The 143,095-nt window shown below is 44.4% G+C and overlaps 12 protein-coding genes and 1 long non-coding RNA gene across 15 annotated transcripts; 8 read left to right on the forward strand and 5 right to left on the reverse strand.

Moving 5' to 3' along the window:
• Window positions 1–2,013: 2,013 nt before the first annotated feature.
• KLHL9 (kelch like family member 9) lies at window positions 2,014–7,707 on the reverse strand. 2 transcript variants are annotated; one of them, XM_042912930.1, is made up of 2 exons: window positions 7,628–7,707; window positions 2,014–6,580 (listed from the first exon to the last, which is right to left on the reverse strand). In XM_042912930.1, the coding sequence occupies exon 2, from the start codon at window positions 5,729–5,731 to the stop codon at window positions 3,878–3,880; it is 1,854 nt and encodes a 617-aa protein (XP_042768864.1). In that variant the 5' UTR covers window positions 5,732–6,580; window positions 7,628–7,707; the 3' UTR covers window positions 2,014–3,877. The 2 variants fall into 2 exon arrangements, with proteins under 2 accessions (XP_042768864.1, XP_042768865.1); XM_042912931.1 differs by having other exon boundaries at window positions 2,014–6,576; window positions 7,628–7,690.
• Window positions 7,708–16,500: 8,793 nt separating this feature from the next.
• On the reverse strand, window positions 16,501–22,342 carry LOC122204999. 2 transcript variants are annotated; one of them, XR_006195865.1, is made up of 3 exons: window positions 22,051–22,342; window positions 21,429–21,508; window positions 16,501–18,708 (listed from the first exon to the last, which is right to left on the reverse strand). It is a non-coding gene; the product is annotated as an uncharacterized LOC122204999 (long non-coding RNA). The 2 variants fall into 2 exon arrangements; XR_006195866.1 differs by lacking the exon at window positions 16,501–18,708 and adding an exon at window positions 20,993–21,115.
• Window positions 22,343–26,877: 4,535 nt separating this feature from the next.
• Window positions 26,878–27,284, forward strand: LOC122204554 (interferon omega-1-like). The gene has a single exon (XM_042912085.1). It carries the CDS (start codon window positions 26,880–26,882, stop codon window positions 27,282–27,284), a length of 405 nt encoding a protein of 134 aa, XP_042768019.1. The 5' UTR covers window positions 26,878–26,879.
• A 1,110-nt stretch (window positions 27,285–28,394) lies between these two features.
• LOC122204555 (interferon omega-1-like) lies at window positions 28,395–29,106 on the reverse strand. The gene has a single exon (XM_042912086.1). The coding sequence runs from the start codon at window positions 28,983–28,985 to the stop codon at window positions 28,395–28,397; it is 591 nt and encodes a 196-aa protein (XP_042768020.1). The 5' UTR covers window positions 28,986–29,106.
• An 18,530-nt stretch (window positions 29,107–47,636) lies between these two features.
• LOC122205287 (interferon omega-1-like) lies at window positions 47,637–48,231 on the forward strand. The gene has a single exon (XM_042913552.1). It carries the CDS (start codon window positions 47,637–47,639, stop codon window positions 48,225–48,227), a length of 591 nt encoding a protein of 196 aa, XP_042769486.1. The 3' UTR covers window positions 48,228–48,231.
• Window positions 48,232–59,242: 11,011 nt separating this feature from the next.
• On the forward strand, window positions 59,243–59,812 carry LOC122205001 (interferon alpha-like). The gene has a single exon (XM_042912933.1). The coding sequence runs from the start codon at window positions 59,243–59,245 to the stop codon at window positions 59,810–59,812; it is 570 nt and encodes a 189-aa protein (XP_042768867.1).
• Window positions 59,813–68,105: 8,293 nt separating this feature from the next.
• On the forward strand, window positions 68,106–68,672 carry LOC122205004 (interferon alpha-like). Its single transcript, XM_042912937.1, has one exon. It carries the CDS (start codon window positions 68,106–68,108, stop codon window positions 68,670–68,672), a length of 567 nt encoding a protein of 188 aa, XP_042768871.1.
• Window positions 68,673–74,265: 5,593 nt separating this feature from the next.
• LOC122204556 (interferon omega-1-like) lies at window positions 74,266–74,945 on the forward strand. Its single transcript, XM_042912087.1, has one exon. The coding sequence runs from the start codon at window positions 74,355–74,357 to the stop codon at window positions 74,943–74,945; it is 591 nt and encodes a 196-aa protein (XP_042768021.1). The 5' UTR covers window positions 74,266–74,354.
• Window positions 74,946–84,516: 9,571 nt separating this feature from the next.
• LOC122205000 (interferon alpha) lies at window positions 84,517–85,086 on the forward strand. The gene has a single exon (XM_042912932.1). The coding sequence runs from the start codon at window positions 84,517–84,519 to the stop codon at window positions 85,084–85,086; it is 570 nt and encodes a 189-aa protein (XP_042768866.1).
• An 8,247-nt stretch (window positions 85,087–93,333) lies between these two features.
• Window positions 93,334–93,900, forward strand: LOC122205003 (interferon alpha-like). The gene has a single exon (XM_042912936.1). The coding sequence runs from the start codon at window positions 93,334–93,336 to the stop codon at window positions 93,898–93,900; it is 567 nt and encodes a 188-aa protein (XP_042768870.1).
• A 7,113-nt stretch (window positions 93,901–101,013) lies between these two features.
• Window positions 101,014–101,642, forward strand: LOC122205264 (interferon omega-1-like). Its single transcript, XM_042913490.1, has one exon. The coding sequence runs from the start codon at window positions 101,014–101,016 to the stop codon at window positions 101,602–101,604; it is 591 nt and encodes a 196-aa protein (XP_042769424.1). The 3' UTR covers window positions 101,605–101,642.
• A 5,025-nt stretch (window positions 101,643–106,667) lies between these two features.
• Window positions 106,668–107,190, reverse strand: LOC122205239 (ubiquitin-conjugating enzyme E2 variant 1-like). Its single transcript, XM_042913441.1, has one exon. The coding sequence runs from the start codon at window positions 107,176–107,178 to the stop codon at window positions 106,753–106,755; it is 426 nt and encodes a 141-aa protein (XP_042769375.1). The 5' UTR covers window positions 107,179–107,190; the 3' UTR covers window positions 106,668–106,752.
• Window positions 107,191–122,822: 15,632 nt separating this feature from the next.
• On the reverse strand, window positions 122,823–123,473 carry IFNE (interferon epsilon). The gene has a single exon (XM_042913746.1). It carries the CDS (start codon window positions 123,471–123,473, stop codon window positions 122,847–122,849), a length of 627 nt encoding a protein of 208 aa, XP_042769680.1. The 3' UTR covers window positions 122,823–122,846.
• Between the last annotated feature and the right edge of the window lie 19,622 nt (window positions 123,474–143,095).

The following is a 143,095-nucleotide window of genomic DNA, read 5'->3' on the forward strand; positions in this document are numbered from 1 at the left end:
ACAAAATTTTATGTAGGAATATAAAATCTTGCTCAATTTATAATGGTGAAAACATAAGGTAGATATTTAAATATACACTTATTGGGAAATGGAAAATATATGAAGGTACATTCGTGAGTGGAAAATTGTACAGGCATTTAATACTTTCTAAGAAAATAACCTATAAAAATCAGTAAGATAAGGGGCACCTGGGTGGCTCAGTCGGTTAAGCAGCTGACTTTGGCTCAGGTCATGGTCTCATGGTCTGTGAGTCCGAGCCCCACGTCGGGCCCTGTGCTGACAGCTCAGAGCCTGGAGCCTGTTTCAGATTCTGTGTCTCCCTCTCTCTCTGCCCCGCCCCCATTCATGCCCTGTCTCTCTCTGTCTCAAAAATAAATAAACATTAAAAAAAATTTTTTTTAATCATTAAGATAAAACTGAAGTAAAAAATTGTGATGCAAAATGATGCCAATTTTATTATACCCACTATCGTTTACTAAATGCTTCTCTGTGCACATCTTATGCTAATCACTTTGTAACATTTTCTACTTATAATTCTGATAGAGATACAATTATTAACACCCACCCTAATTTCACATACTAAAGGGGAAACTCAAGCTTTGAGAGCTTACTTATCCCAGGGTCTTTCAGTTCCTTAAACGGGTGAGCTGGGGATAGGACATTGGTTTCACTGCTTTTGACAGATTTCTGTAGTTTTGAATGAAATGTTCTGCAGGAGCATAGTTGGGTCTTTATAATCAAAACCAGGTAATTTTAATTACAAACCAGAAAAATTTGAACATGATTGAATGTGTTTGGTTTGCAGGTAAACTACAGGAATTCTGTTGACAAGAAGGGAAAAATAGAAGTATGGATTTGCCTGAGTAAAAATAGAATGTTTTTCTTAATGCACATGTATTTGATAATTAGGAAAAAAGCACATTATTTACTATTTTATACATTTTGTAAAACCTAGAGAAAAAGTCATGATAGCAGCGTGTCTTTGAAAGTTGAATTTATTTCCTCTTACCATCCAGATTTTAGGTTAGGGTCTGGCAGATTTGAAAAATATTTGATGTCTGTACATGTGTATATGCACAATATACCCAATATTAACAGAAATTACCATTGACATATGGAATCATTGATAATTTATACTTTTCACTTTTATTTTCCTATACTTTCTATAATGCTTCTATAATACTTCTATAATCATAAAAATATAATTTTTAAACTTAGAAAAATGAAAATAAGAAATGTGAAGAAATGTTTAATGTACTTGGAGTTTATCCTTTTTTCATCTTTTCTGTAAAAAAAAAAAATCAGCTCCAATCATTTCAAAGCTACTGAAGTTTTCTTTATAAGCAAGGAATTCCGGATGTAATTAGTAGTATTTGAATAGCATCAGTCAGCTATTTTATGATTGCCAAGAGAGAGATCAACTGCAGAAAATTATAAAGTGAAAGGATGAGAGGTGGAGTGTGTGAGGCTGCAGGCAGGGGAAATAGGGGGAGCAGTTAGGCAACATTTAGCTAATTACAAAGCAACAGAGTCAAAGGTAACAGAAGGCAGAAACCTTTTTTCAACAAGGCAAAGAGAAAAGCTTGTGCTTCTAGAAGGCAATCAGGGCAATACCATCTCAGCCTGTCAGAATTAGCGCCAAAAGACTCATACATCAATACTAGGTAAAAAATAAAGGAGGGATGCCTGGCTGGCTCAGTTGGTAAGAGTACGCAACTCTTAATCTCTGGGTTGTGAGTTCAAGCCCCAGGCTGGGTGTGAAGCCTACTTAAAAAATAAACATAAATTAAAAAAAAAAATAATAAAGGAACTATAGCAGAATTATCCCTAAAAGGTCAAAATGCAAAAGGATGGACAAATTTTACCTCAAAAATTAACTAAATGGCCCTGCCTTTGTAAAACTGTAATAGATTGAGAAAATGAAATCGATGCAAGCAAATGCCAGTTAAATTACATTTATTATATAGAGAGCCTATAACTTGGTATGAAAAAACAAAGCAACTCCAATAGGTATCATCACAAGGGTAAAAGACATGAACATTCAAACACAGGAAACACAGCTACTCAAAAGAAACCGCACAAATATTTAACCTTATTAATAAAGAAATGATTGGGATGCCATTTCTTGCTTATTCAATGCACAAAGTTTACATCAATTTCTACTTTTTCTATTTTCTAAATGTACTCAATGTGCTACTTTTAGTAATAAAAAATTAGTCATTTAAAAAAACATAGAAAGTATGAAATTTTCTGCCAATGCAGAAATCATAAAAAGCATTAAAATGAATCAACACTTGTATGGGCAGTAAGGTTCAGATCCCTGGAAGCCAATTCCTCTTGTCTTGGTTCCTGAGTTTTATTATGGGATTGTCAATAAAAAGATTGTTCCTGGTTTATACTATGACAACTTCCCAAGTGTAGGGATATACATATTCATATGTATGTCAAAGTACATATGTAAATTTTTTCTTCAGGTAGGCAATTATTCTAGGAAAGTACCTCTCCAGAATCACTCACTACATAAAGAGGACTCCTTTTGCTGAAAAAGTCTCACTAGGATCTCCCCATGTGATTCGCAACCCGGTGGGATGCCCTTGGTATTTTAAAGGCTGAACATGGACTTTAGTACTGCCTGAAAGACAGCAGAGTCCTAAGCTTTCTGTAGCTGGCTTCTTAGGGAATCTGAAGTTGGTCCTGTTCTTTAGACATAGCCAAAAGGACATTATTCTGATTCGACGCAGAACTGACTGTATCTCTCCTGCTCAAATCACAGCCTTGAGGCAGATCACACAAAGCTGGAGCAACCACCCCAAATCAAATGATCATGTTAGAATGACTGAGTTGGGAAACCGAACTTAAAATCCTATAGTTTTGTTCAGCATATTCCTTTCTCAGCTGTCTTCATGTAAGTTTTACCGAATAAAAAGGTAGAAAATAGCACAGCTTACATTTACTCAGCTAAACCAATTCTCAGAAACCTGAACTTTGCTAAATAACCTGTATAAAAGCAACTCCACAGAATTCACAAGCAGAAGAAGTAAAAGAAGTTTCATCTGAAGTGACAATTTAGTCAAATGACAAATTTGGTGGTCAATTTAATATGTTGTAGCCCTTATCTGTCTCAATTTAGTATGACTCTACAGACACTTATTCTCTGGTACTGAATTCCCATTTGAATATAAATAGCTGCTAGGTAGAACAAAAAATTAATTTAAAAACAATTTCCCTACAGATGAAGTATCAACTTAAAAATCAGATGTGCCTATGTGTGGACATACGAATGTATATACACATGTATGTATGCGTGTGTGTGCGCACACGACCTTATATTTTCTCTCTCCCTTTCCCTCTCCAGAGAGAAATACAAAACCCTGGCTTAGGGCTTTACTGTTTATTTCTAAGAAACTTCACGTATTCTGAATGCACTCACACGATCTGGTGAATTGGCAACGATGTCAAAAACTATATGAAAAAAGGGACGTAGGTAATAATATTTGGCGACCTTTTATTTTAGGTTAGAGCAGGCAGCCTCCCTTTGATGTTTTGAAGTCAAAGATGAAAACTCTCCACTTTGAAGCATAATGAACACAGTTACACATTTACTACGATCACCTACAATTTAACTTACACAACACCACAAAGACATCTAAAACAGTTCGTTACCTATCTTCTTACATCTGTTAAAACAGCTGGCTATGTTGAATACATTTTCACAATACATTTGTTAACCATATGATAAACACACTAAGCCAAACAATACAAATAACATCAGTTACCACTTATCTAATTAACTGTACCAATCGCTGTAAGAAGATAACAACTGAAGGGGAAGTGTGAGATCATCCATGATGCGCTGTAAAGGTATTACATTTTAGTCCTAAGAATGATCTGAAGGTGCTGAAAGAGGTGATTCTCTAGAAGGTGACCCAGGGTTTTCCTCAGGTGGAAAAACTGTGAGAGTACAAGCTCGAATGCCACCAAGAGACTCTGGAAGGTCAAAAACTTTATGCCACTCATCCTTCTCTGGGTCGTATTTCTGGACAATTTCTACCATACAACGATTATTCCAAGAATATCCACCTACAACATAGATTTTATTTTCAAAGACGGCAACTCCAACATCACTTTGACCTCTTAACATAGCAGCAATTGGAGTCCACTGGTCCAGGGTTGGTGAATAGTATTCACAGCTTAGAACATCATCATAATCGCTTGTTCCTCTGAAGTGATTGCCACCAATGACATAGAGCTTGTCTCCAACTGTACACATGCAGTGCAGACCTCTGACTGTAGTCATTGGAGCCTTCTGTGCCCATTTGTCTGTATCTGGGTCAAAACACATAAGCTCATTTTGGAAAGTGTCATGAGTAATTCCTCCTGAAATATACATTAAGCCTCCATACACTGTTCCGGCATGGCCATAGTGCGGTTCACTCATCTTTGCAACATAGCTCCACTCATTCATCCTTGGGTTGTAACATTCTACTGTGGCCAGCTCACCAGCTGCACTGCGCCCACCAACAGCATATAAATGTCCCTTGAGAGCACTCAAGTGGAAGAATGTGCGCTTTTCGTTTAAAGATGCAACCTGCATCCATTTGTTATACCGAGGATCAAATCTGAAAACTGTATCGACAGCAGTCTTTCCTTTCGTGTCATAATTACTTTGACCACCAACTACATAAAGAAAGTTTCCAATGACAGCAATACCATGCTGGTAACGAGGAGCATCCATGGGGGCTAAAGATCTCCATTCTTGTGCCCTTTCGTCATACATCCGCAGTTCTTTACTGACAACCAGCTGCTGCCTCAAAACTCCTCCTAATGTGACCAAGTGCGTCGAGTCAGATCGAATGGCAGTTCTATCTGACTGCATCACTGGCTGCATGTATGGCATCATTTGGTAATTGCTAGCTTCTAAAAGCAAATTCACACAGGTATTGTCTGTTCTCATGAAATCTACTGTCTGCACGTAATTGATGAGATCCTGTGGTGTCATCAACGGAAATCGAATATTCTTCATTAATTTTGCAGCATAATCCATCCGAGGATCTTCCAACCTTAGCCAGCGACAGGCAGCCTTGAAGAGCTCAAGTTCAGTACAGTGCTTAAGACTATTACTGGAAAGCACAAAGGCAAGCCGTTCAAAAGGGAGTTTTAGAAACTCTCCAGTACTCAATAATGCAGGAAAATTCTTCAGGATGAAATTATTGACATACTTATCCACTTCTATGAGATTGTAGGTGTTAGCAATTCGTCCAACTTCAACGCAGTTATCTAAAGAGACTCCCGAAATAAGAAATACTTTACAGAAGTCCAAAACAGGTAAGATTTGTAAAAAGCTGGCAGCTTCAAGAGTGTCCTGAAGGTTGTCCATATTAAGAGAAAGTTTTGCAGTATAAATAAAATCAATTATTTTCTTCAGACCAACCTTGTTCACCCCATGAAGCTTAATGCACATTAGATCTTGTTCTTTCATTCCACCCGTGAACATAGCTTTGAAATAATCGCTAGCAGACGCCATCATAGCTCTGTGAACGGGGAAGATTTCATCTCCATCACCCGGTACCAGTGTCACATCGCAAAGCAATCCTTCTATTCTAAGCTGATCAAAGCCTTGCAATACCACCGAACTGTGAGTATTGCTGGTAAAAAAACGTGTGGTTCCTGCCTTGCAAGGCTGCAAATGGGCGGAGACGCCCATTTCGCCGTTACCAAGAGACACTTTCATGTGTGAAAGCCTTCCTTTTGCACAGATCTGTGCCGGAGAAAGAAGTTATAATCTGAAAGCTTTCAAGGAAACGAGGCTGTCCAAAGAGCCGGGGAGCTCGCTTTCCTTATCAAGGGCAAGCAGTCCCTGCGGCACCCCTCAGATCACACCAGTCAGTCATCCACTGAAAACTGTCCGATAGCAGGACCACAAAGGGCTGTGGACCTCAAATCTGACTATCATGCAGATGATTCATCACCAGAAAGCTGTTAAGTGACCCGGTTCACCTGGTCCGTCCGGCCTGCGCTGCCGCTCCTCCAGCAGTTCCGCTCCGGGCCAAGGGGGAGGCGCCGCCACGTACTGCGGCTCGCTTGGCGGCGAGGCCGGCCACCTCAGCGAGCGGCCCGCGGCGCCCTCCGCTGTCACCAGAGCGTCGCGGCGGCTACGGAGAGCGGTGTTAGGACGAGGGCCTGGAACGAGGGCCTGGCTTGAGCCCGGGCCTGGAACAAGGGCCTAGCCCCGGACGCCGAGCCGCTCCTTCCGGAAAGGCCTCGTCCCAGGATCCCCAGGGCTAGGAGCGGCCGCGGCAGCTACTGCGGCTGCGCAGCCGTCCGACCTCGTCAGTGGGCGGACGTATGGGGGATGGGGAGGAAGGACGGGGGAGACGCAAAGGGCGGGGGTTGGGGAGGAGGAGGGGTGTGGTGTGGGCGCGAGCAGGGCCTCTCGGGGTCGCTGCGGGGGTGGGATTCAATGGGCCGGAACGGGTGCAGGTATGTTACGCTGCGCGTGTGGTATAAACGTGTCGCGGCCTCCGAGCTCTCCTCCTCAATTCGTACTTTTTCTTTAAGATTTGTACTTCCTGGCTTCTGCCTTTGGAATAACAATGAAATGCGGCTTTTGTATGAATTGAAAAGAAATGGGGCAGTAGAGAGGGCGGAGGAGGAAGATGCTTAACACTGTGCCCCAATAAAGCACGTTAGCTGTGATTTCTATCCGGCACAACATAATAACACCTCAATTATAACTTGGGTTCATATTTTCAAATTACTAATGACTTGAAACATACATCGTGTGTCTCTCAGTAACCAAACTGTGACCCCGCTATGTGAATAACGTAGCCTAAATTTTGTCCTCAAAATGCAATTCCATCATCAGTAATTGTTTCCCGCTCACACATCTTTACGTGGCTATACAACTTTCCAATGAATATACATACTATAGTTTCCTTTGCCCATTATTTGCTCCTGAATATATATAACTTCTTGTACTTCATTCTTTTATAGTCTCTAATAAACTTATAAAATCTAGGCACAAAACTTTCCCCCGTTTTTGGATAAATCCTAAGGATGGGACTCAAGACATGTAAAAATGTTCCCAAAATGTGGTCACCAGCAATGTTTGTGCATTTCCCCTCTATTTATTTTTCCCTTTATGAATATTTTTATTAACTTGAATTTCTTTCGTAGTAAACTTAAATTTTGGCATATGAATAAATGTACATTGTGACACAATTTCTTCCAACACTTTCCACAGTCTGAAGGGATTCATGTCTTTTAAATCTGTCTAGTTTCTTTATGCATATGCGAACTAGTAAGAATATAACATTTTATTATACTCTATTTTCATGTAAAAGATAGCAACCTATAGTCACTGTTCTGCACCTACTTTTTTTTTCACTTGGAGATCTTCCCATATTTGTAAATAGAGAACTTTATATTGTTTCCCTATAAATGGTTGTATCATAAATTATTTAACCAATCCCCTACTGATGGACAGTTAGCTGGTTCCAATCGTTTTCTTTTGTTTCAGTAGATGGCAGCAAGTTCCAGAGGGTTCAGACTGCCAGTGGCCTCCACCAGATGCTCCAGCATATCTTAAACATGTTCAGCATAAGAGGTTGGTTGGATTGAGACTGACCTGAAAATATTCTTTACTGGACTTCATCAGCATTGGGAAGTCTTGGAAACCTGCTTGGTGCAGGAGTTGGTGATAGAAAGACTCCCCTGAGCAATGAAGACTCCATACTGGCTGTGAAGAAGGACTTCTAAGGAATCAGTCTCTATCTGAAAAAGGAAGAATAGAGCTACTATTTTGACAGCTGTCAGAGCAAGAAATGATGAGATCTCTTTATTATCAAGTTTGCAAGAATGATTAAGAGCTAAGGAAACAGACCTATGCTCTTTTATTTGTTTGTTTATTTATTTAGAGAAAGAGGAGAGAGCTAGTAGGGTAGAGGGGCAGAGGGAGAGAGAAAGAATCTTTAAGCAGGCTCCACACACAGCGCAGAACCCAATGTGGGGCTCGATTCCATGACCCTGGGATCATGACCTGAGCTGAAATCAAGAGTGGGTCTCTTAACCAACTGTGCCACCCAGGTGCCCCAGACCTGTGCTCTTAATAAAACAATTAGTATGGAGGTGCTTGGGTGGCTCAATTGGATAAGCGTCAGGACTCTTGATTTCAGCTTAGGTCATGATCTCAAGGTTCATGAGATCAATCCCTGTGTCCGGTTGTCTGCTGACAGCACAGAGCCTGCTTGGGATTCTCTCTTTCTCTCTGCCCCTCCCCAGATCTCACATGCACTCCCCCCGCCTCAAAATACATAAATGAACATTTAGTAAAAACAATTACTATGGACAGATACACTTCATCATACTCCCACATGTTTAGTCATTTTGAAAGATTTCATCATGAAATAAATCAAATGTGTCACATTTATTGATAGTATTAAGCAACTATAAAGTCAAAACACCCAGTTCATAGGAGGCACCAGCCCATCATAAATGACTTTATTCATGTACTTACCTTTTTTATTATATTTATTGTTTTCAATATTTTTGCTTGTATGCTGTTATGCTCACCTGTACATTATATTAGTTATACAGTGGTCACCTTTATATTTTTAAATTATTCTCTTTGTTCTGTTTAAAGTTTTACTTTCAAATCTTTTTGTATTGGTTTATTTTTAGTAAATAAATACCAAGACTGTTTTTGTAGCTTAATTAAAGGTACAGTTCATCCATTCATTTCATCCAAACTACATGTAATACTTAAGTCTCTAAATCATAGGCGCTATGCCTGCCTTCAAGATAAAAAGCTGAATAAAGAAAACCAAGTGCCATCCCTCTTGGAACTTTTCCTTTTTGTTGGAAGGAAACATGAAAGTCTTAAGCAATCAGTTAATTAATTTCAACTACATTATAGACTAACACAGAAAGCAAAAGAAAAGTAGCATCTATCACCAGAAACTGGAGGATGCAAAAATACTAAGCCCTGATATCTGTTGCACAGTTCTAGAATTTGCAGAGTGCTATGGCTAGAAATGTTAACTTGGGAGCTGAAGTATACCTGGTCCCTAAATGCTAAGGAATGAATGAGGTCTTTTAGACATAGAAAATAGAAAGCCTACCACAAATTGAACCGTAGGGACCTTCACAATTTCATGGGGGAAGAGAATAAGGAGCCTGAGAACGACACTGGAATGGAGGCAGCACAATAGGAGGACAAGCAGGAGACAAGGGTGATGAGAGGTGTTTAAGGCAAGAGATATGTCAAAAGGTGATGTCTTGTCTTCAGGGAAAGTGAGGTTTGGCAGAATTCGTGCCCCAGAATCCAGATCAGAGTGTATTGACTGAGGGTAAATAAGATAAGAGGTATTGGAGACAGAGTGGATAGAAACTATTGACTGAGGGTAAATAAGATAAGAGGTATTGGAGACAGAGTGGATAGAAACTTTTCTTGAGAAGGTTTATCTGTGAAGGAAAGAAGAGAAATAGGGAAGGACCTGAAAGGAAAAAAATTGGGATAATAAAAAGATAAATTAAAAATTTTTCAAAATCAGGTGCAACCTTTTTACAAACATTTTGGGGGATAGAGTTTCAGGAATGGGTGTAGTGGCACCAAGCGTATAAAATCAATATTTTATTTCTTTTAAATAATTGCTTATTTAATAGGCTAAAATGTCAGGCATCACTGTTCAATCATGTTTACGTACTCGTGGGCTAGAATGTTCTTTCATTTGCTTTGTTTGCTAGTTTTAGTTCTCTTTATTTGGGTTTCATTTTACGACATTAACTAGTTTTGTACTGTCCTGATGAATTTTGTTTTTATATATCCTTACTTCTGAAAAGTGGGTATAAACCTCATGAAGATTGTGGCTACAGTCCTATAATGTACCTCTTTGTCAGTTTCATATTTACAAATAACAGCCCATTTTCTTTATATTTTCTCTGAGTGCCGGTGTGTTGAATGTGTAGAACACCAGTACTCTCCGTCCTCATTCCTCCATAGATCTTATGAATTATCAGTTCCCATTTATGTTTTAAATACTTCACATTTCTTTCTTCTTCTTTTTTTTTTTTTTTTTTTGAAGTCTATTTATTTTGGGAGAGACCACACGTGTGCACAAGTGGGGGAGGGTCAGAGAAGAGAGAGAGGCAGAGAGAGAGGGAAGAGAGAGAATCCCAAGCAGGCTCTGCACCATCCTTGTGGAGCCCGATGCGAGGCGAACTCAGGAACCTCGAGATCATGACCTGAGCTGAAATCAAGGGTCAGATGCTCAACCAACTGAGCCACCCAGGTGCCCCCCTTCACATTTTTTTCTATATTCCATTAGAATTTTGTTTATTTTTATCTATGATTTGAGAGGAGCATCTAAATCAATGTGTCTAGATTGCCAGGCATTTATCCCATTACCATTTACTGGAAAGCTCTTTTCTTCTGTATTAACATCTAATTCTAAACTTAATTACTACTGATAATATGACCATATCTGGGATTGTTTTCTTCATTGTTCTGGCCACCTGAGTTCCCTTACTGTCACCATGTTTACATGTGTTGTAACTGTATTATAATCCAATTCCTTGTCTGGTAAAGCTAGATATGTAAAAATGTTTCCTGTTCTATTCTTCGATATTTTTGCTTGGTTATCTTTCCTGATTAACTTCTGAATTGTTCTACAGAGGTCAGCATGGGTCTTATAAAAATCATGAAATTTTAGGGGCGCCTGGGTGGCTCAGTCAGTTGAGCGTCCGACTTCAGCTCAGGTCACGATCTCGCGGTCCGTGAGTTCGAGCCCCGCGTCGGGCTCTGGGCTGATGGCTCAGAGCCTGGAGCCTGCTTCCATTCTGTGTCTCCCCCTCTCTCTGCCCCTCCCCTGTTCATGCTCTGTCTCTCTCTGTCTCAAAAATAAATAAAACGTTAAAAAAATTTAAAAAAAAATCATGAAATTTTATAATGTTACCATAACCATCCTGCAGTGAATATAAAATTCTGAGAAACTTCCTTCACCAGATGGGCAAATGAAGCTTCATTAGCGAATTTCCCTTTCACAAAAATCTAAGGTAGGGAACAAAGAATAGATTAAAGCATCAGAAAGTACAAATGTAACCACTAAAAAGAGAAGCCCAAGGAAAAAGAGAAAGAGTAATTTTTCAAGTAAAAAAAAAATCGATTAAAAAACCAGAAATCCAACGTAAAGAATCACCCATAACTCACTAGGGGAGATTCAACTTGCAGATTCTATGCAGGGTTCTGCATGGAACACCCCTTCTGCTCAGAAACTACTCAGCTTCCCAAGTTGTGGTTTTCTCAAATGGAAAATGGAGTAAAAAATATTTGTAGAGCTGACATAAGTACATTTAAAGGCTCTTAGCCACCCCTTCCTTGGGGTTAGCACTTAATAAGTGGTAGCTATTTTCTTCATTTTCTCCATTACATGTCTTTTCCTATAAACTGGTTTGAAACTATGCCATCTCTCTCTTGATAGCTGACAAGTCAGCTGAGTTCTAGCAATAAACCTGAAGAAAATAAGCGGGCATCGCATCAAAGACGTGTTTGATTTCTGTGCAGTCAGCACAGTCAGCGTCTTACATCAGTATCTGAAATTGGGAGGAGGCTCCTAGCCCAGGATGGGGAAGATGTACCTGATTCTTTTGCTGATTCCAGCACCTGATACCTCTCCCTCCTTTCCTGGATCTATTATTCCCTTACCTCCATTTTCACACAAGTTTCCTTCTTCATTCAGCTCGTCAATTACCGGGGAGCCCTCCTCCCGTGCTCCCCTTCCTCACACTGCCCTTTCAGTACAGCAGCTCCCTGTTCTGTTGTGGTTTCTGGCTGAAAGGTTTCCCAGATGAACACAAAGAAATAGTTGAATGATATTTCCAGATTTTGTAAAAAAACATATGTAAGAGAAGTCTTCCTTTTTTACGTCGAATACGTTTGAAGAATGAGGGCAGCCAGCCCATGTAGTTCAAAGGAAACAGAAAGCAGGATGCAGTCACTGTGTGGGCTAATAAAGCTCTGGCAGGAAGAGCCCGCGATGGCCAAGTACGACAGGGCCAGACACCAAGTCTGTGGAGGGCAGGCTTTTCTGGTCTGTGTAGATGTGCCTCTTTGGGGGGAATTTTCCTCTGGAACTGATAAGAGGCTCTTTCCTAGCAGAAATTGATCCTCATATTAGGAATAAGCCTCATGCCATAGCTTTCATTACAGAAGATGAGTCTTCACCTTTAAGCAGGGCCTGGCACTTTTGGGCCTGAGGCAGCTATAGTGAGAGCAAGAGGGTGCAAAATGTTTCCTTTCTCCAACCTGGTGTGCAAACTCAGGGCCCCTGATTAATGACCCGCTCCTCGTACTGTCTGACGCTAGGAGGTGGGTACGGCCTGAAAATCTGAGGGTAAAAACTGCAAAGGTATTTTGAGGACAATCTCATATTTGATGGTGCATTAAATTTCTCAGTTAATAGTAAATTTCCAGTTTCACAAATTCATTTTTTATACCCGATCTCTTGACTTTATAATTAGGAAAATCTATTCATCAAAACTTTGCATCAGGATTGCAACATCCCTTTCTAACTCTGACACAGTAGTAAAAGAGAGCAGTCCTGCTCCAGGTTTGTCTGGAAACTTCCTAGTCACCCCTGGTGAAAAGCCCAGCTAATTATCACATCTTCACTGAACCCTGAAGACTAATCCCTTGGCAGAGTTCTTAACTCACAACGCTGAATGCCTACGGTTGCTGCATGGCTGTTTTTACGGCACTAATTACCCTATATTCCTCTTTTGTTGTGTCCTGTTCCTGGAAGATGAGAGCCCCTTGAAGGAGAGGACTTTACTTGATTCATCTCAGAGTGGGTATTGACGAATGACTCTCATGACTGTTACCTGCTGTTCACTATGACAGCACCTAATTAAAATGCACTGAAACCTTCTATTTGTCCTTGCATTAAATGTTTCTTGGTAGATTCCCCAAGCGAAAAGTATGTTGCTATGAGTGAAACACAGAACCTTGTGATTAAGATAAAACACCTAGTATGGTGCCTGGGTGGCTCAGTTGGTTGAGTGTCCAACTCTTGGTTTTGGCTCATGCTTCATGAGTTCAAGCCCCGCCTCAGGCTCTGGGCTGGCAGCGCAGAGCCTGCTTGGGATTCTTTCTCTCCCTCTCTCTGCCCCTCCTCTGCTCACACTCTCCCTCTCAAAAAACAAAAAACAAAGATAAAACACCTAGAATGCATGCATTCAGTGACTGAAAAATATACCAAGACCAAATAACAGTTAAGGAAAATAGGTTTCAAATCACACTGGCTGCATCAGATGACTGGGTTATCTTTGCTGATGTGAATAAATAATATCTAAACACTCCCTGGAGGGAGTATGGATGACTGGTCAGAGAGCTCATTTATCACACTATTCTCACATTGAACATGTTAATCTGCGAAAGTAGAGAAACCAAGGAGAGTCTAGACAAGGATGGCCTTCTCAGTAAAGGGCTGTGTAGCACCTTGACCTGTCCCCATTCTGCTCCCAGATGTACTCTGAACCTCCCATCTCCTGCAGGGACCTGTACAAGTTCCTTTTTGAGGCTACTTTTCTGGAGCAGTTACAGCCACCAAAGAAGCAGGCATTCTTTCCCATGTGGGACCTGGGGAAGACTGTTCTCTTTGGGATCCACTGGGGCGTTAACTCTGATCTCTTTATCTCTGACCCCTCCCTGCCCACTGGACCATTTTACCTCTCACTTTCCATTTTATCACCACCACCAAGGGGTGCCTTTCTTCCTCCAAATCCATTTATCACCGGATCCCATAATATTCAAGGATCATTCTGACCCCACCACTTGCCTTTTACTTTTGACACAGAGCATGCAAAGCTACCAGAACCTACTCCCCACCATGTCTTTCAACACTACCCCCTCACTTGACCTACACTTCCCACGTCCATTTTCCCCTCTTCAGTTACCTGTGTTTCAAGGACAGACTCCACGCCAAGGTTGCAGAGTCCCTGGGAAGAACCCCCCAAGCAGGTCAGAGAGAAGAGGTTATCACAAGAAATTCAGTCCCTAAACTGGATAGCTCTTTCCTTACACCTTCACCTATGGCAAAGGAAGGCCAGATGGCCATGTGAGGGGGCCCCTCTAAGACTTCTCATAGGTTTGTAGAATCAGGCCCCCAGCCTCCATCAGCCTTACCGGGACCTATGGAAAACATGGTATACAGTATTCAGAAATGGTTGTCTGCATAGACCAGAACAGTCCACAAGAAGAGAAACTCCACATAGTCTTCTGCCCTATATATTACGTTACTGTACACACACACACACACACACACACACACACACACACATATATGAAATCTCGCCATTTGCAACAACATAGACGGAACGAGAGTATATTATGCTAAGAAAAATAAGTCAGTCGGGGCGCCTGGGTGGCTCAGTCGGTTAAGCGGCCGACTTCGGCCCAGGTCATGATCTCGCGGTCTGTGAGTTCGAGCCCTGCGTCGGGCTCTCTGCTGACAGCTCAGAGCCTGGAGCCTGTTTCAGATTCTGTGTCTCCCTCTCTCTGACCCTCCCCCGTTCATGCTTTGTCTCTCTCTGTCTCAAAAATAAATAAATGCTAAAAAAAAAAATTAAAAAAAAAATAAGTCAGAGAAAGACAAGTATATGATTTCACTCATATGTGGAATTTAAAAAACTTAACAGATGATCATAGGGGAAAAGAAGGAAAAATAAGATAAAAACAGAGAGGGAGGCAAACCGTAAGAGACTCTTAAATACAGGGAACAAACAGAATTGATGCGGGTGGGGTAAATGGGTGATGGGCATTAAGGAGGGCACTTGTTGGGATGCGCACAAGGGGGGAGCCTCCTGGGTTCTCTTCCTGAGGCCAAGACTACACCGCATGTTAACTGGAGGGGAAAAAAAGCTGAATCTTGACATGTATGTATATGTATAGAATATGGATCTACAAAGATATATGTAAAATTATTTATAGTGTTTTATACAGGGAGTTTGGTGGCAGTCTTCCACTATTTACATACTGTTAAACATTTTTTATAATGAAAACATGTTTCATAATTAGAGAAAAGCTGAGCTGTTTAAATGCACCGGATGTGAGAGTGGGTCACCTAACACCATTAAAAGGAATCTTGTGATGAAAAAATATATATATACGACCACACAAACAAGGCCAACCGAGGAGCTGAATAAGTAAAAAGAATGTGACGGGAAGAAAAGAATATTCTACCATCCAATCACTGCCTCCTCACCACCTGCAGCAATTAGCTCTTCGGTCTCTAGAAGATATTTGTTCTTCTTGATTGTACAAAAATGGAAAAACTACCCTTTTACTTTATTATTCCTTCTTATAAAAGTTTTTTTTCTCTTCCTTTTGCTTCTTTTGGATGGTCGTACTCAAAGTTTCATCCTGGTCCACAAGTTGCAAAAAGGCACAACAGGACTGTGCTGGGCAAAGTACACTTGGGGAACAGTGGCCCTATGATGTTTATTAGAAGCAATTTATGGATGTGATAGTTGTCTCTGATTGAGGGCATTACAGTTACAGAGGGGATCGCTGAATGGGGCATCGTTGAAATAGAGGGAATGGGAAAGATGTGGATATTGGGAAGCCAAGGGTGGGATGGAGTAACCACATTATCTGTTTTCACAGCTCTTCTAGAACTGCCCTTCAGCTATGACGTCAGGATCTAGAAGCTGTATTGCTGTTGCCAATTAGATAGCTATTCTTAAAAAATTTGACTCAATGGGTGTCTGGGTGGCTCATTTGGTTGAGTGTCCAACTCTTGATTTTGGCTTAGGTCATGATCCCAGCATCATGGGATTTGGCTCCACGCTGAGTGTGGGCCCTACTTAAGATTCTCACAATCTCTCTCTCTCTCTCTCTCTCCCCCCCCACCTCTCTCCCCTGCTCACCTAATTAAAAAAAAAAAAAAAGCACTCTCTAATTAAAAAAAAATTGACTCAAGAAAGCCACAACCTTAAACTTAGGAGCTAAGTCACATTAACGACAATGTTCTGAGGTTGTTAGAGTTTATGTCGTTCTTACCTCTTCTCAAGTTTTACTGTTTAACCTTTACTTGGATTCTATGAAATATCATTATATTCCTGTAATTACCCTGCATATTGATGCAGATTGTCACATTGTCCTAGGGGCATATTATGTGTATTTTTTGAGGACAAATCATGATGTCCCTTTAATAATAAAAATATAATTTAAAAATGTTTTATCATAGGGACTCCTCAGTGGCTAAGTTGTTTAAGTACCCGACTTTGACTCAGGTCATGATCTCACAGTTTATGGGTTCAAGTCCTGCATTGGGCTCTGTGTGGACGATTCAGAGCCTGGAGACTGCTTCCGATTCTGTGTCTCCCTCTCTCTCTGCCCCTCCCCCGCTTGTGCTGTCAAAAATAAACATTAAAAAAATATTTTATCATAGATTCTTATCCATCTTAAAATCTCTATTACAAACATACACTTTATAATATGCACAGTATTTTATAACTATAATATATATATTATAAATAAAAATAAACATTGGAGGTGTGTGCTCAACATTTTTTCTGAGGGGTAGAATGTGAAACATCGAATACCTGTATCTCCATAACCCTGTGTACCCCACCTTGAAGTCATGGTGGACATTCTCTGGGATTCCACATATGTGTTCAAAGTTGACAGCTTTGTTTTGGTCACAGGAATCGCACAAGATTTTTATACACACTTTTCTGGACATGTTAAGCGTACCCAGAAGAGCTAGATTGTGTGAGATTGTACGCCCACAGCACCGAGTAAATGTCACAATCCCTTCTCCCAAGGTGGTTGTGGGCTCTCAGGACAGATCAAGGGCCTATAAGTCACCCCTTCTAGAGCCTGGGTTCATAGAAAGTCCCTGCCCTGCACCCCTGGGCCTTGCTCTCCACCATCCACCAATTCTCATCTTCCTACATTATCTGCCTGGGTACCTGGCAAATCTCCTATCACTAACTAGCACAAGGGCAGTCAAGATCTAGCGCTCCCTCCAGGAAGCTGGGGTCAAGTATCATCCAAATATTCAGGACAGAGATGAGGCCAGTTTAGGACTGCACACAAGTTTAGCACGAACCCCTTGCAAAGGTGTTGAGCTGGCCCCAGTGGAGAGCAGGGACTGTAACTCCTACACCCCACGTGTGGAACTCAAAGTTGCTGTAGTGAAGCCTTGAGTTCAGAGGGTGAGGGGGAAACATCTAGGACCATGAATCTATGGTGGGGCACAGTTTCCACCTGCGCCCAAGATCCCATTCCCTTCCGGATGACAGCTGCAGAAGTGGGCACTGCGACTCATTTCTCAGCCTCGGTGAAAGCATACCGCTGGCCCCCCACCCCCACGGGACGTGCCCTGGGGCCAGTAGGGGACGCAGAACTTGGGGCTCTGTTCTGGTAAAGTGCTGCTGGTGGTGGTGGTCTGTCGGGAAGCGTGGACCACGGGCGTGTTGGGGTTGCTAAAGCAGGACGTGTTCTCCACTTTTCCCTCCCGATGGGGAGGTAGCTGCAGGCAGGGCAGCTGATAAAATTGCCTCAGCAAAGCCGGGAGGGAAAGGAGAAAACACTGTTTACAGGTTCGGGAGAGAAACGGACACGTCTTCCAGTAACACGCATGTCACTCTCTAAGCCACTGGAAAGGAACTGGATGCAAAATTAGGGACATGAACAGTGAGCCATGATACAGGTCACCCCCTCTCCTGCCCACCAGGCAGCCCAGCAACGAAGGGGGTCAGTACTGCAAACTAGGTGCTGAGATGGATGTGCTCAGGCCTGAGACGACAACAGGTGTTACTCAGAGGTGGGCATTATCCGCAAGACCCATCTGTTTTGAAACAAACTTTGAACTCAAAAGTCAATTCTCCCTGCCATTTGGTCCCCCTGAGGCATTGCCCGGCTCAGCAACACCAAAGCAGGGCAAATGGGTCGCCCGGTCATCAGTGACAGGAACGTTCACACTGCAGACACACAGCACCTATAGCGAAGTGAGGAGAGCATGAGGAAGGGTCAAGGGTTGAGTGGGTGAAAAGGAGGGACACAGACGGGTGGGAAGGAAGGACAAGGTCTCTATCACCACGAATCAGGCCACTCCCATTCCTTGCTCTTCTCCCCCAGTTCCTGACTCAGGCTCCACCTGCTGGTGGCTGCCTAGAACACTGACGAGGTGGCCTGAACTTGGTGCCATCTCGGCAAGTGTGTGTACATGTTTTCTTGTGCGTGGAGCAGGTGGTGTAGAGGGGGAGGGTGTCTTTGAGCACAAAAGCAATGCCTGCCAGACCCCTTTATGGGTAAGTCCTTTTTTACAGCCATTCTTGATGACACTGTGCAGGATCGTGTGCTCAAAGCGAATAGTTGGTGATCGTTGCATGCTTGGTAGAGTCACGGGGTATCTTCTTCAGGACATACACCGCACCTGAACCACAGGCAGGTTCTGCAATTTGTGACAAGGATGCGGGTGTTCTGGGCTCACCCGGGACCACAGTTCAGCCCGCTGAAGCCAATGTGGCCAAACATTCCAAAGGTCTCTCCACAGCCATCCACATGGTCAGGGTCAATGCCGCTAAAGGCCGAGTGGAGTCACTGCTGAAAAAAGAAGAGCCACCAAAAAGTGGAGTCACCAAGGAGGAGGAGTCCCCATGAAATAATAGAAGAGCGACTGGAGCCACCCTTTGTGCCATTTCCACCTGGAGGAGAGAAGAGGGTGGGGTCAATGTAGCTCATCCCGGCTCTCCTCCAGTCTCTTCACCTGCCTTGGCTCCCTCATCCAGGCCTAGAGAAGCAGCCCTTATCTCCTCCAGGCAGGTGCACACTTACACAGCAACTGAAGCCTGGGAAGATTCACGTCTGCTTTTCGTTACATAATTAAAATGGTGAACATTAATTTTTAAAATTGCTTCTCCTAACGTGAATTTCAGACACGATGAGTAACCACATCGGTAGAAAACTCAGGGCTAGAGAACTCAGGGAGGGGGTGACCCTCAAGAGTGACCCTCCTTATGCTCCCAAGGGCAAACACTACTCCCCCAAGGAGAGGCAGTGGCTTCACGTGCTGAAGGACTGGCCGTGGGTTCCATAACAAGCCGCTTCTGACTCACAGTTCTTTGCTTTTCACTGGGGCTGCTCTACGTTGTGAAGTACTAGAATCATCCAGTCTAGAATCCCACTCTCTGACCTCTGCCTTCGCTTTTTCCAAATTGCCCTTCATAGGCCAATTAGTCAGGAAACAACAGTCTGCTGGCTCTTACAGGTGTCCATCAGCAACCTCTGGTCTTTGTTCTCTCTTCATCCATGGTAGATGTTATAGGCTGAGTTGTGTCCACCACCGGCCCCACAAAATTCACATATTTAGGTACCAACCCCCCAGTATCTCAGAATGGAACTGCGCTTGGAGAGAAGGTCTTTAAAGAGGTGATTAAGCTAAAATGAAGCCCTCAGGGTGGGCATTCATCCAATATGACTGGTGTCCTTATAAGAAGCTGTAGAGACACAGAAAAGGTCATGTGAGGACACGGCAAGAAGGGAGCTGTCTACAAGCCAAGGAGAGAGGCCTCAGAGGAAACCTAATCTGCCCACACCTTGATCTTGGACTTCTAGTCTCCAGAACCGCAAGATAACAAATTTCTGTTGTTTAAGTCCCCCAGTCCATGGTAGTACTTGCTATGGAGGCCCTGGCCAACGAATAGATTTCATGGACCATGACTGAAGCAACATTCTAAACACCCTCACCTCCTTCTTGATTCATCATTCCTATCGGGCAAAAGACCAAACCCTCTGCGTCTCCCCGCACCTGATCTGGCTGAGACTCGCTAGATAAGATCACCCAGGCAAGTATATTGTGCCACTACAGTCCTACAGTCTCCAGCTAAGGGACATCTCCACTACTACCTGGAGTTCGGACTTCCATTCATCCCACCTGTTTGGCTAAGTTCCTTCTCAGTGCATTTAAGAGACATGAGTGAACAAGACTGACATTGCTCCCTGCTCCTGGGACCTGGTATCACTGTTCCACGGTCAAGTCTCCCGTCCTTAATTATTTCCAACGTTCTCCACTTTGACAAACTTCTATTCCCCCAACCTCAACACATGCATCACACGCCACGTCACAGAGGAAGCAGAAGCCACCAGAAGAGAATTTCTCTTCGCCAAACTAAAAAAAAAAAAAAAAAAAAAATGTGTACCCCACCCCTCCTCTCCTCCTTTCCTGTTATAGTGAAAAAGGTTTCTCAAGGTGAATCCATTGAACTTTCCAGCTGGGAAAGTTGCCTTTCTTTCCCCAGGCATACTCCTTTAGTCTATGTTGTGACTTTTGGCTCAGTTGTTTATTATCGCCTTGCACAACAAGGACTCACTGCTCGATCACCAGCATTAAGTGCTTAGCATTTAGCTGGTACTCAAGAACCAATGTATTTTTTGGATCCGCTTGTATAAGAGTATACCAAAGGCATCACTGTATAGCTTCTATATAACATGGAATTCTGCAGAACAATCCCGGCAATCTTTCTATGGCAGTTCACACAGATGGACCTAATTTTGTATTTTGGGTGCGACATAGTTCGACGATTGGACAATTCCACGGTTGTTGTTAAGCTTAATGAACAGGGGAGTCCCACTTCCCAAATGGGAACCTCTCGTGCCCAGGGCTGCCTGCAGGAGCCCTGGGCATGAGAGGTTCCCTAGTGAAGCAGCAAAGCCCAGCCTACGTTGTTACAGCAGAGCACATTTGAAGCTCTTTCTGGAGAACCCGAACCTCAGCAAGATGTCTGGCAAATTACAGCTACTCTGTGAAATGCGTAAATAGCTGACATAAATAATCTCTTCCGGCATCTTCACTTAGTATCAGGCCACCTGTGATGATAATCTTTAAGGTACAGGTAAAACAATGGTATAAAGACAAAGACAACTTGTAAGAAAAAATAATATATATATATTATATTTATATGTAAATATAAAATGAGGGAGATGGGAAAGGGGATGTTCTCTGATTTTCAGACATAATTTTCAGCCAAGGAAACTCACAACGCTTCACATCAAAAACTCTTTCCAGTGTGGCCATTTGGTTTGGGTGAGTTAGGAACTTGCCTCACACACAACCTGAAAGGGGGTGTCAAATGACTTAGTAATGAAGAAATATTTCAAGGCAACATTCTTAAAAACAAAAGTTAATGATAAAAAATCCTTGATGAACAAAATATCAAAATTTTAGATAAAGACAAGATCTGGCCTTGAATTACAAAAGCCTGAGAGTTGTACAAGTAGGGTGAAGGGGCAGCAAAATTCGATTTTGACAAATTCCATTTGGTCTACCCATTTTTTTGTCAAAGAAACTGAAGTTCATTTACTTGCTAAATATCCCGAACACTATTCACACGACACTGCCAGAAAGGAGTATGATTTGCTTACTTACCTCTGATAGTGAAGTGTATGTCTCAATACAGAGAGAAGCACTTGATGAAAATTTTAATTTAGTCAAAATGGAGACCGAGCCTAAAAATGTGCCAACAAGATAGTTATCACTGTTTTCAGCCGAAGAAAAGATTATCAAAATAATGGCTTGCCATAAAATCATATTTTCAAACTGTGGGAAAAGAATATCATCTGGAATGTGGAAATGAATTAGGGAAAGATGGAGAAAAGAATTAATGTAAATTAAACAAGTGTATGCTATTTCTCCAATACCATTTCAGTACTAACGTTAAATTCTCTCAGACGGCAACTCTCTCAAATGAAGATAAATTGAGCAAAATAGTTAGTTCTGAAAATGATTCATGAGTTTGCTTTCATCGAAGCCCAGGAAATGATAAATTCTGGGTTTGGTATACATAAAATATTTAACGTTAAAATAATCCGAGTTTTAATACACCTACTTTTCAATATTTTTCCAACAGTTTAACGTTGCAGGAAAAAGTAACCTTTACATTTCAATAAAATCATACATATTGATTCGTGTCCAGACTGTAGATGCGTACCGCCTTTCCCTGACCTCGCGTCCTTCTCCCCCAGAAACAATCCTGGATCTGCAAACATACCCCACGAAGTGCACTTTCATCCCGCATCCCGAGGAAATGAACCCTTTGTAAACCGCTCTGGCTGAAACACTGCTCGACAAAGGAGAGGATCCACGCAGGGACCGACCATGAACATGAAAGGCTCGGTGCGAAGTGCGGCTCAGCTCCCCCTCGGCGGTCAGGCCCGACAAGGGAGGGGTCTGCTCGCTGTCCTCGAGGCCCCACCTTGTCCCGGATTCCGGCGGCGCCCCTCCCGGGAGGGGCTCCCGCTGCCTGCGAAGCTGCGGTTTCCGCGGGACCCGGCGTTAGACTGCCTGGCAGGTTCCGCTGGTGGGCGATGCCGGTTGCGTCGTTACGTTGAGTTCGAGCGCCGCCTTCTGGCCGTTGGGGCGTAGCGAGGGGCCTGGCGCGCGCTGTTTAAGAGCTGGCAACCTGCGGTTTCACTGTGGTCCAGGTGAAGCTGAGAAATTCTCCACTCCTGGTCTCTGCAGACGGCAATGGTGATGGTCAGCGGTAGCTGAGTCTGTTCCTTTGGTTCGCTATGATTTTGGAGCCAAAGCCTGGAAAATAAGGACACCTGAATTCTTTTCAGGCATCTGAAAAGCAATGCCTATAAATTAGGCTGGATTGCCAGAATCCAATGCAAGTTTCCTGAGGAAAGTAGACATATCATCAAAATCCAGAAGACATAAGATCTCTGTTTCTGCTATCAGATTCTCCAGCATATCTTCAGTCGGCTCAGTATGGAGACACAGCTAGTTTACAGGAAGATCCTCCTGGAAAAATTTACCCTTTAGCCTTAACCACCAAACCAGGAACTACTGGAGGAAAGGCTGAATATAGAAATTCTTCAGCCCTGTCCTATGGGGATATTGCTGCCCAGAGATTCTTCCAGGGCATCATTCCCCATATGAAGGACTAGGCAGTTGTCAGAAAGAAAACTGAAGTGCACTCTTCCCTTAGTTAATAATCCCTGTAGGAAACAATCAGGACATGATGTTATACTCAACTGATTTTAATCAATTATGTCACTGTTTGCCAGGCTGGAAAAAGCAGTTGACAGTTCTTTCCAGGTGCTTACTGAAAAGGCAAAGAGAAAAATGGAGACTGAGTATTCCAATAATAACCAGAAATTTGTTTCTCAATCTGATATTCTACATCTTACAGAGAAAATATTTTTGTAATCCATTAAATGGTGGTTGTTGTTCTTTTTTAAAAAATACTCTTCAAAAATCTTTTATAACTTCCCTTGAACCATAATTCACATTGTGTCTTTTGATCATTTTTATATTATTCTCTCAAATCAACGATATATATTATGTGTTGGTTTTATTCTTTCTGTTTCTAGGATCAGCACGATTATTCTCTTAATGTATATTGTTTTGAGATCCTCCAATGGTAGCCACTGGGCTAGATGCCAAGGACTCGTGACTTGATAAGGTATTTTCTTGCCCCACCGCTACCTTGCACACTCCTGAGGAGCTATTCTAGAGGAAAGGGATAGATCTTCAAAGGTGCTTCTATGAGCGGCGGCTAGGAGCCGGGATGTAGCCATGCTTACTTAGTCTGTGGACAGGGCACATTAGCAGACAAAAAAGAGTGGACCGGGTGCAATGCTGAAGTTATTAAACACCATAATTATGAAACACCATAATTTTGGAAGTCCATAATGGAATAGAGCTCACTATCCTGGGCTTGGAGGTGAATGAATGGAGATGAGAGTTACAAGGTCCATAGGCGAAAGTTACTTAATTACATGCGTCTCCCAGTGGTGCAGACTTTCCGTCCACAGGGGCTTCTGGCCAACCTGAGAGGGGACTGGGGATGGCAGGGCTCGGCGCCCAGGTGCTCACGAATGGGCTGTGAGAGATCACCATGCAGCAGCAGCTGGAAGTGGCCAAGGTTTTCCAGTGTCAGGAGCCAGAATGTGAACATGGCCACGCCTCCACCCTCCCTGCCAGCCGATTCCTACCCTGCATTGCTCAAGGCCCTCAGGCATCCGGACGCACAGAGCAACACACTAAATACAGGGAACCCTGCCCTCACATCTACACCCAAAGAATCCAAGAGTGGAGTTATCAACTAAGTAGAATGCTCAAGCAAGGCCAATAACCACTGTTCCTGCAGAGGGGGCTCCTTAGCACAACGCGGGTTCTGGATGCTAGTTTTCTTAGGAGCAGGTTGGCGACTCCTCCCTTCTCTCCTTAGAGCTCCTCACATGCCCATTAAGTGAAAGCAAAATCAGGCGGCTGGTCTTGCAAAGCTGAGTGCAGTCCTTTCACCCAGAAGAACAGCATACGAGTGGTTCTTGTTTGAGCCTTTGGCAGAAGCAGCCACCTTCAGGCCCTTGTATCCTTGAGTGCTGGTCTTCAGGCTTCCCTCTGCCATGGCCCCCAGCCCCCAGTTCTCTTGCATCGAATTTTGCCAACTTACACTTTGCTTTTCTGTCAGCGCAAAGGTCACTGCCCCTTTTCATTGACATTCAGACCTATGTTTGTTGTCTTTACGCCCGCACAACTGTCAAGTTTTGCTTTCTAGGAAGGTTGAAATGAGAAACAAAAACCTCTCGAGTCTTGAACATTAGAGAGAAAAACCGTGCAGCCCATTTCCTTGCTTTCACTTCCCTTTGTGTTAACCTCAGGATGACGTAGAACATACATACTGGAGAAGCAGGAAGACAAACCTCGCCCATAGGCCAATGCCTGAAAAGAAAGGTATAACATTTTTACGTGAAAAATCACAAATGGGTAAGGAGAAGAAGGCTATTTCTCCCTGACTTACTAGTCTACCCCTCACCCGCCCCCCTGCATTCTCAGCATGAGAGAGATGAACAAAAAGGAAACGCCATAGAATCCTGCAGACTGAATGAACAACGGAAGTTCACTATTTCCTGTAATATTAGCTTCTACCAGGAGATGTCACCATTGAGCGCAACACGTTTCTGGTGATTTCAGTAAGAGACTGAACCATAAAAGCTGCAGTGGCAACGTCCAAAGCATGTGCTTACTAAAAGGTGAAATTGTTGGCAGAAAGAGTAAGGGAGCCCCAGATAAAGAAAGACAAGATACAGCTTTCAGGACACAAGAGAAATCGTATCAGACCCCAGCGATTTTTCCGATTTTCCGTGAACTCGGCCCCACTGGTTCTACTTCCCCAAGCACCCTTCCAGGGAGGTGTCAGAATGGCAAAGGAATGGGAAAACCTCAGTAGTTAACGCACTTTAAGGGAACAAAGGGAGTGGGAAAATAGTCTCTACCCGGCGGCGTGGAAATAACCGTATCAGAAGACCTAAATCCGGGGTACAACTCCTAGCGCTGTCTCAAAAGTAAGCAAGACCCTGTTTTCCTCACCCGACATAAGGAGTCCAAGACCCCATCCAGTTTATACTGGTTCTCTGAGCTTGCCTGTAGTCCCTTCCCCTATCTGACCTTCACCCCTGCTTCATTATAATGTTAAAGTCCCCGTCCCAGGAGGATCACGAGCTTCATTAACGTAACACCCCGATGCCTGCATAGGTAGGTTTTCTAAGTCACCCTCCCCCCTTTACACGTGATGACAAAGCTCCCCTAAACATTCATCATAAACCTTAAATAAAAAGCACCCGCTCACCCCTGCTGGGGAGTCACGGCTTTGGAAGTGTTTCTCCTTACTTGATGCAAATATAGTTCCTGTGTGTGACATCCCCACCTGGTGTAGTCTAGCTGGAACTCACCAAGGAGCAGACTCACCTTAGTTGGGTTACAAAATGATTACAACTGGGTCACTCCCCTACTTACTTAGACAAAACAAACTTTTGCCTTCAGCCTCTGAGAGGGCTGTTGACCCTTTTGATACGTGGTCAGGAAAGGAAGGGGTCGCCCCTGAGAATTGGGTCCCTCACACAAACGCTCCAGGGGCAAGGGCAAGGATCTAGGGGCATTAACTGTTTTGCTAACAGAGAAACCAGCGCCCCCACAGCAGGGGAATTCTAATGTCCTCGGGACAAGGTGAGCCTGCCCTCAGGGAGTGAGTCCAGGACAGGTTGGGTTGACGTCACTCAGTCCCTCCAGAGGAAAACTGTTGCTAGAAGTGATAACTACCTTGTCCGTAAAGTGTTGCTGGGAAAATAAGATCATCTTGGAATTACAATATCATAGCACAAGCACCTTAAAACAACCAGGCTTCCTGCTGGGGGTACTGGGACAGCCTGAGGAGAACTATAGGCCCCTGGTAAAACAAACAAACAAACAAACAAACAAACTGTGGAGGAAAATATATATGTTAGTCCTGACTTTGTGGTCCCAGTGAAGCATAGCCTCAAACCTGACTGAGGTTCCAGAAGGAAGAGGAACATCAGAGAAGCTCATTCATTAATAACCATCAACCTCTGCTGTGATCCAAACGGGAAATAAAACGTAGTCCTTGGTTCTAAGGAGCTTAATTGCCAAGGATGGTCTGGTGATCCCTAAACAAATATGTAAACCCTAAGGACTGAAGTATCTAGCCTTCTTGTGTAGAGAGTAAGGAAGATATAAAGGAGCTAAAATTTTGTTCCTAGACAGTTATAACAATAAAAGTGAGTGATTCTCATTTGACTGATAAGTATCCATTGGGATGGACACATGGGAAGTCTCCTGGGAAAATAAACTTCCTTCCTACAAGTAATCACTTAGAATGATGACATATTCTTAGACAACATGGAGAATGCATAAATGAAAACAAAAAAAAGGAAGTAAAAGTGGAGGGAAATGTTCAGACAATGAAAATGTCTGCGTTCCCTATTTAAGAGCCATGCTTCGAGGCCGTCCTCAGAGAACCTCGGCCCCGAGGTCGCCCAGCTCAGCCCGGCCAGCAGCCCCCTCGGCTTCCCCATGGCTCTCCTGCGCCCTCTGCTGACCGCCCTGGCGCTGCTCACCTGCCGCCCTGGAGGCTCTCTGGGCTGTGCCCTGCCTGGGAGCCACGCGCAGGTTAGCAGGGACAACTTGGTGCTCCTGGGCCAGATGCGGAGACTGTCCCCTTTCTTGTGCCTGCGGGCCAGAAAAGACTTCCGCTTCCCCCGGGAGATGCTGGAGGGCGGCCAGCTCCGGGAGGCCCAGGCCGCCGCCGCCGTCCTGCGGGAGCTGCTCCAGCAGACGTTCAACCTGTTGCACACGGAGCGCTCCTCGGCGGCCTGGAGCCCCGCGCCGCTGCACGGACTCCGCTCTGGCCTCCACCGGCAGCTGGAAGCCCTGGACGCCTGCTTGGTGAATCCTCAGGAAAGGGTAGGAGTGGGGTAAGGAAGAAGAGCCACGTTCCCAAGTTTGATCTTCGCCCTGGATCATGGCCAGCAGGGGGCGAACTTCCCTGTGAGGGTTTTGTTCTCCCACTCAGTAAACTGGGTTCCCCTGTTTCCCTTCACGTTCAACACTTAGCTCATCATCGCCATGGGGGCATTCACTCAGGTCCCCCAGCTATTCATCACGACACAGAAACAAGCTAGCCTACATGGTTTTGAAAAACATAGAATTCCTGTTTAACTTTTGCTCTCTGCCCGTGGCTTTCTACTCTTAACAGAAATCTTGAAGCTAGAAACCACAACAGAACCAGAGCACCCTTGTGGATGGGCAGGAGGTGGAGGGAAAGAAAAATTGTGTAGGAGTGAATGGATTCAATAAAGTAGGGTGGGGGAAAGGGTGAGGGGTAGGGGGGAAGAGTGCCAGGTGTCAGGATCGGCCAATAAATTCCATGTTTTCCCCACTTCACTCTGGGAGATAATTCCCCTCAGACATTCCACCTGCCACTGTGTGCCGACTGGCTATAAATCGGTAACACCCCTGACGCAGGTACCAAAAATTTTGATATTTTCTAGGACACCTCTCAACTTCATGGAAATGCCAGCTTTTAACAGGCATTTTCTGGTAAGTTGTATGATTGTGACAAAACACTCAAGACGAGTATATTCTGATTAGATTTACGTTAAAGAGTAAGGATTACAAAGTTTTTCAGAATAAAAACCTCAAGGAGTTTCCTTTGATAAGAATTTAATATATCAAGCAATATTAATAAAATGGAAAGGAGAACATGTTTTCTAAATGCTAATACAATGTGAAGACAAATATTGGTTATATAAAAATATAAATAGAGATAGGACAAATGCAAGAATAAATAAATAAATAAATAAATAAATAAATAAACGAATAAATAAACAACAAATAAATAACACCTGTGCCGTCATTGCTTAGAGACTGAGGCCTTGGGAGATGAATATTTTTAACCTATTCTTGCTTAATACTACTGACAAAGTAGTCACTGGATTAAATATGCTCTACTAAAGCAGGAATTAGAGTCTCTTGAAGTGAGCAGACATAGTGCAGGGTGATGTGGCACGTGAGTCATTGAGAATCACTTCAAGGTGACCCCAGGTCTCCATCCTTGATGGCCAAGCTGTCTTGCAAGGTCGCCGAGGAGGACAAGGCTCTCATGATTTCCAGTCTGACAATTTCCCAGGCGCACTCACTGTATCCCTGGTCCTCCAGGTAGACGCGGATGTCCTGGAAGTACCTCTTGATGGCCAGGGCAGGGCCGTGCATCCCCGGGGCGCGCTCTCCCTCGCCCGTGGCCTGCACCAGGCAGGCGTCCAGGGCTTCCAGCTGCCGGTGGAGGCCAGAGCGGAGTCCGTGCAGCGGCGCGGGGCTCCAGGCCGCCGAGGAGCGCTCCGTGTGCAACAGGTTGAACGTCTGCTGGAGCAGCTCCCGCAGGACGGCGGCGGCGGCCTGGGCCTCCCGGAGCTGGCCGCCCTCCAGCATCTCCCGGGGGAAGCGGAAGTCTTTTCTGGCCCGCAGGCACAAGAAAGGGGACAGTCTCCGCATCTGGCCCAGGAGCACCAAGTTGTCCCTGCTAACCTGCGCGTGGCTCCCAGGCAGGGCACAGCCCAGAGAGCCTCCAGGGCGGCAGGTGAGCAGCGCCAGGGCGGTCAGCAGAGGGCGCAGGAGAGCCATGGGGAAGCCGAGGGGGCTGCTGGCCGGGCTGAGCTGGGCGGCTGGGGGACCTCGGGGCCGAGGTTCTCTGAGCACGGCCTCGAAGCATGGCTCTTAAATAGGGAACGCAGACAATTTCATTTTCTGAACATCCTCTCCACTTTTACTTCCTTTTTTTGTTTTCATTTATGCATTCGCCATGTTGTCTAAGAAGATGTCATCATTCTAAGTGAATAATTGTACGATGGAAGTTTATTTTCCCAGGAGACTTCCCATGTGTCCATCCCAATGGATTCTTATCAAATGAGAATCATCTTTGTCCTAAAGACTGAAGTGAGTAGGTATGTAAACACACAGAGACACACTCACTCACTTTTATTGTTTTAACTGTCTAGGAACAAAATTTTAGCTCCTTTATATCTTCCTTACTCTCTACACAAGAAGGCTAGATACTTCAGTCCTTAGGGCTTCTATATTTGTTTAGGGATTCACCAGACCATCTTTGGCAATTAAGCTCCTTAGAACCAAGGACTACGTTTTATTTCCCGTTTGGATCACAGCAGAGGTTGATGGTTATTAATGAATGAGCTTCTCTGATGTTCCTCTTCCTTCTGGAACCTCAGTCAGGTTTGAGGCTATGCTTCACTGGGACCACAAAGTCAGGACTAACATATATATTTTCCTCCACAGTTTGTTTGTTTGTTTGTTTGTTTGTTTGTTTGTTTGTTTTACCAGGGGCCTATAGTTCTCCTCAGGCTGTCCCAGTACCCCCAGCAGGAAGCCTGGTTGTTTTAAGGTGCTTGTGCTATGATGATTGTAATTCCAAGATGATCTTATTTTCCCAGCAACACTTTACGGACAAGGTAGTTATCACTTCTAGCAACAGTTTTCCTCTGGAGGGACTGAGTGACGTCAACCCAACCTGTCCTGGACTCACTCCCTGAGGGCAGGCTCACCTTGTCCCGAGGACATTAGAATTCCCCTGCTGTGGGGGCGCTGGTTTCTCTGTTAGCAAAACAGTTAATGCCCCTAGATCCTTGCCCTTGCCCCTGGAGCGTTTGTGTGAGGGACCCAATTCTCAGGGGCGACCCCTTCCTTTCCTGACCACGTATCAAAAGGGTCAACAGCCCTCTCAGAGGCTGAAGGCAAAAGTTTGTTTTGTCTAAGTAAGTAGGGGAGTGACCCAGTTGTAATCATTTTGTAACCCAACTAAGGTGAGTCTGCTCCTTGGTGAGTTCCAGCTAGACTACACCAGGTGGGGATGTCACACACAGGAACTATATTTGCATCAAGTAAGGAGAAACACTTCCAAAGCCGTGACTCCCCAGCAGGGGTGAGCGGGTGCTTTTTATTTAAGGTTTATGATGAATGTTTAGGGGAGCTTTGTCATCACGTGTAAAGGGGGGAGGGTGACTTAGAAAACCTACCTATGCAGGCATCGGGGTGTTACGTTAATGAAGCTCGTGATCCTCCTGGGACGGGGACTTTAACATTATAATGAAGCAGGGGTGAAGGTCAGATAGGGGAAGGGACTACAGGCAAGCTCAGAGAACCAGTATAAACTGGATGGGGTCTTGGACTCCTTATGTCGGGTGAGGAAAACAGGGTCTTGCTTACTTTTGAGACAGCGCTAGGAGTTGTACCCCGGATTTAGGTCTTCTGATACGGTTATTTCCACGCCGCCGGGTAGAGACTATTTTCCCACTCCCTTTGTTCCCTTAAAGTGCGTTAACTACTGAGGTTTTCCCATTCCTTTGCCATTCTGACACCTCCCTGGAAGGGTGCTTGGGGAAGTAGAACCAGTGGGGCCGAGTTCACGGAAAATCGGAAAAATCGCTGGGGTCTGATACGATTTCTCTTGTGTCCTGAAAGCTGTATCTTGTCTTTCTTTATCTGGGGCTCCCTTACTCTTTCTGCCAACAATTTCACCTTTTAGTAAGCACATGCTTTGGACGTTGCCACTGCAGCTTTTATGGTTCAGTCTCTTACTGAAATCACCAGAAACGTGTTGCGCTCAATGGTGACATCTCCTGGTAGAAGCTAATATTACAGGAAATAGTGAACTTCCGTTGTTCATTCAGTCTGCAGGATTCTATGGCGTTTCCTTTTTGTTCATCTCTCTCATGCTGAGAATGCAGGGGGGCGGGTGAGGGGTAGACTAGTAAGTCAGGGAGAAATAGCCTTCTTCTCCTTACCCATTTGTGATTTTTCACGTAAAAATGTTATACCTTTCTTTTCAGGCACTGGCCTATGGGCGAGGTTTGTCTTCCTGCTTCTCCAGTATGTATGTTCTACGTCATCCTGAGGTTAACACAAAGGGAAGTCTCTAATGTTCAAGACTCGAGAGGTTTTTGTTTCTCATTTCAACCTTCCTAGAAAGCAAAACTTGACAGTTGTGCGGGCATAAAGACAACAAACATAGGTCTGAATGTCATGAAAATGAAAAGGGGCAGTGACCTTTGCGCTGACAGAAAAGCAAAGTGTAAGTTGGCAAAATTCGATGCAAGAGAACTGGGGGCTGGGGGCCATGGCAGAGGGAAGCCTGAAGACCAGCACTCAAGGATACAAGGGCCTGAAGGTGGCTGCTTCTGCCAAAGGCTCAAACAAGAACCACTCGTATGCTGTTCTTCTGGGTGAAAGGACTGCACTCAGCTTTGCAAGACCAGCCGCCTGATTTTGCTTTCACTTAATGGGCATGTGAGGAGCTCTAAGGAGAGAAGGGAGGAGTCGCCAACCTGCTCCTAAGAAAACTAGCATCCAGAACCCGCGTTGTGCTAAGGAGCCCCCTCTGCAGGAACAGTGGTTATTGGCCTTGCTTGAGCATTCTACTTAGTTGATAACTCCACTCTTGGATTCTTTGGGTGTAGATGTGAGGGCAGGGTTCCCTGTATTTAGTGTGTTGCTCTGTGCGACCCGATGCCTGAGGGCCTTGAGCAATGCAGGGTAGGAATCGGCTGGCAGGGAGGGTGGAGGCGTGGCCATGTTCACATTCTGGCTCCTGACGCTGGAAAACCTTGGCCACTTCCAGCTGCTGCTACATGGTGATCTCTCACAGCCCATCCGTGAGCACCTGGGTGCCGAGCCCTGCCATCCCCAGTCCCCTCTCAGGTTGACCAGAAGCTCCTGTGGACGGAAAGTCTGCACCACTGGGAGACGCATGTAATTAACTAACTTTCGCCTATGGACCTTGTACCTCTCATCTCCATTCATTCACCTCCAAGCCCAGGATAGTGAGCTCTATTCCATTATGGACTTCCAAAATTATGGTGTTTCATGATTATGGCGTTTAATAACTTCAGCATTGCACCCGGTCCACTCTTTTTTGTCTGCTAATGTGCCCTGTCTACAGGCTAAGTAAGCATGGCTACATCCCGGCTCCTAGCCACCACTTATAGAAGCACCTTTGAAGATCTATCCCTTTCCTCTAGAATAGCTCCTCGAGAGTGTGCAAGGTAGCGGTGGGGCAAGAAAATACCTTATCAAGTCATCAGTCCTTGGCATCTAGCCCAGTGGCTACCATTGGAGGATCTCAAAACAATATACGTTAAGAGAATAATCGTGCTGATCGTAAAAACAGAAAGAATAATACCAACACATAATATATATCGTTGATTCGAGAGAATAATATAAAAACGACCAAAAGACACAATGTGAATTATGGTTCAAGGGAGGTTATAAAAGAGTTTTGAAGAGTGTTTTTTAAAAAAACAACAACAACCACCATTTGATTACAAAAATATTTTCTCTGTATTTGCAAGATGTAGAATATCAGATTGAGAAACAAACTCCTGGTTATTATTGGAATACTCACTCTCTTACAGTCTTCAACACATCTAATTTTATGAGTTGGCCTATGTTTTCAGCTTGCCTTGATTATTTTTCACAGCATTGTGAGAGTGAGCACTCTCGGAGCCAGGAGAGCTGGTAGTAACTGGAAGAAACTGGAAGGCAATACCAAGGAGGCGCTAGGTCCCGGGCCAAATCTTTTATAACCTTGGGTGCCAGTCTGAGAGTGTATTCAGCTAGGGAAATCCTTTGTGCTGAAGATGATTATAATTTCTGTGTATTATGCTAATAAAAGTGTTTCTGGGAATTCGTAAAAACTGTTGGGAGATTTCCAGACCTGCAAAAGTTAAGGATGTGGTGAGGTCCAAGCCTATCTCTCTAAAGAGGAAAAGGAAACTCATCTAAGATCTGGGGTAAAACCGGAGTAAAGAGAGACTGAACGAGGTGATATGTCCCTCCCACTTTGATGGTCTTTCCTACTTTCCACCTACAACCATTTGTGACCATTCCATAACTAAATATATGCCTGGAATTTGATGTTGGAGTATGCTTTCTCTGGCTCAGTTGCCTTGGGCAGCAGAGTGCTTTAGATGGATAACTTTTGCCTAGTTTACTCTGCATTTTATTAAATCCTGGGGCTTTGGTCCCACTTCCTCCCCTTTTTATTTGTATACAGTTGGGATCCTCTTTGTTGTGTTATTACATTCAGTGCTGTCCAGGTAGACTGATGTTTAAACACACACACACACACACACACACACACACACACACACACACAAATTATGTAAGGAAACCTGACATCCAGCCCACAAAAGAGATTGATTCTTGTTTTTCTGTATTCCCACCATTCTAAACCAATTATTAGAATGAAGAGACTTCAGGGGGCACCTGAGTGGCTTAGTTGGTTAAGCGTCCGACTTCGGCTCAGGTCATGATCTCTCGGTTCACGAGTTTGAGCTCCACATCGGGCCTGTGCTGAGAGCCTGGAGGCTGCTTCAGATTCTATGTTTCCCTCTCTCTCTCTCTCTGGCCCTGCTTGCATTCTGTCTCTCAAAAATAAATAAACGTTTTTAAAAAATTAGAATGGAGAGACATCAGGGACGGGAACTCTCAGGAAATATTAGCTCAACAATCTATGAGAACTGGCAGGTCAGAGAGTGAAGTAGAGTGGAGATTTGGGATTTTATCCAAAAGTCACAGACCATACACTTAGGTGTTGTAGAAGATCCAGGGTAAAATCCCAAAGACTTTGATTCAGGGCCATGGAAGAGCTCACTAAGAGAGTTCAGGCCACCCAAAGGGCATAGTCTCTCAACACTGTTCCTCAGCCACCTTCCCATCCCAAGGGTCTCTGGACAAGCTCTCCCTTGGGTTAGATGCATAGAGAATAATGCTGAGCCTCAGATACACTAATCAGATACTGGATTTGTCCTCAGGAAGTGACTCACTATAAGACAGAGCAGATGTATCTGAACATCTGAGAATCTGTGCCCCTTTTCAGGAGAGGTCACTGTCTGAAATATCAGTAAAGGACCACATGCACGAACACTTCTTTATTTGAAAATGACAAATATCAGTAGAAAGTATTTGTATCTACCTTAAAAATGAATAATATGGAAGCAGCAGAGATCTCAATCAAACCAATGTAGAAAGTCACACATTTCATTAATAATGTTTGTTGCCTCTTTAGAATGAAAAGGGCAATAGGGCGCCTGGGTGGCTCAGTTGGTTAAGCGTCGGACTCTTGATTTCGGCTCAAGTCATGATTTCATGGCTGTGAGACTGAGCCCTGCATCAGGCCCCACGTCAGCCCTGTGTGGAGCCTACTTGGGATTCTCTCTCTTTCCGTCTCTCTCTGCCCCTCCCCTGCTTGTGCTCTCTCTCTCTCTCTCTCTCTCCCTTAAAATAAAAACATTTAAAAAAACAAGAAGGGAAACCAATAGGTTCTGACCTCATGTTTTTTGGTCCTCTAGCAGCAAAGCAGAGGCAGGAAGCAAAGAGCAGAGGCTTTAAAGCACACAGCTCTGCCCCTGGAACCTAGGCTCTCCCCAGTTTAATCTTACTTCTCTTTTGCATAAAGTCCCTGGTCCATAAGTGCTAACAATGTCGCCACCCACAGCTGGTCCTTTTTGAAAAGCAGGAATGCTCAGAGGAGAGACTTACAGCAAGACATCAGAACTTGGGGCACTTGGAATCCAGAGGTGCCTCCGCGGGCAAGCTGGGCCCTGCGTCTTACCCACTGGTAGAGTGTGTGAGATGGAGAAGGAGAGCTATTGTTTTGACAGCAAAATTTTGGGGTGACAACTTTGGACAAATGAACTTCCCTAAGCTTCAGACTCCGTTATGTAAGAGAGTCCCCGGTCCATAAACCTCACAGGGGTTTTTATGACCTCCTGGGACAATGTGTGTGAAAGCACTTTAAAATGACAAAGCCCTATACGCGTGTGGACCTTGTTATTATTGTCATTGAATCTTTGACCCTGAATCCTCATTCCTGGGTATTAATCTCGAGTCTGTTCTCAATGGAACATCCTGCTTAGCCACCTACATACTCTTTGCTCCTACTTTCACTTGAGGCACCCAGGTTCCTACCTTCTCAGTTCAGAGAACTCACCCAAAAGGCACGAATGTGGCGCTAGACCTACTTTTTCTTCAGAAAAGATGATTCATCTCTTCCATGGTTATGCGCATCCCTCTTGCTAGCTTCTCTGTAGAATTCCAGAGTCCCAGGGCAGCATGGAGTTGGCATGAGATAGAACCATAGGGAACAGAATCTGAGAGGCAGCCTTGGGGTAAGGGATAAAAAGAGTATCATAAAGTCAGGGATGTGAAGGAATGTGACCTCCCAAGGCCTGCCTGGCAGGCTGTCCCCATTCTCCTCCCGGTGTACCTTTCTACCTCTTAGGTTTTATGACACCACCATAAGCTCCCTTACGAGGACTGCCTTCTATGCCATGGCTCTGAGAAACAGACAAAGTGCGACTTGGCGAATCACTCACAGAATGAAATATCAAGAGGCCCAGGGGAGAAGCTAGACTAGAAGGATCCCGGATGTCTTCCCAGGACACAATGTGGGCCAAAAGATGAGGCAAGTCAACAAGACTGTGAGGACCCACAGTATTGTGAGAGCCTCATCCTGGGAAGCCCCATATCCATACACAAGGAGACAAGTGGCTCCCTTACTGTCACTAGCATTACCAGAATGCCTCACGGAGGCTTTCTTTCCTTCATCCAGGCCATTGACAGAGCCAAGAAGCCCCTGTTGGGCAGTTATGTGGGCATCAGAGGTGGGGCCCACTCCTCAAAGTTCTTGAGTAAAAACCAACCACTTTAATGTGGCGAAGACCCAACCCTGACTTTTTCTTCCCCATCCACCCATGTTTCAAGAGCTTGCTCTACAGCCATGCCTGCAATGCCCTCTGGAGAACACCCTCAAGCAGGTCAGGGAGAAGAGGCAACCACAAAAGATTCAGCCCCTGGCCTGCAGAGCTCTGTTGCCCCTCCCTCACCTGTGGACAAGGGAAGGCCAGATGGCCATGAGGGGCCCCTTCTATTATGCTCACAGGCTTGCAGGGCTCCCTCAGACCAAGGAGCATAGCAAACAGGACAAAAACATCATTAACAGCCAAAGAGAGGACTCTAGGAGACCCTCACCGGGAGAAGATGAAACAGAGGATGCAGGAATGGAGACCACCCACCTCCAGAAGAGGAGACGGGAGATTAGTGGAGGCTCTTAGGCACAAGAAGCCCAAGTTCATGCACAGGCTCCACTAAAGAATAACAGCAAAAAGAGAAGGAGGGATTTCTTTGCACTTTCAGATACTTCCAAGAGGGAAGGAACAAAAACATCTCACTTTCATGCTCCCTAGGGAGCCTATGTCCCCATTCTGATGAGAGCAACAGCATTCTGGGCCAAGGATGGCAGGTCCACCCTGCAGGCGACCTTGACACCTGCCTTAGGCTCTATCTCCGTGTGGGCATGTGGGTGTGTGCAGGGGGTATTTCCTCTCATCAGCTAGGAAGTCCTCCCCCTTCTACTCCCAGGAAAATGTCTCTCAAAGAAATGTTTCCAGGGGCACCTGGGTGGCTCAGCTGGTTAAGCATCTGACTTCGGCTCAGGTCATGATCTCTCGATTTGGGAGTTCGAGCCCTGGGTTGGGCTCTGTGCGGACAGTTCAGAGCCTGGAGCCCGCTTTGGATTCTGTGTCTTCCCTCCCCCCACCCCCCTCTGCCCCTCCCGTGCTCATGCTCTGTCTCTCTCTGTCTCTCGATAATAAATAAAATTAACAAATTTTTAGAAAGGTTTCCATAAAATTAGAAAAATTTCATTGTTTCTCACACTACCCAGGTGCCTCTGAAACAAAATTTTAATTCAACAATGAGTTCTCCCCACTGAGTGGGGACCGTAAGAAGGAGAAGTCATCCCTGTGGAGAATCTACATGGTGCCTGGGTTGATGACATCGGCCTAGGGCCAAGGGATCATACAGCCTTCAATGATGAGATAGTTCATGGTGTAGTCACATAGCATCGGCAAAAACATGAGGCAGATGGTGAGGAAAAATTTGGAGGGTGAGTGTGTGTGAAAGATGACAAGTGAGTGAAGATGGGAAAAAATCTAGCTAGTGGGAAGGAATGAGAATATTTCCATCATTACTTCTTGAGACAACTCTCACTCCTCAGCCAAACGCACCCACACACAACTTGACCCAGGTTCCTCCCACGGACACTGCAGAACACATTAGGGCCCTCTCATCACTGGTTGACAGGCGGGGCATGTCTCTGAACACAAAGACCACATCTGACAAATCCCTTTTTGGGTAAGTGTCCTCCTTACCGTCATTGTGTATGACGTTGTGCGGGATCTTGTCCTTGGTGCAGAGTTGGCCTCTCAGTGTTGGGCCATCATCCTCTGTGATCTTTGTGTGCTTGGTGAAGTCATGGGATAGCTCCCTCGGGTATCTCTCGGGCAACATAAGTAAGTCCTGCGGTTCGTGGCAAGAGTAGTTTTTCTGGCCTCACCTTGGATCACTGCTCAGCCCATTGATGTCAACATGGTCAGGTGATCGAAATCATTCTCTGTATTCCTCTCCATCCATGTGGTTAGGGTCAACACCGTTAAAGGTCTGAGTGGAGTCACTGCTGAAAAAGAAGAACCGTAAAATAGTCACCAAGGAGGAGAGTCCTCATAAAATTAAGTAGAAAAAAGAGCCACTGGAGCCACCTGTTGTGCCGTTGCCACCTGGAGGAGACAAGAGGATGGGGTCAATGTAGCTCATCCTGACTCTACTCCAGTCTCTTGGCTCCCATATCCAGGCCTAGAGAAGCAGCCCTTATCTCCTCCAGGCAGGTGCGCACTTACACAGCAATGAAAGCCTGGGAAGATTAACGTCTGTTTTTTTGTTACATAATTCATAATACTGAATGTAATTTTAAAAATTTGATTCTCCTAACGTGGATTTCAGACAGGATGAGTAACCACATAGGTAGAAAACCCAGGGCTAGAGAACTCCGGGAGGAGGTGACCCTCAGGAATGACCCTTCTTATGCTCCCAAGGGCAAACACTAATCCAAGGAGAGGTAGTGGCTTCACGTGCTGAAGGACTGGCTGTGGGTCCCATAACAAGTCATATCTGGCTCCCAGATCTGTACTTTTCTCCAGAAACACACATGGGGTTGGGTAATCAGACAAGCTGTGCGCTCAAAAAGGGCTACTAATAGATCTTCCAAAATTGGGTGGGGGTGGAGTGGGGGAGGGGACGGATCCCTTGAACTAGCTCTGCTTCTGTGTTCCCCCTTCTCTTTCCCAAACTCTTGCCCACATTGTCTGTGTGGCAATTTCTCAGTTGCTTTTAAGTTTAAACAGTGTGTCGATGTAAGTGTCATGTAAATGTCTTATACCTGAGAGTCTTTCTCTAACAAAGAGGCCATGAAGTAAAACTTATTGGTTGCAATACATACACTTTGCAAATAAATACTGCTAACTGTCCACCAAAAAAGGACTACATTAGTTTATATTCAAGACCGCATCGGGCTGCCTAGGTGGCTCAGTCAGTTGAGTGTCTGACTCAGGTCACGGTCCCCGGGTTGTGGAATCAAGCCCCACTTCAGAGTCTGCTTCAGATTCTTTCTCTCTCTCCCTCTGCCCCTCTCCCTCACTTGTACTCTCTCTCACTCAAAAATAATAAATAAATAAGTAAATAAGTAAATAAATAAATAAAATAAGCAGTTTTTTTAAGAGTGTATAAATTATTAGGTTCCCACACGTTGACAAACACAGGATCTTATATTTTTCTTTCTTTTTTGTTTTTCAGTTTTTGCCAATCTGACAGGTGACAAATAGCGTCTGCTAGCAACCATGAGTTGTCCTTTTCCGCACGGTTAGTAGTTACTAGCAGTCACAGTGCAGTCAGGAAAACAAAGTTTACTCCAACTTTCCAGTCCATGTTCTGTGATTGGTATGGAGTAACTTCAAAAGAAAAATCTGCTGGCAAAGCAGAAATATAGCCGAAGGAACTGGAGCCCCAGCATCACAAAGCAGAGCTGAGAAGAACAGATTTGGAGCTGACTTCGGCTTTAAGAGCCCCGTATTTCCATATTCATTGGCAACCCAGGCAGGGTTTCCTACGCACAGACAATGCATCCATTGCTTTTGTGTTGTCTTTTTCTTCATTATTTAAAGAAATTCATTATTCATTTTTCATAAAAACTCTTTAGACACACACACTGTGTAGCAGACATATACACAGACACACACACACACACACACACACACACACACACACACACACAGTCTGTAAGATCTTCAGTTAGATGCCGGATGTGTGGCTCCACCTTTCTGGCTGCGCATTCCTAGGTTCATTGGTGACATCTAAAGGTGTGGTTTTCCTGTGTTCAGTACCTTGAATTCTTTTCAGTTTAAACTTATGAACTACAGGGGCGCCTGGGTGGCTCAGTCGGTTGAGCGTCCGACTTCAGCTCAGGTCACGATCTCGCGGTCCGTGAGTTCGAGCCCCGCGTCGGGCTCTGGGCTGACGGCTCGAAGCCTGGAGCCTGCTTCTGATTCTGTGCCTCCCTCTCTCTCTCTGCCCCTCCCCCGTTCATGCTCTGTCTCTCTCTCTGTCTCAAAAATAAATAAACGTTAAAAAAAAAATTAAAAAAAAAAAACAACTTATGAACTAGGTCCTGACCCAATCTAGCTTTCAGGACTTTACACCTTTTTGAGGATGTATTCTAAAGTTTCCAATCACATATCCAATAGACTATTTGATAGGTGGTATCTAATGAGAGCTTCAAATTTATGTTATTCCAAATTGAAATCTCCTTTTAAAAACCTGGAAAACAGGGCACCTGGGTGGCTCAGTCGGTTAAGCGTCAGACTTTGCTCAGGTCATGATCTCACAGTTTGTGAGTTTGAGCTCCGCATCGGGCTCTGTGATGACAGCTCAGAGCCTGGAGCCTGCTTGGGATTCTGTGTCCCCCTCTCTCTCTGCTCCCGCCCTGCTCATTCACTGTCTCTCTCTCTCTCTCTCTCCTTTATAATTAAATAAACAATAAAAAAAAACAATAGCTGGAAACCAAACGAAAGCAAACACATGTAACCTTTTCTTATTTCTTCCCCTTCAATTAATGGCAATTCCGTATTTCCAGGTCCTCAGGTTAAAATACAAGAAATCATTCTCAACTCCTCTTTCTTGCACATCATGTATTGAATTTGATTGTAATTGAGGTTTTATACAATTGAAGTTTTTCATCCACGAACTTGTTAAAGCTCTGCATTTTGAGCACAAGACTTCTAAAATCTACTGAAATAGCTATGGTGTGAACCTCCTTGAATTATTAGATAAACTCTACTGGATTATGATTTATTATTAACATGCCTTTTGATTTATTTTACTAATATTTTACTTGGTTTGCATCCATAGTTTTTATTTATTTATTTATTTTTTTATTATCAAGAGTTGGATGCTCAACTGACTGAGCCACCCAGGCACCCCTTAAATCTGAGTTTCTTATTTAATCCTTTAAAAAGTACTTGAATCACAGGGCATCTGGGTGACTCAGTTGGTTAAGCATCCAACTTCAGCTCAGATCATGGTCTCATGGTTTGTGGGTTCGAGCCCTGCATAGGGTTCTGTGCTGATAGCCCAGAGCCTGGACCCTGCTTCAGATTCTGTGTCTTCCTCTCTCTGCCCCTCCTCTGCTCCATGCTCTGTCTCTGTTCAAAAATAAATAAACATTTAAAAAAAAAAGTACTTGAATTAGGATTTTATTTTTCTCAAAAAAGAAAGTGGATGAGTCTTTGCTTTTTCCCATGATCTGTTAAAAATAATTTTAATATATTCACTGGAGTTTTCTGATAAATTTCCTACTTTACCACTTCTTTATGATAATTCTCTGAACACTTTGTTCATCCTGAGTTAGATGCTGAAAGTGACCATCCATAGGAAAGAGCAGGAAGGCCCAAAATTCTTGTGAAAAGTTTTCTCTAAACACGTTTTCAGGTTACTTATGTAAATTTTACCTTTAAATCCACCTATATTCCTCTGTCTCCCTCACTTATCAAGACACTTATAGGGATGCCACTCAATTACTTTGCAAATAAAACAGAATAAATGACATGTCAATACGTAATTCTAAGCCAAACCTTGATACTTGACTACTTGAAATATGTCAAAAGATCTCATCTATAGCAAGCACGTTTATTCACCACCATGGATTGAGGTTTGGTTGAGATTTGAGCATGTAGTTTCCAGTTAAACACACTGGAAATAAGGTGTGTTCCCTGTCCTAAAAAAGTATGATACTCTAAAAAAATTTTTTTTTAATCAGTATGTCGAAGCACTGTGCAAAAACTATTGTTATTGAGCTATATCCTGCAGTCATGAGCCAGGGTGTATTTATGAAAACTGACCCCCCAAATCCTACCAAGTGTTTATACATTTCATTTAATTTATTTCAACTTTTATCATTCTAATGATTTCCGGTGGTCGTGTACTTTTCAAGATCAAAGTCTTGCCTTTACTCTTATCTCCCCCTTAGCCCACACTGGTCGTTATAATTGAGGGTCACTGACATGCTTGTGGTTAATTGACGCCTTGGGGCAAAAGCGCTTCTACAGTTCCTACTCCCACCCAGTATTCTGCACAGTGTTAGAGATTTTGTAGGTCCTCAGGGTTGTTAGTAAAAGTGACAACTGTAAAAAACTTAAAATAGTTGTGCCAGTAAGAAAGTTCAAAAACTTCTGTCCTATTCCATTTTTTCCTCATGGGTTACTCTGGTCTTCTCAGGTGACTTATAAATTTGATAACAAGGCATTTTCTTAATCTTTCCCTCAATTTGCAGCATGATTGGGGCAATTATTTTCATTGTCCTGTTGTATAGTTTTTGCGGCTTCAAAACAGGAATAATGAGAATACCATATTCCATTCAAAGTACCATTCCGTGAAAAGACAACAACTCACAAAGTTACCAAAATTGAATAAATGGCAGAAAGCATCAGGGACGTGTTTCTGTTGTTGTTGTCATTTTAAATTTACATTCAAGTTAGTTAGCATATGGTGCAAGAATGATTTCAGGAGTAGACTCCAATGATTCATCTCCTATGTATAACACCCATTGCTCATCCCAAAAACTGTCCATCCCCCCACCAACACCACTCCAGCAGCCCTGTTTGTTCTCTGTATTTAAGAGTCTCTTATGTTTTGTCCCCCTCCCTGTTTTTATATCATTTTTGCTTCCCTTCCCTTATGTTCATCTGTTTTGTCCCTTAAAGTCCTCATATGAGTAAAGTCATGTGATATTTGTCTTTCGCTTAGCGTAATACCCTCCAGTTCCTCCACGAAGTTGCAAATGGCCAGATTTCATTCTTTTTGATTGCTGAGTAATATTGCATTGTATATATATATATATATATATATATATATATATATACACACACACACACACATATATACACATATATATATATATGTGTGTATATATATATATACCACATCTTCTTTATCCATTCATCAGTCAATAGACATTTGGGCTCTTTCCATACTTTGGCTACTGTCAATAGCACTGCTATAAACATTGGGGTGCATGTGCAACTTTGAAAAAGCACCCCTGCGGCACCTGGGTGGCTCAGTCGGTTAAGCGTCTGACTTCAGCTCAGGTCATGATCTCACGGTTCAGTTCGTGAGCTCGAGCCCTGCATCGGGCTCTGTACTGATAGCTCAGAGCCTGGTGCCTGCTTCCGATTCTGTGTCTCCCTCTCTCTCTGCCCCTCCCTGCTCATGCTCTGTCTCTCTCTCAAAAATAAACATTAACAAAAAATTTTATTAAAAAAATAAAAAAAAAAAGAAAAAAAAGAAAAACCACCCCTTTGGATAAATACCTAGTAGTGCAATTGCTGGGTTGTAAGGTAGTTCTATTTTCAATTTTTTGAGGAACCTCCATACTGTTTTCCAGAGTGACTGCACCAGCTTGCATTCCCACCAGCAGGGCAAAAGGGTTCCTCTTTCTTCGCATCTTTACCAATATCTGTTGTTGCCTGAGTTGTTAATGTTGGCCATTCTGACAGGTGTGAGGTGGTATCTCATTGTGGTTTTGACTTGTGTTTCCCTGATGATGAGTGATGTGGAGCAGTTTTTCATGTGTCTGTTGGCTCTCTTGATGTCTTCTTTGGAGAAGTGTCTATTCATGTCTTTTGCCCCTTTCTTCACCGGATTATTTCTGTTTGGGGTATTAAGTTTGATAAGTTCTTTATAGATTTTGGATACTAACCCTTTATCTGTCATTTGCAAATATCTTCTCCCATTCTGTTGCTTGCCTTTTAGTTTTACTGATTATTTCCTTCACTGTGCAAAAGCTTTTTATTTTGATGAGGTCCCAAGAGTTCATTTTTGCTTTTGTTTCCCTTGCCTCCAGAGACATGTCGAATAAGAAGTTGCTGCGGCCAAGGTGAAAGAGGTTTTTGGCTCCTTTCTCCGCTAGGATTTTGATGGCTTCCTGTCTTACATTTATGTCTTTCATTCATTTTGAGTTTATTCTTATGTAAGGTGTAAGAAAGTGGTCCAGGTTCATTCTTCTGCAAGTTGCTGTCCAATTCTCCCAACACCATTTGCTGAAAAGACTGTCTTTATGCCATTGGATATTCTTTCCTGCTTTGTCAAAAACTGTGCGGCCAACTATGGCCATACATTTGTGGGTCCATTTCTGGGTTCTCTACTCTGTTCCATTGATCTATGTGTCTGTTTTTGTGCCAGTACCATACTGTCTTGATGATTACAGCTTTGTAATACCTCTTGAAGTCCGGCATTGTGTTGCCTCCAGCTTTGGTTTTCTTTTTCAGGACAAACATCAGGAACATATTAAACATAGCTATGATAGTTGTTTCTGTCACAGGTATATAGGAAGGTATAAAAGCCATTATTTCATGTCCCCCCAAAGGTGATTATGTTACATTTGTCCCTCACTCAGATCATAAATTTATTATGCAATAACTCTTTTTCCTTCACATCTGAATGATAGTTTTGCTGGCTAGAGTTCTTCGTTGGAAGTTTTTGTCTTTCAACAGTTTGAATATACTGTGCGACCCCCTTCTAGCCTGGAAACTTTCTGCTGAAAAATACTTAAAATTTAACAATCTTTTTTTCACCACTATAACATGGTAGCAAAAATTAACCTTTCAAATGGAATGAAATCATCTGTACATAGGCACACATCTTCCCTTTCCCCGACCTCGCGTCCTTCTCCCCAGAAACAATCCTGGATCTGCACACATACTCCACGAAGCACGATCTCGGTTCTGCCCCGCATCACAACTGCTCGACAAAGGAGAGGATCCACGCGGGGGGCCGATCGGGAACATGAAAGGCTCTATGCGAAGTGCAGCACAGCTTCCCCTGGACGGTTAGGCCGGACAAGGGAGGGTCTGTTCACTGGACTGGAATCCCCACGTGTTCCCGAGCCTCCAGCCATCTCGGTGGGTGGGGGTGGGGGTGGGGGGCTGATACTGCTGACGGTGGGCGGTGCCAATTGGAAGGTTGTGGTGAGTTCACGCGCCCCCTTCTGGCCGTTGGGGCGCACCTAGGGGGCCTTGAGTGAGGGGTGTCTCCGTGGCCCAGGGGAAGCATGAATTTCTGACTCCCTGGTTTCTCTGCCGATGGCAGTCCTTTTGCTCTGCTCCATTTCTCACACTTTACCTGTTAGGATGTATCATCTTATATTTTTCCTAACATTTCCCCTATTCGCCTAAATTGGTAGCATATGTATTTGTTCTTTTGATCCGTAAGAGTCAGTAGTTCAGTCATTTCTACGCAGGAGTCACTGAAATGTTTGTAATCAGTCACTCTCTGGTGCAGGGGCTGTGACTCATATGGGCTTGTGTCTCACGCATCTACCAAATTTATGGTGAGAATTAACTAAGCATTCTCTATAAGCCACATCTGGGGTGCATTAAATATGGTCATTTTATAATTATTAATAGAATTATTACTTTTGTTGGGCGTATGTTAGGCTCTGAGAAATGATTGCCAATTTATCATTTAATTCTGATTATGCAAAACAAGACACCTTTTTATTTGGTCAGTGCATGAACGTATTTGCAGGCGGAAGACAATTTAAGGAACAGAGAGAACATGTGATCAGGGAGGTATGAGACAATAAAGGAACATCTATGTGTAGGCCTTCCAGAAAGTAAGTGATGGTTCAACGCATGCAGTTTGCACAGGTGTCTAATGTCGTGGATAAGGGGGTGGCGTTCAGAATGTCAGGTTTTTAAAACGGGATTTACCATTGACTTATTACATTGTTTTATTTATCTAACTCTTAGCAGGCACTTCTTGGAAATAATATCAACAACTATGTTGAAAGGATTAAATGAATCGCTTACAAGAGGTAACGTAATTTGCAGATTCGGTTGTCATCAGCAGCACCATCCTTCTGGATAAGACTGAAAGAAAGAAATCTGTGGAATTTGGCAGGTCCTTGGCGATCGTGATCAGAGAGCAGCACTGTAACATTTAATGAGTCAACAATTAGGATTAATGTGCCAAAAGAAAACGAAGTCAGCATCAAAGAATGTGTGCTTTGTTCCAAATAAATGTGGAAATTAAAAACTATTCTAGTAAAACTTTGCCATCACCACAATATTTGAGGATCTTGTTATGCCCTGAATGTTTGTACCCAAATTCATGTTGAAACCCTACCCCTCGGTGTAATGGTGTTAGGAAGTGGAGTCTTTGGAAGATGATTGGGACGGGATGAAGCTGCAGGGAGGAGCCCTCATGAAAGGGATTAATGCCTTTATAGAGTCACAAGAGAGATTGCTTCCCCTGACTGCTCTCCACCAGGTGAGGATACAAAGAGAAATGGCCGTCTACAGCCCAGAAAAGGGCTCCCACTGCAAGTCAACCACACTGGCCCCCTGACATTAGACTTCCAGCCTCCAGAATCATGTCAAACAAATTGCTGTTGTTTACAAGACGCAGTCCATGGTGCTTTCTTATTAGCACCAGAATGAAGGCACATGGCATCATTCATTTAGCCCTTCTGATACACTAGTTGAGATCGTGCCTAAATATTTCAAGTTCAAATCATATAGGACAGAGAGAAAATGTCATGTGTACTTATTTTCAACCTCTTTCTTTTTCTTTAATTTTTTAAAAAATGTTTATTTTTGAGAGAGAGAGAGAGATACAGAGAGCAAGCTGGGGAGTGCAGACAGAGAGGGAGACACAGCATCTGAAGCAGGTTCTAGGCTCTGAGCTGTCTGCACAGAGCCCGACGCAGGGCTCGACTCATGAACCACAAGTTCATGACCTGAGCTGAAGTTGGATGTTTAACTGACTGAGCCACCCAGGGCCCCTCAACCCCTGTTTCTTTCTTTCTTTCTTTCTTTCTTTCTTTCTTTCTTTCTTTCTTTTTCTTTCTTCTTCTTCTTCTTCTTTTTCTTCTTTTTTAAAGACCTGATATCTGTGCTCACAGGAAGAAAAACAGTGCTGAATCCGAGAAAGAAGAGAATGATGGCCCGTCTAAAAGGTGTGAGTAATAATGAGGAAGGAAACACCAAGGAGTAGGATGAGGCTACAAGAAAGAAGATGCTGGTGTTTGGTTTCTCCCAGGGAATCATCACAAATACATTTTAAAAATAATTTTCATTCTTCAGGTTTTGAAAAAAATGTTGGAGGCCATGCCAATTGTTCCCTAACCATGACCTGGAGTAAACATTTCCATCAACCATTCTTTTCATCACTATCCAGTAAGAAAGAGGGCGGTGAAATTAGCCACTTGCTTGATTTCATGTACCAGTGAATTTCAGTATCTCCAGTGTTGAAATATTTTCCTCAATTCCCGAGTTTTCCTGTCATTTTTTAAAATGAAGAATACTTACTTGATTCTAGGGACAAAATTATTTTTATTTATTTTCCTATTATCCTTGAATAGACCAGAAAGAGGATATTATTTATTTTAAATTTAGATTTTTAACATCCTCAGCACTGATGAACATGCTTGCCTGAAACTGATCTGCTTGAGAAATGGAAGTTTGGTCCATCTGCATTCGCATGTCCCTACTCACATTTCCAGCTTCCCTCACTTGATGAGAGAGCATCCCTCTCTCCATTGGGATCCATTGGGATGGACATATCAGAAGTTTATTGGGAAATAAAGCTTCCATTGCCAACGTAGTATTTTAGATTGATGACATCTTCTTAGACAATAAGGAGAATGCATAAATGAAAACAAAAAAAAGGAAGTAGAAGTGGAGAGGATGTTCAGAAAATGAAATTGTCGGCGTTCCCTATTTAAGAGCCATGCTTCGAGGCCGTCCTCAGAGAACCTCCGCCCGGGGTCCCCCAGCCGCCCAGCTCAGCCCGGCCAGCAGCCCCCTCGGCTTCCCCATGGCTCTCCTGCGCCCTCTGCTGACCGCCCTGGCGCTGCTCACCTGCCGCCCTGGAGGCTCTCTGGGCTGTGCCCTGCCTGGGAGCCACGCGCAGGTTAGCAGGGACAACTTGGTGCTCCTGGGCCAGATGCGGCGACTGTCCCCTTTCTTGTGCCTGCGGGCCAGAAAAGACTTCCGCTTCCCCCGGGAGATGCTGGAGGGCGGCCAGCTCCGGGAGGCCCAGGCCGCCGCCGCCGTCCTGCGGGAGCTGCTCCAGCAGACGTTCAACCTGTTGCACACGGAGCGCTCCTCGGCGGCCTGGAGCCCCGCGCCGCTGCACGGACTCCGCTCTGGCCTCCACCGGCAGCTGGAAGCCCTGGACGCCTGCCTGGTGCAGGCCACGGGCGAGGGAGAGCGCGCCCCGGGGATGCACGGCCCTGCCCTGGCCATCAAGAGGTACTTCCAGGACATCCGCGTCTACCTGGAGGACCAGGGATACAGTGAGTGCGCCTGGGAAATTGTCAGACTGGAAATCATGAGAGCCTTGTCCTCCTCGGCGACCTTGCAAGACAGCTTGGCCATCAAGGATGGAGACCTGGGGTCACCTTGAAGTGATTCTCAATGACTCACGTGCCACATCACCCTGCACTATGCCTGCTCACTTCAAGAGACTCTCACTGCAGCCTTCATTACAGAATTTATTGACTTTAATTCCACAAATATTTTGTGAGTAGTATTAAGCAAGAATATGTAAAAAAAAAAAAAAAAAATCCGGCTTCAGGATCATCAGTCCTTAAGAGATGATTGCCCTGATGTTATTTATTTATTGTTTATTATTTATTTATTTATTCATTCATTCATTCATTCTGTTGACTAATTTATATTTATATTTCCCTATAAAGGTTTTTGTCTTTACATTGTGTTAAAATGTATAAAACGTATTCACCTTTTCATTTTATTAAATATGCATTTTGTCTTAATAAATTCTTATCAAAGACAACTTGTTGAGTCTCTTTATTCTTAAAACCTAAGTCCAGGGTGCCCGGGTGATTCAGTCAGTTGGGTGCCCAACTTTCACTTGGGTGGTGATCTCACAGTTCATGAGTTTGAGCCCAGAGTCGGGTTACTGATAAAGGCCCTACTCACTTTTCCACCTTCCCCCGCTTGATGAGAGAGCATCGCTCTCCCTCATCCCAAGCCTCACCATGGTGCCCTTCCCCTGGGTGCAAAACCTCTGTGACCCCAAACAGAGGGACAGTTCCAGAAGGCTTAGCTTTGGACAGATTTCCTTGGCGCACAGCAGAGAAGGCTCTAGTAAGATGCTTATACTTTATCAGTGACCTCTCCTCTCTCCTGACAGTATTTTCCTTTCCACATAAAAAAAGTGAGCATCAGATGTGCCTCATTTTCATCTTCTTCATCCCAGCCCTACAACCACCTGTAGGTATTATCTTGCTTCTGTCATTCTGTTCATACCCAGACTATTTGAAGTTCTCTGCGGTGTCTGTTCCCAGTTCGCGGTCAGGTCGTCCTGCCCTCACTGTAACGTGGCTTCAGCCTCCCTGTTCTCCTGAAACTGCTCGGCCCAGGTTTACACTAAACCACATCTTACTGAGGTCAGAGATTGCTGTCAGCCAGCCCTGGCTGCCATTTCCAAACATCTGAGCCCTTTGGCCACGCCTCCACTTTCAAGTCTGACCTCCATGTGGCTTCTGTGTCTCTACTGTCTTCTGCTTTTCTGCTCCTGCCCCGCTCTTTCCTTTGTTGACTATTTTCTCTCATCTTGGGGGCAATCTGGGTGTTCCTCAAAATTCCATGCTGGGTGCCACACTCCTTCCTCTCTGCACATACAGACTCAACCTCCCAAATAATTCCGAGTGTCATCTCTAAGATATGACTTCCAGGTGTGTGTCTTTGCCCAGAATCGTATCACGAGCATTAGTCATCATCTCCAAACTCTTATTTCTGTCTGCGCTCCTACAATATCTCCACTGATCATGTTCAGAATCGACCATCATGCATTTATTTGGCGAACTCCTACAGATCCTTGGATGCCAGCTTGGCAGATGCTTCTTGTAGAGTTTGCGCCCCTTTCATGCTCCTTTGTGCTCCCAGCGTCCTGTCCTTTCCCTGTCCTGGCCACAGAATGACGTTACTTGAAAGCTCAATGACCCAGAACCACCAGACTGGAAGCTCTGTGACAGCAGGCGGTGTGTCCACTATTTCGTCGTATCGGGCACCCACCGCAGCGCCCACGGATAGAAGATGTATTCACTACTTTGTTGTTGAAAGTGAAATTCCAAGATTCTGTAATATCTTTCACTTTGGTGTCTAGTTCATGCAAACGCTGAAATGGAATCAACAATCATCAGACATGATTTCTCCAAGAAACTTTTAAGTCCAGTGGACCAGCTCCAGCTGCTATAATCTGTCAGAGTGTCCACTCCACCTCCTTCATCATTGTAGAAAGGATTCCTACGTAATTACTTACTCCTTATGGTTAGCCTTCTCTGCCACAGTGTTCCACTAAAGAAAATAATATTTTTGTTTTATTTCCCAACACACTCACCAACACAAGTGAATTACTGAGATACTTCAAAATATTTCTTTATGAGTCCTTGAAAGGAGTCAAACTGTTTATGTTCCCCTTGGATTTAAAGACACCTTAAGCATTTAAGCACACTTGGATCTCATTATGAGTAAGACATAACGTTGAAGCTAGATTTCATATCCCTGAAGCAAATGAACACAGACGACAAAACCGGTCATACAATAATATGACAAGTACATTTTGTAAATACAACACTTGCTGTGGATAAATGCATAAATTATAATTCTTATTGTGACGCTGCAGATCAAACACACTCATGGAAATAATAGAAGTCTCAGTCCAATAGGATACGTTCACCTAAATGACACCCCAGGTTGAGGTAAAAACCCGACTCTCCGTCCATGTCTCTTTTTCAATTCTAAAAAGAACGCTCAGTGGTTTGATCCAGGTACCATTCTTCCACTTCTTCCAATGCACTTGAAGACAACCTTCCCCAACCCTCTGCATTTCCCTCGTAAGGGGCTCTCCATTAAGTTTGAATTCTCCCCTATTTCTTTACAGGAGACATGGCTCATATATTCTGACACAGTCTGAAGATAGTAGAGGCATAAAGGTGAACTTCAAAGGTTAACTTACAGAGTTCTCTGCATCCTGTCCCCCAGAAGGTGCTGCCTGCACAACACGCGGAAGGCAGTGTGTGGCCATGTGGACTCACAGAAGGCAAGACAGGGATGGTGACTGCCCTCCAGGGAACAAGGAAGGCAGACATTAAAGACATGGTTCAGATTAATGAGGCAGCAGTACAGTCAGTGCAGCTAAGGGCACGTACTAAGAGCTGAGGAAGAGGAGGGACTGGAGAGCGGCAGAAAACCCCACTTTTGAAGACACCTGTGGCTGCGGAGGATAAATGACACCGGATTTTCATCTCCTCCTCCAAAAGAAGTGGAGACAACATTAGTAGTGGTCACCCAGGAAAGTGTAAAGATTAAATGAGATAAAGTTTGCAAACTTTAGGCTGATCATAGATGAGAGTCCACCTGACCGCAGTAAATGGTAGCTGCCTGCAGGGCTAGTAGGACGTCCAATGCTGGGTAGAGTCCACACTCAGCCAAACCAGCTCAAGCTTTCAGTGAAGCTCCCCTAACACCCTCAGGGGTGTGCATGGGGAGCCCCTCCCCCCACCCAGGACCCTCCTGGAGAGGGCAGTGTCTGCAGGACTGTGAAGGACCAGAGCCCAAGTTTCCCCTCTGGGGTCAGTACCTGGAGCATAAAGGAGAGAGATCTCACAGCGCAAAGAAGGTCTTTGGGGGGAACCAGCCTCTTGAAAGTTGTCTGACAGAAATGGCTGCTCTGTGAATCGTATAAAGCGGTCAGAGCTCCTTCCCTCAGGCTCACTCACCTTCAGACCACTTCCGGTGATAGTTCTGAAGGCACAGTGGAGAAGACACAATTTGTAGAAACGAGGACACCAGTTTTAAAAATTATGAAGGAGAGGGTGATGAGAAATGGGACATTCCTAGATGTTCAGCCATTGACTTTCACAGCCCTAATTCAAAAGCTATTTCCTGGGTTAGTATTTGGGTAAAGTAAGTGAGTACTTCCTTCAAGTACTAAATTTAAAGAGGCACCAAATCTAAGTAATCAAGATAAATACCTTAATGCAATACTTTAAAATGTAAGCTAACGCAAAACATCCATGAGGTACAAAATATCAACATGTTAAATACAGAGGAGAACTGACCTTGCACGTGCAACTTCCGGAGTCTTCAAAGGAGCCACGGTGCATATGAAATTCTGGCAAATTCCATTCAGTCTATGAATTTCTTGCCAAAGAAAATAAAAAGATCTCACCTGCCAAATGTGCTGAATGCTTGTGCACAACACCACCCTTCCTCTTTAACCGTAGAGTCAAGTTGGAATACTGGGAGAGAAGTTTCATTAACCAGGAGTTAAATAAAAATGACATGAAGTTTGTCAGGGAGACACAAGAAATGGTCAAACGTACAGTTCTACCAACTGTAAGAAGAAGTAATCTCCACTATATTATTGAGTTTGTTTCCATCAATGGTGGAGGAGTAAAGTTATATTCAATTGTGGTTTTGCGGTAAATATCCATTCAATCCCACTGCAAAAAGTTCACGAAAATAGCGGTTGAATATCTTAATATGAGAATGTTTAATATCTTAGGTCTGATATTTTAATGTAATATTCACTATCAAATACGTCATGGTGACCCAGTTGACGACAGTGCTGTGCGAGATTCTCAATTCCTCCTTTGCAAAGTGCCATCTGTTGACGCCTGCGCACCAGCTTCCCGCTGGCCAATGTTGCTAGTAGTCAGCAGAACGCTAGTGGGCGCCACACTTCCTCACAAAGAGCATCCAGATGGTGGGGGCGCGCGACTGGCTCCCACGACTGTATCAGCGCTTTGGTCCAGGAGCGTCCTATCGCCCCATCGCCCCATCGCCCGTCGCCCTATCGCCCCATCGTCGCATCGCCCCATCGTCCCATCGTCCCATCGCCCCATCGTCCCATCGTCCCACCGCCCCATCGCCCATTGTCCCATCGTCGCATCGCCCCATCGTCGCATAGCCCCATCGCCCATCGCCCCACCGTCCCATCGCCCCAAGTCCCAGCGCCCCATCGCCCAATGCCTCATCGTCCCATCGTCCCATCGCCCCATCGTCCCATCGTCCCACAGTCCGGTCGTCCCTTGATTCCGACGCTGGCCACTGTTGCTGGAAGTCAGCAGAACGCTATTGGGCGCCGGACTTCCTCACAGAGAGCATCCAGATACTGGCGGCGCGCGACTGGCTCCCACGACTGTATCCGTGTTTTGGTCCAGGCGCGTCCCATCTTCCCATCGCCCCATCGCCCCATCGCCCATTGTCCCATCGCCGCATAGCCCCATCGTCCCATCGCCTCACCGTCCCATCGCCGCATCGCGCATTGCCCATCGTTGCATCGCCCCATCGTCCCATCGTCCCATCGCCCCATCATCGCATCGCCCCATCGTCCCATCGCCCCATCGTCCCATCGCCTCACCGTCCCATCGCCCCATCGCCCATCGCCCCATCGTCCCATCGCCCCATCGTCCCATCGCCCCATCGTCGCATAGCCCCATCGTCCCACCGCCCCATCGCCCATTGTCCCATCGTCGCATCGCCCCATCGTCGCATAGCCCCATCGTCCCATCGCCCCATCGTCCCATCGCCTCACCGTCCCATCGCCCCATCGCGCATTGCCCCATCGTCGCATCGCCCCATCGTCGCATAGCCCCATCGTCCCATCGCCCCATCGTCCCATCGCCTCACCGTCCCACCGCCCCATCGCCCATTGTCCCATCGTCGCATCGCCCCATCGTCGCATAGCCCCATCGTCCCATCGCCCCATCGTCCCATCGCCTCACCGTCCCATCGCCCCATCGCGCATTGCCCCATCGTCGCATCGCCCCATCGTCGCATAGCCCCATCGTCCCATCGCCCCATCGTCCCGTCGCCTCACCGTCCCATCGCCCCATCGCGCATTGCCCCATCGTTGCATCGCCACATCGTCCCATCGTCCCAATGCCCGATCGCCCCATCGTCCCATCGCCCCATCGTCCCAATGCCCCATCGCCCCATCGCCCCATCGCCCCATCGTCGAATCGCCCCATCGTCCCATCGTCCCAACGTCCCATCGCCCCATCGTCCCATCGCCCCATCGCCCATTGTCCCATCGTCGCATAGCCCCATCGTCGAATAGCCCCATCGTCCCATCGCCCCACCGTCCTATCGCCCCATCGCCCATTGCTCCATCGTTGCATCGCCCCATCGTCCCATCGTCCCATCGCCCCATCGTCGCATAGCCCCATCGTCCCATCGCCCATTGTCCCATCGTCGCATCGCCCCATCGTCGAATAGCCCCATCGTCCCATCGCCCCATGGCGCATTGCCCCATCGTCGCATCGCCCCATCGTCCCATCGTCCCATCGCCCCATCGTCCCATCGCCCCATCGTCCCATCGCCCCATCGTCCCATCGCCCCATCGCCCATTGTCCCATCGTCGCATAGCCCCATCGTCCCATCGCCTCACCGTCCCATCGCCCCATCGCGCATTGCCCCATCGTCGCATCGACCCATCGTCCCATCTCCCCATCGCCCATTGTCCCATCGTCGCATTGCCCCATTGTCGCATAGCCCCATCGTCCCATCGCCCCATCGTCCCATCGCCCCATCGTCCCATCGCCTCACCGTCCCATCCCCCCATCGCGCATTGCCCCATCGTTGCATCTCCACATCGTCCCATCGTCCCATCGCCCCATCGCCCCATCGTCCCATGGTCCCAATGCCCCATCGCCCCATCGTCCCATCGCCCCATCGCCCCATCGTCGCATCGCCCCATCGTCCCATCGTCCCATCGCCCCATCGTCCCATCGTCCCACCGCCCCATCGCCCCATCGTCCCATCGTCGCATCACCCCATTGTCGCATTGCCCCATCATCCCATAGCCCCATCGTCCCATCGTCCCATCGTCCCATCGTCCCATCGCCTCACCGTCCCATCGCCCCATCGCGCATTGCCCCATGGTTGCATCGCCACATCGTCCCATCGTCCCATCGCCCCATCGCCCCATCGTCCCATCGTCCCATCGCCCCATCTTCCCACCGCCTCATCGCCCATTGTCCCATCCTCGCATCGCCCCATCGTCGAATAGCCCCATCGTCCCATCGCCCCACCGTCCCACCGTCCCATCGACCCATCGCGCATTGCTCCATCGTTGCATCGCCCCATCGTCGCATAGCCCCATCGTCCCATCGCCCCATCGTCCCATCGCCTCACCGTCCCATCGCCCCATCGCGCATTGCCCCATCGTTGCATGGCCACATGGTCCCATCGTCCCATCGCACCATCGCCCCATCGTCCCAATGCCCCATCGCCCCATCGCCCCATCGCCCCATCGTCCCATCATCCCATCGTCCCATCGTCCCATTCCCCCATCGTCCCATCGCCCATTGTCCCATCGTCGCATCGCCCCATCGTCGAATAGCACCATCGTCGAATAGCCCCATCGTCGAATAGCCCCATCGTCCCATCGCCCCACCGTCCCAATGCCCCATCGCCCCACCGTCCCATCGCCCCATCGCCCCATCGTCCCATTATCCCATCGTCCCATCGTCCCATTCCCCCATCGTCCCATCGCCCCATCGCCCATTGTCCCATCGTCGCATCGCCCCATCGTCGAATAGCCCCATGGTCGAATAGCCCCATCGTCCCATCGCCCCACCGTCCCAATGCCCCATCGCCCCATCGCCCCATCGCCCCATCGCCCCATCATCCCATCGTCCCATCGTCCCATTCCCCCATCGTCCCATCGCCCATTGTCCCATCGTCGCATCGCCCCATCGTCGAATACCCCATCGTCGAATAGCCCCATCGTCGCATCGCCCCATCGTCGAATAGCCCCATCGTCGCATCGCCCCATCGTCGAATAGCCCCATCGTCGAATAGCCCCATCGTCGAATAGCCCCATCGACCCATCGCCCCACCGTCCCAATGCCCCATCGCCCCATCGCCCCATCGCCCCATCGCCCCATCGTCCCATCATCCCATCGTCCCATCGTCCCATTCCCCCATCGTCCCATCGCCCCATCGCCCATTGTCCCATCGTCGCATCGCCCCATCGTCGAATAGCCCCATGGTCGAATAGCCCCATCGTCCCATCGCCCCACCGTCCCAATGCCCCATCGCCCCATCGCCCCATCGCCCCATCGCCCCATCATCCCATCGTCCCATCGTCCCATTCCCCCATCGTCCCATCGCCCATTGTCCCATCGTCGCATCGCCCCATCGTCGAATACCCCATCGTCGAATAGCCCCATCGTCGCATCGCCCCATCGTCGAATAGCCCCATCGTCGAATAGCCCCATCGTCGAATAGCCCCATCGACCCATCGCCCCACCGTCCCAATGCCCCATCGCCCCATCGCCCCATCGCCCCATCGCCCCATCGTCCCATCATCCCATCGTCCCATCGTCCCATTCCCCCATCGTCCCATTGCCCCATCGCCCATTGTCCCATCGTCGCATCGCCCCATCGTCGAATGGCCCCATCGTCGAATAGCCCCATCGTCGAATAGCCCCATCGTCCCATCGCCCCACCGTCCCATCGCCCCATCGCCCATTGCCCCATCCTTGCATCGCCCCATCGTCCCATCGTCCCATTCCCCCATCGTCCCATCGCCCCATCGCCCATTGTCCCATCGTCGCATCGCCCCATCGTCGAATAGCCCCATTGTCCCATCGCCCCATCGTCCCATCGCCCCACTGTCCCATCGCCCCATCGCCCATTGCCCCATCGTTGCATCGCCCCATCGTTGCATCGCCCCATCGTCCCATCGTCCCACCGCCCCATCGCCCATTGTCGCATCGTCGCATCGCCCCATCGTCGCATAGCCGCATCTTCCCATCGCCCCATCGTCCCATCGCCTCACCGTCCCATCGCCCCATCGCCCATTGCCCCATCGTTGCATCGCCCCATCGTCCCATCGTCTCATCGCCTCACCGTCCCATCGCCCCATCGCGCATTGCCCCATCGTCGCATCGCCCCATCGTCGAATAGCCCCATCGTCGAATAGCCCCATCGTCGAATAGCCCCATCGTCGAATAGCCCCATCGTCCCATCGCCCCACCGTCCCAATGCCCCATCGCCCCATCGCCCCATCGCCCCATCGCCCCATCGCCCCATCGTCCCATCATCCCATCGTCCCATCGTCCCATTCCCCCATCGTCCCATCGCCCCATCGCCCATTATCCCATCGTCGCATCGCCCCATCGTCGAATAGCCCCATCGTCGAATAGCCCCATCGTCGAATAGCCCCATCGTCCCATCGCCCCACCGTCCCAATGCCCCATCGCCCCATCGCCCCATCGCCCCATCGCCCCATCGTCCCATCGCCCCATCGTCCCATCGCCCCATCGTCGCATCGCCCCATCGTCGAATAGCCCCATCGTAGAATAGCCCCATCGTCGAATAGCCCCATCGTCCCATCGCCCCACCGTCCCAATGCCCCATCGCCCCATCGCCCCATCGTCCCATCGCCCCATCGTCCCATCATCCCATCGTCCCATCGTCCCATTCCCCCATCGTCCCATCGCCCCATCGCCCATTGTCCCATCGTCGCATCGCCCCATCGTCGAATAGCCCCATCGTCGAATAGCCCCATCGTCGAATAGCCCCATCGTCGAATAGCCCCATCGTCCCATCGCCCCACCGTTCCATCGCCCCATCGCCCATTGCCCCATCGTCCCATCGCCCCATCGCCCCATCGTCGCATCGCCCCATCGTCCCATCGTCCCATCGTCCCATCGCCCCATCGTCCCATCGCCCCATCGCCCATTGTCCCATCGCCCCATCGCCCCATCGCTCCATCGCCCCATCGTCCCATCGTCTCATCGTCCCACAGTCCCGTCGTCCCTTGATTCCGACGCCTGATCACCCCGTCGTCCCATCGCGCTAACGTCCCACTGTCCGCTCATCCCGTCGCTCCATCGCCCCCTCCTCCCACCCTCCCATCTTCCTGCCTTCGGGCCCTGTCCTCCGTACCCTCTTACCCCCCAATCCTGTCCGAGCCGGTCTCGGCCGCGGCCTCCGGCGCACAGGCTACCCTAGGCTGACAGCGCGATTCAACGCGCTCACGCGGGTTCGGAGCCTCCAGTTCGTTTAGGAAACGATTGTTGGAAAAAATGGCCCGGCTGCACTTTCGGCGCAAAAGGAGCGTTCTGGACACAGGGAGCCCAGAAAACTCAAGGTCCACGCCTCCCTCCCCGTGGAGGATGTTCCTGGAGGAGGAAGCACAGAGGAGGTGCCCGCCAGGCGTGAAGGGCGGGGAGAAGCAGGGCTCTGCGGGGATATAAAGGCAGCACACAGTTGGCGCCGAGAGCGCCTCAGCCCTCGCTTTGCCCTGGCGCTCTTGGAACGGCTCAGCCTGGAGTCCCCCGAAGCTGCCCAGAAGCTGCCCCGACGCTCCGCTTTCGGTTTCAAAGTCACAGCTTCTTTGCCCCAAAGCCACTTCCGAAAAGGACGGCCGCGGGCCACCTGCCGGCCGCCTGGAAAACCACCGAAATCGTCAATGGCCCAGTAGCTGGATCGCCAGAGGACTCTCCCTCCATCATTTGCTACATTTCAAAGCTGTGTTGTGAGAGGTGGGCTTCCCTTACCTAGAAGAGGCCACGGTGCTTACGTTGGAGCCTTAGCGTGAACTGGGCTCTAAAACTAAATGCGAGTAGTTTATATTTGATCATTTAGTTCTACTCAAGTTATTCAACTCATTTATAATTATGTCAATTGCTGAAAAGAAATCGATGTTGAGAATATCTTGATGAATATCTAGCTGCTAGTGAAATGAAAAATTGTTTTTTGATACGAAGCAAAATTAAAAGTTAAGACCTAAAAATACATGTTAAGACAATACTGTAATTTTTCATTTGTTTTTAGAAGTTCTTGAAAACGTTTTAAGTATATCATTACATGTATATTATTATTGTCTTTGTATAATTTTCAATTTGAATATGTAACTTAATACATTACTATTTATATACGTAAATATGTTAAAATTTGCTCTGCAAACTTAGCTATAGAGATACATAAAATGTTAATAACTTTAAATTTACTTTTAGCTTAAAATTTTTATCAATTTTAACCCTGCCTTGGATAAAAAAGGAAGTTTGGCACTCTCTTTTTCTATGTATAAAGGATAGATACAGAGAGAGTACATAAATAGATATAGAGTATAACTGTGTCATTAAAATTTCATTAGGGGTTCAATTAGCAAAAAAAATCTAAAAGGGCTCAGGGGTCAGGGGAAGGGGACAATAATTAAAAAAAATGGTTGAGAAGCACTGCTCTAAACCCATTTGGAGAATGCAAAATGAAAAACAGAAAACAAAAATAGGAAGTAAGAGGAGATTCGGAAAATGGAAACTCACGTGTTCCCATTTAGGAGGTGCGCACAAGGGAAGATGTTCAGAGAACCTAGAGCCACGGGTCACAGAGTCGCCCACCCCAGCCAGGCCGACAGCATCTGCAAGATCCCCGATGGCGCTGCCCTCTTCCTTCTTGGTGGCCCTGGTGGCGCTGGGCTGCAACTCCGTCTGCTCTCTGGGCTGTGACCTGCCTCACACCCACGGCCTGCTGAACAGGAGGGCCTTGACGCTCCTGGGACAAATGAGGAGACTCCCTGCCAGCTCCTGCCAGAAGGACAGAAATGACTTCGCCTTCCCCCAGGACGTGTTTGGTGGAGACCAGTCCCACAAGGCCCAAGCCCTCTCTGTGGTGCACGTGACGAACCAGAAGATCTTCCACTTCTTCTGCACAGAGGCGTCCTCGTCTGCTGCTTGGAACACCACCCTCCTGGAGGAATTCTGCATGGGACTTGATCGGCAGCTGACCCGCCTGGAAGCCTGTGTCATGCAGGAGGTGGGGGAGGGAGAGGCTCCCCTCACCAACCAGGACTCCATCCTGAGGAACTACTTCCAAAGACTCTCCCTCTACCTGCAAGAGAAGAAATACAGCCCTTGTGCCTGGGAGATCGTCAGAGCAGAAATCATGAGGTCCTTGTATTATTCATCAATAGCCTTGCAGAAAAGATTAAGGAGCGAGAAATGAGACCCGTTCAACATGGAAATGACTAAAGTGTGACGAATCATATCACACTTTCCACGTGTTCTGCCATGTCAAAGAGTCATTTCTGCTGTGATTGTGACATGAATGGCATCAATCTGTCAATATTTTCAGGAGTCTTAAGTACATCATGTCAACTCTACAAGCACTAGTCACTTTCCGATGACCTTGCTGATCTATTTAACAATTTATTTATTTACTTAACTATTTATAAGATTTAAATTATATTTGAATAATAATGATGTACTTTCACTTTGTGGTTAAGAGAAAAATATATTCTTTATATTTATTCAACTTATTATTTTCTTTATTAAATATTTTCTATAGAAAAATTCTTGTCTTTGTTTATCATTTAAAAAAGAAACAACTCTGATGAAAGAATGGATTGTGCAATTCACTTATTCATTACATTATTCACGTTATACATTAAAAATAGACTTTCTCTAAGCCAGTCTGTATGCGGCTGTCAGGATAGGGGTGGACATAACAAATCCAGTTCTGCTTTTGCACCAGTGGGTTTTGTGGAGAAAGCAACCTAAAGACAATAATCACACTGAATTTATATCTGTTATATTAAACGGTAGGATGAGGAGAAGGGGAAAAATGGAGTTCTCTCAGCAGAATCTGCAGGAAAGCATGCCAGGAAACAGAAACAAAAGCCGTAGATATCTCCTATAATTGACTGGTAGACTTCCAAGTGCGAATATTCTTTGGAAAATGGATATTTGAGTCTGCAATTTACAAGCAACGCCATTAACTGAAAGCCTTAAAACAGAAGCGGTCACACGGGAGGAGGAGAGCATGAGCAAAGAACTTCAGATTGATTCCTCGAAACTTCACATGGTAAAGGGAGAAAAGAGCCACAACAGAAACAGAGACGGAATGGCCATGAGGTAGTAGGGTAAGAGAGAATATCGGTAAAAGTCTATTTCAAGGACTGAAATGGCTTCAAAGAATTGCATCATTGTAAAATGTGGATGTCAAGTGCCCACCGCACTGGGATGAAGGGGGCATTGAAGCTTTGGTGAGAGCTGGTTTGGAAGAACTCACAGAAACCATATTGGAGGGTGGGAGGGAATGAGTGAATAAGAGAAGAGAAGTTCAGCTATAAGGAGCAAATAGTTGTGAGAGATGTGCCTGCTGCAATGCAAGAGGAGAATAGAATGGGAATTGGGAATTACGTGAATTTTTTTTTTTTTTTTTCCTGCAGAGTTCTCCGTTTTGCGCTATGTGTGTCTCTGGATAGATACATGGATTGGATGTATTGGCAAATCATGTTCATATGCTTAACGTTGTGTTTATTTTAAAGCATGGCACCTTTCATTCCTTACCATGATAATCTATTATCATTTTGATGCGTACTATGCGGAAGGTCAGGAAGCTGTTCTGTGGACGGAAACCTTCCAGTATGTGGGGAAGCAGATGGAACTGACCTTAGCGAGGGCTGGGTGGAATTCACAAGCAGGCACCACAGTGAGCAGGTGGAAGGTGGTAGCAGAAGCCAAGGGCTCCTGCTGGCTTCCTCTCACCTGGGAGCCACCCTAGCGTTTCCACGGCCATCACCACGGTCAGATTTGCCTTTGATTTCCTGGTGCCTCGGTGCATCCCAATGCCGTGACAGCTTTCTAGGAAAGCTGAGTGGAGAAAGAAAAAGATGCTGTATCAAAACTGATGGGAAATAATGGTATAGGCCCTTCCCGTTTTCACTCTTGCTTCCCTCTTTTGGTACTGACCTCAAGATGAAGGAGAAAGGAATTCAGAAGAGAAGTCCACCCGTGCCTATAAAATTACTAAATTAAAAAGAACATATACAATGTAGAAAACTCCAAGCTAGTAAAGAAAGGGGTTAGTTTTCTCAGGTATGTGGCCTCCCTGCCCCACATCTTCGCTGTGAGATGGATCACGATGAACCAAATAGCCCAGGAGAAAAGAACTGACTCACTAACCCCGGAACCCTTATTAGTTACTTCAGTGCAAGCCTCCAGCAGCAGGAAAATCAACACTGAGTCCCCTGCGGCCTCAGAAACTGAGAGCATGAGAAGGACTCCACAGGTTAATAAACTGAACTCCACATAGAAATCAACATTTAGCAAAATAAATTTCCTATTTTAGGTTACAATAGGTAAATTGTAAATAGGTAAATTCCTATTTAAGGTTACAAAAAAAAAAAAAAAGGATAGTTTACCCACACCAGTGCCCCCTACACACATGAAGTGCATAACGTTTGTGTCCTCTGGAAGCTATGGAAAAATCTGACTCTTGAGCACCTGACAGAAAGAGAAGGAATTGGTCACAGAAACAAGCTTGGGTCGCAGACAGTTGATTATTTGGGGGACAAAAGCAGTCACCCTCCAATAAAATTTTGCTCAAAGCTGGAAGTATGATGAGCTGACTCCTGGCGGCCAGTTACAGAGAAAGAGAGAGTGAGCGAGGGGAGCCAGGTGTCACACACAGGGCTATGGGCACGCTGACCCAAAGGGACCAGGCATCTTGACTGATGCGCAAAAAATAAAAATCACAACAACAGAGCTCAGGATCGGAGGTAAAACTATGTCCTGAGCAAGGAGAACAACACCTACCTACTTTTGATCGTAACACAAAAGATTTCCGTCATTTGAAAGCTTTGGATCCCTTTACGCTGAAACATTTGAAGTACTGGGGCAAATTAAACTTCAATGAAATAGTGAAATGAGTAATTCATAGGGTTAATGTTTTCTAATCTAATCTACTCTAATCTAAGGCTTACATAAAGAAAGGAAAAAAACTTGAGAAGAATAAAACGTATACAGGAACATTCAGAAAATGAAAACGTTTTGTATTTAAAAGACACAGGAAAAAGAACTTGAGATGAACTAGGGCCCAAGATGCCCCCTCGCTCGTCACCCAGGCCACCAGACCCCTCAGGTGCCCAGCACGCACCCCCTCTGCGGGACTCCTGCTGGATCCCTGTGGCCGCATCTCCTTTCTGGGCTCTGACCTGCCTCCCGGCCACGGGCGGCTTCACAGGAAGACCTACTGCTTCTGACACAGATCAGGAGGATGTCCCCGTTCTCCTGACTGAGGGGCATCCCCCCCGGGGAGAGGGTGGGTGGCTGCCGGTTGCAGGAGGCCCAGGCCACCTCTGTCCTCAGGAGCTGCTCCGGCAGACCTTCTAAGTTCCTCACAAAGTGCCATCCGCTGCCTGGAACCCGATTCTGCTGGACAAACTGCCCGGGGCTCCAGGGACAGCCGGAACCTGGGACACCTGCCTCAAATGCACACACCCGGACACTCCTGCAAGAACCTTTCACTAGAGGACAAAAGTTCCATCCGGGACTTCATCTCAGTCTAAAGAGAAGCAATGGAGTGATTGTGCCTCTAGAAAGATGCCTGAGTGCAAATCACGTGATCGTTGTCTGCATATTCAAATTCGTAACAATTAGTAAGGAGGAAGGAAGGAGACCCCAAAATGATTCTCTTTAATACATGAAGTCACATTCCCAGGTATTTAGTCATTTCACTGACTTTATTTCTGCTCTCGTCTTAGAATGTATCGAGTTAAATTGTTCAAAAATGTGCTCCAATGTTCTTCTCCAGTGATTATCTCTCGGGCCTCTTTCCTTGGGAGACACTTACCTCTAACGATGGGACATACGTATTCATGTATTGGCGGACGTTCTGGTTCCCATCCAACATGTAATCAGCTGGGCTCGTCGTCAGCCTTGACCTTCCATCAACTACAACACAAGTGCCAAACAAGCTGAAAAGCAACAACTCTTCTTAGATCCATCAGAGAATTGGGGGTCGAGGTGCCAGCTGCCGCCCTTAGCTCTGCAGAAAGAGGGGGATGCAGGCAGAGACCCTGGATGACTGGGAGCAGAAATGCAAGAGTTTAAAGCACAGCTGAAGCTCGTATTGGTAGAAACACTGAAGCTGAAATGGAAGAATTACTGGCAGTTCCATATGGATGAGCTTGAGATCGAAAAACTGCAAGATATCCTGTCTTTGGGGGCCACAGGCTTTTGTGAGTGTTACCTTCGGGAGAAACCTTCACCAGGTTCTCACTGTGAAGATGAGAAAACAAACTCCTGGTGCTTCCAGCAGAGGAAAGGAAAGAGAAATCACTGGCTGGGAATCCTCTCAGTCTTCTGTTCCCCTCAACAAAGGCCTGCTCTCCAGGGAAATGATTTTCCTAGAGCCTCCCCCCACCCCCACCGGGGGAAGGGAAGTCCAGCCCTCTCTCCTCTTCCACTCGGGGGACAGGGAGGACAAAACTGCAAGCCCCTCTAACTTTCCTGTGTCCCCTTAGCAGGGTGGTCACGTTAGAACATTTAGAAGCACTTAGCGGAGTATTTTCCACTGAATGAAGGCTTACCATCATGTTCTTATTTATTCGTAGAGGTCTATAAGAGCATAAGTAACTTCTCCTAGCCCTCTCTCTGTAACTGACTGCAAAATGCTGATAGTCTAAAGAAACAGAATTGGGATCAAGTGGCTCATCAATGCAATTATATACCTACTAATATACTATGTGCACATAGATACTATGTATATACACGTGCACTATGTATTCTGACACTAGCACGTTCCCCTTTCCTCCCGCTTCTCCAGATCTCATTCTTCACCTGCATCTCACAGTGTTTCCTTCTGCCCCAGTGTAGAAACCCCCAGTGAGCTCTGCTCTCCTCAGTCTCTCCTCCTGAACCTGCCCTGCCCATTCACACAGCTGCTTCCTTTTCCGCTGTGGTTTCTGGCCATGTGCAAAAGTCACTAACTGAAATCAAGAGTTGTGTGAAAGTTCTAGGTTTTTGGAAACTCTCATAGGAGAGTTCTTGTTCTCTTCTTTTTCTTCTCGTGACTATTTTTGGCCATGACGGAATGTTCCTCCTGCAATGATGTAACTAGCTTAGGGAAAAAGGAAAGAGAAAGCAGCATCATTTTAGTCAGGGGTCCGTTAAAATATTTACGAAGGAAGAGTGCCACCTACTGGCCAAGATGGACAAAGACAATGACCGGGTCTGGAGACGTGGCTTGTGGTCTACAGAAGTCTGTTCCCAGGCAGGAGTCTTTTCTACAGAGAAAAATGGCTCTTTCCTGGAAAGAACGGACTCCAATAACATAATAAGCCAATTTCCTTACCTTGGATACAGTTTTGAAAAAGCACAAGTGTTCTCTTTCTTTTTTTTTTTTTTTTTTTTTTTTTTTTTTTGAGAGAGAGAGAGTGAGCACATAAGGGAGGGGCAGAGAGAGACTGGGGACAGAGGATCTGAAGCAGGCTCTGTGCTGACAGCAGAGAGTCTGATGTGGGGCTTGAACTCATGAATCGTGAGATCATGACCTGAGCTGAACCAACTGAGCCCCCAAGAGCTGTTAGCTTCACAGCAAAATTGAGTGCGAGGTATCGAGACTTCACATACTCCCCGGTTCTGTATATGAATAGTCTCCCCCATTATCAGCATTGCCACCCCAGGTGGAATAGTTGTTACAATTGCTTCCAAGGGTATAACAGTAAGTTCCTAGGGTTGTGAACCAGCCTGGAATATTGCAGTGGTCTGTGGCACTGCAAAGCTCAACATTGGGCCAGTCTAACAAAACATTATTCCTTAATATTTATTTTCTCTCATTGGATTTTCTTGGGTATCATACGAGAAGCACGGACATTGGATTTGTGGAATATACACAAAACATCTGCAAGATCAGTGTGACAAACCTGGGGCTAAGCCGTCTCTGTGATTGGAAGAGTTTCTCTCCATTGTTTCTTGGATCTCAAAGTCATTCTGGGAGAGGTGGCCTTTGCTTATTTGTGAGCTGCTATGGGCTGTCTTGTGCATGTTGCTTTTGTCTGAGCCTCGTGTGAAATGGGCTTTGGGAATTAAATACAAATATATTATATTTTATGATTTAATTCTACAAAACTCACTCAACACATCAGCAATTATCTAGTGGGAAACAGAAAAATATTGTGACAATATCTTCAAGAGTATCTAGCAGCAGGTTAAGTTAAAAATTATTTTGTCAGGGCGCCTGGGTGGCTCAGTCGGTTAAGCGTCTGACTCTTAATCTCAGCTTAGCTCATGATCTCACGGTTTATGAGTTTGAGTCCCATGTCGGGCTCTGTGCTGATGGCGCGGAGCCTGCTTTGGATTCTGTCTCTCCTTCTCTCTGCCCCTCTTCTGCTTGTGCTCTCTCTCAAGTAAATAAATAAACTGAAAAAAATTATTTTGTCATGAGGCAACATTAAAATTCAGTACACTGAAAATAAATCAGGGAATAATTTAAGTGAATAATTAAAATTTTTTCTTGCTTTAAGCAATTTGGAATGATTTTAAATATTTAAGTACATTGAAATAGTTATGTCTTTATAGAAATTTTAATTTACTTATGTACTTTATATAAAATTTATATAAGTAAATAAGTTATAAGTCACAAATTAAATTTAGGTCTGGAATAGAACAGAGACTCCAGAATCGGACCCACAAATGTATGGCCAGCTAATCTTTGACAAAGCAGGAAAGAATATCCAATGGAAAAAAGACAGTCTCTTTAACAAATGGTGCTGGGAGAACTGGACAGCAACATGCAGAAGAATGAAACTAGACCACTTTCTTACACCATTCACAAAAATAAACTCAAAATGGATGAAGGACCTGAATGTGAGACAGGAAACCATCAAAACCCTGAGGAGAAAGCAAGAAAAAACCTCTCTGACCTCAGCCGCAGCAACTTCTTACTTGACACATCGCCAAAGGCAAGAGAATTAAAAGCAAAAAATGAACTATTGGGACCTCATGAAGAGAAAAAGCTTCAGCACTGCAAAGGAAACAATCACCAAAACTAAAAGGCAACCAACGGAATGGGAAAAGATTTTTGCAAATGACATATCGGACAAAGGGCTAGTATCCAAAATCTATAACGAACTCACCAAACTCCACACCCAAAAAACAAATAATCCAGTGAAGAAATGGGCAGAAACACGAATAGACACTTCTCTAAGGAAGACATCCTGATGGCCAACAGGCACATGAAAAGATGCTCAGCGTCGCTCCTCATCAGGGAAATACAAATCAAAACCACACTGAGATGTCACCTCACGCCAGCAGAGTGGCTAAAATGAACAAACCGGGAGCCTATAGATGCTGGCGAGGATGTGGAGAAACGGGAACCCTCTTACACTGTTGGTGGGAATGCAAACTGGTGCAGCCACTCTGGAAAACAGTTGGAGGTTCCTCAAAAAATTAAAAATAGATCTACCCTATGACCCAGCAATAGCACTGCCAGGAATTTACCCAAGGGATACAGGAGTACTGATGCATAGGGGCACTTGTACCCCAATGTTTATAGCAGCACTTTCAACAATAGCCAGATTATGGAAAGAGCCTAAATGTCCATCAACTGATGAATGGATAAAGTTTTGGTTTATATACACAATGGAATACTACTTGGCAATGAGAAAGAATGAAATCTGGCCATTTGTAGCAACGTGGATGGAACTGGAGAGTGTTATGCTAAGTGAAATAAGTCATACAGAGAAAGACAGATATCATGTGTTTTCACCCTTATGTGGATCATGAGAAACTTAACAGAAGACCATAGGGGAAGGGAAGGGGAAAAAAAAAGTTAGAGAGGGAGGGAGGCAAACCATAAGAGACTCTTAAAAACTGAGAATAAACTGTGGGTTGATGGGGGGTGGGAGGGAGGGAAGGGTGGGTGATGGGTATCGAGGAGGGCGCCAATTGGGATGAGCACTGGGTGTTGTATGGAAACCAATTTGACAATAAATTTCATATTAAAAATATAAATAAATAAATAAGCAAACATTAAAAAAATCAAATTTAGGTCCATACTTAAGCATCAATGGCATTAAATTTTAACTTTTAAAAATTTTTAGTAATTCTTAACCCTGCATTGGATAAATAGAGTAAACTTTATATTTCCTTTTTTATGATTTTTTATGTATAAAGTACAGTTAAATATACAGTACATAATTACACATAATGTGTATCTGTGTTATTAAATTTTCTTAGAAGGTTCAATTAGATAAATATGTACAAAAACTCTGGAGGCAGGAGGTAATGATGAAAAAAAAAATGGTTGTGGAACCCATGCTCTAAACCCAAGTAGAAGGTGCATAAAGGAAAGCAAAAACAGAAGTAGAAAGTAAGGACAACGTTCAGAAAGTGAAAACTGCTATGTTCCCTACTTAAGCCACACGCACAAGGGAAGATGTTCAGAGAACCTAGAGCCACGGGTCACAGAGTCGCCCACCCCAGCCAGGCCGACAGCATCTGCAAGATCCCCGATGGCGCTGCCCTCTTCCTTCTTGGTGGCCCTGGTGGCGCTGGGCTGCAACTCCGTCTGCTCTCTGGGCTGTGACCTGCCTCACACCCACGGCCTGCTGAACAGGAGGGCCTTGACGCTCCTGGGACAAATGAGGAGACTCCCTGCCAGCTCCTGCCAGAAGGACAGAAATGACTTCGCCTTCCCCCAGGACGTGTTTGGTGGAGACCAGTCCCACAAGGCCCAAGCCCTCTCTGTGGTGCACGTGACGAACCAGAAGATCTTCCACTTCTTCTGCACAGAGGCGTCCTCGTCTGCTGCTTGGAACACCACCCTCCTGGAGGAATTCTGCACGGGACTTGATCGGCAGCTGACCCGCCTGGAAGCCTGTGTCATGCAGGAGGTGGGGGAGGGAGAGGCTCCCCTCACCAACCAGGACTCCATCCTGAGGAACTACTTCCAAAGACTCTCCCTCTACCTGCAAGAGAAGAAATACAGCCCTTGTGCCTGGGAGATCGTCAGAGCAGAAATCATGAGGTCCTTGTATTCGTCAACAGCCTTGCAGAAAAGGTTAAGGAGCGAGAAATGAGACCTGTTCAACATGGAAATGATTCTCACTGACCAATCATACCACACTTTCCACCTGTTCTGCCATGTCAAGGACTCGTTTCTGCTGTAGTCGTGACATGAAACGAAATAACTTGTCAAATGTTTTAGGAGTAATAAGCGACATCATGTCACCTCTACGAGCACAAGCCACTTACCGATGACCGTGCTAATATCCTTTTATCTATTTAAGTATTTATTTATTTATTTATTCATTTATTCATTTAAATATTTATGAGATTTAAATTTTTTCAAGTAATGTGATGTGCACCCTTATGTTTTGGTAATATAATAAAATGTATTCTTTATATTTAATCAGTGTATCATTTTTTTATTTCATTTACTGTAGGAAGTGTTTATAAAGAGTAACATCAGGTCTCATGGTGCAACTTGATGGAAAACCGGATGAGAGGATTCATTTACCCATCAGATTCTATTAAAATCAGAGGTAACAACTGTCTTCCTCTAAGACAAGTTGTTCGTTGCCCTTACGACATGGGATATAACAAATACAGTTCTTGCTGTCTTTACCTTTGATTTTTGTAGGGATAGAAACCTAAAAGCCATCATCATACTTAATATTATAATGAAGCAGGGAGAGAAGTGAATTCTCTCAACTGATGGTAGAATGAAGAATGTCAGGAAATAAAAATAAAAGCTGTCAGTCTCCTCTACATTGACTGATACACATGGAAGTGCCAATGCCCATTGTCAGTGGATAGGCGAGCTTAGATTTTTTTAAAAATGCCATAGGACAGGTCGATACATGGCAACAGGAAGCCAGAAACAGAGGTGGTCATGCGGGACGACAGTGTAGTGTGACCGAAAGACTTACACTTGATTCTAAGGCACAGCAGGGGAGAGAAGAACCACGAAGGATACACAGGTATACTGACCATTCAGTAGAAGGATAACAAGAGAGGATGCTGAGTGTATTTAAGGAAATACACGTGCTTAGAAGAATGTCAGTGGATTCATGGAAGATGTGCGTCTAACTGCCTGCTACGACAGAAAAATGGATACCATCGTGAACTTCATGAGAGTTCGTTTGATGGAATTACTAAGCAGGAAACCACACTGGAATTCCTGAAAGCCTCAATAAGAGAAGTTAGCGCCTCTGAAGTGAAAAAGAATACAGCGTGCGGTCTGGAAAATAACGTGGGGCAGTTTTTCTGTGCATCGTTCTGCCTTTTATGCCATATATCTATTTCTCACTGATTTCATGGAATTGATGTGCTGGCAAATCATAATTATGTGTCTAGTATTATATTTATTTTGAACCACAGCTCATTTAATTAGTTACGATTTTTATGCTGTCTTGATTATTATTACTTTGTACATCAGCAAGCTGCTCATCTTTAAGAACCGACTGGGCGGGAATAGATAATTAATTCAATCCTTCACCAAAATATCTATTACCACTGAGAAAATAATACTCCCTAGAATTACTGGTTTTATTAATTAAGTTACTTCACTGATCATTATGACACTGGCTTGCTGTGGCAGCCTTATAGCACGTTTCACTTTCTAGGGGAGTTTGACACGATAAGAAATCTTTCACGTTACTCACGGGTAATTTCTGCTAATTTTTTTTTAAATTTTTTTAACGTTTATTTAGTTTTGAGACAGAGAGAGAGAGAGAGAGAGCATGAACGGGGGAGGGGCAGAGAGAGAGGGAGACACAGAATCGGAAGCAGGCTCCAGGCTCTGAGCCATCAGCCCAGAGCCCAACGTGGGGCTCGAACTCACGGATCGCGAGATCGTGACCTTAGCTGAAGTCAGACGCTTAACCGACTGAGCCACCCAGGCGCCCCCCCCCTTTTTTTTTTTAATTTTTTTAACGTTTATTTAGTTTTGAGACAGAGAGAGACAGAACATGAACGGGGGAGGGGCAGAGAGAGAGGGAGACACAGAATCGGAAGCAGGTCTGCTAATTTTTTGAATATCACCATCTTTGGTGGGTCCCCAAATAACACAATTATTACATAAAGACTGACAGTCTTTTGGGGCACCTGAGTGCTCAATTAAGTGTCCAACTTTTGTTTTCAGCTGAAGTCATGATCTCAAGACTCCTTAGATGGGCCAGGTGTCGGGCTCCAGGCTGACAGCAGAGAGCCTGCTTGAGATTCTCTCTCTTCTCTCTGCCCCTCCCCCACCCGTGCTCATATTCTCTCTCTCTCAAAATTAATAAGTAAACTTAAAAAAAAAAAAGACTAGCAGACTTTCTTCACATGAGAGTGCGAAGCTGGGTTAGGCATCGTCTTCATACTTAAGGCAACAAAAAATTGTTTAAAATCAGCTGTAACCGCAACATGAATAATGGAAATCCATGGAGCAAATGTGAGTTGTGTATAATTCAGGAACAAAAACAGAGCTAAGAATTATAACAGAATATTGTGAATACTAACTAAAGTCATGCACTTGAATGGCACCAAGCAACGCATCTTCCATAGAGTAACGACCAAAAGTATGGTTCATATTTTCTTATTTTTCTTCAGACGGCTCTATATGAGAATAGTGTTTGTCTCTTTCAACAAAATTCTAGGCAACTGTGTGTCCTACCTTTCACTAACTGACCTTCAAAGGAGGCAGCATTAGAAAACAGCATTTTGTGGTGAATTCTGGAGAAGGCTGACTGAGTCACTCCTTATTTCAAACAAGTGTCTTATTTATATTCAATTAGGAAATAGTGGCTTGTATTAATATCTGAGAGTTGAGAATAAGTATCTAGATGGATGTACAGGGGCACCTGGGTGGCTCAGTCAGTTGAGCATCTGACTTTGGCTCTGGTCATGATCTCGCAGTTCGTGAGTTCGAGCCCCACATCCAGCTCTGTGCTGACAGCTCAGAGCCTGGAGCCTGCTTCGGATTCTCTGGAGCTTGTTTCAGATTCTGTGTCTCCCTCTCTCTCTGGCCCTTCCCTACTCGTGCTCTGTCTCTCTCTCAGAAATTAAAAAAAAAAAAATTAAAAAAAACTTAGATGGAAGTACAAAAAAACATGATGTTTCTTTAATATTGTGGCACCTGCACCTCTCCCCTCAGCATTCCAGGACACATTCCCCTGTCCTAATCGTTTCTAGTTTCCTCCCTGTCCCAGAAGGAAGTCCCCACACACCCTGTCACTCACTCCCTTCAACTGTCAGCCTATTCACACAGCAGCTTTCTGGTCTGTTGTGGTCTCAGCTTAAACGTTTCCCTGAAGAGCAGCATGTCACAAGTAGAAACTAAAAATCAAATGAAATCTCTAAGTTTTGCAGAAACATCTTCAAGAAAGGCTTTTTATTTACTACCGTCAAATGTGATGTATTAGCACTTGCGGGGAAAAAGACAGAAAGGAGGATCCGGTTGAAGGGTGGGCTACCGAAGCTCCTCTCAGAGAAGACCACCCCCTGGTGGCCACGTGCAGCAAGGGCAGAGACCAAGACTGGAGGGCTGGCTTGGGATCCCTGCAGAAATCCCGCCACTTCTTGAGGATGTCCCCTCAAGCTGCAAAAAGCTACCAGCTGGCAACAACAGATTCTAACGCTGTCTATGACAAGGACTAAGTATTGCCCTGAAACTCTCTATAGCCATCTTCAGTTTCAATCCCAGAGCTATTAAGTGCTAAATACTGGAAAGTGTTGGAGAACCGAGTCTCAGGGTGGGAGGCACGGGCGGGCGAAGGGAGTGATCACCATCCGCCAGCTCTCTCCTTTGAGCCTCAGGCCAAAGCAGCTATTTTCCTGATTTGGGGGAATTCAGTGTGGCCTTCACTCTTCCCTCTGCCAGAGCTCCCGGCCCCCAGTTTGCTGCACCGATTGTGTTAACCAGCCCTTTGCTTTTTTGCCAGCAGAGAAGTCACTTCCCTTTTTTCATTTTCATGACATTCAGACCTATATTTTCTTTTGCCCAACACAATTGTTGTGTTTTGCTTTCTAGGAGAGTTGAAATGAGAAACAAAAAAACAAAAACCTGATATCTTGGAAATATAGAGAAAAACGGTGCAGCCCCTCATTCTTTTACTTGCCTTTGTATTGCCTGCGGATGATATAAAACATGATGCAGGAAGAGCAAGACAGACTATGTCCAGTAAACCACTGCGTAAAAACTAAGTCATTAAAATTCTTTTTGTTGCTGTTTTTTAAATTTAAAATGAAATAACACAAGTAAGTAAAGGAGAGAAGGCTGTTTCTCCCTGACATAATAGCCGGGGCCTCACCCCCTACATTCTGACCCTCAGACAGATGAACAGACTAAGAAGCCAAAGAGAAATACCTAGACTGAATGAACAATGGAGAGTTGCTAGTTTCTGTGCTGGAAGCTTCCACTGAGAGGCATCATCAGTGAGTCCCCTGAGCCCAGCTCAGAAATGTTGAGTCTAACTAGTGCTCAATAGTTGAAGTAAAAGATTGAACAATAAAAGCTGTGGTGGCAAAATGACAAATATTTGCTTACTGAAGGTGAAATGATTACAGTTGGGCTATTCCCCTACTTTTGCCTCAAAAGTTGAGACAAATTTTGCCCTAAGCATCTGAGGGCTATTGACACTTTGATACCTGCTCAGGAGAGTAGGAGGTCAGCGCTGAGAGCTAGGGTCCCTCACAAAAACACTCCAGGGACAAGGCCAAGGATCTAGGGGCAATAGCTGTTTTGCTAACAAAGAACCTAGCCTCTCCACAGCAGAGGAATTCTAATGTCCTCAGGACAAGGTGAGCCTGCCCTCGGGGAGTGAGTCCAAGAGAGGTTGGGTTGAGGACACTCAGTCACTCCAGAGGAACATGTTAGTAGAGGTGATAACAACCTTGCGCGTGAGGGTTTGCTGAGAAAATAAAATGATCTGGGATTAGAATCTTCACAGCTACATGTCCCCGACCAGAACCGGGCTTCCTGCTGGGGACACTGGCACAGTCTGAGGAGCACTGTAGACGGGTTACGAAATGGCAGAAGGATAGTGTCTGTATTATTAGTCTTGACCCTGAGGCCCCAGTGAAGCATAACTGCATGGACCTGCATCAATTATTTCTAGAATGAAGAGAAACATCCAAGAAACTCATTCACTTATCACCACAAGCCTCTAATGTGAATACAACAGTAATTAAAACCCAGTCCTAAGTAAAGTACTAAGTACTAAGTACTTATTTAGTAAATAAGTTCTAAAGAGTTTATTTACCATACATCGTCTGGTCAGAACCTAGCAAGATACAAAAACCCATAGGAATGAAGGAGTCTGTCTCTGTATGAAGTAAAGAGGGTAAAAACCTAGTCCACGATCAAGGCCAAAGTTTATTTCTAACACAAAGAGCAATGTTCATATATGAAAATATATATGTGAGCAGGTGTGTGTATGAGTACCTACATGCCTACATCACTCCAGTCTTTAGGACAAAGACGTTTCTCATTTGGTTGATAAGTGTCCATTGGGGTGGACATATCAGAAGTTTATTGGGAAATAAAGCTTCCATTGCCAACGTAGTATTTTAGATTGATGACATCTTCTTAGACAATAAGGAGAATGCATAAATGAAAACAAAAAAAAGGAAGTAGAAGTGGAGAGGATGTTCAGAAAATGAAATTGTCCGCGTTCCCTATTTAAGAGCCATGCTTCGAGGCCGTGCTCAGAGAACCTCGGCCCCGAGGTCCCCCAGCCGCCCAGCTCAGCCCGGCCAGCAGCCCCCTCGGCTTCCCCATGGCTCTCCTGCGCCCTCTGCTGACCGCCCTGGCGCTGCTCACCTGCCGCCCTGGAGGCTCTCTGGGCTGTGCCCTGCCTGGGAGCCACGCGCAGGTTAGCAGGGACAACTTGGTGCTCCTGGGCCAGATGCGGCGACTGTCCCCTTTCTTGTGCCTGCGGGCCAGAAAAGACTTCCGCTTCCCCCGGGAGATGCTGGAGGGCGGCCAGCTCCGGGAGGCCCAGGCCGCCGCCGCCGTCCTGCGGGAGCTGCTCCAGCAGACGTTCAACCTGTTGCACACGGAGCGCTCCTCGGCGGCCTGGAGCCCCGCGCCGCTGCACGGACTCCGCTCTGGCCTCCACCGGCAGCTGGAAGCCCTGGACGCCTGCCTGGTGCAGGCCACGGGCGAGGGAGAGCGCGCCCCGGGGATGCACGGCCCTGCCCTGGCCATCAAGAGGTACTTCCAGGACATCCGCGTCTACCTGGAGGACCAGGGATACAGTGACTGCGCCTGGGAAGTTGTCAGGCTGGAAATCATGAGAGCCTTGTCCTCCTCGGCGACCTTGCAAGACAGCTTGGCCATCAAGGATGGAGACCTGGGGTCACCTTGAAGTGATTCTCAATGACTCACGTGCCACATCACCCTGCACTATGCCTGCTCACTTCAAGAGACTCTCACTGCAGCCTTCATTACAGAATTTATTGACTTTAATTCCACAAATATTTTGTGAGTAGTATTAAGCAAGAATATGTAAAAAAAAAAAAAAAAAAATCCGGCTTCAGGATCATCAGTCCTTAAGAGATGATTGCCCTGATGTTATTTATTTATTGTTTATTATTTATTTATTTATTTATTTATTCATTCATTCATTCATTCTGTTGACTAATTTATATTTATATTTCCCTATAAAGGTTTTTGTCTTTACATTGTGTTAAAATGTATAAAACGTATTCACCTTTTCATTTTATTAAATATGCATTTTGTCTTAATAAATTCTTATCAAAGACAACTTGTTGAGTCTCTTTATTCTTAAAACCTAAGTCCAGGGTGCCCGGGTGATTCAGTCAGTTGGGTGCCCAACTTTCACTTGGGTGGTGATCTCACAGTTCATGAGTTTGAGCCCAGAGTCGGGTTACTGATAAAGGCCCTACTCACTTTTCCACCTTCCCCCGCTTGATGAGAGAGCATCGCTCTCCCTCATCCCAAGCCTCACCATGGTGCCCTTCCCCTGGGTGCAAAACCTCTGTGACCCCAAACAGAGGGACAGTTCCAGAAGGCTTAGCTTTGGACAGATTTCCTTGGCGCACAGCAGAGAAGGCTCTAGTAAGATGCTTATACTTTATCAGTGACCTCTCCTCTCTCCTGACAGTATTTTCCTTTCCACATAAAAAAAGTGAGCATCAGATGTGCCTCATTTTCATCTTCTTCATCCCAGCCCTACAACCACCTGTAGGTATTATCTTGCTTCTGTCATTCTGTTCATACCCAGACTATTTGAAGTTCTCTGCGGTGTCTGTTCCCAGTTCGCGGTCAGGTCGTCCTGCCCTCACTGTAACGTGGCTTCAGCCTCCCTGTTCTCCTGAAACTGCTCGGCCCAGGTTTACACTAAACCACATCTTACTGAGGTCAGAGATTGCTGTCAGCCAGCCCTGGCTGCCATTTCCAAACATCTGAGCCCTTTGGCCACGCCTCCACTTTCAAGTCTGACCTCCATGTGGCTTCTGTGTCTCTACTGTCTTCTGCTTTTCTGCTCCTGCCCCGCTCTTTCCTTTGTTGACTATTTTCTCTCATCTTGGGGCAATCTGGGTGTTCCTCAAAATTCCATGCTGGGTGCCACACTCCTTCCTCTCTGCACATACAGACTCAACCTCCCAAATAATTCCGAGTGTCATCTCTAAGATATGACTTCCAGGTGTGTGTCTTTGCCCAGAATCGTATCACGAGCATTAGTCATCATCTCCAAACTCTTATTTCTGTCTGCGCTCCCACAATATCTCCACTGATCATGTTCAGAATCGACCATCATGCATTTATTTGGCGAACTCCTACAGATCCTTGGATGCCAGCTTGGCAGACGCTTCTTGTAGAGTTTGCGCCCCTTTCATGCTCCTTTGTGCTCCCAGCGTCCTGTCCTTTCCCTGTCCTGGCCACAGAATGACGTTACTTGAAAGCTCAATGACCCAGAACCACCAGACTGGAAGCTCTGTGACAGCAGGCGGTGTGTCCACTATTTCGTCGTATCGGGCACCCACCGCAGCGCCCACGGATAGAAGATGTATTCACTACTTTGTTGTTGAAAGTGAAATTCCAAGATTCTGTAATATCTTTCACTTTGGTGTCTAGTTCATGCAATCGCTGAAATGGAATCAACAATCATCAGACATGATTTCTCCAAGAAACTTTTAAGTCCAGTGGACCAGCTCCAGCTGCTATAATCTGTCAGAGTGTCCACTCCACCTCCTTCATCATTGTAGAAAGGATTCCTACGTAATTACTTACTCCTTATGGTTAGCCTTCTCTGCCACAGTGTTCCACTAAAGAAAATAATATTTTTGTTTTATTTCCCAACACACTCACCAACACAAGTGAATTACTGAGATACTTCAAAATATTTCTTTATGAGTCCTTGAAAGGAGTCAAACTGTTTATGTTCCCCTTGGATTTAAAGACACCTTAAGCATTTAAGCACACTTGGATCTCATTATGAGTAAGACATAACGTTGAAGCTAGATTTCATATCCCTGAAGCAAATGAACACAGACGACAAAACCGGTCATACAATAATATGACAAGTACATTTTGTAAATACAACACTTGCTGTGGATAAATGCATAAATTATAATTCTTATTGTGACGCTGCAGATCAAACACACTCATGGAAATAATAGAAGTCTCAGTCCAATAGGATACGTTCACCTAAATGACACCCCAGGTTGAGGTAAAAACCCGACTCTCCGTCCATGTCTCTTTTTCAATTCTAAAAAGAACGCTCAGTGGTTTGATCCAGGTACCATTCTTCCACTTCTTCCAATGCACTCGAAGACAACATGCCCCAACCCTCTGCATTTCTCTCGTAAGGGGCTCTCCATTAAGTTTGAATTCTCCCCTATTTCTTTACAGGAGACATGGCTCATATATTCTGACACAGTCTGAAGATAGTAGAGGCATAAAGGTGAACTTCAAAGGTTAACTTACAGAGTTCTCTGCATCCTGTCCCCCAGAAGGTGCTGCCTGCACAACACGCGGAAGGCAGTGTGTGGCCATGTGGACTCACAGAAGGCAAGACAGGGATGGTGACTGCCCTCCAGGGAACAAGGAAGGCAGACATTAAAGACATGGTTCAGATTAATGAGGCAGCAGTACAGTCAGTGCAGCTAAGGGCACGTACTAAGAGCTGAGGAAGAGGAGGGACTGGAGAGCGGCAGAAAACCCCACTTTTGAAGACACCTGTGGCTGCGGAGGATAAATGACACCGGATTTTCATCTCCTCCTCCAAAAGAAGTGGAGACAACATTAGTAGTGGTCACCCAGGAAAGTGTAAAGATTAAATGAGATAAAGTTTGCAAACTTTAGGCTGATCATAGATGAGAGTCCACCTGACCGCAGTAAATGGTAGCTGCCTGCAGGGCTAGTAGGACGTCCAATGCTGGGTAGAGTCCACACTCAGCCAAACCAGCTCAAGCTTTCAGTGAAGCTCCCTAACACCCTCAGGGGTGTGCATGGGGAGCCCCTCCCCCCACCCAGGACCCTCCTGGAGAGGGCAGTGTCTGCAGGACTGTGAAGGACCAGAGCCCAAGTTTCCCCTCTGGGGTCAGTACCTGGAGCATAAAGGAGAGAGATCTCACAGCGCAAAGAAGGTCTTTGCGGGGAACCAGCCTCTTGAAAGTTGTCTGACAGAAATGGCTGCTCTGTGAATCGTATAAAGCGGTCAGAGCTCCTTCCCTCAGGCTCACTCACCTTCAGACCACTTCCGGTGATAGTTCTGAAGGCACAGTGGAGAAGACACAATTTGTAGAAACGAGGACACCAGTTTTAAAAATTATGAAGGAGAGGGTGATGAGAAATGGGACATTCCTAGATGTTCAGCCATTGACTTTCACAGCCCTAATTCAAAAGCTATTTCCTGGGTTAGTATTTGGGTAAAGTAAGTGAGTACTTCCTTCAAGTACTAAATTTAAAGAGGCACCAAATCTAAGTAATCAAGATAAATACCTTAATGCAATACTTTAAAATGTAAGCTAACGCAAAACATCCATGAGGTACAAAATATCAACATGTTAAATACAGAGGAGAACTGACCTTGCACGTGCAACTTCCTGAGTCTTCAAAGGAGCCACGGTGCATATGAAATTCTGGCAAATTCCATTCAGTCTATGAATTTCTTGCCAAAGAAAATAAAAAGATCTCACCTGCCAAATGTGCTGAATGCTTGTGCACAACACCACCCTTCCTCTTTAACCATAGAGTCAAGTTGGAATACTGGGAGAGAAGTTTCATTAACCAGGAGTTAAATAAAAATGACATGAAGTTTGTCAGGGAGACACAAGAAATGGTCAAACGTACAGTTCTACCAACTGTAAGAAGAAGTAATCTCCACTATATTATTGAGTTTGTTTCCATCAATGGTGGAGGAGTAAAGTTATATTCAATTGTGGTTTTGCGGTAAATATCCATTCAATCCCACTGCAAAAAGTTCACGAAAATAGCGGTTGAATATCTTAATATGAGAATGTTTAATATCTTAGGTCTGATATTTTAATGTAATATTCACTATCAAATACGTCATGGTGACCCAGTTGACGACAGTGCTGTGCGAGATTCTCAATTCCTCCTTTGCAAAGTGCCATCTGTTGACGCCTGCGCACCAGCTTCCCGCTGGCCAATGTTGCTAGTAGTCAGCAGAACGCTAGTGGGCGCCACACTTCCTCACAAAGAGCATCCAGATGGTGGGGGCGCGCGACTGGCTCCCACGACTGTATCAGCGCTTTGGTCCAGGAGCGTCCTATCGCCCCATCGCCCCATCGCCCGTCGCCCTATCGCCCCATCGTCGCATCGCCCCATCGTCCCATCGTCCCATCGCCCCATCGTCCCATCGTCCCACCGCCCCATCGCCCATTGTCCCATCGTCGCATCGCCCCATCGTCGCATAGCCCCATCGCCCATCGCCCCACCGTCCCATCGCCCCAAGTCCCAGCGCCCCATCGCCCAATGCCTCATCGTCCCATCGTCCCATCGCCCCATCGTCCCATCGTCCCACAGTCCGGTCGTCCCTTGATTCCGACGCTGGCCACTGTTGCTGGAAGTCAGCAGAACGCTATTGGGCGCCGGACTTCCTCACAGAGAGCATCCAGATACTGGCGGCGCGCGACTGGCTCCCACGACTGTATCCGTGTTTTGGTCCAGGCGCGTCCCATCTCCCCATCGCCCCATCGCCCCATCGCCCATTGTCCCATCGCCGCATAGCCCCATCGTCCCATCGCCTCACCGTCCCATCGCCGCATCGCGCATTGCCCCATCGTTGCATCGCCCCATCGTCCCATCGTCCCATCGCCCCATCATCGCATCGCCCCATCGTCCCACCGCCCCATCGCCCATTGTCCCATCGTCGCATCGCCCCATCGTCGCATAGCCCCATCGTCCCATCGCCCCATCGTCCCATCGCCTCACCGTCCCATCGCCCCATCGCGCATTGCCCCATCGTTGCATCGCCCCATCGTCGCATAGCCCCATCGTCCCATCGCCCCATCGTCCCATCGCCTCACCGTCCCACCGCCCCATCGCCCATTGTCCCATCGTCGCATCGCCCCATCGTCGCATAGCCCCATCGTCCCATCGCCCCATCGTCCCATCGCCTCACCGTCCCATCGCCCCATCGCGCATTGCCCCATCGTCGCATCGCCCCATCGTCGCATAGCCACATCGTCCCATCGCCCCATCGTCCCGTCGCCTCACCGTCCCATCGCCCCATCGCGCATTGCCCCATCGTTGCATCGCCACATCGTCCCATCGTCCCAATGCCCCATCGCCCCATCGTCCCATCGCCCCATCGTCCCAATGCCCCATCGCCCCATCGCCCCATCGTCGAATCGCCCCATCGTCCCATCGTCCCATCATCCCATCGCCCCATCGTCCCATCGCCCCATCGCCCATTGTCCCATCGTCGCATAGCCCCATCGTCGAATAGCCCCATCGTCCCATCGCCCCACCGTCCTATCGCCCCATCGCCCATTGCCCCATCGTTGCATCGCCCCATCGTCCCATCGTCCCATCGTCCCATCGCCCCATCGTCCCATCGTCCCATCGTCCATTGTCCCATCGTCGCATCGCCCCATCGTCGAATAGCCCCATCGTCCCATCGCCTCACCGTCCCATCGCCCCATGGCGCATTGCCCCATCGTCGCATCGCCCCATCGTCCCATCGTCCCATCGCCCCATCGTCCCATCGCCCCATCGTCCCATCGCCCCATCGTCCCATCGCCCCATCGCCCATTGTCCCATCGTCGCATAGCCCCATTGTCCCATCGCCTCACCGTCCCATCGCCCCATCGCGCATTGCCCCATCGTTGCATCGCCCCATCGTCCCATCTCCCCATCGCCCATTGTCCCATCGTCGCATTGCCCCATCGTCGCATAGCCCCATCGTCCCATCGCCCCATCGTCCCATCGCCTCACCGTCCCATCCCCCCATCGCGCATTGCCCCATCGTTGCATCTCCACATCGTCCCATCGTCCCATCGCCCCATCGCCCCATCGTCCCATGGTCCCAATGCCCCATCGCCCCATCGTCCCATCGCCCCATCGCCCCATCGTCGCATCGCCCCATCGTCCCATCGTCCCATCGCCCCATCGTCCCATCGTCCCACCGCCCCATCGCCCCATCGTCCCATCGTCGCATCACCCCATCGTCGCATTGCCCCATCATCCCATAGCCCCATCGTCCCATCGTCCCATCGTCCCATCGCCTCACCGTCCCATCGCCCCATCGCGCATTGCCCCATGGTTGCATCGCCACATCGTCCCATCGTCCCATCGCCCCATCGCCCAATCGTCCCATCGTCCCATCGCCCCATCTTCCCACCGCCTCATCGCCCATTGTCCCATCCTCGCATCGCCCCATCGTCGAATAGCCCCATCGTCCCATCGTCCCACCGTCCCACCGTCCCATCGCCCCATCGCCCCATCGTTGCATCGCCCCACCGTCCCACCGTCCCATCGCCCCATCGCGCATTGCCCCATCGTTGCATCGCCCCATCGTCGCATAGCCCCATCGTCCCATCGCCCCATCGTCCCATCGCCTCACCGTCCCATCGCCCCATCGCGCATTGCCCCATCGTTGCATCGCCACATGGTCCCATCGTCCCATCGCACCATCGCCCCATCGTCCCAATGCCCCATCGCCCCATCGCCCCATCGCCCCATCGTCCCATCATCCCATCATCCCATCGTCCCATTCCCCCATCGTCCCATCGCCCATTGTCCCATCGTCGCATCGCCCCATCGTCGAATAGCACCATCGTCGAATAGCCCCATCGTCGAATAGCCCCATCGTCCCATCGCCCCACCGTCCCAATGCCCCATCGCCCCATCGTCCCATTATCCCATCGTCCCATCGTCCCATTCCCCCATCGTCCCATCGCCCCATCGCCCATTGTCCCATCGTCGCATCGCCCCATCGTCGAATAGCCCCATCATCGAATAGCCCCATCGTCCCATCGCCCCACCGTCCCAATGCCCCATCGCCCCATCGCCCCATCGCCCCATCGCCCCATCATCCCATCGTCCCATCGTCCCATTCCCCCATCGTCCCATCGCCCATTGTCCCATCGTCGCATCGCCCCATCGTCGAATACCCCATCGTCGAATAGCCCCATCGTCGCATCGCCCCATCGTCGAATAGCCCCATCGTCGCATCGCCCCATCGTCGAATAGCCCCATCGTCGAATAGCCCCATCGTCCCATCGCCCCACCGTCCCAATGCCCCATCGCCCCATCGCCCCATCGCCCCATCGCCCCATCGTCCCATCGCCCCATCGTCCCATCGTCCCATCGCCCCATCGTCCCATCGCCCCATCGTCGCATCGCCCCATCGTCGAATAGCCCCATCGTAGAATAGCCCCATCGTCGAATAGCCCCATCGTCCCATCGCCCCACCGTCCCAATGCCCCATCGCCCCATCGCCCCATCGCCCCATCGCCCCATCGTCCCATCATCCCATCGTCCCATCGTCCCATTCCCCCATCGTCCCATCGCCCCATCGCCCATTGTCCCATCGTCGCATCGCCCCATCGTCGAATAGCCCCATCGTCGAATAGCCCCATCGTCGAATAGCCCCATCGTCCCATCGCCCCACCGTTCCATCGCCCCATCGCCCATTGCCCCATCGTCCCATCGCCCCATCGCCCCATCGTCGCATCGCCCCATCGTCCCATCGTCCCATCGCCCCATCGTCCCATCGCCCCATCGCCCATTGTCCCATCGTCGAATAGCCCCATCGCCCCATCGCCCCATCGCTCCATCGCCCCATCGTCCCATCGTCCCATCGTCCCACAGTCCCGTCGTCCCTTGATTCCGACGCCTGATCACCCCGTCGTCCCATCGCGCTAACGTCCCACTGTCCGCTCATCCCGTCGCTCCATCGCCCCCTCCTCCCACCCTCCCATCTTCCTGCCTTCGGGCCCTGTCCTCCGTACCCTCTTACCCCCCAATCCTGTCCGAGCCGGTCTCGGCCGCGGCCTCGGGCGCACACGCTACCCTAGGCTGACAGCGCGATTCAACGCGCTCACGCGGGTTCGGAGCCTCCAGTTCGTTTAGGAAACGATTGTTGGAAAAAATGGCCCGGCTGCACTTTCGGCGCAAAAGGAGCGTTCTGGACACAGGGAGCCCAGAAAACTCAAGGTCCACGCCTCCCTCCCCGTGGAGGATGTTCCTGGAGGAGGAAGCACAGAGGAGGTGCCCGCCAGGCGTGAAGGGCGGGGAGAAGCAGGGCTCTGCGGGGATATAAAGGCAGCACACAGTTGGCGCCGAGAGCGCCTCAGCCCTCGCTTTGCCCTGGCGCTCTTGGAACGGCTCAGCCTGGAGTCCCCCGAAGCTGCCCAGAAGCTGCCCCGACGCTCCGCTTTCGGTTTCAAAGTCACAGCTTCTTTGCCCCAAAGCCACTTCCGAAAAGGACGGCCGCGGGCCACCTGCCGGCCGCCTGGAAAACCACCGAAATCGTCAATGGCCCAGTAGCTGGATCGCCAGAGGACTCTCCCTCCATCATTTGCTACATTTCAAAGCTGTGTTGTGAGAGGTGGGCTTCCCTTACCTAGAAGAGGCCACGGTGCTTACGTTGGAGCCTTAGCGTGAACTGGGCTCTAAAACTAAATGCGAGTAGTTTATATTTGATCATTTAGTTCTACTCAAGTTATTCAACTCATTTATAATTATGTCAATTGCTGAAAAGAAATCGATGTTGAGAATATCTTGATGAATATCTAGCTGCTAGTGAAATGAAAAATTGTTTTTTGATACGAAGCAAAATTAAAAGTTAAGACCTAAAAATACATGTTAAGACAATACTGTAATTTTTCATTTGTTTTTAGAAGTTCTTGAAAACGTTTTAAGTATATCATTACATGTATATTATTATTGTCTTTGTATAATTTTCAATTTGAATATGTAACTTAATACATTACTATTTATATACGTAAATATGTTAAAATTTGCTCTGCAAACTTAGCTATAGAGATACATAAAATGTTAATAACTTTAAATTTACTTTTAGCTTAAAATTTTTATCAATTTTAACCCTGCCTTGGATAAAAAAGGAAGTTTGGCACTCTCTTTTTCTATGTATAAAGGATAGATACAGAGAGAGTACATAAATAGATATAGAGTATAACTGTGTCATTAAAATTTCATTAGGGGTTCAATTAGCAAAAAAAATCTAAAAGGGCTCAGGGGTCAGGGGAAGGGGACAATAATTAAAAAAAATGGTTGAGAAGCACTGCTCTAAACCCATTTGGAGAATGCAAAATGAAAAACAGAAAACAAAAATAGGAAGTAAGAGGAGATTCGGAAAATGGAAACTCACGTGTTCCCATTTAGGAGGTGCGCACAAGGGAAGATGTTCAGAGAACCTAGAGCCACGGGTCACAGAGTCGCCCACCCCAGCCAGGCCGACAGCATCTGCAAGATCCCCGATGGCGCTGCCCTCTTCCTTCTTGGTGGCCCTGGTGGCGCTGGGCTGCAACTCCGTCTGCTCTCTGGGCTGTGACCTGCCTCAGACCCACGGCCTGCTGAACAGGAGGGCCTTGACGCTCCTGGGACAAATGAGGAGACTCCCTGCCAGCTCCTGCCAGAAGGACAGAAATGACTTCGCCTTCCCCCAGGACGTGTTTGGTGGAGACCAGTCCCACAAGGCCCAAGCCCTCTCTGTGGTGCACGTGACGAACCAGAAGATCTTCCACTTCTTCTGCACAGAGGCGTCCTCGTCTGCTGCTTGGAACACCACCCTCCTGGAGGAATTCTGCACGGGACTTGATCGGCAGCTGACCCGCCTGGAAGCCTGTGTCATGCAGGAGGTGGGGGAGGGAGAGGCTCCCCTCACCAACCAGGACTCCATCCTGAGGAACTACTTCCAAAGACTCTCCCTCTACCTGCAAGAGAAGAAATACAGCCCTTGTGCCTGGGAGATCGTCAGAGCAGAAATCATGAGGTCCTTGTATTATTCATCAATAGCCTTGCAGAAAAGATTAAGGAGCGAGAAATGAGACCCGTTCAACATGGAAATGACTAAAGTGTGACGAATCATATCACACTTTCCACGTGTTCTGCCATGTCAAAGAGTCATTTCTGCTGTGATTGTGACATGAATGGCATCAATCTGTCAATATTTTCAGGAGTCTTAAGTACATCATGTCAACTCTACAAGCACTAGTCACTTTCCGATGACCTTGCTGATCTATTTAACAATTTATTTATTTACTTAACTATTTATAAGATTTAAATTATATTTGAATAATAATGATGTACTTTCACTTTGTGGTTAAGAGAAAAATATATTCTTTATATTTATTCAACTTATTATTTTCTTTATTAAATATTTTCTATAGAAAAATTCTTGTCTTTGTTTATCATTTAAAAAAGAAACAACTCTGATGAAAGAATGGATTGTGCAATTCACTTATTCATTACATTATTCACGTTATACATTAAAAATAGACTTTCTCTAAGCCAGTCTGTATGCGGCTGTCAGGATAGGGGTGGACATAACAAATCCAGTTCTGCTTTTGCACCAGTGAGTTTTGTGGAGAAAGCAACCTAAAGACAATAATCACACTGAATTTATATCGGTTATATTAAACGGTAGGATGAGGAGAAGGGGAAAAATGGAGTTCTCTCAGCAGAATCTGCAGGAAAGCATGCCAGGAAACAGAAACAAAAGCCGTAGATATCTCCTATAATTGACTGGTAGACTTCCAAGTGCGAATATTCTTTGGAAAATGGATATTTGAGTCTGCAATTTACAAGCAACTCCATTAACTGAAAGCCTTAAAACAGAAGCGGTCACACGGGAGGAGGAGAGCATGAGCAAAGAACTTCAGATTGATTCCTCGAAACTTCACATGGTAAAGGGAGAAAAGAGCCACAACAGAAACAGAGACGGAATGGCCATGAGGTAGTAGGGTAAGAGAGAATATCGGTAAAAGTCTATTTCAAGGACTGAAATGGCTTCAAAGAATTGCATCATTGTAAAATGTGGATGTCAAGTGCCCACCGCACTGGGATGAAGGGGGCATTGAAGCTTTGGTGAGAGCTGGTTTGGAAGAACTCACAGAAACCATATTGGAGGGTGGGAGGGAATGAGTGAATAAGAGAAGAGAAGTTCAGCTATAAGGAGCAAATAGTTGTGAGAGATGTGCCTGCTGCAATGCAACAGGAGAATAGAATGGGAATTGGGAATTACGTGAATTTTTTTTTTTTTTTCCTGCAGAGTTCTCCGTTTTGCGCTATGTGTGTCTCTGGATAGATACATGGATTGGATGTATTGGCAAATCATGTTCATATGCTTAACGTTGTGTTTATTTTAAAGCATGGCACCTTTCATTCCTTACCATGATAATCTATTATCATTTTGATGCGTACTATGCGGAAGGTCAGGAAGCTGTTCTGTGGACGGAAACCTTCCAGTATGTGGGGAAGCAGATGGAACTGACCTTAGCGAGGGCTGGGTGGAATTCACAAGCAGGCACCACAGTGAGCAGGTGGAAGGTGGTAGCAGAAGCCAAGGGCTCCTGCTGGCTTCCTCTCACCTGGGAGCCACCCTAGCGTTTCCACGGCCATCAGGCCATCACCACGGTCAGATTTGCCTTTGATTTCCTGGTGCCTCGGTGCATCCCAATGCCGTGACAGCTTTCTAGGAAAGCTGAGTGGAGAAAGAAAAAGATGCTGTATCAAAACTGATGGGAAATAATGGTATAGGCCCTTCCCGTTTTCACTCTTGCTTCCCTCTTTTGGTACTGACCTCAAGATGAAGGAGAAAGGAATTCAGAAGAGAAGTCCACCCGTGCCTATAAAATTACTAAATTAAAAAGAACATATACAATGTAGAAAACTCCAAGCTAGTAAAGAAAGGGGTTAGTTTTCTCAGGTATGTGGCCTCCCTGCCCCACATCTTCGCTGTGAGATGGATCACGATGAACCAAATAGCCCAGGAGAAAAGAACTGACTCACTAACCCCGGAACCCTTATTAGTTACTTCAGTGCAAGCCTCCAGCAGCAGGAAAATCAACACTGAGTCCCCTGCGGCCTCAGAAACTGAGAGCATGAGAAGGACTCCACAGGTTAATAAACTGAACTCCACATAGAAATCAACATTTAGCAAAATAAAATTCCTGTTGCTATTTAAGGTTACAAAAAAAAAAAAAAAAAGGATAGTTTACCCACACCAGTGCCCCCTACACACATGAAGTGCATAACGTTTGTGTCCTCTGGAAGCTATGGAAAAATCTGACTCTTGAGCACCTGACAGAAAGAGAAGGAATTGGTCACAGAAACAAGCTTGGGTCGCAGACAGTTGATTATTTGGGGGACAAAAGCAGTCACCCTCCAATAAAATTTTGCTCAAAGCTGGAAGTATGATGAGCTGACTCCTGGCGGCCAGTTACAGAGAAAGAGAGAGTGAGCGAGGGGAGCCAGGTGTCACACACAGGGCTATGGGCACGCTGACCCAAAGGGACCAGGCATCTTGACTGATGCGCAAAAAATAAAAATCACAACAACAGAGCTCAGGATCGGAGGTAAAACTATGTCCTGAGCAAGGAGAACAACACCTACCTACTTTTGATCGTAACACAAAAGATTTCCGTCATTTGAAAGCTTTGGATCCCTTTACGCTGAAACATTTGAAGTACTGGGGCAAATTAAACTTCAATGAAATAGTGAAATGAGTAATTCATAGGGTTAATGTTTTCTAATCTAATCTACTCTAATCTAAGGCTTACATAAAGGAAGGAAAAAAACTTGAGAAGAATAAAACGTATACAGGAACATTCAGAAAATGAAAACGGTTTTGTATTAAAAGACATGTGAAAAAGAACTTGAGATGAACTAGGGCCCAAGATGCCCCCCTCGCTCGTCACCCAGGCCACCAGACCCCTCAGGTGCCCAGCACGCACCCCCTCTGCGGGACTCCTGCTGGATCCCTGTGGCCGCATCTCCTTTCTGGGCTCTGACCTGCCTCCCGGCCACGGGCGGCTTCACAGGAAGACCTACTGCTTCTGACACAGATCAGGAGGATGTCCCCGTTCTCCTGACTGAGGGGCATCCCCCCCGGGGAGAGGGTGGGTGGCTGCCGGTTGCAGGAGGCCCAGGCCACCTCTGTCCTCAGGAGCTGCTCCGGCAGACCTTCTAAGTTCCTCACAAAGTGCCATCCGCTGCCTGGAACCCGATTCTGCTGGACAAACTGCCCGGGGCTCCAGGGACAGCCGGAACCTGGGACACCTGCCTCAAATGCACACACCCGGACACTCCTGCAAGAACCTTTCACTAGAGGACAAAAGTTCCATCCGGGACTTCATCTCAGTCTAAAGAGAAGCAATGGAGTGATTGTGCCTCTAGAAAGATGCCTGAGTGCAAATCACGTGATCGTTGTCTGCATATTCAAATTCGTAACAATTAGTAAGGAGGAAGGAAGGAGACCCCAAAATGATTCTCTTTAATACATGAAGTCACATTCCCAGGTATTTAGTCATTTCACTGACTTTATTTCTGCTCGAGTTAAATTGTTCAAAAATGTGCTCCAATGTTCTTCTCCAGTGATTATCTCTCGGGCCTCTTTCCTTGGGAGACACTTACCTCTAACGATGGGACATACGTATTCATGTATTGGCGGACGTTCTGGTTCCCATCCAACATGTAATCAGCTGGGCTGGTCGTCAGCCTTGACCTTCCATCAACTACAACACAAGTGCCAAACAAGCTGAAAAGCAACAACTCTTCTTAGACCCATCAGAGAATTGGGGGTCGAGGTGCCAGCTGCCGCCCTTAGCTCTGCAGAAAGAGGGGGATGCAGACAGAGACCCTGGATGACTGGGAGCAGAAATGCAAGAGTTTAAAGCACAGCTGAAGCTCGTATTGGTAGAAACACTGAAGCTGAAATGGAAGAATTACTGGCAGTTCCATATGGATGAGCTTGAGATCGAAAAACTGCAAGATATCCTGTCTTTGGGGGCCACAGGCTTTTGTGAGTGTTACCTTCGGGAGAAACCTTCACCAGGTTCTCACTGTGAAGATGAGAAAACAAACTCCTGGTGCTTCCAGCAGAGGAAAGGAAAGAGAAATCACTGGCTGGGAATCCTCTCAGTCTTCTGTTCCCCTCAACAAAGGCCTGCTCTCCAGGGAAATGATTTTCCTAGAGCCTCCCCCCACCCCCACCGGGGGAAGGGAAGTCCAGCCCTCTCTCCTCTTCCACTCGGGGGACAGGGAGGACAAAACTGCAAGCCCCTCTAACTTTCCTGTGTCCCCTTAGCAGGGTGGTCACGTTAGAACATTTAGAAGCACTTAGCGGAGTATTTTCCACTGAATGAAGGCTTACCATCATGTTCTTATTTATTCGTAGAGGTCTATAAGAGCATAAGTAACTTCTCCTAGCCCTCTCTCTGTAACTGACTGCAAAATGCTGATAGTCTAAAGAAACAGAATTGGGATCAAGTGGCTCATCAATGCAATTATATACCTACTAATATACTATGTGCACATAGATACTATGTATATACACGTGCACTATGTATTCTGACACTAGCACGTTCCCCTTTCCTCCCGCTTCTCCAGATCTCATTCTTCACCTGCATCTCACAGTGTTTCCTTCTGCCCCAGTGTAGAAACCCCCAGTGAGCTCTGCTCTCCTCAGTCTCTCCTCCTGAACCTGCCCTGCCCATTCACACAGCTGCTTCCTTTTCCGCTGTGGTTTCTGGCCATGTGCAAAAGTCACTAACTGAAATCAAGAGTTGTGTGAAAGTTCTAGGTTTTTGGAAACTCTCATAGGAGAGTTCTTGTTCTCTTCTTTTTCTTCTCGTGACTATTTTTGGCCATGAGGGAATGTTCCTCCTGCAATGATGTAACTAGCTTAGGGAAAAAGGAAAGAGAAAGCAGCATCATTTTAGTCAGGGGTCCGTTAAAATATTTACGAAGGAAGAGTGCCACCTACTGGCCAAGATGGACAAAGACAATGACCGGGTCTGGAGACGTGGCTTGTGGTCTACAGAAGTCTGTTCCCAGGCAGGAGTCTTTTCTACAGAGAAAAATGGCTCTTTCCTGGAAAGAACGGACTCCAATAACATAATAAGCCAATTTCCTTACCTTGGATACAGTTTTGAAAAAGCACAAGTGTTCTCTTTCTTTTTTTTTTTTTTTTTTTTTTTTTTTTTTTGAGAGAGAGAGTGAGCACATAAGGGAGGGGCAGAGAGAGACTGGGGACAGAGGATCTGAAGCAGGCTCTGTGCTGACAGCAGAGAGTCTGATGTGGGGCTTGAACTCATGAATCGTGAGATCATGACCTGAGCTGAACCAACTGAGCCCCCAAGAGCTGTTAGCTTCACAGCAAAATTGAGTGCGAGGTATCGAGACTTCACATACTCCCCGGTTCTGTATATGAATAGTCTCCCCCATTATCAGCATTGCCACCCCAGGTGGAATAGTTGTTACAATTGCTTCCAAGGGTATAACAGTAAGTTCCTAGGGTTGTGAACCAGCCTGGAATATTGCAGTGGTCTGTGGCACTGCAAAGCTCAACATTGGGCCAGTCTAACAAAACATTATTCCTTAATATTTATTTTCTCTCATTGGATTTTCTTGGGTATCATACGAGAAGCACGGACATTGGATTTGTGGAATATACACAAAACATCTGCAAGATCAGTGTGACAAACCTGGGGCTAAGCCGTCTCTGTGATTGGAAGAGTTTCTCTCCATTGTTTCTTGGATCTCAAAGTCATTCTGGGAGAGGTGGCCTTTGCTTATTTGTGAGCTGCTATGGGCTGTCTTGTGCATGTTGCTTTTGTCTGAGCCTCGTGTGAAATGGGCTTTGGGAATTAAATACAAATATATTATATTTTATGATTTAATTCTACAAAACTCACTCAACACATCAGCAATTATCTAGTGGGAAACAGAAAAATATTGTGACAATATCTTCAAGAGTATCTAGCAGCAGGTTAAGTTAAAAATTATTTTGTCAGGGCGCCTGGGTGGCTCAGTCGGTTAAGCGTCTGACTCTTAATCTCAGCTTAGCTCATGATCTCACGGTTTATGAGTTTGAGTCCCATGTCGGGCTCTGTGCTGATGGCGCGGAGCCTGCTTTGGATTCTGTCTCTCCTTCTCTCTGCCCCTCTTCTGCTTGTGCTCTCTCTCAAGTAAATAAATAAACTGAAAAAAATTATTTTGTCATGAGGCAACATTAAAATTCAGTACACTGAAAATAAATCAGGGAATAATTTAAGTGAATAATTAAAATTTTTTCTTGCTTTAAGCAATTTGGAATGATTTTAAATATTTAAGTACATTGAAATAGTTATGTCTTTATAGAAATTTTAATTTACTTATGTACTTTATATAAAATTTATATAAGTAAATAAGTTATAAGTCACAAATTAAATTTAGGTCTGGAATAGAACAGAGACTCCAGAATCGGACCCACAAATGTATGGCCAGCTAATCTTTGACAAAGCAGGAAAGAATATCCAATGGAAAAAAGACAGTCTCTTTAACAAATGGTGCTGGGAGAACTGGACAGCAACATGCAGAAGAATGAAACTAGACCACTTTCTTACACCATTCACAAAAATAAACTCAAAATGGATGAAGGACCTGAATGTGAGACAGGAAACCATCAAAACCCTGAGGAGAAAGCAAGAAAAAACCTCTCTGACCTCAGCCGCAGCAACTTCTTACTTGACACATCGCCAAAGGCAAGAGAATTAAAAGCAAAAAATGAACTATTGGGACCTCATGAAGAGAAAAAGCTTCAGCACTGCAAAGGAAACAATCACCAAAACTAAAAGGCAACCAACGGAATGGGAAAAGATTTTTGCAAATGACATATCGGACAAAGGGCTAGTATCCAAAATCTATAACGAACTCACCAAACTCCACACCCAAAAAACAAATAATCCAGTGAAGAAATGGGCAGAAACACGAATAGACACTTCTCTAAGGAAGACATCCTGATGGCCAACAGGCACATGAAAAGATGCTCAGCGTCGCTCCTCATCAGGGAAATACAAATCAAAACCACACTGAGATGTCACCTCACGCCAGCAGAGTGGCTAAAATGAACAAACCGGGAGCCTATAGATGCTGGCGAGGATGTGGAGAAACGGGAACCCTCTTACACTGTTGGTGGGAATGCAAACTGGTGCAGCCACTCTGGAAAACAGTTGGAGGTTCCTCAAAAAATTAAAAATAGATCTACCCTATGACCCAGCAATAGCACTGCCAGGAATTTACCCAAGGGATACAGGAGTACTGATGCATAGGGGCACTTGTACCCCAATGTTTATAGCAGCACTTTCAACAATAGCCAGATTATGGAAAGAGCCTAAATGTCCATCAACTGATGAATGGATAAAGTTTTGGTTTATATACACAATGGAATACTACTTGGCAATGAGAAAGAATGAAATCTGGCCATTTGTAGCAACGTGGATGGAACTGGAGAGTGTTATGCTAAGTGAAATAAGTCATACAGAGAAAGACAGATATCATGTGTTTTCACCCTTATGTGGATCATGAGAAACTTAACAGAAGACCATAGGGGAAGGGAAGGGGAAAAAAAAAGTTAGAGAGGGAGGGAGGCAAACCATAAGAGACTCTTAAAAACTGAGAATAAACTGTGGGTTGATGGGGGGTGGGAGGGAGGGAAGGGTGGGTGATGGGTATCGAGGAGGGCGCCAATTGGGATGAGCACTGGGTGTTGTATGGAAACCAATTTGACAATAAATTTCATATTAAAAATATAAATAAATAAATAAGCAAACATTAAAAAAATCAAATTTAGGTCCATACTTAAGCATCAATGGCATTAAATTTTAACTTTTAAAAATTTTTAGTAATTCTTAACCCTGCATTGGATAAATAGAGTAAACTTTATATTTCCTTTTTTATGATTTTTTATGTATAAAGTACAGTTAAATATACAGTACATAATTACACATAATGTGTATCTGTGTTATTAAATTTTCTTAGAAGGTTCAATTAGATAAATATGTACAAAAACTCTGGAGGCAGGAGGTAATGATGAAAAAAAAAATGGTTGTGGAACCCATGCTCTAAACCCAAGTAGAAGGTGCATAAAGGAAAGCAAAAACAGAAGTAGAAAGTAAGGACAACGTTCAGAAAGTGAAAACTGCTATGTTCCCTACTTAAGCCACACGCACAAGGGAAGATGTTCAGAGAACCTAGAGCCACGGGTCACAGAGTCGCCCACCCCAGCCAGGCCGACAGCATCTGCAAGATCCCCGATGGCGCTGCCCTCTTCCTTCTTGGTGGCCCTGGTGGCGCTGGGCTGCAACTCCGTCTGCTCTCTGGGCTGTGACCTGCCTCACACCCACGGCCTGCTGAACAGGAGGGCCTTGACGCTCCTGGGACAAATGAGGAGACTCCCTGCCAGCTCCTGCCAGAAGGACAGAAATGACTTCGCCTTCCCCCAGGACGTGTTTGGTGGAGACCAGTCCCACAAGGCCCAAGCCCTCTCTGTGGTGCACGTGACGAACCAGAAGATCTTCCACTTCTTCTGCACAGAGGCGTCCTCGTCTGCTGCTTGGAACACCACCCTCCTGGAGGAATTCTGCACGGGACTTGATCGGCAGCTGACCCGCCTGGAAGCCTGTGTCATGCAGGAGGTGGGGGAGGGAGAGGCTCCCCTCACCAACCAGGACTCCATCCTGAGGAACTACTTCCAAAGACTCTCCCTCTACCTGCAAGAGAAGAAATACAGCCCTTGTGCCTGGGAGATCGTCAGAGCAGAAATCATGAGGTCCTTGTATTCGTCAACAGCCTTGCAGAAAAGGTTAAGGAGCGAGAAATGAGACCTGTTCAACATGGAAATGATTCTCACTGACTAATCATACCACACTTTCCACCTGTCCTGCCATGTCAAAGACTCTCATTTCTCCATTCTGCTGTGACATGAATGGAATCAATTTGTCCAATGTTTTCAGGAGTATTAAATGACATCATGTCAACTCTACAAGCACTAGCCACTTATCAATGACCATGCTGATGTCTATTTGTCTATTTATATATTTATTTATTTAACTATTTGTAAGATCAAATTTTTTCATATAATATGTGCACATTTACATTGTGGTAATATAATAAAATGTATTGTTTATATTTTGTCAATTTAGTGTTTGTTTTTTGTTTATTCAATTTTACTATAGGAAGTGTGTTTAAAAAGAAATCCAGGCCTAATTTTGTAACTTGATTTAAAAATGGATGGCAAAGGGTGCCTGGGTGGCTCAGTCGGTTGAGCGTCCAACTTTGGCTCAGGTCACGATCTCGCGGTTTGTGGGTTTGAGTCCCGTGTCGGGCTCTGTGCTGATAGCTGGGAGCCTGGAGCCTGCTTCAGAATCTGTGTCTCTCTCTCTCTCTCTCTCCCTTCCTCCACTCACACTCTGTGTCTCTCTCTCCTTCAAAAAAAAAATAAATAAACATTAAAAAAATGGATAGCAAAATGCATTTACCTATTATATTATGTTAACATAAGAAGTAGCAACTGACTTCCTATAAGACAAGTTGTACTTTGCCCCAAGGATATAGGACCTAACAAATACAGTTTCTTTTTTTTTTGTTTTAATTTTTTTTAACATTTGTTTATTTGGGAGAGTCAGAGACAGAGCACAAGTCTGGGAGGGGCAGAGAGAGGAGATACGGAATCCGTAGCAGGCTCCAGGCTCCGAGCTGTCAGCACAGAGCCCGACGTGGGGCTCAAATTCGCAAACTGTGAGATCATGACCTGAGCCAAAGTCGGACGCTTAACGGACTAAGCCACCAAGGCGTCCCACAGATACAGTTCTAATGTCTTTATCTTTCATTTTTCTAGGGATAGATCTAAAAACAATAACCAGGAGCACCTGGGTCGCTCAGTCAGTTAAACATCTGACTCTTGATTTGGGCTCAGGTCATGATCTCACGGTTTGTGAGATGAAACCCCGTGTCGGGCTCTGGGCTGGAAGCATGGAGCCTGCTTGGGATCCTTTGTCTTCCTCTCTCTGTGCCCCTCCCCTGCTCATGCTTTCTCTCTCTCTCAAAATAAATAAATAAACATTAAAAATAATAAAAACAATAATCATACTTAATGTTATAATGAAGAAGGCAAATAAGTGAATTCTCTCACCTGGTGCTAGAACGAAGTATGTCAAGAAATAAAAATAAAAGCTGTCCATCTCTACAGTTGACTGGGAGACATCGGAGTGCAAATTACCATTGTTAGAGGACAAGTGAGCTTGCATTTTACAAGTAACGCCATGCCTAGCGGTCCATATGTGACAATGGGAAGCCAGAAACAGAGGTGGACGGGGGATTGGGGGTGGGGTGGGGGAGACAGTGTAGTGTGAGAAAAAGACATAAACTGGATTCTAACGATCCTCAATCATTCAAGGGAGGAGAGAAAAGAGACACAAAGAATACACAAGTATACTGACCATTCAGTAGAAGGATAACAAGAGAGGATGGTGAGGAGCGTATTTGAGGAAATACATTGTGCTTAGAAGAGTGTCAGTGGATTCACGGACGATGTGGATTTAATTGCCTGCTGTGTCAGAAAAATAGATACCATCGGTGACCTTCATGAGAGCTGGTTTGGTGGAATTAATAAGCAGAAACCACCCCGGAGTGGATGGAAGCCTTAATAAGAGAAGTTAGTGCCTCTGAAGCGGAGAAGACAGCGTGGGATCTGGAAAATGTTGTGGGGTAGTTTTTCTGTGCGTCGTTCTGCCTTTTATGCCATATGGTTTCCTGTGGGTGATTTCATGAAATTGATGCACTGGCATGTTAATGTGTTAATTGCATTTATTTTGATTCATGATTTACTTAATTACTTTCAATGGTTTATCCTTAGTTTTTACTACCTTGTATATCAGCAAGCTATTCATCTTTAAGAATTCACTAGGCAGGAATAGTTAACTAATTCAATCCTTCATCAAAACATCTGTTACCACTGACACAATAATGTTTCCTGGAATTATTGGCTTTATGAATTCAGTTACTTAACTTTGATCACTGTGACATTGGTTTACTACAGCAGTTTTCTGCCATGTTTCATTTTCTAAGAGAGTTTGATATGATAAGAATTCTCTTATGTTACTCACCGGTAATTTTCCCTAATTTTGTAACTACTACAATCATTGGTGGATCCCAAAATAGCAAAATTATTATGGACATAAAGACAGACAGGTTTTCTTAAAATGAAAGTGGGAAGCTGGGTCAGGCATTCTCTTTGTTAATACTTAAGGCAAAGAAAAATTTAGTTAAAATCAGCTGAAAATACAACACCAAGAAGGAAATCCATAGAGCACAAGAGCGTCGTATATAATTCAGGAGTAATTATAGTAGAATATTATGGGGGCGCCTGGGTGGCTCAGTTGGTTAAGAGTCTGACTTCAGCTCAGATCATGATCTCGCGGTGTGTGAGTTCGAGCCCTGCATTGGGCTCTGTGCTGACAGCTCAGAGCCTGGAACCTGCTTCGGATTCTGTGTCTCCCTCTCTCTCTCTTCCCCTCCCCTGCTCACACTCTGTGTCTCTTTCTCTCTCAAAAATAAATAAACATTAAAAAAAAACCTTATGATAGTAGAATATTATGCATGAAGTCATGCACATGAAAGGCACCGAGCATTGCATCTTCCTGAGAGTAATGACTAAAAACATGGCTCGTATTTTCCTAGTTTTCTTCAGACAGCTATATATGACAATAGCGTTTGTCTCTTTCTACACAATTCTTACCAAGCTTTCCTGTCCTACCTTGCACTAACTGACCTTCAAAGGAGGCAGCCTAAAAAACCAGAATTCTATCGTGAATTCTAGAGATGGCTGACTGATTCATTCCTCATTTCGAAAAAGTGTCTTATTTATATTCAGTGATGAAACGGTGGCTTGTGTTAATATCTGAGCGTTGAGAATACACATCTAGGTGGAAGTACAGAAGGACATGATGTTTCTTTAATATTCTGGCACCTGCCCCTCCCCCAGCATTCCAGGACACTTTTCCCCTGCCCTAAGGGTTTCCTCCCTGTCCCAGACGGAAGTTCCCACGCACCGTGGTTGCTCACTCCCTTGACCTGTCAGCCTATTTCTGTTCCGTTGCGGTCTCAGCTTAAAGTTTCCCTTAAGAGCAGCACATCACAAGTAGAAAGCAAAAACCAAATGAAACGTCTAGGTTTTGCAGAAACACCTGCAAGAGAGACTTTCTTTTAATTTCCACTGAATGTGATGTAATAGCAACTGAGGCTAAAAGGAAACAGAAAGCGGGATCCCGTTGAAGGGTGGGCGAATGAAGCTCCTTTCAGGGAAGACCGCCCCCTGGTGGCCATGTGCTACTGGGGCAGCGACCAAAACTGGGGGAAGGGTTTGGGATGCATGCAGAAATTCGACTTCTTCCTGAAATTGTCCCTTTAAGCTACGACTTAAAGGACTTAAAGGACTCAAATATTCAAAATATTAAATATTAAATATTCAAAAGTTTTGGAGAACTTAGCTGCAGGGCCAGAGGCACTGGCCAGGGGATTGAGCCCCCACCTGCCAACTTTCCATCCCCAGGCACTTCTGGCCAACCTGACAGGGGACACGGAGGAGACAGGGCCTGTTGCCAGATGCCCACTGATGGGCTTGGCAAGATCACTTGCAGCAGCAGCGGAAGCAGCCAACGTTCTCCAGCTTCAGAAGTCAGAGTGTGCATCGGGCCATAGCTCCACCCTCTGCCGGCTGATTGCTGGGCTGCGGTGGTCAAGGCCCCCAGATGCCCAGTCCAGCACAGAAACACAAAACTCGGGGAACCCTGCCCACACATCTACACCCAGGCGCTCATCTGTGCCTGTGTTTGGGCATGACTGTGTTCTGATTACAGGTGCAAGAGGCTCGTTTCTTCAAAAAACCACAGCTGCACATCTGAAAACGTAAAGGTGTCGAAAGTCCGCAGCCACTGGGGAACATGGAAGGAGAAGAGAAATGTAAAAGGGTCCATGGGATCAGTGACATGTCCTCAGGGGGTGGAACAACACCAAAGGGCAGCATTGAGTCCAGGCTCTCCAGAGCCTTCAGTTCCGGACCCTGAGAAGATTCAAGTGGACATTGGGAGCACAGACTTCTCCTATGTGGACATGGCCAATAGTAGTGTCCCCAGCAGGGGTGACGATGACATCACAGCAGCCTGCAGGGTATTGGAAGGGAGGGGGGGGGGCTACTCCAGTGCCAGCTGCAAACTTCTGTCTCAATTGGCAGAAAAATCTACTGCCTTATGACTATTTAAAAGGGATTTTGTCAACTTGTCCTTAGAATGTCAAGTCAGTCCATTTAGGTGACTCATACCACAGCCCCTGTTGCCGTCCAAAACATAGACGACAACCCTTTGGCATCTGAAGTGGAATTTGGAATCCTTGATCACCTCACCCTTCCTGCCATACTGATTTCATGCCATAGCCTTTCTGAATTCCAATGTCCATTTCTATCCTTCATTCCCTTAAGAGGTGCTTCCAGAAAAGTCATTATCTCAATTCTCCTTATGGTTTTGACCTTGGATCTTTCCTCCCATCAGGATAATTTATTCCTCTAGATTTATATTCTCTCTAAACCGTTGTATAAATGACTGTGATCCCAATGGGTCCATTGAGAAGACTGAATTCATCATTTCAAAGATCTTAGAATAGTTAGCATCCAATCAACCCCGGTGTTATCATCATAAAACATCATCATCCTTATTATTATGCAGATGAAGAGCAGAATCTTTTAGGACCATCCAATTCCCTTTCTCAGGGCAATACTGCCATTGAGTGAGTGGCTTTCTTAACGAGGTAGCGTGCTCGGGCAAGGCAAATATCTGCGATCCTGATCCTTCCACACGGGGTTAGCAGGTGGGGTCTGCTTGCCAGTCTCTTGTGAGCTGGTTGATGCGACCCCTGTCGTCTCTCCTCAGAGCTGATCATATGGGGATTAAGTGAAAGTAAAATCAGGTGCTGGTCTTGCAGAGCTGAGGGCCGTCCGTGGATCCAGGAGTTGGTCTTCTCTGAGCCTCTGGCTGACACAGCTCTTTTGCTGATTTGGGGGAACTCGGGGTGGCCTTCGTTCTTCTCTCTGCCAGAGCTCCCAGTCCCTGGTTCTGCTGCACCGAATCGCGCTCACTTACATTTTGTCAGCAGAAAGGTCACTTCTTTCACTTTCGTGACATTTGGACTTAACCTTTGTGAGGTTTTTGTTTGTTTGTTTGTTTGTTTGTTTTTGCCCATGCAGAACTGTCATGATTTGCTTTCTAGGAAAGTTGAAATGGGAAACAACACAACTGATGTTTTGAAAATGATAGAGAAAAATGGGGCAGCCCCTTGGCCTTTCTTTAACTTCCCTTTGTATTAACCTCAGGATGATGTAGAACACGACGCAGGAGGAGGAAGACAGACTATGTCACCACTGTGTAAAAACTAAGTTATTAGAATTCTTTTTGTTGTTATCTTCATTTAATTTAAAATGACAGATCATGAATAAATAAAGGAAAAAAGACATATCTCTCTGACATAGTAGCCTCGGCCTCATCCCCTTCATTCTGAGCATGAGAGGGAGGAACAGACTAAGAAGCTAAACAGAAATGCCTAGACTGAATGAACACCTGAGAATCGCTAGTTTCTGGGCTGAAAGATTCCACTGAGAGGCATCATCAGTGAGTCCCCTGAGCCCAGCTCAGAAGTTTTGAGTCTAACTAGTGTTCAATGATTGAAGTAAAAGATTGAACAATAAAAGCTATGGTGGCAAAATAAAAGTATTTTCTTACTAAAGGTGAAATGATTACAGTTGGGTCACTCCCCTCCTTAGAGGAAACAAACTTTTGCCCTTGGCATCTGAGAGCTGTTGACACTTTGAGGAGGAGGAGAGGAGGAGGTCAACACTGAGAGCTAGGGTCCCTCACAAAAACACTCCAGGGGTGGAGGGAAGGAATGAGGGGCATTAACTTTTTTGCTAACAAAGAAACCAGTGCCTCCACAGCAGGGGAATTCTAATGTCCTCGGGACAAGGTGAGCCTGCCCTCGGGGAGTGAGTCCAGGAGAGGTTGGGTTGAGGACACTCAGTCACTCCAGAGGAACATGTTAGTAGAGGTGATAACAACCTTGCGCGTGAGGGTTTGCTGAGAAAATAAAATGATCTGGGATTAGAATCTTCACAGCTACATGTCCCAGACCGGAACGGGGCTTCCTGCTGGGGACACTGGCACAGCCTGAGGAGCACTGTAGATGGGTTACAAAATGGCAGAAGGATAGTGTCTGTATTAGTCTTGACCCTGAGGCTCCAGTGAAGCATAACTGCATGGACCTGCATCAATTATTTCTAGAATGAAGAGAAACATCCAAGAAACTCATTCACTTATCACCACAAGCCTCTAATGTGAATACAACAGTAATTAAAACCCAGTCCTGGTTCTAAAGAGCTTATTTACCGTACGTGGTCTGGTCAGAACGTAGCAAGATACAAAAACCCATAGGAATGAAGGAGCCTGTCTCTGTATGAAGTAAAGAGGGTAAAAACCTAGTCCACGATCAAGGCCAAAGTTTCTTTCTAACACAAAGAGCCATGTTCATATATGAAAACATATATGTGAGCAGGTGTGTGTATGAGTACCTACATGCCTACATCACTCCAGTCTTTAGGACAAAGACGTTTCTCATTTGGTTGATAAGTGTCCATTGGGGTGGACATATCAGAAGTTTATTGGGAAATAAAGTTTCCATTGCCAACGTAGTACTTTAGATTGATGACATCTTCTTACACAATAAGGAGAATGCATAAATGAAAACAAAAAAAGGAAGTAGAAGTGGAGAGGATGTGCAGAAAATGAAATTGTCCGCGTTCCCTATTTAAGAGCCATGCTTCGAGGCCGTGCTCAGAGAACCTCGGCCCCGAGGTCCCCCAGCTCAGCCCGGCCAGCAGCCCCCTCGGCTTCCCCATGGCTCTCCTGCGCCCTCTGCTGACCGCCCTGGCGCTGCTCACCTGCCGCCCTGGAGGCTCTCTGGGCTGTGCCCTGCCTGGGAGCCACGCGCAGGTTAGCAGGGACAACTTGGTGCTCCTGGGCCAGATGCGGCGACTGTCCCCTTTCTTGTGCCTGCGGGCCAGAAAAGACTTCCGCTTCCCCCGGGAGATGCTGGAGGGCGGCCAGCTCCGGGAGGCCCAGGCCGCCGCCGCCGTCCTGCGGGAGCTGCTTCAGCAGACCTTCAACCTGTTGCACACGGAGCGCTCCTCGGCGGCCTGGAGCCCCGCGCCGCTGCACGGACTCCGCTCTGGCCTCCACCGGCAGCTGGAAGCCCTGGACGCCTGCCTGGTGCAGGCCACGGGCGAGGGAGAGCGCGCCCCGGGGATGCACGGCCCTGCCCTGGCCATCAAGAGGTACTTCCAGGACATCCGCGTCTACCTGGAGGACCAGGGATACAGTGACTGCGCCTGGGAAATTGTCAGACTGGAAATCATGAGAGCCTTGTCCTCCTCGGCGACCTTGCAAGACAGCTTGGCCATCAAGGATGGAGACCTGGGGTCACCTTGAAGTGATTCTCATTGCCTGACGTGCCACATCATCCTGCACTATGCCTGCTCACTTCAAGAGACTCATTCCTGCTTTAGTAGAGAATTCATTGAATTTAACTCAACAAATACTTTGTGAATAGTATGAAGAAGATGTTTTAAAAAATTCAGCTTCAGGATTGTTAGTCTCTAAGAGATGACTTCTCTGATGCTTGGTTTCCCTTTTTTAAAAAAGTTATTTATTTATTTATTTATTTATTTATTTATTTATATGTATTCTTTCTTGCATCTATCGTATTTATAGAATTCAGAAATTACAGACAGTGAAATGTTCATCTTTAAATTGCATTAAAATTTACAAAACATATTTACCCCTCCATGTTATTAAATTTGCATTTCGCTTTATATGTTATATACTTATCAAAGAGAACTTCTCGAATGTTTGTTCTAAAATCAAAACCCACATCATTGTAAATGATATTGAGGAACAGATAGTAAAATTTATTTACTCATTCATTCCATGCAGAGTATATGTCAAAACGGGAGTATCTAAATGACAAATGTGTAATTGTGGTCAAGAACTAGAGGTCACCTGGGGTGCCTGGATGGCTCAGTCAGTAGAACTACAACTCTTGATCTCAGGGTTGTGAGCTCAAGCTCCACTTTGGGCATGGACCTCACTTTTTAAAAAATGAAAGGGGCACCTGGCTGGCTTAGTCTGTAGAGCGTGCAACTCTTGATTTCCGGTTTATAAATTGGAGGTGTAGATATTACTTAAAAAGCCAAATTATGGGAAAAGCCTAAATGTCCATCAGCAGATGAATGGATAAAGAAAATGTGGTATATATATATATATATATATATATATATATATATATATGATGGAATACTACTTGACAATGAGAAAGAATGAAGTCATGCCATTTGCAGCAACATGGATGGAACTGGAAGGTATTATGCTGAGTGAAATAAGTCAGTCAGAGAAGGACAGATATCATGTTTTCACTCATATGCCGATCTTGAGAAACTTAACAGAAGACCATGGGGGAAGGAAAGGGGGAAAAATAGTTACAAACAGAAAGGGAGGCAGGCAAACCAAAAGGGACCCAAAATGCAGAGAACATTCTGAGGGTTGATAGGGGTGGGGGTGGGGAAGAGGGGGAAGTGGGTGACGGGCATTGAGGAGGGCACTTGTTGGGATGAGCACTGGGTGTTGTATGTAAGTGATGAACCACAGGAATCTACCCCGGAGACCAAGAGCACACTTTACACACTGTATGTTAGCCAATTTGACAATAAATTATATTTGAAAGAAGTAAAATCTTTTTAAAAAATAAAAAAAAAATCTAGAGGTAAATAAAGCACATACAGTTTCTGCTGTGTTGAAACTCAGCCTTATAGGGAAGGAGACATAAAAAACAGTACTGATGTTTATTTTATTTCAATTATGTTAAAAATTACAAAGGGAAGCAAAGGAAAGAAAGTGATGTTCTTACACAAGAAGCTTTAGGTACAAAGGATGCTGGCAAGGAAGAATGATATTAGATATCCTTTCTAAGGTGCCTGGGAGACACGTGAGTGCTGAAGTCTTACCTGCAGTTGGGAATGTGGGTCTGGAATTTACAAAAATACCATGAGGGAGGTGTCAGTTTGGGATTCCTTACTGAGTATCTGGGGACGAGGCATGGGAATGAATGTGGTCACGTATAAGTAGAATGGACAATGAGATGTCCATTCAATGTTTAAAGGTCAGGCAGAGGAAAGTCTGGGAAGGGCATTGAGGCAGAGTGGCCAGTGCAGTTGGAAGGACACATGGGGACAAGACTTGACCATGAAGGGAATACGGGTCAGGGTGGTGCTTTGTAGGGCAGGTGTGGATGAACTGTCCCCATGGACCTGCAAACAGATGGGGCTGGTGGCCTTAGCATGGTTTTGGTTTAGTGGAATTAATGGGGCAGAGGCCAGATAGGAGCAGGTGGAAGAGAAAACACAAGAACGAGAATTAGGGATACCATGTATAGAAATTATCTTTTTTTTTAAATTTTTTTTAACGTTTATTTATTTTTGAGACAGAGAGAGACAGAGCATGAACAGGGGAGGGGCAAAGAGAGAGGGAGACACAGAATCGGAAACAGGCTCCAGGCTCTGAGCGGTCGGCACAGAGCCCGACGCGGGGCTCGAACTCACGGACCGCGAGATCATGACCTGAGCCGAAGTCGGACGCTTAACCGACCGAGCCACCCAGGCGCCCCAGAAATTATCTTTATACGCTTGTTTGTGAAGTGGGGGGAGAGAAATAAGGTATTACTTCGAGGGAAACGTGGGTTACCATCTCTGTGTGTAAGAAATTGTCACAGTGGAAATCAGCAGGTGCTTCCTCTTCATTAACAAACTGGTAAAAAAAAAAAAAAAACTAAGGGAAAAAGGAAGAGAAGTAAGCTCTCGTAAAACAACAACAAATGATTCGTACAAGTCCAGGTGGTCATGCATTTTAGAAGTTGCTCAAAAAACTGAAAACGGAAGCTTGGAATCAGCAATAGTGGCCTTAATCAGAGAAATATGAATTCTGTTCAGCGATCAGTCTGACAGGTTTAAATTTGTTTTTATGGATTTTATTTTGCGCATGGTATTTATACTTTATAGAACAATATCTTCATTATAATGTATAACAACTTTGTTCTGTAAAAACATGGAACTTCTCAAAAGTGTTCAAAAGTGATGTGCTCAATTTCTATATCTAAGCTGATGCAAACACACACTGAAGAGAGGAGATGTTTTTTTCTAGGAGAGACCTACACTAGAAACAGGAAATACCTGTATTTCCCAGACTGATTCTGGGGTCAAATCTCAGTGAGTCATTTTTGTTCAGGACCCATAGACACATTAAGTTCCTGGGATGAGGGAGAGTCTCCAGGCACCTGACAGAAACTCTATATCAAAATATTCTAGCTCTAAGAGAGCTTTAAGTCTATTATTGTCTCTATTTGAAGATGAGGATTGAACTCACTTAAAGGCAAAAATAGATTGGGGCTCTTGGGTGGCTCAGTCAGTTGAGCATCTGACTCTTGATTTCTGCTCAGGTCATAATCCCAGGGTCTTGGGATCAAGCCCTGTGTCGGGCTCCATGCTGAGTGTGGAGCCAGCTTGAGGTTCTCTTTCTCTCTCTCTCACTCCGTCCCTCCCTCTCTCTCTCTCTCTCTCTCTTCTCCCCGCCCCCTCCCCTTCTCTCTCTCTCTCTCTAAAATAAATAAAATAAATAGATATTTTGACAACTCCAAGAATGTCACCACCACTTGAGAAGCTCCAAAGATGTAGCACACAGACCGGCCTCCCTTCATGCTTTGAAAACTCAGAGCACATGTGCCGACTACTAGAAAAATCTCCCAGAGTATCTTCAGCATCTACAAGTAGTGGCCTTCAAAGGCATGTCAGTTCATCTACAGTGCCTAATCACCGCCACTCTTGCCAAGATCCTGATACTCTTGATTTATTTGTAGTAAGTAATTAATTAGTTATAATAACATGCACAGGGGTGCCTGGGTGGCTCAGTTGGTTAAGCGTCCGACTTCTGCTCAAGTAATGGTCTCATGGTCTGTGGCTTTGAGCCACAGGCTCAAAGGCCAGGCTCGGGGCTGACAGCTCAGAGCCTGGAACCTGCTTCAGATTCTGTATCTCCCTCTCTCTCTGCCCCTCCCCCACTTGCACTCTGTCTCTGTCTCTGTCTCTGTCTCTCTCTCTCTCTTTTTTTTTTTTCGGTATGCATCCACATCTCAGCATTTAGTGGTCCTGAACAGAAAAGTGGAAAAATGCAGCAATTTGCCAGGAAGTCAAGCCCGCCAATTTCGGGGATCCGCTGTGCACACCGAGTTCTTTTTCAATCCCTGCTGAGGACCGTGAGAAACAGCAGCACCAAAACCAAAGTATGCACCGAATTCAAGGTTCTTTTTGTTCCAGTTGCCATATTACAAACTAGACCCAAGTGGATTGCAAGATGACCACATGAGAACCCTGTGTAAAACTTTTTCAATTTTTAAAAGCAAAAGCAATTACAGGAAAAGAAAATTCATTCAGAGGGATCGTGTGTGCTTACAAGTGTCTTCTGTGGCCTTTCTCCAAGTTTGACCACCAAGAACTTTGACAGCTGGCGGGTGTGAGTACCCCTGGTGACTGTTCTTTTCACTTTATCAGAACCTGAGCTAAAAGACCGCATCAGCTGACGATGACAGCAGAGGGTGGCAGGGCTGGGGACCCAATATTCTTTCCCAGGCTGGTGGAGAGTGAGTAAATGTGGTTCCAAAACTAAACGAGCGAAGTCAGAGACTCTTTCCAACCTTACCTGATGGCTTCTGGCCAAAGCAAGGAAGTACTGTGGAAAGTGTTGGGTGGTGATGGTACAAAAAGGGAGTTGAGGAGGAGGAAGGAAAAAGCAGCAGCCCTCAATTAAGGTGGGGGAGAAGATATGGGGAGAGCCCTGAATTCCTCACCAAAGGCCAATTTCAGAGGGGAGCAGAGGGGGTTACAATCTATGCTTCGGCCAAGGGTGGCGGTGGAAAGTTAAGAAGGGACAATGGCTTGGGGGGGTGTGGTGGGGGGGGCATCATTTAAGACTTAAAAAAAAGCAGGGGTGCAGCTGCAGCACCCCCACACACTCAGCAGTAGTCCCACAGGCTGTGACCTGAAACCTTCACACCTACTGTAGCAAGCCAACCCAAGCTGAAGGGCTGTTGCAGGGAGGGAAGGAGGGAGGGGAGGGAGGCAGGCAGGGAGGCAGGGGGAGGAGAAGGGGAGAAGGCAGAGACCCCAGGCCATGTAATGAGCAGCAGGGTGATTGTGTGATGTGTCTTTTCACAGTTGAGTTAGATGTGTGCCCCACCAGTTATGATGGGAATCAATTTAAATATACTTTCTTGATCCCAGAAGTTCAACCATGTGGACAGTGGTTACACTTGACAGGATGATTTGTTATAGCACAACTTATATATTTTAAATGGACAAAAAAAATTAGTATCGTTTCCAGTATCTTAAGATAAATTGCCTTTGAATGGGAGCTTCCTTTCCAGTACTTTGAGGTCTACAAGACGTATCTAGAAAACTTACTACTGTGAAAATGAAGACTGCTTAAATCGAATGGGAGGGGGGTAGGGGGAGGGCCTGTGGTTTTTCTTTTTGATTAATTGCTGTAACACTGTCCTTCGGGCGGCTGAGGGAGTTTCGTGTTTTCTTTAGACATCATTAGGTGCCGGAGCTCTTGCAGGATGACTTTGATGCTATATGAATTCTGCCATTTTGCTAGCACTGATATGGCTCTTGGGTCCACCGCTCCATTAATATTAATTTTTGTTACAAATCTTACAAAGGGGGGTGCTTCTGGGTATTTAGGTCCACATTCTATTTTAAGGCTGTATATTCGGTTTTCACAAATTGTTCTCGGAGGCCCAATTATCATCCCTGTCCATCTTGTAAGTGTCATGTCTTCGTCATCTTCTAGACCCCAGCTAACTGTGCCATCTCCTACTCCTTTCTGGCCTTCTTCCAGTTCTTCCAACAGTCGAAAATTGCGAGGGACTTTTACTCCCGAGCCCGTGGTGGCTGCCATCTTGCGTCGCTGTCGCTCCTGTCTCTGTCTCTCAAAAAAAAAAAAAAAAAACCATTAAAAATTATAAAATGAAATGTGTCAACATTTGGATGGACGATATAATTCAGTGAACCAATAATTTCCAAATGACCAAAATCATGCAGAGGTAAAAGATTTATTGAAAGAGGGGGCACCTCGTTGGTTCTGTTGGTTAAGCATCTGACTTCGGCTCAGGTCATGATCTCACAGCTCATGAGTTCGAGCCCCACGTCAGGTTCTATGCTGACAGCTCGGAGCCTGGAGCCTGCTTGGGATTCTGTGTCTTCCTCTCTCTTTGCCCCTTCCCCACTTGTGCACGTGCGCGCGCTCTCTCTCTCTCTCTCAAAAAAAAAAAAAACAAAAAAAAAAACCACACACACACACACACAACACAAAAAACAAAACACATGCACATAAAAAAATACAAAGGGGAAAAAAGCTTATTAGATAGCAACAGAAACACATTACTAACAGGGGAAAATTCATTCACTGTATTTCTTATCTCAGGGACTCTCTCTAAAGCAAATCCTGCATTTGTGTGATTGATTGTTTTTCCTGTGTGCTAAGGATGATATATTGTATAGAAAGGGAATCAGAACCGGAATGGAGCTAAAGCAAACCACTGGGCTTTTATACTGGACAGGAGGGAACATTTTGGGCAAAGAGGTAGGAAGAATGGATCCAGGAGACCAAGGGCATGCTGGGCGTGCTCACCTGTGCCCTGGGCAGGAGATCCAGCACCCAAGGGTGAGGAACCCTATGTTTATCTTTTTCCTTGAACTAAAATAAGGTGACCTTCCAAGGTTGGTGTTGATATATACAGAATGTAAGATATTTCTTGAAGTAAATTTGTAATTATTAGCTCAAAGAAGGTGTATGCATGTAGGCAGAGGGGATGACAGAAAAAAATGGGGTAAACTTTAAGCCTGGTGGAAGAAGTAAAATTTGCAAGGATTGTAAATTATGAGTTAATGCTGACTTTTTAAAATTAAAATTCACACAGAGAAAATTTCTTATTGATGGCTGAATTTTGATTTAAAGAATATTTTGATTTCTGAGTCTTACACTTTCCCCATGTAATAAGATAAAGTAGATGAGTCAATAGTGATTATACTTTCCTTCTCCCCAGCCTCCTTGTCCATACTCCCAAAGCTGTTGACCGGATTTTGGCTGAAATAAGTCAAAGAATGATAAGACCCCATTTTTATTGTAACAGTTTTGGGAACATGGCCCAGTAAACAGTTGGATATGCTTTTATAGACAGGAGCTAGAAAAGGAGACTATGCATAATAAAACAGCACAGCCTGAGTCACAGACCTGGGGAGTTCTCATCTGATGTACATCGATCTTATTCTTATATTGCTTCTTATTTAAACTATTCCTTTGGTCATATCCACAAAAGAAAGATGGGAATATGTTCAGACAAGCTGAGATTTTAGGAAGCACTACGAAATAGCACATGTGTTTATAGCCACATCCATCCTAAGTGAGAAAATGCTTCGTATAGAAGAACAACCTGCAGAAAGAATGTGCTGGAGAATAGGGGATGTAGTCATGGCCATCTGACTGTGCAGATGGTCAACAAATAACCTTGGCTGAAACGTGTCGAGCACTGGGAGAATCTGGGTTCACTGATCCAGAAGCTATTCTGTGTCATTCACACATGTGTGCTTGTGTATGTGTGTGTGTGTGTGTGTGTGTGTGTGTGTGTGTGAACTAGATGAAAGCTACTGAGCTAAAGTGGCAAAGATCCTAGAGTCTTCAAGGAAATAGTGTATAAAAAGTACTTAGAATACTAAGACTTTGTCAGCTTTATTTGTGTTTGGGTATGTTACATGGTTCCTTTTTCCTGCCTTTGAAAAATGTTACTTTCTTAAGGCTTGAAGATATGGTACTCTTTAGAAAATGGCATGGAAAAGACTCTATTGAACTCCACCGTTGGTTGTGAATGCCTAAAATCGAGTTGAAATGTCGTAGTTCTGAAAACTTTTGAATGACGTAATGGGCAAAACAATGGAAATCTGAATTACAGTGAGATCAAATTATTTCTGCTCTGATTATTTGATGATGTATATACATCAAGTTTTCCAGGCTGTTTTTTTATTTTTGGTTTGTTTTCCTTTTAAGGGGAGAATTTCACAAAGTTTCTACCTTATAGCAATTTTCCCGGAATGTATGTAGGCAGGGATTTTCAATTCGAACCACTAGAGGACAGAATAGTATCAGTCACTAGAGAGGCTGCTCAGTGTGTCCATAAAAAACAAAGTAATTCTAGGTATTCATACGTCTTACTGCATCTGGTTAATTAACGTAGCACCAGGCTATGTTCATCCTTAACGACCACAGCTAATGCTTTGTTGTTGTTGTCATTGTTGTTGTCTTTTGTTTTTACCAGCATTCAGCAATTCAAATATGCTTCTTACTTCTTAGCAAAGTGATACCAGGTGATAAAGTTATTAAAACCAGGATGGGAAAAATTACCCCAATTCCCTTAAAAGCCAATTATATTGGTGTGATGCAGTCAGATTAGACAGTAAATAACAACACAGAACTGGTGTTAGCCTGACATCATCATTTTAAAGCCTGCCTTTTCCCTTTGTTTTGCATTATTTATTTATTCTAGATTCCCATACATATATTTGCTATTTAAATAAAATGACAGTTGGAACATTTTTGTACACATTGTTTATAAGCTAGTTATCACAATCATTAATGTGATCTGTAACATGGGTTTTCAAACCAACTTGTGAAAATTAATAAAAAGAAACCTCAATAAAATGGAGTCAGGAGGTTGGGCAGGGGGAACTCTCCTGCCTTGCCAGCCCTACCAATCAAAGTCAGTTGTGAATCCAACCGGAAGACATGGGCCTTGCGAGCCAATATTACTTTACTATTGGCAATAGTCCAGCCAGTGAGAGACAGTCACAATTCAGCCAATGGGAAGCCACTATACTTTGACCTCCTAGTTTACTCCAATGGACTTTTTGTTTATAACAGCTACCCTCCCCGGCAACCCCACTCTCCCACTTTTCTCTATAAAAAACATTTCCTCTTTTTTTTTTTTTTTCCAAACTTGTCTACTGTTTTGCTATATCTTGCTGTGCCTGATTGCAATTCTGTGCTATTCCCAAACAAACCCATCAATTGCTGGCAAAAATGTATCAGTTTTATTATTTTTTTTAACGTTTATTTATTTTTGAGATAGAGAATGAACGGGGGAGGGTCAGAGAGAGGGAGACACAGAATCTGAAACAGGCTCCAGGCTCTGAGCTGTCAGCAGAGAGCCCGACGTGGGGCTCAAACTCACGGACCGCGAGATCATGACCTGAGCCGAAGTCGGCTGCTTAACCGACTGAGCCACCCAGGTGCCCCCTAGCAGTATTATTTTTTAAGGCTAACAAAGTACTGGCAAAAATTCAAAACAATCTATTCATCACTATTTAACATGAGTCTGGATGCAGGTGAATATTCTTTACCCAAGTGAATTTAATGGCTATTACAGTATTCTGTAAAATGGAGGGCCCATTGTTTACTTATCTAATCCTTTTTAACAGCACATTATTATGGCTGCAATCATCTTTTATATAAATAATGCTGCAATAAAAAATTGGGCACACATTTGGACAGGTGTAGTTCTGTAATATAAATATCTAGAACTGCATTTTCTGGGTTCAGTGGTTCAAAAATTTTGGTAGATTACACCAAATTAATCGCCCATGTTTGAGAATTATACACCTCTACTGTGTATAGGTATGTGCTCTTACCCCAATCATCACCAAACCATCTTGTTTATCAGATTTTTCATTTATATAAATGATCGCCAGGGAGGCTGGTTTTTTGATATATGTATATTATCTACTTGTAGCTCTATCTGTTTTTCTAATTGGCACTGAGTTGTTAAACTTTTCTGAGTCCTTTTTATATTGAAAATGTTAGCATCAATCATATGTTTCAAGATTTGTTTTCGTACATCTTTAAATTTCTTGATAGTTCTTTATCGGGCCGACTTTAAAAAAAATCACATATTAAAATGTGTTGCTCTTTTCTTTTCTGGCCTTGGGTTTTCACATCACTCAGAAGAACTCTCCCATCTGGAGATTAAAAAATGTTTTCAAATTTTATTTTGATTTCATTATTTTTTTAATTTGAGGCAAGGAGGGGCAGAGAATCTTAAGTGGGGCTTGATCTCACAACTGTGAGATCATGACATGAGCCGAAATCAAGAGTCAGACGCCTAACTGACTGAGCCACCTGGGCACCCCTAAAGCTTTTTACATACATGGTTTTTTCCCTCGTATTTAACAGGGTTTTTTTCTCCTTTCTTATATTTCTATCCATAACCGTTCAGTGATTTAGCAACTTTTATTGTACTCACGTAACAGCTGGGTGGTCTTAGAGAGGCAGTGACATGCTCCTGGCCACAGAGCCCTGTATGTCAAAGCTGCTATCGAAACCCAGATGATCTTCCTTTACAGCCAACCTGCTCATTTCCTTTTATCCCTTAAACATCAAATTTCATTTTGCGTATTATGGGAGATTTGAAATCTCATTTTTTTTGTCCCAAAGAGACTATTTTCCCAACAACGTTAATTGAATCAGTCAACCTTCCCTTATTTATTTCAAAAACAACCATTATTCTATTATCAGTCCTCACTTATACGTATCTGCCAGGGATCGTAAAGCAATTTTATTTGTTTTTGTTCCAGTATCAACTTTAAAAATTCCAATTTCTAAAATTCTTTTTAAGTAGAGGTTACATATGTGTCAACAAAAAAAATACCCTTTTTTGCCAAGATATATGAAAATTCAATTCAAATTATTATCGGAAAGCATAACTCCTTCCCAGGTTCTTCCATCTGGATTCTGCTCACCCATCCTGCACCCTATTCCCCCAGCCTCTGCACCGTGGAACCCCTTAGGATTCTCCTTTTACCTCTCTTTCTAAATCTAAATTTGAAGAGGGGATCTCTCCTCAAATCGTCTCTAATTACATGGAATGTTTGCCTTTTTTCTGATCCCTGCTCCTGCTCTGCTGGATCCATTCTTCTATCCATCTCACAATTATTTTCTTCTTATATATTATAAAAATTGCTTTCTATTGTTTTCTGGAGATCATTCCACTTCTGCATCACTTTCTACACTTTTATATATGCATATAATGGAGCATGACAAAAGACCCCCAGACCAAGCAGAGAGAGGCACAATCTTCCTTACAGGGTACCTGAGAGGAAGAAGCTGTGAATACACATGCATTTGCTTTTTGTTTTGCTCCTATGAATATTTCAATGCGTGTGACGATAGCTTGTATAATATATTTAAATTCAAAACCAAATCAGGACTTAAGAGTTGTTGAGGGAGGAGGGTGTAGGGGGTCTCCTGATGATTCTGACCCACAGGCACCATGGAATGGCACTGCTCAGGATGCTTAAGGAAAGATAGCAACATCTTGGTTCCCTTGTGTTCAGAGGACGTGGCATGGGCCCCAGTTTCTGTGGCTCGATCTCTGCTCTTGAGAACAGATCCTCTGAGCGTTAGATCCTCTGAGTTAGCATTAATAAGTATCACTTTTCAACCCAGGGGCTACCAAACCATATCGCTTGTGTGGGCACCAGATATGTTCAACATTTCCACATGGAGAGACGCTGCGTCTCCTTCTTCGTTTCCTCAATTTTCCTTATTCTCTTAAATTTTCAACAGGTTTTTTTCATGGAAAGATAGCACCTGCTGATTTCACCCTGACATCCTCCCAGGCCAGGGGCTGTATTCTTTTGCTTTCAACAGAGAGGCTTATTCCTTGGGAAATTCTCTTAATTCCCACTGTTAGTGCCTCACTGCTCAGGAGGGGAACTTCTTTTTTCTCCTCCCCCGCCCCTACTACGTCCACCTGCTGATGAAGCCCGGGGAGGAGTTGCTCCATCCGGGTCTCTTTCCGAATAACAGGAGATCCTCTGTGCCGCGAGGCTGAAAACCTGCTGGCACCTCACATGAAGGATACGATGGCTTAGTCTTTTGTCAGTGCCTGGCTCTCTTCCATCAGCTACTGAGGGACTCTGAAGGTCCCTCCTATTCTCTGGGAGTGACAGAAGCAAAATTCTCATTTGGTACAGAAGTGTTAAGATCCCCTTCCTGTCTAAATTCTACCCTCAAGTCTGAACCCCGCCCAGGAAGCAAGTGGGGCTGGAGCAGAGTTAGGACCCAGGTAGGGGTGTATCTATCTCTCGAAAAACATGTTTTTATTAGGTCTGAGTTTCACAGTTTATTGGATGTATATCCAGCATTTGATTCATCATCTGAATTGCCTCAACATATGTACATACTGTATTATATTTTACATTTTTTCTTAAGTAGGGAAGATACCTACTAATTTGAGCCTCAAATAGCACTGCCTTTGGATTCACACCAGCAGGGGTTTATGTCAGGGGTCTTAGAGTGGGCTCACATTTACATTAGATGACAAGGAACATCCTAAGAACCCATTCTGAGGAAGAAGAAAGTTAATTCACAACCTGGTGCAATTCTCATTACCCATCTTGGGAATAGAAAGTCAATTCTGATAAAGCCATGATGATGACACCAGGATCACCCTTGGCCTGACCCTTAAAATGCTGTATCTAAATGATGTGAAAGAGAAGGACAGTTGGCGTTTTATTGTTCTTGTTGTATTCGTTTATTTTTAATATGTCAGGCATTTGTTGCACACAGCAACCTGAGAGAGATGCTTTAGGGAAAGAAATCTTTCCTCCAGAACTGAGCCCTCTACCCATGTGTGTATAATGCGCATGTAGTTTTTGATGTCTAAGGCCTCAGATATGGGCCCAAGTGCTCCAAGGAACTTTGTGTCTAGAACTTAGAGATGAATCTGCTGGGGAGATCTCTAACATCCTTTCTGCCCAGGACCCTTGATTGTGTATCTTCTGAGACAATCTCCCTGTAGAAGGCTACGGCTGAAACCCTGAAATATCCGAACACCTTTCTTTGCCCTTCTAATTTCAACTCATGGTAGAAATCCGCCCAGCCAGGGGCGCCTGGGTGGCTCAGTCGGTGAGCGTCCGACTTCAGCTCAGGTCATGAGCTCACGGTCCGTGAGTTTGAGCCCCACGTCGGGCTCTGTGTTGACAGCTCAGAGCCTGGAGCCTGTTTCGGATTCTGTGTCTCCCTCTCTCTCTGCCCCCTCCCCTGTTCATGCTCTGTCTCTCTCTGTCTCAAAAATAAATAGACGTTAAAAAAAAAAAAAAAAAAGAAATCCGCCCAGCCAGAGGGATTTTGAGGACAATTTTGTTGGTTTATTTATTTCAGTTCCTGAAACCCACCCACCCACAGAGAATGCATCCTCTTTCTCCCCCAACCCTCCGTAGGCACAAATGGGTCCTTCAAGGTATTTCTCGTGTAATCCCATAATTTGCTCTGGAAATATGCTTATTTTCTTCCCAGTTCCATTGAGCATCTTTCCTTCCTCCCAAGGAATGAGAATAAATGAGGAGCTGTTACTACAAAAAGTCCATTATACTGAATAATATACCAGCTAAGAATCCAATTTTTAGCACTCTCAAACTAACTCCCTTTTGATCATAAATATTTTTATCCACATTGGTAACCACTTTGTTCATCTGGCATGAGCCCAAATGAATTTCTGTTATTTGGAATAATTCAAGTTTCTCCCAGGGAAATATTTTATTTATTACAAGGCGAATATGGAAACTTGGAATAAATTTCACTACAACAAGGTACACTTAGATCTCTTATGTAGAAAAAGTCACATGATTTATGGGTCAAGGGTAACCTTGTTCTTTGTTCTCCTCAAACCTTGCTCCACCCTTCCCAACCGGTACACATCTCCACCTTCAGTGGCTAAAACGTGTCTGACCAGGTTTCTATACTTCCAAGAAGATGGATTCTTCTCGCATTGAAGGTAAAACCATGGGACCGTTTTTGTGTTATGATCATTTCCCTGCATCACTGTAATGTGACTCTGGCTACTTGTCTCTAGATACTACATGCTGGCTATCTTCTGCTTACCCATAATATTTCAAGTGTACAAGCCAAAGAAATAAGGACATTTTCCATCAAATCTCTACTAATAGTGGGTGGAAAAACTAATTCAGCGGCCACCCACTTTGGACAGTAACAAGACAAGCGCTTTTTGGATACAACAATGGGAGGAGTGTTACACACCATACAACTATAAAAGTGAGCCATTTACACTATTTTCATGTATTGTTTTATGTCTATCTGCTATATTGAGTGTTTCTTAAACTGCACCAAAAATAGGAAACACTCAAGTTGGTGTCAGTGGTTTCTATATTACTCGGCGGTCGAAAGCGTGACTAATGGTCACCAGCAGACAGCGACTGAAGGGCCATGAAGAGCGGGTTCAGGAAAGGATTTTCTCGGGTGAGCAGAACAATTAGTTGGGAGAGGGGCTCCCACCGGCACTTCTGTCCTACATGTCATGTCTTATTGTGCTCTTACCATACAAGGATAAAAACCACCCTGTCATTAGAGAAAGAAAGATACTTCATTTTTTAGTGCAAGAAGTCGCTTACCCAAGTTGTCCATCCAGGAAGAGTAGAGAAACTGAAAAACAAAAGTAAGAATATGACCTCTTAGCAGACACGTTAACAAGACTTCCTCATCTGTAGGTAGAGTATCTTCTTACGTGTATAACTGGCCATGACGATATGGTACTTATCTCTCTCTCTCTCTCTCTCTCTCTCTCTCTGTTAATGCTGCATTTAAAAAAAATTTACTTATTTATTTTTATTTGAGAGAGAGAGAGCACACACAAACAGGGGAGAGGGGCAGAGGGAGAGACAGAGATAATCCCAAACAGGCCCTGCACTGAGCGCAGAGCCTGATGAAGGGCTCCATCCCGTGACCCTGGGGTCATGACCTGAGCCAAAATCAAGAGTCAGACACTCAACCAACTGAGCCACCCTGGTGCCCCCCTCTGTTAATGCTGCACTTTAAATTTCCTTACTCATTCAGTATTTAGATTGTCCCTTTATGTGTTCAGGAATGTGCTAGGCAAAGAGTTCAGAAGCCATTTCCCCACCATGAAGTAGGTCATACCTTAGTTGAGAGAGAACTAACCCATCATTGTACAGTGTGGTCTGAGACGTGATAAAAGTTGTACTCTGGAGGGGCAGATAGATTTAGACAGATCGGACTCTGAGGGCTTTCTGTGAAAAATTTTAAGGAGTCCTAAAGAGCCAGAATGAGATATTAGCACATATTAGGAAGCGAATCTGTACCTGGCCAAGGCAACAGCATGTGAGTTTGGGTTTTCTGTGGCCCCAGATGGAAGGTCTGTGTGTTATGCTTTCGGAGGTCAGGTGCTGAGAAAGTGGACTCTGAGACAAAAAGTGCCATGTGAGGAGTTTAGTAGGGAGTGCTACGGGCTCAACGCATGTGAGAAGAGCAGGCAGGATGAGGAACGGAGGACAAGCCGAGGGGCTGTGCAGTCACAGTGTGGCTTCGGTCAAAACCGGGGTGGGGGAAGGGGCTCTGAGACTGCGATGACCCTTCAGGGGTGGAGTGAGGGGTCTGAGCCTTTATCCCTCCACATCCAGTCCTTGGATAGAGGGGAGAAAACTGGGGCTAAATGACTCATTTCAGCCAAAGGCAATTCCGAGAATGACTCCCAAGTCTCTGTATTTACCAAACATCTACATTTCTCAACAGAAGAGATTACTGAACCGTCTGCGATCTTCCACCTTGGAATCCTCTGTCTTTCACAAGTTTGATTTCCCTGTGTTCACACCATATTCTTCATCCAATCGGATATTGTTATGGTTGCAGTTTTGATGTCACACGATCATAGGCATGAGGAACAGACACGGTTACAGAAACAAAACTTGGGTTGGATCATCTTCCTGAAGAGACAGTTACTGTCACCTGGCGTATTAGAGTCTTTACATCCAGCTTCTTTAAGAAGGAGAAAGACCATTGAATCCGCTGCTGTGAAAAGGCAGTGATAGAAAAAAGAAAAAAAAAAAAACTATCCTTACCAACTATCTCCCACCTGAGAGGCTCACTTCTCTCTAGGTATTATGGGAAAATATGAGATCAGTAACCTCAAAGAGACCATGTCTTCAGCTGTTAACAGTCTACCAAGGCTATCAAGAAACAGAGGCATGGGCTGTAATGTGGAGTCCGAGGACCAAAAGCATCAAAATCATCTAGAAATTGTTAGAAATGCAAATACTCAGTCCCCACTATAAGACTTAGTGGATCAGAAACACTGGGGTGAAGCCATGCCCCCTGTATTTTAACAAGCCCTCCAGATGATTCTGATACACACTGGAGATGGGGCTTCATTTAGTGCAGGTGATAAGTATCTTAAGCCAAATCTCTACAAGAAGCCATATTTAGGGGAGCCTGGGTGGTGCAGTCGGCGGGGCGCCCGACATCAGCTCAGGTCATGATCTCACGGTTTGTGAGTTCAAGTCCTGCGTTGGGCTCTGGGCTGACCGTGTGGAGCCTGCTTGGGATTCTCTCTCTCCCCCTCTCCCTCTGCCCCTCTCCTGCTCATGTGTGCTCTCTCTCTCAAAATAAGTAAAGTTTAATAAAAGAAAATAATATTCAAAAATACGAGAATGGAAATTCTATTACCCAGATAGTACTGCTGTGAACATTTTAGTGCAATTCTTTTCAGACATTTTACAGGCATTTTTATTTATAGAAATTATGATGGTACTAGTTATTTTGTAACCTGCTTTTTGATTTAATAATCTGTTTAGCTCATACATGTATATGTGACAAGGATAACTCAGATGACCCAGCCTATGAGTACAAATGAGCTTATCTTTACTCTGAGCCCCCAAACTTGTCTCTTCAAAATCAATGTACAGAAATCAGTTGCATTCTTATACACTAACAATGAAGCAACAGAAAGACAAATAAAGAAACTGATCCCATTCACAATTGCACCAAGAAGCATAAAATACCTAGGAATAAACCTAACCAAAGATGTAAAAGATCTGTATGCTGAAAACTATAGAAAGCTTATGAAGGAAATTGAAGAAGATATAAAGAAATGGAAAAACATTCCATGCTCATGGATTGGAAGAATAAATACTGTTAAAATGTCAATACTACCCAAAGCTATCTACACATTCAATCCCAATCAAAATTGCACCAGCATTCTTCTCGAAGCTAGAACAAGCAATCCTAAAATTTGTATGGAACCACAAAAGGCCCCAAATAGCCAAAGTAATTTTGAAGAAGAAGACCAAAGCAGGAGGCATCACAATCCCAGACTTTAGCCTCTACTACAAAGCTGTCATCATCAAGACAGCATGGTATTGGCACAAAAACAGACACATAGACCAATGGAATAGAATAGAAACCCCAGAACTAGACCCACAAACGTACGGCCAACTCATCTTTGACAAAACAGGAAAGAACATCCAATGGAAAAAAGACAGTCTCTTTAACAAATGGTGCTGGGAGAACTGGACAGCAACATGCAGAAGGTTGAAACTAGACCACTTTCTCACACCATTCACAAAAACAAATTCAAAATGGATAAAGGACCTGAATGTGAGACAGGAAACCATCAAAACCCTAGAGGAGAAAGCAGGAAAAGACCTCTCTGACCTCAGCCGCAGAAATTTCTTACTTGACACGTCCCCAAAGGCAAGGGAATTAAGAGCAAAAATGAACTATTGGGACCTCATGAAGATAAAAAGCTTCTGCACTGCAAAGGAAACAATCAACCAAACTAAAAGGCAACCAACGGAATGGGAAAAGATATTTGCAAATGACATATCGGACAAAGGGCTAGTATCCAAAATCTATAAAGAGCTCACCAAACTCCACACCCGAAAAACAAATAATCCAGTGAAGAAATGGGCAGAGAACATGAATAGACACTTCTCTAAAGACGACATCCAGATGGCCAACAGGCACATGAAAAGATGCTCAACGTCGCTCCTCATCAGGGAAATACAAATCAAAACCACAGTGAGATACCACCTTGTGCCAGAAAGAGTGGCTAAAATGAACAAATCACGAGACTAGATGCTGGCGAGGATGTGGAGAAACGGGAACCCTCTTGCACTGTTGGTGGGAATGCAAACTGGTGCAGCCGCTCTGGAAAACAGTGTGGAGGTTCCTCAAAAAATTAAAAATAGACCTACCCTATGACCCAGCAATAGCACTGCTAAGAATTTACCCAAGGGATACACGAGTGCTGATGCATAGGGGCACTTGTACCCCAATGTTTATAGCAGCACTCTCAACAATAGCCAGATTATGGAAAGAGCCTAAATGTCCATCAACTGATAAATGGATAAAGAAATTGTGGTTTATATACACAATGGAGTACTACGTGACAATGAGAAAGAATGAAATATGGCCCTTTGTAGCAACATGGATGGAACTGGAGAGTGTTGTGCTAAGTGAAATAAGCCATACAGAGAAAGACAGATACTGTTTTCACTCTTATGTGGATCCTGAGAAACTTAACAGAAACCCATGGGGGAGGGGAAGGAAAAAAAAAGAGGTTAGAGTGGGAGAGAGCCAAAGCGTAAGAGACTCTTAAAAACTGAGAACAAACTGAGGGTTGATGGAGGGTGGGAGGGAAGGGAGGGTGGATGATGGGTATTGAGGAGGGCACCTTTTGGTGCACTGGGTGTCGTATGGAAACCAATTTGACGATAAATTTCATATATTGAAAAAAAAGAAAAAAACTGAGAACAAACTGAGGGTTGATGGGGGGGTGGGAGAGAGGGGAGGGTGGGTGATGGGTATTGAGGAGGGCACCTTTTGGGATGAGCACTGGGTGTTGTATGGGAACCAATTTGACAATAAATTTCATATTTAAAAAATAGAAAATAAAAAATAAATAAAAGCTCACACAAAAAAATAAAAAAATAAAGTATGTATCTTCCTCAATATCTCCAAGTTTAGAACTCTGGTTTTAAAGTTTTAAGAGAGCACACATATTTAAAAGCAAGCCATTTTTATTTTGTATGAAGCAGTTAAGACAGTAATACAAGTAGGATGTCAACCTAATAAAGCTAAATGTTTGGGGAAACATTAGCATGTACAGTATTGCTTTTAGCTTCTAGATAGGAGTACATATTAACTACTGTAAATTTCTACTTGGCCTCTTCTCCATTCTGTTCTCTTCAGTTCTTAGGAAAGAAATATCCAGGGGGAGAAAATGTTCTTTCTCTAATTCAAGACTGCGGACAGTATGTGAACTTGAATAAGGAAAGCCAGGAGCAAATTGTCGTCATGCTTGTTATCATTATTATTTCGCAGAGATCTCGCACAATGCCATTCGGGTTTGTGGGGTCTAGAACAGAGTGCACTCTTTTCAGTCAGACAGATCTGGTGGAGAATCTCTGCTCTGGCATTTACTGGCTCCGTGACTTGCTACATTACTTTGAGCAAGTTACTTCACCTTTAAAGTCTTGTTATTCTCATTTCAGAAAAGAAGATAATACAGAAACTATCTTGCTAGGTTAACTTGAGAGTCGAATAATGTGTTAAATGAAGGATTTGCTTCTGAAAACTTCCTGGTTTAAAGAAAACAAAAATTCTACTGATCATGTGAAGCAAATGACCTGTATTTGCAGTCAAGTGTGGTAAATGCCTCTCCTCTCTCCACCTCCCTACCTCTAGGTGAACTTGAAGGTACACAGGGGTTGAAAGGTCACGTGGACCAAGACTGCCTCTGCTTCTCTGCCCTTTTCCTCTCTGGCAGTTGGCCCTGCCTCAGACTCAGGAGCCTATTCAGCTCATCCTCCTTCCTCTGAAGCCAAATCCGAAAGCACAGGCCAACAACGAATACACTTACTAACACTAATTAAACCGAAATGAAATGTGTTTTGTTCTTCAGCAAGTTTTCACATTAAGTGATAGATTTCATCTCGAATTATACAATGAGTCAAAAACAGAGCATGACGTAAAGTGGCAGAACTAGCCCCAGAATTTTGGACCATGGCTCTGCTTCTTACATTGGGTGAAGGTCACCGTGGCCGTGGGAAAGCTACCAAGTCTCAACTGAACTTCAGTTTCTCTGGCCCCGCATTTGTTCCATCATGGTTTCGGGGAGCTCCTGGCTGGAAGAGCTGGAATCCCTTCATCCCTAGCAGCTCTCATGAGTGGAAACCCCCTCCCTTGGTTGGCACGAGTGCCCTTCTGTGCAGCCTTCCTCCTTCTCCTGGCCACTCCCCTCCCCTCCAGGGGAAGGCTGGAGCAGTCCTGTTTCTTCTACCCTTCATCTAACACTTCCTTTTGCCAGCAAGACTCCTTCATGCGTATTTCTAAGAACTCTGACTTGTTAGGTACATTTTCATTTATTGTTTTAATTTGTAATGTTCACATGATTAAAAATACAAAAATATGCTGGAAAACCTCCCTCCCCCTGCTTCTTCCCCTAGCCTCGTTTCCCCAAAACACAGGTCATCATTGTAGTTTATTCTTATATATTCTTTATTTGTTCATGCACAAGTTAGGTCAAATAGAAAATTTGTTTTACATTTTATTAAAAAAAATTTTTAATGTTTATTTCTGAGAGACAGACAGAGACAGAGTGCGAGCAGGGAAGGGGCAGACAGAGAGGGAGACACAGAATCCGAAGCAGGCTCCAGGCTCCGAGCTGTCAGCACAGAGCCCAACGTGGGGCTCGAACTCACGAACCGCAAGATCATGACCTGAGCCGAAGTTGGACGCCTAACCGAGTGAGCCACCCAGGCGCCCCTTGTTTTACATTTTAATGTCAAATACAGCACTTTATACACACTGTTCTTCATCTTGCCTATTTTTTTACTCTTTTCTTTCAGTATAGGAAGAGCATCCTCACTCTGTTGTCCAGCCAGGTGGTGTTCCTTTGCGTGACTATACTTCAACTGTCTCAAACTAAAAGAATTTGAGTGGTTTCCTGTCTTTTGATATTATAAATAATGCTGCAGTGAACAGTATTGTATGCACGCCATCAGACACATATGCAAGCATTTTTATAAGATCAATTTCAAATTTATGGATCAAAGATGGTAATTTTAACAGATATCAATATATTGCCTCTACAGTGATCCTACCAATTTCCAGCGCTCTGGCAAATTATAGGAGCATCCCTCTCCAAAATCTCCACGAAAGTGTAGGCCTTCAGCTGTTATGAATGGCATGCTGTTCACTTTTAATTTGTATTTTTTATCATTATAAGTGAGGTTGAACCTGTTTTCATGCATTTGTTTTCCCTCTGCAATCTGCTGTTCGTGACCTTTGGCCATATTTCTATTGTGTCACCTGTAACAGATATTCAGTGTGTATTGACATTTTCAAGTCTGGCAATGCACATTATTCCTTGTACTTCTTAATGTTTCTACCAATTTCTGGCAAAGAAATCATTGGATGTGCTAAGTTAAGAAATCAGTACAGTGGAAACGTACCTCATTTACTCTGAGGAAAATAAACCCATTTGAAGAACCAAGTATGAAATACTGATGAATCTATTTTATCTCATGAAAATTTAAGATGAATGGAAAATACAAAGTGACATTACACAACAAAGACCATTGTAGTCACTACGCATAATCTTAAAGGACAGGTAAATATACATATATCTACACACACGAAACCAAAGCAATTAATGACAAGAAGAAATAATAGTCTCTGGAACAGTCCTCCCGCCCCTCCACCTACCCTGTGCTTCTAAAGTCTGCCCTCGGCTCATGCTCCACATTCTTCGAGGAATGCATTCCTCGTTTGCTTATCTTTCTTATCAGCTGGAGTGCAAAGAAGAGACACCGGTTGATTTCTCCTCGAACAATGGTCCAGGCACAGCTGCTGTACTCTTGGCTTTCCAGGTAATCGTGGATCCTTTGGAAGTACATTTTAATCGGTAACCTAACGTTCTCACTCCCCAAGATGCTGCTGTCCTGCTCTGCTTCCAGGCCTGTGAGTGTTTCTAGGTATTCCAGCTGTTGATGAAGCTCAGGGAGGAACTTCTCCACGTGGCTTTCCTCCCACCCACCCGAAGAAGTATTTGCCCTGAAGAGGTTGAAGATCTGCTGAAGCATCTCGTGAAGAATGGCCAGTGCTTGTCCTTTCTGGTACTGGCGAGGATTCACAGACCGCTGGGGAAGCAGGAAGTTTTTCCTGTGTGGCAGACACTGCTGAATTGATGAGCTTTGCAATGTACTCAAGAGTTTTAAATTCTCTCTGTTTACTCTTTGTTGGAAGAGAGCCAGTTTCAACTCTAGGGAGAAGATAGTAGAAGAGGCCAACAGCACCGACACAATTTCAAAGAAATGCTTGTTAATCATGGTGAAGGTCAAATATGCCACTTATCTCTGGGCAGACTTAGGAAAGCTCCAACTTTAGTGAATGTTTGCCTTTCATGCAGCTCAGATTGTTCTGGAAGGTGTTCTCTTTTGTTGGTTTTGTTTTCTGATGCTGTCATTACTCCAAGATTACATACTGGGTTTTCTGGTTCCCTTTTCATAGTGTTTATGGGACATTTCCTCCACTTTCCCCATTGTGTTGGCTGTTTAACGAAGTAACCAAAAGAACTTGATTCATTGTATGTGTTCCTTGGATAATTACAGACTAGTCACCCAATATGATTTTCTATTACTCTCATTATGTATTAGATACAAAGTTTCACTCAACACAATATGCTTTCTAAATATTTAGTCAAGCTTATTAAAGTTCTTTTACTGAGAGTATTTTTTTAAAGGAGTACTCTTTCATGGAGTAATATTTATCACAGGCTTAGCAGCACCTATAGGGTGCTTGGACAGGGGGTGGGGGGACAGGGAATTAAAATCTATACAGACTACTAAATTTAAAAACTCAAGTAGAACTGTAAATTTGTGCAAACGCTTGAGCAAATTAACCTTAAAATATGTATGAGCAATCTAAAATTGTTTTTTAATGTTTATTCATTATTTATTTTTGAGAGAGAGCGAGAGAGAGAGCAGGTGAGGAGCAGAGAGAGAATCCCAAGCAGGCTCCTAACTGTCAGTACAGAGCCTGACATGGGGCTCCAACTCCCAAACCATGAAATCATGACCTGAGCAGAAACCAAGAGTCGGACGCTCAACAGACTGAGGCACCCAGGCATCCCAAATTGTTTTATATCTTACTATAGTAGTTCAATATCTAAGTTTCTAACCTATGAAAGTAATGTGAATCAGAAAAAAATTAGCAAAAGAAGGTCATTATAAAGTTATTACAACTGCAGAATATTAGAAATGGCTTATAGGTCCAATAATAGGGAAATGGATAAATAAATGTTGGTATATCCATATAATTAAATGCCATGTAATCATTATAAATGATAAACTTATATGTGAAAAGGTTGGGCAGTTGGCTGATGTACATTCCCTCGGGTACCACTAACTATGGTAAAGCAAAGCTACTATCTTCACATTAATAATGCCTCTTGAATTACAAATACCCAGTTCCACATTTTAAGTCCTCCCAAATATGCCTTCAATCTACCTTTCCAATCTTATCTCCCACTGTTGCTCCAAATATAAGGTAAGGGAAACTGAATTCCAGATAAAGTTAATGACTCACTATTTCCTTAATACACCTAGCAGAGGTGTGTGTGTGTGTGTGTGTGTGTGTGTGTGTGTGTGTGTCTTCTCTCTCAGAAATATCACCCATTGTGTTACCTCCTTCACCTCTAATATGTGTCTGTGCAAGGACTAAGGGTTACTTCTTTAGGATGTAGATTTCTTTTACGAAGCTATAATCTGTCTTCTGGATCCTCACAGCATTGTATACCTTTTTAAAAACACTTTTCTTGTTCTGTCTTATGCATGGCTATATATTTTTGTCACATTTACATTTATGTGAGTATGTAAGTATGATTGTCATATAGCAGGGTTACATCTAACCATGTTGCTATTTGTTTTCTAATTGTTCATATGTTTTTTTCCCTTCTTTTGGATTGATTTCAAAACATGATTCCATTTTATCTCCACTATTGGATTATTAGCTATACCACTTTATTTTTATAGTGCTTTCTCTAGGGTGTAAAATATATGTCTTTGGGGTGCCCGGGTGGCTCAGTCGGTTAAGCATCTGACTCTTGATTTCAGCTCAGGTCATGGTCAGTTTGTGGGATTGAGCACCATGTGGGACTTTGTGCTGACAGTGTGGAGCCTGCTGGGGATTCTCTCTCCCTCTCTCTCTGCCCCTCCCATGCTCGTGTGCTTTCTCTCTTTCTCAAAATAAATTTAAAAACTTAAAAAATATTAAAATATATATCTTTATTTAGCATATTACAATTTACTTTCAAATAATATTACACATGGCTTAAAGGATATCACAATATACTCTTCTCCATCCACTCATCCTTTGTGCTCTAGTTGCTAAACATTTTCATGTGTTTTAAACCCCACAAACATTGATACTATATTTATTTTAAATAGCCAATTATATATTTTAAAGAGATTTTTTAAATGAGGAAGCCTTTCTTCTATATTTACTCATTATCATACATTTACCAACATACCATTTCTGGTGCTGTTCATTTCCTTTCAGTAGATCTAAATTTCTATTTGCTATCATTTTTCTTGAATAACTATTATTATTCTTAAATCCTTTAATAATTCTTGTATCTCAGTTCTGCTGGTGACATATTCTCTTGGCTTTTTGTTTGTCTGAAAAAGCATTTTGCCTTCAGTTTGAACATATGTTTTTGCTGAGTATAGAATTCTAAGTTGAGATAGTTTTTCCCTCAGTACTGTAAAGATGTTGTTCCATTGTCTTTTGGCTTGCATGATTTCTGAAGACTGCTGTCATCTTAATTTTATTTCTTTTGCATAATATGTCTTCTCTTTCCCCAACTGCTTTTAAGGTTTTCTCTGTACCATTATATTTCAGCAATTTGATGATAATGCGCCTTGATGCAATTTTCTTCTTGTGTCTTCTATTACGAGTTTCCTAAGCTTTTTGAATCTGTGAGTTTATAATTTTTTTTAATTTACTTATTTTTGAGAGGGAGACACAGAGCATGAGCGGGGAGGAGGCAGAGACAGAGAGACACAGATCCAAAGCAGGCTCTAGGCTCTGAGCTGTCAGCACAGAGCCCGATGCAGGGCTCAAACTCACGAACTGCGAGATCATGACCTGAGCTGAAGTTGGGCGCTTAACCAACTGAGCCACCCAGGCGCCCCGATAATTTTAATTAAATTGGGAAAAGTTTCAGACCTTATTTTTTTCAACATTTTTTATCTCCTTCTGGGACTTTAAGTACAGATATATCAGACCATCAGTATGATCATACAGGCCACTGATGTTTTGTTCGTTTAGCTTTTTCTCTTTTATTTTTGATCATTTCTATGGCAATGTCTTCAGGTTCAGTGATAATTTCTTCTGCTTTATCTTATCTGAATGTTAATCCCATCTAGTATATTTATCACTTTAGGTAGTATATTTCTCATCTCTAGAAGTTTATTTTGTTCCTTTTTGATATCTTTCATTTCTTTCCTCATCACGTTCATCTTTTCTCCTATCTTCCTGAGCTTATGTGGTTTATATATGATAAGTGTTTAAGCTTCCTTCTCTGCTAATTCTGTCATTTGTGTCATTTCTGGGCCTTGTTTCATGATTGTCTTTTCTACTGCTTATGGGTCCTATTTTCCTATTTCTTTGTATGCCTGATGGCTTTTGGCTGGATTCAGAACATTCTAAGTTCTACATCATGGGTACTGGATTTGTTAAGCCCTACATATATGGCTGGGCTTTGTTGTAGGACATAGTTGAATTACTTGGAATCTGTTTGATTTGTTGGGGGCTTGTTTTTCAACTTTGGTAGCATGGATGGGGCAGACTTTGTAGTCTAGGGTAATGTCATCTCACTACCAAGGGACCATCCTTATAAGGACTCTACTCACTGTTCCCTGTACTAGTAAGTCTTTGCACTCTGGCTGATGGAAGCAGGAGATGTTCCCAGCCCTGTGTCCACCCTGGGGATAGTTGGCCCATTCCTTTTTAAAAAATATTTATTTATTTTGGGGAGAGCACAAGCAGGGGAGGGTCAGTGAGAGGGGGACAGATGATCCAGAGTGGATTTTATGCTGAAAGGTTGACGGCAGTGAGCCTGACGTGGAGCTCGAACTCAGGAACAGTGAGATCATGACCTGAGCCAAAGTCTGACGCTCAGCCCACTGAGACACCCAAGCACCCACGCCGATTCCTTCCTGAGTATTCTTTCCCCAGGCTTGAGATTCTAAGTGACATGGACACTAGGTATTCTTAACAAAAAGTTGTGTGTGCAGGGCACGTGGGTCGCTCAGTTGGTTAAGCGTCTGACTTTGGCTCAGGTCGTGATCTCGCGGTTCGTGAGGTCGAGCCCCGCGTCGGGCTCTGTGCTGACATCTCAGAGCCTGGAGCCTGCTTCAGATTCTGTGTCTCCCTCTTTCTCTGCCCCTCCCCCACTCACATTCTGTCTCTTTCTCTCTCAAAAATAAGTAAAAACAAACAAAAAAAAAAGAGTCGTGTGTGTGCATGTGTATGTGTACATGCACTTGAGTGTGTGCCTGTACACAAGCATGTGCATGTAGAGGGTCACGAACGACATATGAAGCCCATGAAATGGCAAAGCCTAGTGTGTGGGTCCCTTTTGTCTAAATCTAAGGATGGTATTAAGGGAATCTACTGCCAGCTTATAATACTTCAGAGAAAAACAGTGGAAAAGTATGACAATGAAAAAAAAGTGCTAAGTCTTAAGTATCACTGATTCAGACAAAGTCTTTGAAAAAAATAGAATAGGGGCGCCTGGGTGGCTCATTGGGTTAAGCATCCAACTTTGGCTCAGGTCATGATCTCACAGTCCATGAGTTTGAGCCCCACGTCAGGCTCTGTGCTGACAGCTTGGAGCCTGGAGCCTGCTTCAGATTCTGTGTCTTCCGCTCTCTGACCCTCCCCTGTTCATGCTCTGTCTCTCTCTGTCTCAAAAATAAATAAACATAAAGAAAATTTAAAAAAAGAAAGAAAAAATAGAATAAACTACCAGTGGCAATCTATCTTTCACTAGAATGGACTTTGTAAGTGGTTTTTAAATTTGCTCAAATATACATTTTTATCTATTCACCTTTTTCCCCACAAATTTATTTAACACTATTGTCAATCTAAAAAACATTAATGCTGCAAAAAAAACCTCGCGATTACCTCTCTGTGTTCAAAACATACCACAATAGCTCATTAGTAAGAAAGGCATTAAATTTTTTTTTAATGTTTATTTATTTTTGAGAGATAGAGACAGAGCAGAAGCAGGGGAGGGGCAGAGAGAGAAGGAGACACAGAATCTGAAGCAGGCTCCAGGCTCCAAGCTGTCAGCATAGAACCCGATGCAGGGCTCGAGCCCACTAACCGTGAGATCATGACCTGAGCTTAAGTCCAGAACGCTTAACCAACTGAGCCACCCAGGCGCCCCTGTAAGAAAAGCATTTTACATTTAACCAAAAGATGGCAGCATAACATCAATTACTTAGAGCCTGGTATCATCTTGCACTGTTGGCAAGAGAAATCCAAAAGTTCATGGCACCTAGTGGTCTAATAATGTGTGGTCAGCAACACATTATTACTTTGACAAAATGAATAGTTCCCATAATGCATAAGATCATTAATTACTCTAAGTCATATGAAGATACTTGCTGGTTAGTATTGTGAAGTCTTTCCCTTTTCTTGCCTTGATCGCTTTAATGGACACTTGTTGCTTCCTGACTATTCACAGACATCACTTCTCCCTTTCCTAAGGGCTGTTGGTCAGCACAACCTGACTTCTCTGCATGCTCTCGGGTCTTGTGCTTCTGGCCAGAGTCCCCATCTGATACATCTAGCCCTCATCCAGGCTACTCACTACCTCACTTTCCCTGGACTCAGTGATTATTTTGAGCATGGTCATTTGTCACAATGATCTCAACACACCTCTGCCCCCTTTTTCTGAGCATCTATTTACAAAAATTTAACCATATTAATTTATCTGTCATCAGACGCTGTTAGTTAGAAGTGATCTTAAATGACATATAATCTCTGCTTCGTATACCTTTTCTGAAAAATCCAGTCCTAAAACCACTATTTGGGCAGAAAAAAGGTAAGAATTGTGCCAGCAGAGGTGGGGATGCATGGTAGTTCAGAGGGATGCCAGGGCTCAAAGAGGATGAGGCGAGCCTCCATATGGACAGCTGACCTAGCATGGGGTGTTGGAGCCTGAGAAGAGTAGAGTATCTGTGGGGGTACAGTTTCTGGAAAGAGTCATAGCCTAAGGCGAGTGACTTATGGAGGAAGGCAAAGTTCTTATGGAGAAAGTTTCAAAGTACAGCCATAGAAAATACTCAACAACTTTATTCTCTGTTTATTTATAAAAGTTGTATATATTTAAGGTAAACAATGTGATATTTTGGTATACATGTACATTGTGAAATGATCACTATAATCAAGCTAATCAATGTATCTATTACCTCAACGGGGGCGCCTGGGTGACTCAGTAGGTTAAACAACTAATTTCTGCTCACGTCATGATTTCATGGTTTGTGAGTTCGAGCCTTGCATTGGGCTCTCTGCTGTCATTACAGAGCCCACTTTGGATCCTCTGTCCCTCCCTTTCTCTGCTCCTGCCCATTCACATGTGTGCTCTCCCTCTCTCTCTCACAAAAATAAACAAACATTAAATATATATACCTCATATAGTTCGTATAGCTTACGTAAGTACTTACTAGTGTTAATGAGCTAAATAGAGGAATAGCCAGGCAGCCACATCAAAATGCCTAGATGCCATACTTACTCAGAGGATCAAAGTGAGCCCCATCAGTAATGGGACAAATTGAAATCATGCACCATCCCATAAGATGCAAATCAAAATAACAACATCCCTTCTGCGCTATTTCCACCAATGTAAATAACTTGGATTTAATCATGAGGAAATATCACTTAAACCAAAATTGAGGAACATTCTACAAAATAATTGCCCTGTAACAGTTCAAGGCTGTGAAAGTCAAAGAAAGACCAAGGAAACGTTCCAGATTAAAGGAGACTAAAGGGACCTCCGGTTTCCAGTTCCGCAAATGAGGAGCTTAGAAGGCATCACTCTGTCCTATTAAGTAAAAAGCTAAACACACTGAAAAATCAATCACTCTTTTTGGATCCATAAGACAGAGGAAGACACAGGGCAAACCAACGCCCCCCCAAATTGGAGAGAGAGAGGCCGGAGAATCCAGGGACTAACAGTTTACTGAAACAGAGACTCATGAGCAGAAACCATTGTGGGAAACAGTGCGGGGGCAGGAAGCCTGAACTGTAATTGGCAGATTGCTAGAGGTTCCGTGAGACTAGAGAATATGCCAACTGAACACAGTGTGATTCTCAACAGTGTCCATTTGCTATTAAGGATATTACTGGTACAACTGGACAAATCTAAACATGAAGGCTGAGTATTACATTCTTCTAATGTAATGATGTTAATTTCTTAATTTTGATGATGACGTTATGGTTATGCAGGAGAAATGTTCCTGCTTATAGGAAATACACATTAAAGTTCGTGAGAATATTGGGGCATCAGACTGGCAGTTACTCTGAAATGTTTCAAAACCAAGATTCTCTCTCTTATATTGGCAACTTTTGTGACTAGTTCAAAAGGGGGAAGAAGTGTGTGTTTGCATGTGCATGTATTTTTTTAGTGAAATTATTCATTTTTGAGATGTGATCACTGAGGCCTCATAGGGCAGAGTACCCTTCTTTCTCCATACTATCATCGCCTATGCTGGTTTTTTGTCCCCTCTTCACAGTTTAATTGAGGCCAAGAATGGCAAAAATACAGGGAAAGAAAAGGCCACCACTCTGCATTATGAGTGTAGCATGATGCTTAAGCTCATGGGCTCTAAAGTGTGACAGCCCAGCTTTACTATCTGTTTGCTGTGTGCTCTTAACCAAGCGATGAACATCTCTGCGTCTCCATTACATCAATGTAAAGACAAGGGTAACAACAGTATCTCATGCAGCTGTTGTGACTTCTGGTTGAAACAATGTGCTTATCACAGTGTTTGGCAGATGCTCCACACTCAATACATGATATTAGTATGTTATTTGTATGAGGTATGACAGTATCAATAGATTGAAACACTCTTTTCCATTGACCCCCGGACAAGTACATTCAACATAGCTCTCCCAAGCTCAGTCCCTGCTCAGTCCCCTATTAATCAGCCACAGCTGAAAATAAGATGAAGCCTATCTTCCATCAGTGTTTTTTTTTTTTTCCCAGTAAATGTCAATTAATCCAAAGAAAGAAGGATCAAGAGGGTGCATGCTCTAAAAGCACTTAGACAACATGTAGTGGTCCTCATGACGTTAATTCAGTCAACAAATTTTTATTAATTGCTTATTATCTTCTTATCACTGTTTAGGCCTGTTCAGTGGGCCAGTGATAAAGATCCCAGGAATGAAGCTTAACTGGATTAGGTAGGGTGAGAAGGGAAAAACAGTGAAGTATAATCAAATTGTATAGCATGACATAAAAGTAGATCAGAATAAGATCAGTTGGGAGCATCTTCTCTTTCTACTTATGGACTGCCTGGTTGTAGAACTTCCATATACAGAACAAGAAAATCAGGTAGCCTAAGATCACCCCCTGAGGCACACCAGGATCTAAGGAATGAGTGGACGAGGATACCACAAAGGGAAATAGAGTGTCTGGATCAGTAGAAGGGAAAGCGGCTTTCAAGAAAGAAGGGTAGTCTAGCAGTGTCCCATGCTGCCGAGTGGATAAGCAAAGAAAGTACTTGAAAGCACACATTGGTGTTAATGACATGGAAGTCATTAGTGACTTTCGTAAACAGAATTTTCAACAGAGCAGTCTGGGTGGGAGCCAGATTTCACTGCTTTTAAGATGAAATGGAAAAAACAATGTAGGTGATGCCAACAAAAGTCTGATCACTACATGGAGGAGAAAAACCAAAAGAAAGCAATAATGGAATATTCAATCTTGGAGGGCTTTGATATTTTATTTTGGTTTTTGAGGTGGTAATGACAACCTGTTGACTAGATGAGGCCAGTGGAGAGAGGAGAAAGAGATGGAACTCATGGCAGGCTTGGTCTTTAGCAGGAAGGATGGAAGAAAGACTAGGTGTCAATATAAAATTATATTGACATATATATATATTTCATATTTAACATATATGCATGTATTACTTGACTAATATACCTGGTTAGTCACCAGATATATAGTGCATAGTTGCTTAGTCACCCCCAAGGTAATAATGACATCAATTTACCTTGCTTTGAACAGAAGCAGAGAAGGTCCACAGTCCATCCAGGATTGGGACTTTGCCAGGTGGTATTCAACTGAATGACAATGAAACAAGGGACTCTAAGATACGAGAAAGAGAGCAGTGGAAGTGTTGAATTCTGGAACTGATAACAGGAGAGTCTGGATTATACCTAAATGATCAAGTTCAGGGCAATATAGTCCACCTACACCCCTCTGATCATACTTCACAATTGACTTCCTATTTTCTCTAGTCTTCGTATTTATACTTGGTTAGATAACAATGCTACTTGTGTATCCACTCACATGGCAATATCCACTTACTTAATATATACTACATATGAAATACTTCTCGTAAAGCTTTATGTATTTGTAATTTATTACCTCCTCTTTTCTTCCCCTCACCCCCAACCCTCAGCAGGATTCTTCGGTAAAATATTGTAAAGCAACAGAGACTCTTAGCACATCAAACATATCAAAGTCATAAGAAGTGGTCCAGATAACAAGAGAAAGATTTTTGCTACATAGGATCCTTTCTGACAAAATTAAAAGACCTAAGCTTTTCGGAGATCAACAGGAAAAGATACACCAAAGCTCTTCAAAGATGCAGGCAAATATGGGCATCATGATTTTGAGAATATTTCATCACGCAGCCAGGAGTGAACTGGGTAATTGGGCAGGGAGGGGACAAGAAGTTTAAGACAGAGGGAAAATGAAGGGCAGAAGAGAGAGACGGAACCCTGTACAACCATGAAAGATGGTCTCTATAAACTGAAAAGCATCTCAGTGGGAAAAGTTAAGAAATTGTTTGCATGTCCTCTGAACTCCAAGTATGTTTACTGTTGGTTAGTGGTAGAATTGTTTTCTTTCTAGTAGCAAACAACATCCCCATGATTGTCTAAAATTTTTATTTAACTACCATTATCGCATGACATGCTAACTAACTTGGATGAAAATTAAATAAAATTTTTATTTAACCAACACCTACAACTCTATGTGTAAGGCATTACTTTTGGCAAACTCTAAATATGAATTCATTTCATTGTTCTATGATTTAAGTGCTCTTACAGCTCCCATTGCACAAAAAAGGAAACCAAGACATGGGCATATTAAATTCAAATGTTGTGCAGTACTAAGAGAATATATTGATATTATTTATAATCTTTATAATAGGCTTGAGAGGTAGGTCTTATTATCTCCACTTTAAAATGAAAAGAAAAAAAAAAAAACACCTGTGATTTAGAGAAGTTAAATAACATTTCCAACCACAGGGACTTTCACTTCTGATCATGAGGGACTTACAGGTCAAGAATTAACCTCCCAGAGTAAACAGCTAGAAAACTAGACAAAATATAGGCAACAGCTATTTGTAGTCACTGGATGAAAGGCAGCGGAAGACTGTGGTTCCTGAGAGATGGGAAGCAAATGAGGCTTTCTAATTGGAGGCAATTTCTAGACTGGGCTCCAGGAAGGAGGATCCTCCCTAGACAATCTCTCTGAGTTGAAGAAACAGAGATTAGAGTTTGGGGAGGCCAAAAACAGCCAGAACTTGCAGACCAGAGCACCCAAAAGGAGGGAGCTAGTTATGGAGAGAGAGTTCCAGAAATTTTCAGAGGGGTACTCTTGAGTCCTTGGTGAATACTGACCTGTGCACACATCAGGTGAAGCCCAGTAAGGCTCAACAAGTATAACGTTCAGAGGAAGAAAACAAACATCATGGAGCTTGAAGCCAAAGAATACATTCAGGGTTGGAAATCATTCCAAGTCCCACCAGCCACCTAGGAGAGACATTCTTGAATCCATAGGTCATTCAATGAAGAACCCCCAAAAAGTCACTCTTAAATATGAGGCTAAATTAGTCCTAAAGTAAAGCCTAATCAAGACCTGTCTTGAAAGAGCTTAAGAACAAGACCAGAAAAAAACCAACTCATCTACAACCAATGACTGCCTACAGAACAAAACCCAAAATTCTTTAAAGAAATAAACCAAAATCCAGCACATTAAAACATAAAACTACAATGTCTGACATTCCATATAAACTATTAAACCTATAAGGATATAGGAAAATGTGTTTCCCGTATTCAGGAAAAAAAAATGAGTCAACAGAAATGGACTGAGAGATGATGGAATTAGCAGAGATATTAAAGCAGCTACTCTAAATAAAATCCACAGGGAAAATGAACATAAATACAATGAGAAGGGAAATGGAAAACAGAACAAAAAACTGAACCAAAGAGACACTCAAGACTTGAAACACACAGTATCTGAAAATGTCACTAGATGGGATTAACAACCCAAAACAAAGACACAGCAAAGATAGTTAGGTCATAAGTAGAATTCAAACCCAGCTCCACGTGACTCTAAGGTATTATCATGTTCCCTTGGTGCTTCTTATTTTACAGTGCCTTCAAAAAAAAAAAAAAAAACCCACAGCTAACAACAAAAGTAGAAATATCATCCAAGGAGAGGTTTTGTGGGTAGAAGGGCAAATGTAAACATGTCACAAGGAAGAGAACAATTCGAGCATCAAGACAGACACAGGCTCATATTCTAGCTCTGTCATTTAGCTAGGTGAACTTGTACAAACCTCTACAGCTTTGAATTCATTGCCTCATCTGTAAAATTGGGATAGAAAGATAGCCTGATATATAACAATATATACCAATTATTGAGATAACATGTGAGAAGTTATTTATCACCCACTTGGCACACAGAGACATAACTGTTTTTCAATCGCTAGTAGGGGAGAACCCTGAAATTCTTACCTGGGCTTAAGAAAGTACATAAAAATCAATGATTGAAAGGTCTGAACAAGGCTCAGGAAAAGCTCTGTTCTCTCTCTCTCTCTCTCTCTCTCTCTCTGTGTGTGTGTGTGTGTGTGTTTAAGGGAGTGGTCCTGGGTGCCAAGAGGTCCTGGATCCTTTTGCACCAAACTTTTGCCGCATCTAAATCTAATGCACCAGATAATGTGAGCAAACATATTTCTTCCAGAATAGTATACAATGTCTTAATGGATGCTGCTCTTTTGACCTGAAAAAGTTAACAGGGATTCTACGTGGAAATCATTACAGAAAAAGATCTGCCAAAATATATATTTTAGGAAACGCGCCAGTCAACTTCACATTGTTGTAATGAATGCTGTCTTGTTTCCTTGGAACAAAATGTATTTGAAAGAGTCTGTGTCTTACGCTGAGATAGTCCTGGCTCTGAAATAGCACGCGAGCTGCACAGTAGTTGGAGAGCCAGTCAACTGCAGTAAGCCGCCATTTTGGTAAATTAGGTATGTAACAGTAACACCGTAGACTAGTTACAAGGATTAAATAAAGTAACATATATGAATTGCCTAGTATTAGTAATATAAATTAGTTTGCTGTCCTTCTGGAGTCCTTTCCCCCCCCCCCCCCCAATTCCTATTTATTTTATTTGATATGAAATCTTCCTGATACGGGAACTGAACTAAGGTTCCAAACCACTGGTCCCTGGTGTCAACCCTCTCAGGTTAGATTTGTCACTTCTTCCTTTCCTGAAGAAACATTTGATAGACCAAAAGAGACAAACACCAGAGAAGCCACTGTAACCACATGGGGCTCTGTCACATTTGGAATTCGTTACTCTCTGAGTTTTGAGAAGAACTCAACCGGCTTCAGTCCTTGGCAGAGCAAAGAGAAAAATAAATCAAAAGTCTATAAAATAGTAAAGAGCTATAAACTTTGCCCTTTGCCTTCTTACTCTAGCGGCCTTTTTTCAAGGCTGTAAGCAATTATCAAGTGACACGGTTGTCTAAAATCAATACAGCTACCTGTGTAACGACCAGAAAGCAGATATGAACAAGGGTGCCTGAGCTGGTCCAGGGATTAATGAGTTTGCTGAGTAACTTAGTCTGACTACCTGGTCACATATTTCTCTTGGCACAGTGAACAACTAGGACCAGAGGGATCCCTAGCGGGAAGGCTATGGCCTAAAAGCCTTCCCACTAGTGGGAAGTTTCCAGGGAACTCTTAGATTGAAGCATTATCAAAAGATGAGTGAGATGGGAGAATATCATGTGATCTATGGACTGCCATGCCAGGAATCCAAGTTCACCTCCGTTCCAGATAAAGATACTCTTGTGGCCTGAGATAAGAATTATTGCCTCAAATAAATAAGATGTTCTTCTGAATAAATAAATAAACTAAAAACTAAGATAAGGTATCGCTGCTTAAAAAAAAATCTTATTAAAGGTGCAGTAGATTTGTAAGGTTCCTTATAACGAGTAAACACCTATGCCTGGAGCTCAAAAAGGGAGGAGTATTTAACAGACTTAAATTCAATTTCAATTTTTTTGAACATAATTACACTTATTAACAGTGAGTCGATTTATCTGCATGCTCAACTTCCTGAGGGCACCTTAGTTTGACCCCATCTATCAGTGTCAAACTTCACTCCAACTAACCTGGGAAGCCAGGAAACCCAATCTGTGTGTTATATTCCTTGGGTCATGTGTGAATGCAAGATGAAGAGAGTCATTCTAAAGATAGAAAACTGGGAGACAGCTGCCCAGAGTGGCCCCTATTGAAATTCAAGAGAAGACGGCTTCGAAATGGACACACACTCAACAACAGGCAGCAACTGGGGCACGGGTGGAGCACGCTGGAAGGATGGCAGTGTCTCTGATAAGCGTCCTGTGTGGTGACAGTTCTCCTTTTTGGGGGTAGGAATAAAGGTTTTTTAAAAGAAGTCTTTAGACACAGGAACAAATGTTCTCTTTGTCACTATGACTTTGCAGCAGATACAGTCAGGTCACATAATGAAGCCATTCATTAGCGTTGGGAATATAAACTGAGCCTCTTCCTATTCATCTCACCCTTCCTGAAGGTCAGAACAAGATTAAGATCACCCTGAAATGAACGGACTGCCTGGCCGGTGGTGTAATGACACTTTCAAGACCGTTTCATTAAATCAGTTTCTGAGGCCCTCAGAATGGTTTTTCTTTTTGAAACATCAGCAGGCATGATCTTTATGTACAGAGAAGAAAAGAACATTAAAACAATTTTTTAATGTTTATTATTTATTTTTGAGAGAGAGAGAGAGAGAGAGAACAGGGGAGGGGCAGAGAGCAAGGGAGAGACAGAATCTGAAGCAGGCTCCAGGCTCCGAGCTGTCAGCACAGAGCCTGACATGGGGCGCTAACTCACGAGCCGTGAGATCATGATCTGAGCTGAAGTTGGACACTTAACCAACTGAGCCACCCAGGAGCCCCAGAAAAGAACATTTTAAAAGAAAACGCCTTATATCGTAGAAGGGGGAAAATGGACACTATGAAACGTTGCCAGTCAGCTGTTGTTTGGGATTGAGTGATGAATACAAAGCATTGTAGTACTGTAAGTCTTTGAGGTTATTTGTTGGCATTTCAGAGACCAAGGAGATCATTTTATATTCATCAGGTGGGCTTTAAAAAAAATGTGCGATTTTGAATAGTAGCTCCTGGCCATATCCTCTGTATGTTCACATTACCATCCCAGAAATTTAAGGACAGTGATTTCTTATTAAAGAAAAGTATGAACTACAATGCTTAATTTTAGATTTTAGCAAAATTGAACTTTTCCCTTTGTAGTTCATGTCTATTTAGCCATAATTAGAAGATCACATACTGGGGGTGCCTGGGTGAGTCAATCAGTTGAGTGTCCGACTTTGGCTCAGGTCATGGTCTCATGGTTCATGGGTTCAAGCCCTGCATAGGGCTCTGTGCTGACAGCTCGAGCCTGGAGCCTGCTTCATATTCTGTGTCTCCCTCTCTCTCTCTCGCCCCTCTCCTGCTTGTGCTTGGTCTCTCTCTCTCTCTCTCTCAAAAATAAATAAACATTAAAAAAAAAAGATCACACACTGATGTGAACAGAAAAAGTGCATAGATATATGGTGGGGAAGGAGAATGGTAGAAAGCAGAGGGCATTAAAAGACAGGCAATAGAAACAAAACATTTTGTAATTTATTGAGATAAGTACAGGCACAACTACGTTTTTTAAATAAGAAAAGCAGTGATAAATTTTCTGACTCTCAAAAATTTACATCAGATTTTATATTAGACTGACATGTTATTTTTCATTTTATTAAGAGTTTAATAGTGAAGACCATTGGTTCTCAGACTCAGTGGAACAAAGGTTTTGCAAGTGGAAGCTAGATGATCTGCTGTTAAAATCAAATACTAGCAAGCATTTCCCAATTCATATACAAATAAGTTAATGGAAGCACTTTCTAAATTGTAAGCATTTTCCTCATAAATTGGTCTTAAACCACTCATGTGGCAATGATTTACCTTGACTTCTCAAAATGGCATCTGATTTGCTCATAGCATACAATTAAAATAGTCATAGCAGTAATTCATGGTGTTCTTTTAATACCACCATGACTCCTAGATGTTTTGTCCTTTAAAGATGTTAGAAAACGATAGACTAAGACCATTGATCTATTGGTAGATAAGCAAATTTAAGCTTAAAGAAATAAAGAGAGGGGCGCCTGGGTGGCGTCCGACTTCAGCTCAGGTCACGATCTCGCGGTCCGTGAGTTCGAGCCCCGTGTTGGGCTCTGGGCTGATGGCTCAGAGCCTGGAGCCTGCTTCCGATTCTGTGTCTCCTTCTCTCTCTGCCCCTCCCCCCTTCATGCTCTGTCTCTCTCTGTCTCAAAAATAAATAAAAACGTTAAAACATGTAAAAAAAAAAAAAGAACTAAAGAGAAAGGAATCCAGGTGTGTTTATGGGCCCCAAACAAAAATGGGAACTCTGCATATGGTCTGTGGAAAAGTGGGTCACTGCATGTAAGGCAATGTGGATATCTTTGTCAGTCTTTACAAAGGATAAAGTTTCAGCAAGCGCGACACAGTTAATTTTGAGACTTTTCTGGAAGGCAGTGCCTTCATTAATTACTCTTTATGTTCCTCCAAAAGGAAACTTGATCTTTAAGGACTTGTTACTCCTTTAAAATCTAGATTACGAGGGTTTGAAACGATCATAAACTTCATTTATTTAATAATGGAAATCGTTAGTCATTTTTACAAGTATTTACTGAGTACCTATCAAAACTAGCAGTGAAACCTAGAGATTCCTCATGTGATTCCTAAAGATAGGTTTTGAATGTTACATCTTTTTCCAAATGATCACTCCTCTTGTCCTTTCAGAGAGAAAGAACATGTTGTTAGCTTTTAGATTCTCTTGTAATTTTCCTGTAAGAAGAGGTGGAGAACAAACCTACATACCAAAACACATTAACAGGGAATTACAAAGGTTAGCTAAAACTCAACACCCAAAAAACCAAATAATCCAGTGAAGAAGTGGGCAAAAGGCATGAATAGACACTTCTCCAAAGAAGACATCCAGATGGCCAACCGACACATGAAAAGATGCTCAACATCACTCATCATCAGGGAAATACAAATCAAAACCACACTGAGATACCACCTCACACCCGTCAGAATGGCTAACATTAACAACTCAGGCAACGACAAATGTTGGTGAGGATGTGGAGAAAGAGGATCTCTTTTGTACTGCTGGTGGGAATGCAAACTGGTTCAGCCACTCTGGAAAACAGTATGGAGGTTCCTCAAAAAATTAAAAATAGAACCACCCTACAACCCAGCAATTGCACCAGTAGGTATTTATCCAAGGGATACAGGTGTGCTGTTTCGAAGGGGCACACGCACCCCCATGTTTATAGCAGGGCTATCAACAATAGCCAAAGTATGGAAAGAGCCCAAATGTCCATCGATGGATGAATGGATAAAGAAAATGTGGTATATATATATACAATGGATTATTACTGGGCAATCAAGAAGCATGAAATCTTACCATTTGCAACTACGTGGATGGAACTAGAGGATATTTTGCTAAGCAAAATTAGTCAGTCAGAGAAAGACAAATATCATGACTTCACTCATATGAAGACTTTGAAATGAAACAGATGAACACAAGGTAAGGGAAGCAAAAATAATACAAAAACAAGGGGACAAAACATAAGAGACTCTTAAATATGGAGAACAAACAGGGTTACTGGAGGGGTGGTGGGAGGGAGGATGGGCTAAAAGGGTAAGGAGCATTAAGGAATATACTCCTGAAATCATTGTTGCACTATATGCTAACTAACTTGGATGTAAATTTAAAAATAAAAAACAACAACAACAAAGATTAGCTAAAGGCAAGAGAAATGCCAGGGAAGACTGCAAATCAGCACACTGCCTTATTACTATTTTTAAAAACTCGTCCATTCATGTTTAAAAAAATCAAAGACGGCCAAAATAAAGAAATGCTTTACTCTGATGCTGGCTACCACCAAAAAGGACGTTTTCAAGAGCACCCAAGGAAAACCCTAAGATTAAATTGGAAATGTGGGCTATTTATGCTATGGTCATAATGTCTTTCACGGAGATATTCTGGATTACATAACTTCAGAATTAAAGCAAAGTTGAAAGATCTGGGAAATTAAACAAGATATCAGACTTGATTCCTTGAATCTAGAAAGTCCTTCTTTTTTCTCATGATTTCTCTAACTCAGCAAATCACTGGACATCAAATTTATTTGTGGGGTAAATGTCAAAAGAACCAGGCCTGAAGTAGAACATGAAATGAGGAGACCCAGCCTCACGTATTCTCCAGAGTTTATCCAAAATTCTTGGAAGCAGTAAGATAAGGGATGGAAAAAGAGAGGGCAAACACCAAAAACTGGGAACTTACGTGGGCTCTATTATGAAATGATGAGGAAGAGGAGAGACAAGGAATCTCTAAGGTTTAATCCTTTCTGGGAACATCAGCATACTTTAAATCTTATGTGTGTGTGAGAAAGTCCTATAAAGGAATGCTTTGAAGAACAAAGCACATCATGAAAAAGAGGAGAAACAGAAGTGACAAATAAGAATTGGGGTTATGGTTTTTAACCAATACAATTACTTTAGTGTTTGATCAGGATATATGAGAGTAGGAAAATAATTCTGAATTTGTAAGTGTATGTAGATATTCAGTGATGACATTTGGTGAGCTTAGGTAAAAACTGCTCACACTCTTTACAAAGAGGGACCCTTGTCCTATGACCTAGGCAACGATGTTTTGTAGCAGGCTAGAAGGTGACTGGACCAGAGGTGGCACAAGACCTAAGGACTGCCTGTGGTAGAACCCTAGGACATGGTTTGGCACAGGACAGCTGGGCCATCAGCTTCTCAATGTTGGTAATTTGAGCTGGAATACATGGAGAAGTTAAATGTGAGGGGTGAAGATGAGACAGAGACTGAGTCCACAGAAGTGGGTGGTGGTACTTTTAAGAGCCCCTTCTAAGCCAAGGCTCTGAGAAAGAGAAAAATGAGTGAAAATACAAAGTTGACCCGAAGAAGAAAATGGAGTTGCCTCTCAGAAGGGAGTAGGGAACCAACGAGCAATAGATATACAGGGAGTGACAGGTGGAGAGAAGAGGCTTTCCTCAGAGCTGTTTTAGTTCTTGACATCTTTTAGTTCCAGCCATGAATTCCTACACTGGACCCTTCTTCCAGAGGTAAGTGGGGCAAGACTCTGATCCTTGAAATCAGAGTTTAATCACAGCAGCTTTTATAGTAAGGTGCTTCTGAAGAGTTTATGCTGGGAAAGGAGTCCTCACTAAGGAAAAGGAACCGCAGCATTTCATACGTGCGTGTGTGTGTGTGTGAATTCAAGTTAATAAAAGCCAATCTCTTTGAAGTACTTTGTATATCAAACAACACTTGATAATTATCATGACAGATATCATCAGATGTATGTGCAAGGTGTTGTCCTGGGTATCATGACGATATACAAAGAAGTAAGACAGGTACTCTCCCTCCGACAAAACACTCTTAGGAGGACCTAAGTAAACTTAAAACACATCTTCCTTGGAATGGTTTTCCTTCACCATTTCCTGCCTCAATTAGATTGCCTTGTTATGTTTCCACACACACAAAAGTACTTCCCAGTCATAATCACACTTACAATGGCTTATCTCTTTTCTTAGACTGCAAGCCACAGGAAGGTACTGTTCCTGGAACATGGCACGCGCCTAATAAATACTGTATGATGAATAAATAACTGAAAAAAACTAAGCCATGACAGAGAAAGTTGGGTAAAGGACTTCGGTAATTCTCAAAAAACTGACAAAGCTTTTATGCTGTAACAATGCAAGTAAGAGTCATGTAATTCAAAATAATTGTAAGCACTGTACAATTATTTTGAATGTATTAAATTTAGAAAAAGTATTCATTGAAAGACTCTATAATCATTTGTATTTTACAAGGTGGGGTTTCTCTCCTTTTTCACTTTGTGGCCTTGTCACTAGTTACATTTGTTTCCTTTGTAAAAACAGGAAAGGTAAAAACCTTTTCTTCATTCTCAAGTGTTGGTCTTTCTTTCCGTATTAGATCTTGATCTGCCCAAGGTGATCTTTCTCTTTCTCTTTTCCTCCTTCGCCACTCACTCCCCACCTCCACAATCCAGCAATACACAACCTAATTTTTTTTTTTTTTTTGACGAGTCTTCAAAGTCCAGTACAGTTTTAGAAATCAGGAAAGGTTTGCAAGTGAAAAGGCAGATCAGGAAATACGAGCAGTTATTTTCGGTCACCCAATTTCCATGAGTGCTCTCCTATAAATTACCTTAATGATGAGGTAATGAATTTGGAATCAGCAAGTCAAATCACTCATTTTTTCTG

Source organism: Panthera leo, chromosome D4 (genome assembly GCF_018350215.1).
Source record: "Panthera leo isolate Ple1 chromosome D4, P.leo_Ple1_pat1.1, whole genome shotgun sequence".
Lineage (NCBI taxonomy): Eukaryota > Metazoa > Chordata > Mammalia > Carnivora > Felidae > Panthera > Panthera leo.

Coding starts and splice junctions, on each gene's coding strand:
- KLHL9 (XM_042912930.1), bottom strand. CDS start 5,731: ATGAAAGTGTCTCTTGGTAACGGCGAAATGGGCGTCTCCGCCCATTTG.
- LOC122204554 (XM_042912085.1), top strand. CDS start 26,880: ATGGCTCTCCTGCGCCCTCTGCTGACCGCCCTGGCGCTGCTCACCTGC.
- LOC122204555 (XM_042912086.1), bottom strand. CDS start 28,985: ATGGCTCTCCTGCGCCCTCTGCTGACCGCCCTGGCGCTGCTCACCTGC.
- LOC122205287 (XM_042913552.1), top strand. CDS start 47,637: ATGGCTCTCCTGCGCCCTCTGCTGACCGCCCTGGCGCTGCTCACCTGC.
- LOC122205001 (XM_042912933.1), top strand. CDS start 59,243: ATGGCGCTGCCCTCTTCCTTCTTGGTGGCCCTGGTGGCGCTGGGCTGC.
- LOC122205004 (XM_042912937.1), top strand. CDS start 68,106: ATGGCGCTGCCCTCTTCCTTCTTGGTGGCCCTGGTGGCGCTGGGCTGC.
- LOC122204556 (XM_042912087.1), top strand. CDS start 74,355: ATGGCTCTCCTGCGCCCTCTGCTGACCGCCCTGGCGCTGCTCACCTGC.
- LOC122205000 (XM_042912932.1), top strand. CDS start 84,517: ATGGCGCTGCCCTCTTCCTTCTTGGTGGCCCTGGTGGCGCTGGGCTGC.
- LOC122205003 (XM_042912936.1), top strand. CDS start 93,334: ATGGCGCTGCCCTCTTCCTTCTTGGTGGCCCTGGTGGCGCTGGGCTGC.
- LOC122205264 (XM_042913490.1), top strand. CDS start 101,014: ATGGCTCTCCTGCGCCCTCTGCTGACCGCCCTGGCGCTGCTCACCTGC.
- LOC122205239 (XM_042913441.1), bottom strand. CDS start 107,178: ATGGCAGCCACCACGGGCTCGGGAGTAAAAGTCCCTCGCAATTTTCGA.
- IFNE (XM_042913746.1), bottom strand. CDS start 123,473: ATGATTAACAAGCATTTCTTTGAAATTGTGTCGGTGCTGTTGGCCTCT.